Below are 121,337 nucleotides of genomic sequence, written 5' to 3' on the forward strand. Positions count from 1 at the left end.
GAGATTCTCTCTCTCTCTCTCTCTCTCTCTTTTTTTTTTTGTTGTTGAGATGGAGTCTTGTTCTGTCACCCAGGCTGGAGTACAGTGGTGTGATCTCAGCTCACTGCAGCCTCCGCCTCCTGGGTTCAAGCGATTCTCCTGCCTCAGCCTCTCGAGTATGCCACCCTGCCTGGCTAATTTTTTGTATTTTTAGTAGAGACGGGGGCGGGGGGGGGGCGGTTTCACCACGTTGGCCAGGCTGCTCTTGAACTCCTGATCTCAGGTGATCCGCCCACCTTGGCCTCCCAAAGTGCTGGGATTACAGGCGTGAGCCCGCGCACCTGGTCTAAGGAGATACTTTTATCAGCCCCATTTTATTGAGATGACTCGGGTGTTAGAGACGCTATTGTTTCCAGCTGGTAAGTGGAGGGGCAGGGATTCAAAGCTGGCTGAGTCCAGAGCCCTGAGTTTCCTATGCACACTAAGGAGTTTTAGGGGGCACAGCAGGGCATGGTGGGGACTCTGGTAAATGCTGAGTAGATCTGGTCTTCCTCAGCCCACAGCCCTCCATGGTCCTCCAGGTCCTTCTCAAAGCTCACCGCGTCCTGCGCAGTCGGCACCTTCTCACCTCTCTTCCCTCACTTCCTCCTCCTCCTCCCCCACTTACCCTCTCTGCTCCATTAGGGCCTCCTCAGTGTTCCCCCAACACGCCGGGGCTTTTCCTCCTGCCTCAGGGCCTTCACACTCAACTGTTCCCTCCTTTGCACTGGAACACTTTTCCCTCTGACATCCTTGTAACTTTCTCCCACAACTGTTGCAATACATTGTTTTTGAGATGGGAGTTTCACTCTTATTGCCCAGGCTGGAGTGCAGTGGTGTGATCTCGGCGTATTGCACAGGGCCTCCGAATACTCTCAAACGCTACCTTAACAACTGCAGCCAGGCGCGGTGGCTCAGGCCTGTAATCCCAGCACTTTGGGAGGCCGAGGTGTGTGGATCACCTGAGGTCAGGAGTTCGAGACCAGCCTGGCCAACATGGTGAAACCCCATCTTAAAAAAAAAAAAAAAAAAAGGCCGGGTGTGGTGGCTCACGCCTGTAATCCCAGCACTTTGGGATGCCGAGGCGGGTGGATCACAAGGTCAGGAGTTCGAGACCAGCCTGGCCGTCATGGTGAAACCCCATCTTAAAAAAAAAAAAAAAACTGCAGTTGCAGCAGTGAGCTGTGATAGTGCTGCAGTACTCCAGCCCGGGCAACAGAGCCAGGTTCTGTCTCAAAAAAGTAAATGAATAAATTTATTTTTTAATAAATAAATTTAAATAAATAAACTCTGTCTCTAAAAAACAATTACTGTTTGGCTGGGCGCGGTGTCTCACGCCTGGAATCCCAGCACTTTGGGAGTTCAAGACCAGCCTGCAGGGCAACGTGGTAAAACCCCATCTCTACTAAAAATACAAAGTTTAGCCAGGTGTGGTAGTGGGCGTCTGTAATCCCAGCTACCTGGGAGGCTGAGGTAGGAGAATCTTCTTTTTTTTTTTTTTTTTTAAATGGGGTTTCACCATGTTGGTCAGGCTGGTGTTGAACTTCCAACCTCAGGTGATCTGCCCACCTTGGCCTCCAAGGTGCTTGGGTTACAGGCGTGAGCCATCACGCCCAGCCAGAAGAATCTCTTGAACCAGGGAGGTGGAGGTTGCAGTGAGTCAGGTTTGTGCCGCTGCCCTCCAGCCTGGGTGACAGAGATTCTCTTTCAAACAAATAAATATTTAAATTTAAATAACTAAAAACTCGCAACAGCCAAGGATGGGTGTGATGGCTCATGTATGTAATCCCAGCACTTTAGGAGGCCAAGGCAGGCAGATCACTTGAGGTCAGGAGTTCGAAATCAGCCTGGACAACATGGTGAAACCTCATCTCTACCAAAAATACAAAAATTAGCCAGGCATGTTGGCGGGCACCTGTGATCCCAGCTACCTTGGAGGCTGAGGCAGAATCACTTGAACCAAGGAGGCAGAGTTTTCGGTGAGCTGAGATCACGCTATTGCACTCCAGCCTGGGTGACACGGGGAGACTCCCTTTCAAAAAAAAAAAAAAAAAAAAAAAAAAAAGCCACAGTCCAGGGTGGCGTTCCTAGTTGGCTTACTGCTTTATTACTACCTCGCTTATGGTTTAATCCGCGCATGTACAGTTGACCCTCGAACAACGCGGGCTTGAACTGCATCCATCCACTTATAAGTGGTCTTTAAAAAATAAAATACAGTTGGCCATCTGTATCTACAGGTTTCTTAACCGCTACCAAATGAGAAGGCGGGATGGAGAAGCTGCAAATACAGAGGGCGGACTTTTCCTATACAGTGGTTCTGCTGGGCAACGGCGGGACTGGAATACACACGGATTTTGGTATTCGCGGAGGTCTTGGAACCAATCCCCCAAATTCGGAGGTTTTTTTTTTTTTTTTTTGGTCGGTGTTTCTGACTCTCAAGTTGGCTCTTAAAGGCAAGGCTTTCTCCATTTTGTTTACCACCATACCCCCAACATGTAGGGCAGCATCCGGCATACAGGAGCTCAACTAATTATTTGTTGAACTAATGTCCTGCATAAAGACAGTGTAATTTAGGTTTGTTTGTTTTGAGACAGAGTTTTGCTTTGTTGCCCAGGCTGGAGTGAAGTGGCAGATCTCAGTTCACTGCAACCTCCGCCTCCGGGGTTCAAGCAATTCTCCTGCCTCAGCCTCCTGAGTAGCTGGGATTACAGGTGCACACCACCACGCCTGGCTACTTTTTGTATTTTTAGTAGAAGGCGGCGTTTCACCATGTTGGCCAGGCTGGTCTCCAATTCCTCACCTAAGGTGATCCGCTCGCCTCCGCCTCCCAAAGTGCTGGGATTAAAGGCGTGAGCCACCGGCGGGTGGCGCCCGGCCTAATTTACATTTTTAAAAACCCTAGCAGGGGCCGGGAAACCGTGGCTCACGCCTGTAAGCCCAACACTTTGGGAGGCACAAGTGGGACGGTCGCTTGAGCCCAGGAGTTCGATATCAGCCTGGGCAACCTGGTGAAACCTCGTCTCTACAAAAAATTTAAAAATTAGTCAGGCCTAGTGGTGTATGTCTGTAGACCCAGCCACTCGGGAGGCGGAGACAGAGGATTGCTTGAGCCCAGGACGAAGCTGCAGTGAGTCGTGATCGCACCACTACACTCCAGCCCGGGCGACAGAACGAGACCTGCTTCAAACAGAACAGACAAAAACCACTAAAATATCCTAACAAGAAACTCCGAAGAGTGCAGAAGTCCACTGCAGTCCAGTTCGCAACAGGCCAGGCTCTGGTTTATATAGGAACTGAGGCTCCACCCACGTGCAGGCACCGCCTCTGTGACGTCACGAGCGCGCAATGGCGTCATGGGAACGACAAGAGCATGCGCACTTCCTCAGCACAGCCAGACAAGACACGCGCGACCCGGAAGGCCTTCCCGCCACACTCCAGAGCGGGATTGAGGGGCGTCGATGGCGGAGGGAGCGGCGGAGGCCCCTCCAGAGAATGGCGGTGGCTGTGACTCAGGAACCGGCGCGTTGGAACGGGGAGTGGCGCCCATTAAGCCTCAGTGAGTCGCCGGGGCAGGAGGGAACCTCGTGGGTCCTTCTCGGCACCCATAGTGCGGCTTGAGCGGTGCATGCCGGGAGGTTAGGCAGCGGCTGAGGGCGAGAAGCCACCGGCTCTTCAGTCCGGGCCGTTCTTCCGCCTGCAGCGTGGTCAGCGGAGGTACCTGAGATCGTGCACGTTGGGGACTGTCACATGCGCGAAAGACACCACGTGCATGCTAGGGCAGGGAGGATTTGAGGTCGGGCCCGCGGGGCATCATGGGGATTGTAGTCCCTTCATATGGACGTACCGCGCATGTGCTGCGCTAGCGGCTTTTAGTGCTTGAAGGGACTACTGCGGGGCATGCTGGGGCTTGCGGTGTTTGAAGGGCCGAAAGGCGTGATGGGAAATGTGGTGGCTTGGACTCCACTTCAAGGCATGCTGGGACTTGTAGTTTTTCTTAGCCCAACTTGCACAGGGATGTTCTTGGCTGATAACCTGTAGTTTCGCGCAATACTTTTGGCAATGAGGACCCAGGCACAATAGTATTATTATTTTTTTTGAGACGGAGTTTCGCTCTGTTACCCACGCTGGAGTACGGTGGCACGATCTCTCGGCCGCCACCCGGGTTCAGGCAATTCTCCCGTTAGCCTTCTGAGTAACTGGGATTATAGGAGCGCGCCACCACGCCCGGCTAGTTTTCTATTTTTAGTAGAGACGGTTTTCTCCATGTTGATCAGGCTGGTCTCGAACTCCTGACTTCAGGTGATCCACCTGCCTTGGCCTCCCAAAGTGCTGGTATTACAGGCGTGAGCCACAGCGCCCAGTCAAAATAGTCCTTTTTGAGGCCCAGGCTAGGAGCTGGCTGGTTAAGTAGTGAGCTCCCCATCAGCAGAAGGGTTTAAGCACGGACAAGTGTTTGTAGTCTCCTTTCCCCAATGTTGATGTTCCAAGGGTTTTCCTTTCACTTTCTGTCGGCAGATACCTCACCACCAAGGAGCAGTTTCACGAATTCCTGGAAACTAACGGCCAGAAGCCTTGCCTGGAAACTGAGGTAGGAGACCCTGGTGGCAATGACCTGGCTGAGCCTGAGGCTAAGCGTATCCGACTGGAGGATGGACAGTTGGCAGAAGGGCAGACGGAGGACGGGCAGACGGAGGACGGGCAGACGGAGGAGACAGCAGAGCCCCGGGAGCAGCAGCAGACTCAGAAGAGGGCCCGGGGCCAGAACAAGGGCCGGACCCATGTGAAACCCACCCACTACGACAAGAACAGGTTGTGCCCCTCCCTGATCCAGGTGAGTGCAGCCATGGAAGCATTGCTGCCAAGGCAGGCAGGAGCAGGGGTATTTTCTGGCATTGGGTAATTGAAAGCTCCTGGGCCTTCAGCAGTGAGCCATCAGCTTGTTCTGGTGCCATTCCGTCTTCCTCCTTGTGGGGATATATTGTAGGGCTTGTCACTGCTTCACTGTGTAGCAGGAAATTAGAGATTTGGAGAGACCACTGGGGTTGCAGGAGGAGTTTATTTAACGTGATTACAGGCTTAGCAGGTTTGCTTTTTTTTTTTTTTTTTTTTTTTTTTTTTGGTGTGACGGAGTCTGACTCTGTTTCCAGGCTGGAGTGCTGTGGCGTCATCTTTGCTCACTGCAACCTCTGACTCTCTGGTTGAAGCAATTCTCCTGCCTCAGCCTCTCGAGGAGCTGGGATCACAGGCATGTGCCACCACGCCCAGCTAATTTTTGCATTTTTAGTAGAGATGGGGTTTTACCATGTTTGCCGGGAGGGTCTCCATCTCTTGACCTTGTGATCTGCCCGCCTCAGCCTCCCAAACTGCTGGGACTGTAGGCCTGAGCCACCGAACCCGGCCCAGAATTGCTTTTTAATTTTGAGCAGAAGACAGAGCAAATGAGTGCCTTTTATGCACCTGGGTGGTACAGGGTGACACAGCAGAGAGCAAGTTTACAGAAGCCAGGACAAACAGTAATTAACTCGTGACGTATTTTGTGATGTCCTTTCCATTTGAAAAGTAACATTTTGAGAAACACATTTTGCAGTTTTGAGTTTATTTGCTTTGTGACCTTGCAGCTGGTTAGCAAGAAAACCAGGAATTTTCAGATGCCTGGGAACTTTGCTAAGAATGTGGGGAGAACAGATAAGGTTTAATGGTTTGCAGGAAGGCAGTGACTTTGCCTTAAACAGAGCTGGGAACACATGGTATTAAACAGCACACAACAGGGCAACATTTACTTTATTTATTTTTTTATTTTTTTATTTTTTTTTTGAGACGGAGTTTCGCTCTTGTTACCCAGGCTGGAGTGCAATGGCGCAATCTCGGCTCACCGCAACCTCCGCCTCCTGGGTTCAGGCAATTCTCCTGCCTCAGCCTCCTGAGCAGCTGGGATTACAGGCACGTGCCACCATGCCAGGCTAATTTTTTGTATTTTTAGTAGAGACGGGGTTTCACCATGTTGACCAGGATGGTCTCGATCTCTTGACCTTGTGATCCGCCCGCCTCGGCCTCCCAAAGTGCTGGGATTACAGGCTTGAGCCACCGCGCCCGGCCCAACATTTACTTTATTACATGACAGCTACAAATTGTAAGGTTTTGTTTTACCATAACTGGTATTATTCAAAACAAAACATTTTTTTTTTAGACCGAGTCTTGCTCTGTCTCCAGGCTAGAGTGCAGTGGCGTGATCTCGGCTCACCACAACCCCCGCCTCCCGGGTTCAAGCCATTCTCCTGCCTTAGCCTCCCAAGTTGCTGGGATTACAGGCGCCCGCCACCGCGCCCGCCTAATTTTTGTATTTTGAGTAGAAACGGGGTTTCACCATCTTGGCCGGGCTGGTCTTGAACTCCTGACCTTGTGATCCACCCACCTCAGCCTCTCAAAGTGCTGGGATTACAGGCGTGAGCCACCGCGCCTGGCCAGTATTATTTTTCCTCTTCAGTTGTACAGATGGAGACGCAGCAGCATGGTGATGTGTCTGACTTGCTCAGGGACACAGAGCCAGGAGGGGTGATCTAGCTTGAGCCCCAGCTGCTGAGCCGCCCCGGGGTCCTCCCTGTCCTCCCTCACTCCCTCCCCGTGTCCCCGCAGGAGTCAGCCGCTAAGTGTTTCTTCGGGGATCGCTGCCGCTTCCTGCATGACGTGGGATGCTACCTGGAGACCAAGCCGGCCGACCTGGGCCCCCGCTGTGTGCTCTTCGAGACCTTCGGCCGCTGCCCCTACGGCGTGACCTGCCGCTTCGCTGGGGCCCATCTGGGGCCCGAGGGCCAGAACCTGGTGCGGGAGGAGTTGGCAGCTCGCTGTGCCCAGCCCGCGCCCGTCCGCAATGGCCTGGACAAGGACCTACAGCAGCGGCTGCGGAAGCGCCAGGTCCGCTTCGAGCGAGCTGAGCAGGCTCTGCGCCAGTTAAGCCAGGGCCGGCCCCCTGGCCCCGCACCTGCTGCCACTGTCCCCGAGGGCGCAGCAGCCGAGGGTGCTCCAAGCCAGGACGACTGTGGCGCCCAGCAGGCCCCCGCAGGGCCAGGCGCTGGCTCCCCTCCCAGCGGCCCCGTGCGGACCTGCGGGCCCCTGACGGACGAGGACATGGTCAGGCTGCGGCCCTGTGAGAAGAAGCGGGTACGTGTTGAGGACAGTGCCAGTAGCAGAGCTGTCCATCTGGTGTGCATCTATTAGGCACCAGCTGTGTGCATGTTTCTGTTTGAGATGCCTGGGAGTCAGAGGCTGTGCCCTGAAGGAGCTCCTGGCTGAGATGCCATCTGTGCTGTCTTGGGCCCAGCCCTCAGGAGGTCCCGCTCCGGTGGGGACAGAAAGAGCTGGACAGGGCTGAGCATAGTGGCTCATGCCTGGAATCCCAGCACTTAAGGAGGCCAAAGCAGGCAGATCACTTGAGGTCAGGAGTTCAAGACCAGCCTGGCCATCATGGTGAAACCCCATCTCTACTAAAAATACAAACATTAGCCAGGTGTGGTGGCGGGCACCTGTAATCCCAGCTACTCAGGAGGCTGAGGCAGGAGAACTGCTTGAACCCAGGAGGCTGAGGTTGCAGTGAGCTGAGATTGTGCCTTTTTACTCCAGCCTGGGCAACAGAGCGAGACTCCGTCTCAAAAAAAAAAAAAATGCCAGACTCACTCTCAGTCCTAGGGGGTCAGGGTTGGGCAGGGTGGGCAGTATGGAAGGCTTCCTGGAAGAAGGGGCATTGGGGCTGGGTTTGGATGGTTGAGTAGAAGCTCTCCAGTGGAGGAGACAAGAAGAAAAAGAATATTCCTTATGAAGGGACTGATTGGCACACGCAGAGGCCCAGAAAGGGAGCCAGGCCATTTGGGGCAGGGCGGAGTGCATCCTAGACTGGGGGGGAGGGGCGGCTCCAGGGCCTCTGCAGCCGGGATGGAGGGCCAGGCTTCACTGGGGTGTATGTTTTTCCCTCCAGCTGGACATCCGTGGCAAACTGTACCTGGCCCCCCTCACCACGGTAGGAGTTGGCTCTGACTGCTGGGGTGGCGGGGTGGCAGGGTGGCAGGGTGGTCCCTCCAGCAGGGCCCAGTGTCTGTCCCCACCTGCTGGATTCTGGGGCTGCAGCACATCGCATATCCAGGGGCCCTGCCCGCCACATGGTCACTGTGTGTGTGTGTGTGTGTGTGTGTGTATGCCAGCATGCGTGAGCATGTCTGTCCTGCCATCCTGAATGTGTGTGTGTGATGTGTGTATGCGTGCATGCCAGAGCACGTGTCCTGCCACCTGCTGTATGTGTGTGCGTGCCTGAGCATATCTGTCCCGCCCTGAATGTGTGTGCATGTGCATGCGTGACTGTGTATCTGTCCTGCCACCCTGAATGTGTGTGTGTCTGTGTGTGTGTGTGTGTGTGTGTTTGTGTGCGCATGCGCCAGCGTGTGTCTGTCCTGCCACCCGCAGTGTGGGAACCTGCCCTTCCGGCGGATCTGCAAACGCTTCGGGGCGGACGTGACATGCGGAGAGATGGCCGTCTGCACCAACCTGCTACAGGGCCAGATGTCCGAGTGGGCCCTGCTCAAACGCCACCAGTGCGAGGACGTCTTTGGTGTCCAGGTCAGTGCCCACCCCGGGGGAGGGAGAGCGGAGGGACCCTCAGCTGCCATGTCAGGGCCCAGTTCCAGGCACGTCCTGGTTGCCTCCCCGACCCCCTGGCCACAGCTGTGGGATGGGGGTGACGGCCGTGGCCAGGGACAGGTGCCTCACAGACAGACCTGGGCTCCTTGCCGGGAGGCCCTGAGGGAGGAGGCCGCTGGCTCAGTGCTTCCCAGTAAGCAGGGAATGGCCAAGTGGGGACAGTTTGGACTGTCCTCACCCCCACCCCCCTGCCCCTTCTGCTGTTGGCCACCTGCAGCTAGAGGGCGCCTTCCCTGACACCATGACCAAGTGTGCCGAGCTGCTGAACCGCACCGTGGAGGTGGACTTCGTGGACATCAACGTCGGCTGCCCCATCGATCTCGTGTACAAGAAGGTAGCAGACCTGGACGTGTGCCTCGGTTTCCCCATCTGGGCAGGAAGGCACTGAGCCTACCGGCCATGTCGTGGGTGGCGGGTCAGGGGTTTGGGCTCGGGTGTGGCCTGCGGGTTGGCGTCTCCTGGCAGGGGCCTCAGGGCAGCGGGGGTGAGGGGTCTCGGCCTACGTGCGGCCCTCCCTCCACCGCGTGTCTCCTCCAGGGTGGGGGCTGTGCCCTCATGAATCGCGTGGCCAAGTTCCAGCAGATTGTCCGTGGCATGAACCAGGTACAGCCAGCCACGTCCCTGCGTCAGCCCCTAAAAAACTGTCCTGCTTTTCACCTCCCCCCACCATTTCCCAGCACCTCCCAGCACGTCCCACCATCTCCCACCACCTCCCACCACCTCCCAGCACCTCCCACCACCTCCCAGCACCTCCCAGCACCTCCCACCACCTCCCAGCACCTCCCAGCACCTCCCACCATCTCCCACCACCTCCCACCATCTCTCACCACCTCCCACCGTCTCCCAGCACCTCCCAGCACCTCCCACCATCTCCCAGCACCTCCCACCACCTCCTAGCACCTCCCACCGTCTCCCACCACCTCCCAGCACCTCCCACCACCTCCCAGCCCCTCCCAGCACCTCCCACCACCTCCCAGCACCTCCCACCGTCTCCCAGGACCTCCCACTGTCTCCCACCACCCTGTAGGTGCTGGACGTGCCACTGACTGTGAAGATCCGCACAGGCGTCCAGGAGCGCGTGAACCTGGCGCACCGCCTGCTGCCCGAGCTTCGGGACTGGGGCGTGGCACTTGTCACGGTGGGTCTCGGGACACCCCGGGCATCAGGGCCTTGGGGGTCGCCCTTTGTCCCTTCCTAACGGCTCCTTTCGTCCCGTCCCTCCCTCTTCACCTCCACACCTCCCTCCGTCTCTGCCTCTGTCTCTCTCTCTGTCCCTCTCAGCCTGGCTCTCTCGGTCTCTCTCTCTCTGCGTCTCACTCTCTGCCTCCTACCCCGCGCGGCGGCTTCTCCTCCAGCTCCACGGCCGCTCTCGGGAGCAGCGCTACACCAAGCTGGCTGACTGGGAGTACATTGAGCAGTGCGTGAAGGCCGCCAGCCCCATGCCCCTGTTCGGTGGGTACTCCGGCCTCCCTGTCCCTACCACCCCAGGCCACTCACACCTCTGGGCCTCTCACCTTCCCGCCTGGGACCCCCTCCTACCACCCTGAAGGGGGCCCCGGGTCAGCCAAAACTCCCAAAGGGCTGGTGAGCAGAACCCTGCGGTCCCGCCTGCCCGTGGCTCCCTGAGACTCCAGCTTCCATCTCCTCAGGAAACGGGGACATCTTGTCATTTGAGGACGCCAACCACGCCATGCAGACTGGTGTCGCCGGGGTCATGATTGCCCGGTAAGTGCCCGGGGGGGTTACCGAGATCCAGCTCCAGCTTCATGCACAGCAGCGGCACCCCAAACCCAACACGCCGTTGCCCACCCCTGCTCTGTGGCGGGATGGTCCCGAGGTGGGACGGGGAAAGCGACATCAGGAGTTGCAGCTGCTTTGGGGCAGAGGGGACCGGAAATTGCTGCTGCTGTGGGATCTGATTATTGTGGATTGAAAGTCCTGGGCTTTGGCTGGGTTTGATGGCTCACGTCTGTAATCCCAGCACATTAGGAGGCTGAGCCAGGTGGATTACCCGAGGTCAGGAGTTCAAGACCAGCCTGGTCAACATGGTGAAACCCTGTCTCTATTAAAAATACAAAAATTAGCCAGGGGTAGTGGCACAAGCCTGTAATCCCAACTGCTTGGGAGGCTGAAGCAGGATAATCGCTCAAACCCAGGAGGCGGAGTTTGCAGTGAGCCAGGATCGCGCCACTGCACTCCAGCCTGGGCTACAAGAGCAGGATTCCATCTCAGAAACAAAAACTAGGAAAAAAGTCCTGGGCTTTGAAGGTTGCGTACGCACAGCTGGGAGGCATATTCGGCTTGCAGGTTTCGAGGTCTGGGCTCCAGCTCAGTCCAGGCCTTGGAAACAAGAGGCCACACGATCCCAGGCAGGCTGGTGGCTGCGACCACTGACCGTCACCCGCCCCGCAGGGGCGCCCTCCTCAAGCCGTGGCTGTTCACGGAGATCAAGGAGCAGCGGCACTGGGACATCTCGTCGTCCGAGCGCCTGGACATCCTGCGGGACTTCACCAACTACGGCCTGGAGCACTGGGGCTCGGACACGCAGGGCGTGGAGAAGACCCGGCGCTTCCTGCTCCAGTGGCTCTCCTTCCTGTGCCGGTGGGCACCGGGGCTGGCCGGGGTGGTCGGTGCGTGGGCCGTGGCCGGGTAGGGCCAGCCGGGCTGACTGGAGCCTGCTGCCCGCCCACCCACCCGCAGGTACGTGCCTGTGGGGCTGCTGGAGCGGCTCCCGCAGAGGATCAATGAGCGGCCGCCCTACTACCTGGGCCGAGACTACCTGGAGACGCTGATGGCCAGCCAGAAGGCAGATGACTGGATCCGTATCAGGTGCCCGGGGGCTGGAGTCGGGGCGCCCTGGGTCATGAGGGGTACTGCGCAGGCTCGGGGCCTGACCCTGCTTTTCTCCCGCCCTCCCACAGCGAGATGCTCCTTGGGCCGGTGCCCCCCAACTTCACCTTCTTGCCGAAGCACAAGGCCAATGCCTACAAGTAGCCTCGGGGGCTTCCCCAGGGGTACCCTGGTGGGAGAAGAGGACAATAAATTTTATTCTTTTAAAATCAAGGCCTTTCTGTGACCCTGAAGCTGCCCCTCCCCAGCCCCCACCTTCCCCAAACCTTTTGGCCACCTCCGTGCCCGGAGCTCGGGGATGCCCCCAGAGAGGCCTTAAACCCCAAGAAGGTAGCAGGAGCAAAACCTGGGGGGCCTCAGCCTGCGTGGGTGTGGATCAGGGCAGCCTGCCTGGAGGAGGCAGCCTCGAAGCTGTTAGAGGGGTGTTGCTGGAAGAGGCAGAAGGCCTGGCCCAGGGTCCTCCCACCCCTGGTGATGACCGTGTCTGCCACCGTCTGCCCCTGCCCACCCCCGACACCCAGAACCCCAACCAGTGAGCAGGCTGCAGGCTGGAACCCGCTGCCCTGAGTAACCAGGCAAACAGAACCCTGCTGGGTTCTCAGCCTGTGCTCTGGTTGGGCCACCTGTGCTCCCACTGCTGCCCTCCTGGCCTGCCTGGACCGGGCCCCCCGCCGCTCCATGCAGCACCCCAAATCCTTCTATGCTTCTGCAGTTCCCCAGGAAGGCTTCAGCCCCCACAGTCTGGAGGGGGCCGAGGTGCTGGGCAGCCAGTCCGCTCCCACCTTCACCGAGCCGCCTCCCGCCATGGGTATGACGGGGTTGGCGTGGACCTGCTGGGGAAGGGCTTGGGGGCCCACGTGCCTCAGGGCTCCACCCACCCGGCCACCTTTGTCCACAGCCTCGTTGAACCTCTATCATCCCCCAAACCCAGAGAAAGAGGTGTTTCCGGCCCCTCCAGCAGGTACCAGCCTCCCCTGCACCCTTGACGAGGCTGGGCGTGGGTTTGGGTGTTGGGGGCCCAAAGGCATGGCCTCTGCTCCCCATGCTTCACACAGGTCCCCCAGTGAGCCCCAAAGACAAACTGTGTCCCCATCACCCAGCCAGGGCCCTAAAGTGGTATCTGTCTGCCATCCCCCAAAGGGGCTCCCCAATGGCACGGTTCCCGTGGCATCCCCCAGACAGGCCCCCAGGCGGCAGCTGCTCTCAGGACACCCGCCCGCCACCCACAGGTTTCCAGATGGCCCCATGCGGGTGCTTTTTCGACCCTCGCATCTATCGGATCGAGTGGACCACCCCCGACCTGGGCCAGTCGGCCCTGTACAAGCTGGCGGCGAGTGGCGGGGGGCCAGCGGGGGGCCCTTCCACCCCAGGCAGATACCTCCTGGAGCCGCAGCCCTACCTCAAGGCTCCGGGGCGGCCCCCGTACCCCCACTACCAGCCGGTGCCCGGGGGGCCCCAGTCCCTCCTGCCCTACTTCCCGCCTGAGGGCTCTGGGCCAGAGGCTCTGGGCTTTGCGGGGGACTCGGGGTCCCCCGCCTTCATGGAGCTGCCCCTGCTGCCACCCGAGGAAGGCCTGGCCCCGCCGCCAGCCCCACCCCCCAAGGAGAACAAGCTGCCCCCTGCACTCATCCCGCGGCCTGCAGAGTCCACGCTGCCCCTGGACACCTACAGCCGCCTCCAGGGCCACCCTGGCCACTTCCCTGGGCCCGAGCCCCTGGCCTTCCCCACCAAGGAGCCGCAGGGCAGCGGGGCCGGGCCTGGGGTGCGGCTGTACCCACCTGGCTCCAGTGAGCCCCAAGTGGCCAAGGCCAAGGAGGGGGCCCTGCTGGGGGCGGGCGAGGCCAAGGCGCTCCCAGACACGGTTCTGCTGGAGGACGCCATGAAGCTCTTCGACTGCCTGCCGGGCGCCACCGAGCTCAAGAGGACCCCGCGCCAGGTCCCCAGGCCGGCCCTGCCTGACGGCAGTGGCAGCAACTCAGCCGACGACATCCACTCGCTGTGCCTGCCTGAGGAGCTTCTGTCCTTCGACTACAGCGTGCCTGAGATCCTGGACACCGTGTCCAGCGTCGACCTCTTCAACTTCAAGGCGCTGGACGAGGAGCAGCCGCCCCGCCCGGGGCCCCCTGTCGCCGATGCCGCAGCCCCCATTCTGCCCGGCAAGAAAAAGGCCTCAACAGCCAAGAAGGGAAAACCGGGAGGGAAGGCCAGCCAGCCCGCAGGCCCAGCCGGCGCCACTCCCCCCGGGCCCAGGCAGGACCTGGGAGCCACCCCCCATTAAAGCCCATTTCACCTTTCAGCTCCGTGTCCAGGCGGCGGCCTTGGGGATGCGGAGGGGCCCTTGGGGGTTGGAGGTGCACGCCTGGCCCCTCACCCCATCATCCCGAGGACCGGCGAGGCTGCACCCCGGGCCTCACGGTGAGGCCTCCAGGGCCTAGCAGGGGAGCCCTGGAATCACAGGACACCCTAAACCCCTTGTGTCCCAGCCCTGGAAGAGCAGACTCTGCTGGCAGAGGCAGGGGCCTCCTGAGCTGCCCCCAGATTCACATGTTCTAAGGATTTTCACACCCTTGTTTGGTGGGGAAAAGCAGGCTGCCCAGAGAGGGGCAGGAAATTCCTTGGAGACGCAGCTGTCAAGGGAGCGCTTGAGAAGCAGCCTCCAGATCCCCACCCAGGCGCCTCCTGTCCCCAAGAAGCCACAGCCACTGCAGGGAGGGCGGGAAGGGCCAGGCTCTTGTTCAGACAGGTGGGTGCAGGGGGCTTCCCCGGCTTCACCGGATGGTCTGAGGGTGGGAGCAGATGCTCGTGTGTGAAGGAGCGGGGCGCATGCAGCACCTGGGGAACCCGGAAACCTCCACGCAAGATGGTGACATGAGACAGCACCCAGAACCCAGGAGAGGGTCAGGGGCCCTACTGGGCCAGTCACACTGCAGGGTCCAGGGTGGCAGGGACAGCCCAGCCACTGGTGCCATAATGAGACAGGCCCAGCCTTGGAAGAGGACCCCTGGGTGCTGGTTCCCTTCGTTACTCACCCATATCAGGGTCTCGAGGGCCCTCCTGGGGGCCACCTGTACCCTCCTCCCCTGAATTGCTCATGGTGGCCCTGGAGATGCCGACTCCATTCCCCTAGAGACACGTAAGGAAACAGGAGGACCAGAGCCATCCAGCGCCTCCTGGAGTGAGGATACCCCTCTGGGCTGGGACCCTTCCGCCTGCGCCTTCCCCAGGCCAAGGGCTGGATCTCCTGGGTCTCTGGAGTCTGGGTTTCAAGGTCCCTGTGGGGGAGCCCCTGGGGGGGCTCACCTAGAGTCCAGGAGGCTGGTGGGTGTTTGGAGGCAGAGCGGAGACCATAGTCCCCCTCTGCTGGGCACTGTGCCTTCTGCATTCTGGAGCTCCTCTCCTGGAAACCGTTATTCAAAACTCAGGAGGCTGTGGGAGTGGGCAAAGGCCTGTAATCCCAGCACTTTGGGAGGCCGAGGCGAGCAGATCATGTTAGGTCAGGAGTTCGAGACCAGCTAGGCCAAAACAGTGAAACACTGTCTCTACTAAAAATACCGAAATTACCCGGGTGTGGTGGCGGGCACCTATAGTCCTAGATACTCAGAAGGTTGAGGCACGAGAATTGCTTGAGCTGGGGAGGTGTAGGTTGCAGTGAGCCAAGATCACGCCACTGCACTACAGCCTGAGTGACAGGACGAGACTCTGTCTCTTTTTTTTAAATTTTTTTTTTTAAGATGGGGTTTCACCATGTTGGTCAGGCTGGTCTTGAATTCTTGACCTCAGGTGATCCACCCCTCAGCCTCCCAAAGTGCTGGGATGACAGGCCACATTACCAGGCTCAGGTCCGCTTTTCTCAGCCGCCTTCCAACTCCTTCTCCCCACAGCCTCATTAAAGGTATCTCTGAAACTAACACCAGGTGTCTCAGTGACGGGGAGGCCTGGCTGGTGAGGAGGTAGGGCAAGGGCCTGGGATCCCTTTGCTTGAAGCTTAATGTGGAGCGAGGGTCACAAAGTGGATGTCTGCCAAGACCCAAGCAGCAACTTTCTTTTTGTTCTGAGGCAGTGTCTTGCTCCGTCACCCAGGCTGGAGTACAGTGGCATGATTATGGCTTACTGCAGCCTCCATCTCCCGGGCTCAAGCGATCCTCCCACCTCAGCCTCCCAAGTAGCTGGGACTACAGGTATACTCCACCACATTCAGCTAATGTTTAAAAAAAAAAAAAATTGGGGTCTTGCCATGTTGCCCAGGCTGATCTTGAACTCCTGGCCTCAAGCAATTCCCCTGCCCCAGCCTCTTGTAGCTGTGTAGGGTGATTTAAAATGACCACGGACCATACACACACACACACACACACACACACACACACACACTTCAAACAAAGAGTAATCAGAAGTTGTGAGACTGACTAAATTTTCATTTAAAATGAGTTGGCTGACCCTGGTGCAGTGGCTCCCTGGGAATCCCAGCACTTTGGGAGGCTGAGGCAGGAGGATTACTTGAGCCCAGGAGTTTGAGATCAGTCTGGGCAATATGTCAAAACCCCATCTCTACCAAAAAAAAAAAAAAAAAGTACCCAGGCATGGTGATGTGAACTTGTAGTCCCAGCTACTCGGGAGGCTGAGGTGGGAGGATCACTTGAGCCCAGGAGGCAGAGGTTGCAGTGAACCAAGATCACACACTTGCACTCCAGCCTGGACAATGGAGCAAGAGTCTATCTAAAAAAAAGGGGGTGGGGTTGGCGGGCATGGTTTGCTCACGCCTGTAATCCCAGCACTTTGGGAGGCCAAGGCGAGTGAGTCTCTTGAGGTCAGGAGTTCAAGATCAGCCTGGCCAACATGGTGAAAACCGGTCTCTACCAAAAATGCAAAAATTAGCTGGGTGTGGTGGCAGGCACCTGTGGTCCCAGCTACTCAGGAGGCTGAGGCGGGAGAGTTGCTTGAACCTAGAAGGTAGAGGTTGCAGAAAGCCAAGATGGTGTCATTGCACTTCAGCATGGGTGATAGACAGAAACTGTCTCAAAAAAAAAAAAGAAAGAAAAAAAGACGGCTAACCCTGGTACAGTGGCCCATCCGTAATCCTAGCACTTTGAGAGGCCAAGGCAGGAGGATCGCTTGAGTCCAGGAGTTCGAGACCAGCTTGGGTAACAAAGTGAGACCCTATCTCTACAAAAACTAAAAGTAAAGTTAGCCAGATGTGGTGGTGGTTCCTGTAATCCCAGCTACTCAGGAGGCTGAGGAGGGAAGATTGCTTAAGCCTGGGAGTTGGAGGCTACAGTGAGCTGTGATCGTACCACCACACTCCCAGCCTGGGCAACACAGCGAGACTCCTGACACCAAAAAAACAAAAACAAACAAACAAAAAAAAAATGGTGAGCACATACTGCTTCCTGCTTGGTTACACTAAACTTTATTTAAAGACGAGGGGTGGAGACGCTGTGGACCGGCCTCAGTGGTCAGCCCTGCCTCCCTGAGGAGTGGGGTGGTGTCCGGGGGGCTCTGTGCCCACCGTGGATGTGGATGAGGCATGGAACTGAAAGCAGCCGCAGGCTGTCCTGCATCTCCCGCACAGCTGGACCACAAACCTCCTGATCCTGTGGCCTCGTCCTGTGCGCAGCAGCTTGGGGGTCTTGTAGGCCACCCACACGGACCCCAGCATGCTGGAGATGAACAGCAGGATGATGAGCCCGGCAAACCCCAGCGGTATCGGGAACGCCCCGTACACGTAGATGCTGAAGAGGGTCTCCAGTTTACAGTAGCTGCGGGGGCAGGAGGGGAGAGGCAGTTGGGTGACTTCACCTTCGCCCTGGCAAAGGTGTTCAGACCCACAGGAGGGAGAACCCAGCCTGCAGCTGTGACCGGGTAAACCCACTTCTGTGGGGAACACTCCCGTGTGAGACCCCTAAAAGGCGTGAGTCTCACTATACGGTGAGTTTGATCCCAAACACAGTTTCCTACTGGAGGCAGTCGAGCTATCCGGAATATAGGAAGAAAGATGAATGATCAGTTTCTAATATCAACCACAATATCATTTGGGCCTAAAACTATGCATTGCTGCTAGACCGAGTGACCCCCCTACCAGCAACCAGTTCCTGCTTTTTAACCTTTTTTATGACTCTTCTTTTTTTTTTTTTTTTTTTTTTTTTTTTTTTTTTTTTTTTGAGATGGAGTTTCGCTCTTGTTACCCAGGCTGGAGTGCAATGGCGCGATCTCGGCTCACCGCAACCTCCGCCTCCCGGGTTCAAGCAATTCTCCTGCCTCAGCCTCCTGAGTAGCTGGGACTACAGGCACGTGCCACCATGCCCAGCTAATTTTTTGTATCTTTAGCAGAGACGGGGTTTCACCATGTTGACCAGGATGGTCTCGATCTCTTGACCTTGTGATCCACCCGCCTCAGCCTCCCAAAGTGCTGGGATTACAGGCTTGAGCCACCGCGCCCGGCGACTCTTCTTTTAAGAATAAGTTTTAACCTTTTCTTTACTTACCTGACTGCCTAATGGTTTAACTGTCGATATTTGCAAAGCAAATGCCACCATAAGGGATGGCTTTGATTCCTGACTCAGAGATTCCTGAATGGGAAATTGAGTTAAGTTGAGTTAGGAGTAGACAAAGGAGAATCCGGTTAAAAGATATTCTGATGAGCAAAACCAGAAAACCTTTTCACATCTCAGTTCTAAAACAAGATCAAACCGGAGATACCTGCAGCCAGGAGGAATAATGTCTGGATGCAAACAAGCTTTGTGATTACAGGAAATTCTATTACTTTTTACAACCACTGATTGTGTATCTGACTTTTCAATTGTATAGGCCATGTAAGGTATACATCTGCATTTCCTCTTGCAACCATTGTGTATCTGATTTCTCTATTGTATAGGCCATGTGAGGCATACATTTACATTCCTCTTGCTATGACGTAAACCAGAGCCAAGAAAGTGTATTTATTCCTGGCATTTGAAAAATAAAATTTGCTGTTTAGGCACAGCCTATCAGCCCTCCAGACGCCTCGCTTTCTCTCTCTCTGTCTTTATTATTTTCTCAGGCGCACTCCCTCTTCCAGGTATTGGGACCCTCTTGCAGGTCGAGAGACCCCCGGGCAGACGTGCCTACCCGTCTGGACGGTCCACGACACACTTCTGTTTCCACCCACTTTTTTTTTTTTTTTTTTTTTTTGAGTCAGAGTCTTGGTCTTGGCTCACTGTGCCCTCTGCCTCCCGAGTTCAAGCAGTCCTGCCTCAGTCTCCCGAGGAGCGGGGATCACAGGCATGAGCCACCAGGCTTGGCTAATTTTTGTATTTTTAGTAGAGACAGGGCTTCACCATGTTGGCCAGGCTGGTCTTGAACTCCTGACCTCAAGTGATCCACCTGCCTCCACCTCCCGAAATGCTGGGATTATAGTCGTGAACAATGGCGCCTGGTCCACTTTGACTTTTACGGTTTTTTTTTTTGTTTTTTTTTTTTGTTGTTTTTTAGATGGTGGAATCTGGCGCTCATCTACATTGGAGCATAGTGGTGCAATCTCAACCCATTGCAACCTCCATCTCCCAGGTTCAAGCGATTCTCTTGCCTCAGCCTCCCGAGTAGCTGGGATTACAGGTGCTCACCATCACATCCGGCTAACTTTTAGTAGAGACAGTTTCTCCATGTTGGCCAGGCTGGTTTCAAACTCCTGGCCTCAAATGATCCGCCTGTCCCAGCCTCCCAACGTGCTGGGATTACAGGCATGAGCCACCGCACCCAGCTGACTGTTACGGGTTCTGAGCTGCCATCCTCTGTGCCCTTTGGCAGCTGTCACCAGGATCCCCGTTCTCCCCCAACGCCCACACTCTGGCTAGAGAGGGCAGAAGGAGCAAAATAACTGAGTGGTCTGTCAACAGCGGGGAAGTGGCGGAGGACAGTGGAGGCTGCGTCAGGGCAGGAGAAGGCTCAGGGGTGTCACAGAACCCACGGCGGTGGGGGGACAGTGCAGGTCTCGTGGTACAGGGAGCAGGTGTGGCAAGGGAGAGTCCCACACCTGTCTCCTCTCTCCTATGGATGTCCCTGCCCTACCCAGGGCCTTCCATCTGCAGCCACTCAGAGCTGATCCTCCTAGTCTGAGGCCTGTAGGGAAGGCAGGACTCCACCAGTTTTTTCAGGGGCTGGACTTTCACCCTCTGGAGAGAGCAGGCGATGGCTGACAATGACTTCCAGCGGCGGTAAGGACATGGGGAAGATGCCCCCCTGGTGCCCACCTCCCAAAGGGACTTGTGGATCCGCATGGCATGGTTTAGACCTGGCTTTATAATTCACTCAGCGCCTGTCAGTGCTAAATATTTAACAACTGGTTCTAAGAGGGGCAAGGCCCCCTGGGTAGTGTCTGCTAATTCTTGTGGCGTAGATATTTCCACCGTGGCTGATTTCAAGCCACTGACAGGAAATTGACTGGTGTAAGATTCCTGGTTTTTGTGTTTTTTTTTTAAGATGGAGCCTCGCTCTGCCGCCCAGGCTGGAGTGTAGTGGGGCAATCTCAGCTCACTGCAACCTCAGCCTCCCGGGTTCAAGCAACTCTCCTGCTTTGGCTTCCCTAGTAGCTGGGATTACAGGCACCTGCCACCATGTCCAGCTAATTTTTGTATTTTTAGTAGAGATGGAGTTTCACCATGTTGGAAGGGCTGGAGATTCCTGAATATTTCAGAGTCTACTACTGCAAGCCAGTCTGAGCCAGCTCTGGCCGTCTGCCACACACCCCAGACATGGGGAGCAAGAGAGGGTGACAGGGGTGCAGCCTCAGGTCACTGCTGTTCCCCCAGCACCCAGTGCGGGACTCTGAAATGAGTATTTGTGGCTGGGTGTGGTGGCTCACACCTGTAATTTCAGCACTTTGGAAGGCCAAGACCAGTGGGTCACCTGAGGTCAGGAGTTCGAGACCAGCCTGGCCAACATGGTGAAACCCCGTCTCTACTAAAAATACAAAAATTAGCCAGGCGTGGTGGCACATGCCTGTAATCCCAGTTACTCGGGAGGCGGAGGCAGGAGAATCACCTGAACCCGGGAGGCGGAGGTTGCGGTGAGTGGAGATGGCGCCACTGCACTCCAGCCTGGGCGACAGGAGCAAATCTCCACCTAAAAAAAAAAAAAAGAAAAGAAAAGGATTATTTGTTTCACATGGGAAGAAATGTCACCCGGAACTTAAAACATCACTTGTCCTGGGGATGGCCTGGGCTGCTGGGGGTATTCCGGTTTAGTGGGTGACCTGCCCCCAGGGGCACCAGGTGTCCCCTGTCGTTGGGGAGATGGGCCCCTCACCTGTAGTACGGGTCCACAATAGAAATGTAGAAGATATAGATGCCGTTGTTGTGGCTGAAAATTATCTGGTTTGGTGTCCGGCCACCCAAGATCTGATACTGGACATCTGGCCATCTCAAAGTAGCATTCCCGTTGGAGTCGTGGCAGCTCACATAGTTCTGTGGGAGACAGAGGCGTGCCCCCTGGTCCTGGGGGCTGGAAGGGAGCCCTGAGCCTCCCTCCTGCGTGCAGAGACCCTGTGCCCACCCCAGTCCTCATGAGAAATGCATGTTAGGAGTCTGGGGCCAAGTGCTGTTGGTGTGGGCAGGTTCATGCTCCCTGCAGAGGAGGCTGTGGACGGAGGCTGCCTAGCCTCCATCTCCCCTGCCTCCTTCCCGGCCTTCCCGGGCTGTGGAGGCTGGAGGCTTATTAACTCAGTCTGGGTGAGAGGCGGGCGCTGCCAATGAGTTTTGCTTTCTTTTTCCAGATAATGTCTCGCTCTGTCCCTCAGGCTGGATGCAGTGGCGTGATCTCAGCTCACTGCAACCTCTACCTCCCACGTTCAAGCAATTCTCCTGCCTCAGCCTTCCAAGTGGCAGGGATTACAGGCACCCGCCCTGCAAATTTTTGTATTTTTTGTATTCAAGACCAGGGGCCAGGCTGGCCTTGATCTTCTGACCTCAAGTGATCCACCTGCCTCAGCCTCCCAAAGTGCTGGGATTACAGGGGTGAGCCACTGTGCTCGGCCAGAAAACCTTCATGTTCTACCCACTCAACCACAGCTGATGGGAAAAAAAGAATAGTGATGGGTCTCTCTCTTAAATGCAGTCATGCAGTTTGCAGTAAAACAGCCCATATGAAGAATGCATTTAGAAATACCAGCAGGGGCCGGGTGCGGTGGCTCACGCCTGTAATCCCAGCACTTTGGGAGGCCGAGGCGGGTGGATCACGAGGTCAAGAGATCGAGACCATCCTGGTCAACATGGTGAAACCCCATCTCTACTAAAAATACAAAACATTAGCAGGGCATGGTGGCGCGTGCCTGTGATCCCAGCTACGCAGGAGGCTGAGGCAGGAGAATTGCCTGAACCCAGGAGGCGGAGGTTGCGGTGAGCCGAGATCGCGCCATTGCACTCCAGCCTGGGTAACAAGAGCGAAACTCCGTCTCAAAAAAAAAAAAAAAAAAAAAGAAATACCAGCAGAGCCAAAAAATAAGTCAACAACAATCACATATATGTGTCTTTCTCTATCTTACTTTTTATTTTTGCAACAAGGACTAACTCTGTCAGTTAGGCCGGAGTGCAGTGGCTCTGTCACAGGTCACTGCAGCCTCTAACTCCCAGGCTCAGGTGATCCACCTCAGTCTCCTGAGGAGCTGGGACTACAGCTGTGTGCCACCACCCCCAGTTAATTGTTTAATTTTTCTTTTTCTTTCTTTTTTTTTTTTGAGACGGAGTCTCGGTCGCCCAGGCTGGAGTACAATGGCACAGTCTCGGCTCACTGCAACCTCCACCTCCTGAGTTCAAGCGATTTTCCTGCTTCAGCCTCCAGGGTAGCTGGAATTACAGGCACCCACCACCATACCCAGCTGATTTTTGTATTTTTAGTAGAGACGGGGTTTCAGCATGTTTGTCAGGCTGGTCTTGAACTCCTAACCTTGTGATCTGCCCACCCCAGCCTCCCAAAGTGCTGGGATTAGAGGCATAAGCCACTGCGCCTGGTCTAATTTTTTTGTTTTTGTTTTTTTGAAATGAGTTCTCCCTACGTTGCCCAGGCTTGCCTCAAACTCCTAGCCTCAAACACTCCTCCCTCCTCAGTCTCCCAAAGTGCTAGGATTACAGGCATGAGCCACCACGCCCAGACAACTTTCTCTTTTAAAAGATAGTCAAAGAGGTGATGGTTGGATAAGGCGGTCAGTGCACCAGCTGTCACAGGGTTGCAGTCTTTAAAACGGTTAATTGGGCTGGGTACGATGAGGAGAGCTTCAGGCTGAACACAGTGGCTCACACCTGTGATCCCAGCACTTTGGGAGGGGAGGCAGGCAGATCACTTGAGGTCAGGAGTTCAAGACCAGCCTGGCCAACATGGTGAAACCCCGTCTCTACTAAAAATACAAAAATTAGCTGGGCGTGGTGGCGCACAAGAGAATGGCTTGAACCTGGGAGGGGGAGGTTGCAGTGAGCAGAGATTGCACCAAGCCTGGGTGACAGAGTGAGACTCCATCTCAAAAAAAAAAATAAATAAATAAACAATAAGGCTGGGCACGGTGGCTCATGCCTGTAACCCCATCTCATTGGAAGGCCGAGGTGGGGGTTACCTGAGGTCAGGAATTCAAGACTAGCCTGGCCAACATGGTGAGACCCCGTCTCACCACAAAAAAAAAAAAAAAAAAAAAAAAAAAAAAAAAAAAAAATTAGCTGGCGTGGTGGCAGGTGCCTGTAGACCCCAGCTATTCAGGAGGCTGAGGCAGGAGAATCACTTGAACCCGGGCAGTGGAGGTTGCAGTGAGCAGAGGTCCCACCACTGTACTCCAGCCTGGGCGACAGAGCAAGACTGTGTCTGAAAAAAAAAAAAAAAAAGAAATACACACTGAGGTGGGGTGTGGTCACTCATACCTATTATCTAGCACTTTGGGGAGCCGAGGTGGGAGGATCGCTTAAGCCCAGGAGTTCAAAACCAGCTTTTGCAACATAGGGAAACCCTGTCAAAAAAAAAAAAAAAAAGATACAAAAATTAGCAGGGCATGGTGGCACACACCTGTAGTCCCAGGTAATTGGGAACCTGAGGTGGGGGGATCACTTGAGCCTTGAGGCTGCAGTGAGCTGAGATTGTGCCACTGCACTCTAGCCTGGGGGACAGAGCAAGACTCTGTCTAAAAAAAATAAAAACTGATGCACGCTGAGCAGGACAGCCTGGGAAACCCATCCACGCCTCAGCAGCAACCACTGGGATGGACCCAGACTTCTGTCGTCATCAGCCAAGCCCCTGAACACCTTGGTGCCTGCATTTCTCTCTGCGGCCCAGGCTGGAGTGTGGTGTTGAGATCTCAGCTCACTGCAACCTCCTCCTCCTGGGCTCAAGCAATTCTCCTGCCTCAGCCTCCCGAATAGCTGGGATTACAGTCGCTCACCACCATGCCAGGGTGAGAGATGGGGTTTCACCAAGTTGCCCAGGCTGATCTTGAACTCCTGAACTCAGGTGATCCACCCGCCTAGGCCTCCCAAAATGCTGGGGTGGCAGGTGTGAGCCGCCATGCCCGGCCCAGTCTTTCAGTCCATACTCAGTTCCATGGCCTCACCGTGTCCTCACGTGCGCGCCCACCCCCTGGTGGCATGCTGATTCTTCGGAAACGATCCTAGGGTCCTATTACCTCTCTGTTCCAGAGAAAGGGCGCCCCGAATTCCTTTATCATGGTGGTCCAGTTCTGTGGCTGGGAGGTGCACAGCGCCGACTGGGCCGTCAGGGAGTATCTGTAGGAGAACTGCCCATTCACCTCCAGCAACACATACTCGGCTTTGACAATCTCCTGGAAAGTGTCTTTTCGCCACCTACGACACACATACAGGGCAGAGCTGCGTGGGGAGCGGGGGCAACCCAGGAAGACCCAGGCCACAACCACCTGGATGGCTGCAAAACCACTCGTGGGGTGGGGAGGGGGCAGAGGGCAAACCAGAGAACCCCTGTCCCTTCCAGGTGAGGCTGCGGTGTGCAGGGCGGCTGGGAGACAGAGCTGAGTGGACAGGGAGATGAGCAGCAGCCAGCATTGAGCATGGATAACAGGGAGGAAACGAAAGTCCACTCAGGGCCTAGCGCGCTGGCGCATGCCTGTCATCCCAGCACTTTGGGAGGCTGAGGTGGGTGGATCCCCTGAGCTCAGGAGTTCAAGACCAGCCTGGACAGCAGAGTGAGATCCTGTCTCACAAAAAAAAAAAAGGTGTCCTGGGAAGAAGGCTAGGGCGGGAGCACGGTGGGAAAAAGTGACCACCATCATTTTGAGGGATCCAGGGGAACCTGGAGGGCCAGGAAGCATGAGGTCCTGCCACCGTCCCCACCCGGCATTAGCCCCCTGGGGTCTTACAGCTCCACCACGGGCTTCCATGGGGTGTCGTAGTAGACGAGGAGAGGACAGCCCAGTTGCTTGTAGGAGTAAGGCACGCGCAGGTCCTGGGAGGACGGCTGCCCCTGGAAGCTGGGGTCGTAGAATTCCCTTCAAGACACGAGGAAGCAGAGATGGGCAGTCTGTGAGTTCCTGCCCAGACCACCAACCCTTCACAGCCTGTTTCTTTTTTGCAAATGGGAATCATCCATGAGAGGTGGAGGTGGCAACTGAGGTGGGCCCAGATGATGCTGGAACCTCCCGTTTTGGTTAATTTTTTGGCTGGAGTGCAGTAATGCGATCACGACTCACTGAAGCCTGCACCTCCTGGGCCCAAGCAATCCTCCCACCTCAGCCTCCTGAGTAGCTGGGATTACAGGCACACGCCACCACACATGGTTCGTTTCTTAATTTTTTGTAGAGATATGGTCTCGCTGTGTTGCCCAGGCTGGTTCCAAACTCCTGGCCTCAAGTGCTTTTTTCACCTCAGCCTCCCAAAGTGCCAGGATTACGGGTGTAGGCAACCAAGCCCAGCCACATTTCTGCTCTGTAAATTAGATCAGTACAAAAGTAATCACGGTTTTTGCCATTTCTTTCTTTTTTTTTCTCTTGAGACGGAGTTTCACTCTTGTTGCCCAGGCTAGAGTGCAGTGGCACGATCTCGGCTCATTGCATCCTCTGCCTCCCAAGTTCAAGCAATTCTCCTGCCTCAGCCTCCCAAGTAGCTGGGATGACAGGCACCCGCCACCAAACCCGGCTTTTTTTGTGTGTTTTTAGTAGAGACAGGTTTCATCGTGTCGGCCAGGCTGGTCTTGAACTCCTGACCTCAGGTGATCCGCCAGCCTAGGCCTCCTAAAGTGCAGGGATTACAGGGGTGAGCCACTGCACCCATTACAATGGCAAAAACCATGATTACTCTTGCAGCAATTAATAAATCACCCAGTTTAAGGCATTTAATGAAAGCAGCTGGTATAGACTCAGATGACCTTCCCCTGTGTCCTCTGCAGGTTCCAGACTCACCGCCCCTTAGCTAGCCTGGAAACACCAGTTTAGGTCTCAGCTCTGAACCAGTAACTCAATCTTGACTTGCATTTGAGGGGTCAGGTCTTACAAAACACACAGAAGCGGGCACTTGCATGGCCAGGAGCTCCCCCATGCTGGGTGCAGTGAGACGCCTTACTATGGTTTGGATATTTGAGATGCAGTTTCTCTCTGGCCGCCCAAGCTGGAGTATAGTGGCGTGATCTCAGCTCACTGCAACTTCTGCCTCCTGGGTTCAAGCAATTCTCCTGACTCAGCCTCCTGAGTAGCTGGGATTACAGGCATGTGCCACCATGCCCGGCTAATTTTTTTGTATTTTTAGTAGAGGCAGGGTTTCTCCATGTTGGTCAGGCTGGTCTTGAACTCCTGACCTCAGGTGATCCACCCGCCTTGGCCTCCCAAAGGTGGGATTACAGGCATGAACCACTGCGCCCAGCTGGTTTGGATATTTGTTCCTTCCAAAGCTCCTGCTGAAAGTGGATTCCCAGTGTTGGAGGGGGGCCTAGTCGGAAGTGTTTAGGCCACAAGATCCAATCATCTATGAATGGCTTAGAGCCATCTTTGTGGTACTGAGTGGGTTTTCAGCCTCAGCTTCCATGAGAACTGGTTGTTTAAGAGCCTGGCACCTCCTCCCTATTCATCTCCACCTTTTTTTTTTTTTTTTTGTCTCTAGGTTGCCCAGGCTGGTCTCCAACTCCTGGCCTCAAGCAGTCCTCCTGCCTCAGCCTCCCATAATGTTGGGATTACAGATGTGAGCCACCACACCCGGCCTCTTCCCCACCCACCTCTCTTTTCTTCTTTTGTTTGAAACCGAGTCTCACTCTGTCACCCAGGCTGGAGTGCAGTGGCTCGATCTCCGCTCACTGCAATCCCCGCCTCCCAGTTTCAAGCGAGTCTCCTGCCTCAGCCTCCCGAGTAGCTGGGATTACAGGTGCCGACAACCATGCCGGCTAATTTTTGTATGTTTAGTAGAGACAGGGTTTCGCCATGTCGGCCAAGCTGGTCTTGAACTCCTGAGTTCAAGGGATCTGCCCGCCTAGGCCTCCCAAAGTGCTGGGATTAGAGGTGTGAGCCACTGCACCCGGCCGTGTCTCTTTTCTTTATAAATCACCTCGCCTCGGGTAGTCCCTTAAAGCAGCACAAATTGACTGAGGCCCAGATTCTCCTACCTGCGTGGGGACACGTGCCCACTGAGTGGGACAACATGTGGGACCAGCCAGCTGAGGTAAGAGGACTGCTGGAGCCCAGGAGGTTGAGGCTGCAGTCAGCTACGATGACACCATTGCACGCCAGCCTGGGCCGCGGGCCAGACCCCATCTCTTAAAAAAGAAAAGAAAAAGTCTGGACGCGGTGGCTCAGGCCTGTAGTCCCAGCACTTTGGGAAGCCAAGGTGGGCAGATTACCTGAGGTCAGGAGTTCAGGACCAGCCTGACCAACATGGAGAAACCACGTCTCTACTCAAAAAAAAAAAAAAAAAAAAAAACAAAACCCAAAATACAAAATTACCAGGCACGGTGGCACATGCCTGTAATCCCAGCTACTTGGGAGGCCGAGGCAAGAGAATTGCTAGAACCCAAGAGGCAGAGGTTGTGGTGAGCCGAGACTGCATCATTGCACTCCAGCCTGGGCAACAAGAGCAAAACGCCGTCTCAATCAACGAATCAATACTAATTTGCTCTTGGCTTTTGCAGGCCCACTGTCACCTTGGGTGTCAGGGGTTGTCGGGGCACGCTGCCTTACTTCTCGATGATGAAGCTGTAATTGTCTTGCAGGGCCGAAGCGTCCAGGATGCCCTTGGAACAGGCGGAAATTTTGCTGCAAGCGAAAAAGGACACTGAGCAATTTCCCGACCTCACAAGGAAGCAAACCACTAAGTATTGGACAGAAAGGGAGGGACCGGGCATGGCGGCTCAGGCCTGTAACCCCAGCACTTCGGGAGGCTGAGGCAGGTGGATCACCTGAGCTCAGGAGTTCGAGACCAACCTGGCCAACATGGGGAAACCCTGTCTCTACTAAAAATACAAAACGTAGCCGGGCGTGACATCTTCGCCTCTAATCCCAGCTACTTGGGAGGCTGAGGCAGGTGAAGTGCTTGAACCTGCAGTGGTTGCAGGGAGCCGAGATCGTGCTATTGCACTCCAGCCTGGGTGACAAAGCGAGACTCTATTTCAAAAACAAACAAATAAAAATAAAATAAGAGCCGGGCGCGGTGGCTAACGCCTGTAATCCCAGCACTTTGGGAGGCTGAGGCAGGTGGATGACAAGGTCAAGAGATTGAGACCATCCTGGTCAACATGGTGAAACCCCGTCTCTATTAAAAATACAAAAAATTAGCTGGGCATGGCGGCGCGTGCCTGTAATCCCAGCTACTCAGGTGGCTGAGGCAGGAGAATTGCCTGAACCCAGGAGGCGGAGGTTGCGGTGAGCCGAGATTGAGCCATTGCACTCCAGCCTGGGTAACAAGAGCGAAACTCCGTCTCAAAAAAAATAAAATAAAATAAATGGAAAAGTGAGGGCACACCTATGTGTCCAGTGCACGAGCAGCTGTCAAATGAGCAGACATGGAAAAATCCCGGGAAACGCCAGCTCTGGCAGGGGCGTGACAGGAAATGGCCCTGTACTTTGCCATTAGGGGTGTCACTTGTCTAGCTTGTTAAAAATGGTATTTAGGCTTGGTGTGGTGGCTCACACCTAATCCCAGCACTTTGGGAGGCTGAGGCCAGCAGATCGCTTGAGGTCAGGAGTTGGAGATCATCCTGACCAACATGGTGAAACCCCATCTCTACTAAAAATATCAAAACTAGCTGGGTGTGGTGGCGCACGCCTCTAATCCCAGCGACTCAGGAGGTTGAGGCAGGAGAATCACTTGAACCCAGGAGGCGGAGTTTGCAGTGAGCCGAGATCACGCCATGGTACCCCCAGCCTGAGCAAGATTCTGTCTCGAAAAAATAAAAAATGTGGATATCACCAAGAGGTGAAGGAGGAGAGACCAACATGCTGGAAACAAACTTAACCTATTAGTGGGAATCGTTTAACTTTTAATTGTGGCAACAATATATATAAAACAGAATACTCTAAAGTCATCTACCTCAGCAATTGTTACCATGTGGCTAATGGTGCCTATCAGCTCCCCTCTCCCCACTCCCCTCCAACATCAACACACTTTCTTTTTTTTCCTTTTCTTTTTTTTCTTTTTTTTCCGAGACAACAGTTGCGCTATGTCACACAGGCTAGAGTGCAGTAGCTCAATTTCAGCTCACTGCAGCCTCCACCTCCTGGGTTGAAGTGATCCTCCTGTCTCAGCCTTCCAAGTAGCTGAGATTGCAGGTGCCCGCCACCATGCCTGATTACTTTTTCTTTTTCAGTAGAGATGGGGTTTTGCCATGTTGGCCAGGCTGGTCTTGAACCCCTGTCCTGGAGTGATCTGCCCGCCTCAGCCTCCTAAAGTGCTGGGATCACAGGCGTGAGCTACTGTATGTGGCCTCAACACACTTACTTCTGGATGACGATCTTTTTATCCAGGTCACAGCCGATTGAAATCAGTGTTGACTGCAGAGGAGAGAGACACAGATTCAGATTCAAGTCAGTGAGGGACACCCAGACACAGTGAACTCCATACAGAAACACGCTCCCATGGAAAGCGCTTGGAAACCGTGTGGCCGACATCCTGGCTGGGTGCCCCTGAGGCCTGGGATGTGCTGTAACCGCAGCTGGCCCCTGGAAGTTCAGCTCTAAAAGCCTGGGGCATGGCTAAACTCCACGTGTTGCCTGACGAGCTTTTAGTGGCTTCATGGAGACCAGAACTAATTTTTTTTAATTAATTAATTTTTTTTTTGAGACGGAGTCTTGCTCTGTCACCCAGGCTGGAGTGCAATGGCACAATCTCTGCTCACTGCAACCTCCGCCCCGTGGGTTCAAGTGATTCTCCTGCCTCGACCTCCCTAGGAGCTGGGATTACAGTGCGTGACACCATGCCAAGCTAGTTTTTTTTTTTTTTTTTTTTTTTTTAGACGGAGTTTCGCTCTTGTTACCCAGGCTGGAGTGCAATGGCGCGATCTCGGCTCACCACAACCTCCGCCTCCCGGGTTCAGGCAATTCTCCTGCCTCAGCCTCCTGAGTAGCTGGGATTACAGGCACGCGCCACCATGCCCAACTAATTTTTTGTATTTTTAGTAGAGACGGGGTTTCACCGTGTCGACCAGGATGGTCTCGATCTGTTGACCTCGTGATCCACCCGCCTCGGCCTCCCAAAGTGCTGTGATTACAGGCTTGAGCCACCGCGCCCGGCCCCCAAGCTAGTTTTTGTATTTTTAGTAGAGACAGGGTTTCACCATGTTAGCCAGGCTGGTCTTGAAGTCCTGACCTCAGGTGATCCGCCTGTCTTGGCCTCCCATAGCGATGGGGTAACAGACATGAGCCACCACGCCTGGGCAGGTCTGTGGTTTTTAGACATTCACAGAGTAATGTGACCATCACCTCTGTCTAATTCCAGAACATTTTATTTCACTTTTTTTTTTTAATCCCCCAACCACCTCCCCCCCCAATTTTTTTGAGACATAGGCTCCCTCTGTCGCCCAGACTGGAGTTCGGTGGCATGATCTCGGCTCACTGCAACCTCCACCTCCCAAGTTCAAGCGATTCTCCTGCCTCAGTCTCCGAAGTAGCTGGGACTACAGGTGTGCACCACCACACCCAGCTATTTAATAAATTGTTTTTCTCTAGTAGAGATGGGGTTTCACCAAGTGGTCCAGGTTGGTCTCAAACTCCTGACCTCAGGCGTGAGCCACCGTGTCTGGCCAGTCTCTGCTGTTTGGGCATTGTGAAATATGCTGCTGTGAACATTCGTGGCCAAGCTCAACGGTGGACCATGTGTGGTCTTCCATTCTCTTGGAGCATCTAGAAGTACATTACCTGAGTTGCCCTGACACAGTTCTGGGGATACCCAACAAGAAACAAGCACATGCTTTCAGGATGGTGAGTATGAGGAGGCAGCCCTGGGGTATGATGATGGAGGAGGGGACAGTGACCCCAGCAATGGGGACAGGATCACCTCCATCTCCAGATCCTGAACAAGGGCTCGGACAGCCCCTAGGGCCAGCTTCTATAAGTCCTAACACAACACCAAATATGATTTGGGACCTACCAGGGGCTTGACATCGACACATGAAATTTCCTTGTTTGCTATGTCCACAGTTAAAGTAGATATGGTAGCTCTCTTTAAGCTGCAAGGCAATGGAACCTGTGTTATTAGAGAATGGCACCCCTGTAAACAGGCTGCATTTCATTCATCCTTCCATCTATCCATTCATCCATCCATCCATCCATCCATCCAACCATCCATCCATCCATCTCATCCATCTTTCGATCCATTCATTCCACCCACTCATCCATCTATCCACCCATCCATCTCCCTATCTGGATGGGTAGATCCATCTATCCACCCATCCATACTCATCCATCTACCGATTTATCCATCCATCCATTCACTCATCCATCTATCCATTTATCCATCATCCATCCATCCATCACCCACCCACCCATCCATCCTTCCCCCATCCATCTATCCACTCATCTGTCTACCCATTTATCCATCTGACATGGTTTGGTTCTGTGTCCCCACCCAAATCTCATGTCAAATTGTAATCCTCACGTGTTGGAGGAGGGACATGGTGGAAAGTGACTGGATTATGGGAGCAGTTTCCCCTGTGCTGTTCTTGTGATAGTGAGCGAATTCTCACAATAGCTGACAATTTAAAAGTGTGTGGGGCCAGCCTTGGTGACTCATGCCTGTAATCTCAGCACTTTGGGAGGTCGAGGTTGGTGGATCACCTGAGGTCAGGAGTTTGAGACCAGTCTGGCCAACATGATGAAACCCCGTCTCTACTAATAATACAAAAATTCGCCAGACATGGTGGCACATGCCTGTAATCTTAGCTACTTGGGAGGCTGAGGCATAAGAACTGACTGAAATTGGGAAGCAGAGGTTGCAGTGGGTGGAGATCACACCACTGCACTCTAGACTGGGTGACAAACTGGAACGGTGTCTCAAAAAAAAAGACGTATGGCAGGCCAGGCGTGGCGGCTCATGCCTGTAATCCAAGCACTTTGGAGGCTAAGGAGGGTGGATCACCTGAGGTCGGGAGTTCAAGACCAGCCTGACCAACATGGTGAAACCCCGTCTTAAAAAAAAAAAAAAAAATGTATGGCAATTTCTTTATCTGCCTGTCTCCTGCTGCCCTGAGAAGACATGCTTTTTTCCCCTTCACTTTCTGCCATAATTGTATGTTTCATAAGACCCCCAAGTCATGCTTCCTGTTAAGCCTGAGGAACTGTGAGTCAAAAACCCTCTTTTCTTTATAAATTATCCAATCTCATGTAGTTCTATATAGTAGTGTGAAAACAGACTATGACATCGTCCATCCATCCATCCATCCATCCATCCCTGAATACTGGCTGGGTGAGGTGGCTCACGCCTGTAATCGTAGCACTTTGAGATGCTGAGTTGGGCAGATCACTTGAGGTCAGGAGTTCAAGACCAGCGAGGCTAACATGGTGAAACCCTGTCTCTACTAAAAATACAAAAATTAGCTGGGCGTGGTATCATGTGCCTGGAATCCCAGCTCCACGGGAGGCTGAGGCAGGAGAATCGCTTGAACCCACGGGGCAGAGGTTGCAGTGAGCCGAGATCGTGCCATTGTACTCCAGCCTGGGCATCAGAGCAAGACCCTGTTAAAAAAATCCAAATACTAACTGAGAGCCTGTGGTCACAAATGGGGCTTTAACTTCCATCGAGTTTTCACTGCTTCTTGAGTCAGTTTTGTGAGGGGTTTTGTTTTGTTTTGTTTTGAGACAAAGTTTCACTCTTGTCACTCAGGCTGGAGGGCAATGGCATGATCGCGGCTCACTGCAACCTCAGCCTCCAGGCTCAAGCAATTCTCCTGCCTCAGCCTCTCGAGTAGTTGGGATTACAGGTGCCTGGCACCATGCCCAGCTAACTCTTTTGTATTTTTAGTAGAGAGGGGTTTCACCATCTTGGCCAGGCTGGTCTTGAACTCCTGACGTCAGGTGATCCACCCGCCTTGACGTCCCAGAGTGCTGGGATGACAGGTGTGAGCCACGGCGCCTGGCCTCCCTTCCTTCTTAAGGCGGAGTCATATTCTGCTGTGCGGATGGATCACACTGTGTTTCTCTTTTCATCTGCAGATGGACCCGTCGGTTGACTTTGCCTTTTGGCTGTTGTGAATGGCGCTGCTGTGAGCACAGGTGTGCAAATGCCTCCCTGAGTTCCTGCTTTCTATTCCTTTGGGATGGATGGCAGTGGGTTTGTTAGAGCAGATGGTAATGCTGTGTTGAAGTGTTTTGAGGGACCATTTGTAAAGCGTTGTTGTTGTTGTTGTTGTTGTTGTTATTGTTGTTGAGATGGAGTCTCACTGTGTCGCCCAGGCTGGAGTGCAGTGGCACAATCTGGGCTCAGTGCAACGTCCGCCTCCCAGGTTCAAGCCATTCTCATGCTTTGGCCTCCTGGGTAGCTGGGATTACAGGCACCTGCCACCACATCCAAGTCATTTTTGTATTTTTAGTAGAGATGGGGTTTCACCATGTTGGCCAGGCTGGTCTCAAACTCCTGGCCTCAGGTGATCCACCCACCTCGGCCTCCCAGAGTGCTGGGATTACAGGCATGAGCCACCTCACCTGGCTCTTATAAAATGTTTGAATCGTCTTGTTTCACTGTTCTGGAGCTGGGGGTCTGATCTCAGCCCTGCTTCTCTTTCCCTCCTGCTAAGGGAACCCCCGTACGCAGCCCGGTCCCTGCCTCTGTCCAGGAGACAGCATACCTGGAGGTGAAGCTGAGGTTGGTCCTGCCCCAGTGCTGCTGTTGTTTTAGGTGAATATCCTGTGGGGTCAAGAGAGAAAATCCCCAGTGCATCCGTGGAACACCATGGGCATCCCTCAACTCAGAACGGTGGGAGAGATGGAGTGTCAGAGGGGACATGGGGAGATGAACCTGGAAGCCACTTAGCCTGCTCTGTTCCTTCATTTTTTTAGATGGAGTCTTGCTCTGTCGCCCAGCTAGAGTGCAATGGCATGATCCTGGCTGACTACAACCTCCATTTCCCAGGTTCAAGCGATTCTCCTGCCTCATCCTCCTGATTAGCTGGGACTACAGGTAAGTGCTGTCATGCTCAGCTATTTCTGTATGTTTAAGTAGAGATTGGGTTTCACCGTGTTGCCTAGGCTGGTCTCCAACTCCTGACCTCAGCCGATCCGCCCACCTCAGCCTCCCAAAGTGCTGGGATTATAGGCATGAATCACCACAACCAGCCCAGCCCTGCTCCGTTCTAATCCCACCATCTGTGAAAGGCTTCTGGAAGCTCACAGAAACAACGGCCCCAGTATGACGGCTCCCATTCCCTTGCTCCCTGAGTTCTGGGGACCCACAGTGAGAAGTGACTGTTTTCCTCACTCACCTAGATGTGATGCCATAAGCCTAGTCAAAGGAGGTTGCTGTTACCGACTTGCACCTGGTCAGGCCCCTGACCTATGGAAACTGCCCCCACTGAATCCTTGTGCCTCAGTTTACTCAGCTAACTCAGATCTCCAGCCCTGCCCTGGGCTTGGTTAGGCTCCTCCCTGTCATGCCATCCAGGAATCTCCCATGTGACACTTACTGATTGATTGATTGAAATGGGTTCTCACTCTGTCGCCCAGGCTGGAGTGCAGTGGCATGATCTCAGGTCACTGCAACCTCTGCCTCCCGGGTACAAGCGATCCTCCTGCCTCAGCCTCCTGAGTAGCTGGGATTACAGGTGTGCACCACCACGCCTGACTAATTTTTGTATTTTTAGTAGAGACGGGGTTTCTCTATGTTGGTCAGACAGGTCACAAACTCTTCACCTCATGATCTGCCCACCCCGGCCTCCCAAAGTTCTGGGATTACAGGTGTGAGCCACTGTACTCGACCCGTGTGACACTTAAATGAGGTTAAGTGCATGGGTGACGTCTGCCTGACCATATTCCCACCACGGGACAGGGCTAGGGTCTGTGTCCCCTGGAAATTCCTCAGCTCTTTATGCTGGTAAGGGAAGGAGGAAGAGGGGGCCCTCAAGGGACACTTGGCCAGGTTTGGTGGGGACATAGCTCACCAGATTGTATTTGGTGTTCCCGTCTAACGTGTGACCGCTCTCATAGAAGTTAGCCTGGAACCCCAGGGAGTAGGGGTTGCTCACCATCACCTAGGGGTATGAAGAAGAGAAGCTGAGGCTGTACAGAGCCAGCAGGCAGACAGGGCGACAACCCCCCAGAGTGATGCCAGCACACCTTCAGATGAAAAACCAGAGCGGGTTGTGGTGGCTCATGCCTGTAATTCCAGCAATATGGGAGGCCAAGGCAGGTGGATCATTTGAGGTCAGGAGATCGAGACCAGCTTGGCAAACATGGTGAAACCCTGTCTCTACTAAAAATACAAAAATTAGCCAGGTATGGTGGAGGAACCTGTAATCCCACCTGCTTGGGAGGCTAAAGCAGGAGAATTGTGTGAACTCAGGAGGCAGAGGTTGCAGTGAAGAGGTTGCAGGGAGCTGAGACTGCAACACTGCATTCTAGTCTAGGTGATAGAACAAGATTCCCTTTCAAAACAAAAACAAAAGACTAGCCGGGCGTGGTGACTCACACCTGTAATCCCAGCACTTTGGGAGGCCGAGGCGGGCAGATCACCTGAAGTTGGGAGTTCAAGACCAGTCTGACCAACATGGAGAAACCCCATCTGTACTAAAAATACAAAATTAGCCAGGTGTGGTGGTGCATGCCTGAAATCCCAGCTACTCAGAGGCTGATAGGGGCAAAATGCTTGAACATGGGAGGTGCAGGTTGCAGTGAGCCAAGATCGCCCCATTGTACTCCAGCGTGAGGAACAAGAGCAAAACTCTGTCTCAAAAAAAAAAAAAAAAAAGTAAAAATTTAAAAAACAAACTTGCTCTGCAAATGTGGCTGCAGGTGCAATCCCTGATGTGTCCCCCCGCCGTGCTCTGCCCCAGAATCACCCACAGCCCCCAGCTGTGGCCTCAAAGCCCTGCAGTGCAGAGAGCATGGATCTGCAGAGCTGTGAGCCTGGGTCTGTCCTGCAGCAGGAGACACAGACGAGGGAGCCCTGGGTTTGAGCCAGAGGCAGCCTGGGGTGTCCCCCTGCAGGCCCTGGTCCCCTTGTATTTTGTGACATTCCCCCATATCCTCACAAAAGCCATCCCCATTTTCAGCATAATTACAGATACTCCTTGACTCATGACGGGCTCGTATTCCCATAAATCTATCATAAATGGGAAATATCAGCCAAGTACAGTGGCTTATGTCTATAATCCCAGCAGTTTGGGAGGCCAAGGTGGGAAGATTGCTTGAACCCAGGGGTTCAAGACTAGTCTGGGCAACACAGAGAGATCCTGTCTCTACAGAGAAAAAAATAAAGTTGAAATATACTAAGTTGAAAATGCATTTATTTATTTATTATTATTATTATTTTTGAGATGGAGCCTCACTCTGTCGCCCAGGCTGGAGTGCAGTGGTGCAATCTCGGCTTGCTGCAACCTCTACCTATCAGGTTCCAGTGATTCTCCTGCCTCATCCTCCTGAGTAGCTGGGATTACAGGCACGTGTGATCACACTGCCTAATTTTTGTATTTGTAGTAGACATGAGGTCTCACCATGTTGGCCAGGCTGGTCGTGAACTCCTGACCTCAGGTGGTCTGCCTGTCTCAGCCTCCTGAAGTGCTAGGATTACAGGCATGAGCCATCAAATCTGGCCTATTTATTTATTTTTATTGTTATTTTTGGAGGCGGAGTCTCGCTCTGTTGCCCAGGCTGCAGTACAGTGGTCCCATCTCAGCTCACTGCAATCTCTGCCTCCCAGGTTCAAGCGATTCTCCTGCCTCAACCTCCCGAGTAGCTGGAACCACAAGCACCCTACCACACCTAGCTAATTTTTGCTTTTTTAGTAGAGGCAGGGTTTCACCATGTTGCCTAGGCTGGTCTTGAGCTCCGGAGCTTAGGTATTCTGTCCACCTCAGCCTCCCAAAGTGCAGGGATTACACGTGTGAGCCACCACACCCGGCCCACAAATGCATGTGATACACCTACTACCAAGCATTGGAGGTTAGCCCAGCCGACTTTAGATCGAGAACAAACCGAGCAATACGGAAAGGAGAGCAAAACCCACTCACCCTTCCCCGACTTGGATCATGACTTCAACATTTCAGGGGTCCAGCCTTCCTGAATGTTTGTAGAAATAGATAATATATCTGGATAAACGTATCCATCTTTAAGTACACAATTCAATGGCATTTGGTAGATTCACATATTGTGCAACCATCGCCACCACCGATTTTTAAACTTTCTCCTCACCCCAAACAGAAACTCTGTCCTCATGAAGCAATAGTTTACCTACTCTTAAATTTTTATGTATGTATTTATTTATTTATTTTGAGACGGAGTCTTGCTCTGTTGCCCAGGCTAGGGTACAGTGGTGCGATCTCGGCTCACCACAACCTCCGCCTCCCAGGTTCTAAGCAATTCTCCTGCCTCAGCCTTCCGAGCTGGAATTACAGGCATGTGCCACTACACCCAGCTAATTTTTGTATTTTTAGTAGAGATGGGGTTTCACCGTGTAGGTGTGGCTGGTCTCGAACTCCTGACTTTGTGGTCCACCCACCTCAGCCTCCCAAAGTGCTGGGATTGCAGATGTAACCCACCACACCTGGCCTAAATTTTTTATTTTTTATGAGATAAGGTCCTGCTCACTATGTTGCCCAGGCTGGTCTCGAACTCCTGGGTTCAAGTGATCCTCCCATCTCAGCCTCCTGAAGTGCTGGAATTAAGGGCATGGGCCACTGCACCTGGCCCTCATGCCGTTTATTGAATATTATACTAACAGTGAAAAACAGAAAGATTATATTGGCACTGGAAGCACGGTTTCTATTGAATGATCGTTTTTGTGCCATTGCAAAGTCAAAAAATTGCGGAACCATCTGCACTTGCAACTAATGCTAGGCTTAGACACTTGGATTTTAGATCCAGAAACAAGCTCTTCCTGCTGGGTGGGGGAAGGCCGCAGGGGTCAGGGCTCTTACCTGCTAGCAAGAGAAGCCAGCTCAGACTGAGTTAAGAAAATGAGGCCGGGCACTGTGGCTTATACCTGTAATCCCAGCACTTTGGGAGACTGAGGTGGGCGGATCACCTGAAGTCCGGAGTTCAAGACCAGCCTGAACAACATGGTGAAACCCCGTCTTAATAAAAATACAAAAATTAGCCAGGCATGGTGGCATGCATCTGTAATCCTAGCTACTTGGGAGGCTGAGGCAGGAAAATCGCTTGAACCCAGGAGGCAAAGGTTGCAATGTGCTGAGATCGTGGCACTGTACACCAGCCTGGGTGACAGAGACTCTCTCTCAAAAAAAAAAAAAAAAAAAAAAAAAAAAAAAAAAAGAAAAGATAAGAAAGAGAATTTATGGGCAGCTCAGAAGGATGGAGGAGGCACAGAGGCAGCATGAGAGATGACAGGTGGCCGGCTGGACAGCCACAGCCTCATCACGCCCAAACATGCAGAGGCCCACCTGGGGCAAGACACAGAAATGGCCAGGCGTGGTGACTCACGTCTGTAATCCCAGTGCCTTACGAGGCTGAGGTGAGCGGATCATTTGAGACTAGGAGTTCAAGATCAACCTGGCCAATACGGCGAAACCCCATTTGCAGTAAAAATATAAAATTAGACCTGGTGTGGTGGCTCATGCTTGTAATCCCAGTACTTTGGGAGGCCGAGTTGGGTGGATCACGAGATCTGGAGTTCGAGACCAGCCTTTCCACTACGGTGAAACCCTGTTTCTACTAAAAAATACAAAAATCAGCTGGGCATGGTGGTACATGCCTGTAGTCCCAGCTACTCAGGCGGCTGAGGCAGGAGAATCACTTGAACCTAGGAGGTGAAGGTTGCAGTGAGCCAAGATCACGCCACTGCACTCCAGCCCGGTGACAGAGTGAGACTCTGTCTCAAAAAAAAAAAAAAAAAAAAAAAAAAAAAAAATATATATATATATATATATATATACACACACACACAAGATTATCGAAGTGTGGTTTCAGGTGCCTGTAATCCCAGCTACTTGGGAGGCTGAGGCAGAACTGCTTGAAGCTGGGAGGCAGAGGTTGCCGTGAGCTAAGTTCACACCTCTGGACTCCAGCCCGCTCTGTCTCAAAAAAAAAAAAAAAAAAAAAAACACATAGAGACAATTTCTATGCAGAATCGTGGTGAGTGAGCATCTCTCCTTGAGGGGGATGCCAGGGGATTTCCAAAATCTGGGCGTGGGCACCGGGCATGTGGCTGAGAATCCTAGGCAGCAAAAACATCCAGATGTACTTACCAGAGGAATCAGGGATGTGCCTGGCTGGGGTATCAACAAAGCCGTCAGTTTGAGGTGGCTGTTCATATCGATGTTATACATCCTGTGTACAAATTCTCCCATCAGAAACTCTATCTAGTTAGAAAAGCAAAGAAGAAAGAAAATCATGCTCCTGTTCCCAAAAGGAAAGGGCAAGGAGGTGGGAAGGTGGAAGGGAAGCTCTGGGTGCCGCAGCCTGAATCTCCACGTGTGCCGCTGTCTTCCCACTAGACTCTGTACTTGCTGAAGGGGCTGGAGATGGCATAATGCCAGCCCCTCCCTTCTCTCCAGAAGTATCCCCCAACCCTGACATTCACAGTAATTGCTTCTTTCTGTTCCTTTCTTTCTTTTTTTTTTTTTTTTTTTTGAGACACGGTTTTGCTTGGTCGCCCAGGCTGGAGTGCAGTGGATGTGATCACAGCTCACTGCAGCCTTGACCTCTTGGGCTCGAACGATCATCTCTCCTCAGCCTCTCGAGTAGCCGGGACTACAGACGTGCACCACTATTGCTGGCTAATTAAAAAAAATTTTTCTTTTTCTTTTCTTTTTTTTTTTTTTTGTAGAGACAAAGTCTTACTATGTTGCCAGGCTGGTCCCAAACTCCTAGGCACAAGTGATCCTCCTGTCTCAGCCTGCCAACGTGCTTGGTGTTACAGGTGTGAGCCACTGCGCCTGGCGTTTTTCTATTTATTTGGAGTAGAGCTGCCCTAGTATATATGTCAAGACCATAATTATTCCCCAGCACTGTTATGTCTTTTAAGCCACTTTCAATCTCCAGGTTTGTTGGCTGGGTTGAGCTCTCACACCTGTAATCCTGACGTGAGAAGATCACTTAAGTTCAGAGGTTTGAGACCAACCTGGACAGCACAGGGAGACTCCTGTCTCTACAAAAGCTAATTTTATATATATATATATATATATATATATATATATTTTTTTTTTTTTCTTTTTCTTTTTTAAAGACGAGGTTTCACCACGTTAGTCAGGCTGATCTTGAACTCCTGACCTCAGGTGATCCACCCGCCTTGGCCTCCAAAGTGCTTGGTTTACAGGCGTGAGCCACCACACCCAGCCAAAAACTAATTTTTTGTTGTTGTTTTTTTATTCTACCCAGGTTGGAGTGCAGTGGCATGATCTCAGCTCTACTACAAACTTCGCCTCCCAGGTTCAAGCCATTCTTCTGCCTCAGCCTCCCGAGTAGCTGGCACATGTGACCACGCTCAGCTAATTTTTGTATTTTTTTTTTTTTTTTTGAGACGGAGTTTCGCTCTTGTTACCCAGGCTGGAGTGCAATGGCGCGATCTCGGCTCACCGCAACCTCCGCCTCCTGGGCTCAGGCAATTCTCCTGCCTCAGCCTCCTAAGTAGCTGGGATTACAGGCACACGCCACCATGCCCAGCTAATTTTTTGCACCTTTAGTAGAGACGGGGTTTCACCATGTTGACCAGGATGGTCTCGATCTCTCGACCTCGTGATCCACCCGCCTCGGCCTCCCAAAGTGCTGGGATTACAGGCTTGAGCCACCGCGCCCGGTCCTAATTTTTGTATTTTTAGTAGAGACAGGGTTTCACCATGTTGGCCAGCCTGGTCTCGAACTCCCGACCTCAGGTGATACACCCACATCAGTCTCCCAAAGTGCTGGGATTGGGATCACAGCTATGAACCACCGTGCCTGGCCAAAAACTAAAATTTATAAAAGACACAATCGGGCCGGGCGCGGTGGCTCAAGCCTGTAATCCCAGCACTTTGGGAGGCCGAGGCGGGTGGATCACGAGGTCGAGAGATCGAGACCATCCTGGTCAACATGGTGAAACCCCGTCTCTACTAAAAATACAAAAAATTAGCTGGGCATGGTGGCGCGTGCCTATAATCCCAGCTACTCAGGAGGCTGAGGCAGGAGAATTGCCTGAACCCAGGAGGCGGAGGTTGCGGTGAGCCGAGATCGCGCCATTGCACTCCAGCCTGGGTAACAAGAGCGAAACTCCGTCTCAAAAAAAAAAAAAAAAAAAAAAAAAAAAAAAAAGACACAATCTATAAGTTTCTCCTCTATCCCTTCTCCTTTCTTTTGTATTATTATTATTATTATTATTATTATTATTATTACTATTTTGAAATGGAGTCTCACTCTTGTTGCCCAGGCTGGAGTGCAGTGGCATGATCTGGGCTCACGGCAACTTCCGCCTCCCAGGTTCAAGTGATTCTCCTGCCTCAGCCTCCTGAGTAGCTGGGATTACAGGTGCGTGCCACCACACCTGACTAATTTTTGCATTTTTGGTAGAGATGGGGTTTCTCCATGTTGGTCAGGCTGGTCTCAAACTCCTGACCTCGTGATCCACCTGTCTTGGCCTCCCAATGTGCCGGGATTACAGGTGTGAGCCACCACGCCCGGCCCTTTTTTTTCTTTTTTGAGGAAGTCTTGCCCTGTCACCCAGACTGGAGTGCAGTGGCATGCTCTCGGCTCATTGCAACCTCCGCCTCCCAGGTTAATGCGATTGTCCCACCTCAGCACTCTGAATAGGTGGAATTATAGGCACCCGCCACCACACCTGGCTGATTTTCATATTTTTAGTAGAGATGGGCTTTCACCATGTTGGCCAGGCTGGTCTGGAACTCCTGACCTCAAGTGATCTGCCTGCCTCAGCCTCTCAAAGTGCTAGGATTACAGGCGTGAGCCATCACAGTGTGCCTGGCCAATACCCAGCACTTTAAAAAAAATTTTGTTTAGGAGATGAAGTCTCACACTGTTGCCCACGCGGGAATACAATAGTGCAATCTCAGCTCACTGCAACCTCTGCTTCCCAGGTTCAAGCGATTCTCCTGCCTCAGCCTCCCGAGTAGCTGGGATTACAGGCACTGCCACCACGCGCGGCTAATTTTTGTAATTTTTTTTAGTAGAGACGGAGTTTCGCCAACTTGGCCAGGCTGATCTTGAACCCCTGACCTCAGGTGATCTGCCCACCTCGGCCTCCCAAAATGCTGGGATTGCAGGTATGAACCACCATACCCGGCTGCCCAGCATTTAAAAAACAAAAATTTTATGTTAGAAATGGTCTGTGTTGCCAGGCTGGTCTTGAACTCCTGGCCTCAAGCAACCCTCCACCTCAGCCTCCTGAGCAACTGGGGCTACAAGCATGTACCACCATGCCCAGCTTGAATTTGTCTTTTTAAAAAAGAGTGCATTGAATATTGATGTAAACAGTTAGGATCACATACATTGCACTTCCCAATGTGGAATTCAGGATCCATGAGAAGTGCCTGGATATTCACAAGGCACTTCTGGAAATCAAAAGCTGGAAAAGCTGCGTCCCGCAGCGGGGTCAGTATTTCCACCATCCCTGGGCTCCTGAACATGAGGGCCGCCTCCTCCGACCAGATGGGTTGGTCTGCAAACTAAGAAGAAAGTGATTCCTGAGATCTAGTCATTCTAATTGTTTTTTTTTTTTTTTTTGAGATATAAATTTTATTTCATGAAGCAGATTTAAAGAAGGTAGAGGGAAGAAAGAAAATAAAGAGAGAACGAGAAAGGGCCAGATGCGGTGGCTCACACCTGTAATCTCAATTCCTTGGGAGGCCGAGGTGGGTGGATCATGAGGTCAGGAGTTTAAGACCAGCCCGGCCAACACGAAGAAACCCCGTTTCTACTGAAAATACAAAAATTAGCCAGATATGCTGGTGGACACCTGTAATCCCAGCTACTCTGTAGTCTAAGGCAGGATAATCACTTGAACCTGGGAGGCAGAAGTTGCAGTGAGCCAAGACCGAGACACACTGCACTCCAGCCTGGGTGACAGAGGGAGACTCCATCTCAAAAAAAAAAAAAAAAAGAGAGAGAGAAAGGAAGGAAGAAAGAAAAGGAAGGAGAGAGGGCTGGGGGAGGGATTTGGAAACACAGTCATATGAAACTTGTGATCTAACTGCTCTTCAGCATCATTCATCCTTTAGTAATTACTATCTTTTTCTTTTGTTGGGATGGAGTCTCACTCTGTCGCCCAGGCTGGAGTGCAGCGGCACGTCTCGGCTCACTGCAACCCCTACTTCTCAGGGTTAAGCCATTCTCCTGTCTCACAAGTAGCTGGGATTACAGGCACATACCACCATGCCCAGGTAATCGGCATATTTTTAGTAGAGACAGGGTCTCACTATGTTGCCCACGCTGGTCATGACTCCTGGAACCAAAGTGCTGGAATTGTAAGAAGGAGCCACTGTTCCTGGCCAAAATAATTATTTTATTTTAAATTTTTTGTTAGTTTATTATTTTAAAACACAGAGTTTCATACTTGTGATCTAACTAGTCTTCAGCTTTATTCATCCTTTGGTAATTATTATTTTTTTCTTTTTTTTGAGATGAAGTCTCACTCACCAGGCTGGAGTACAGTGGTGCAATCATAGCTCACTGATACTTCAACCTCCTGGGCTCAAGTGATCCTCCTGCCTCAGCCTCCCAAGTAGGCGGGGACTACAGGTATGCACCACCACACCCAGCTAATTTTTTTTTTTCTTTTAGACAGAATCTTGCTCTGACACCCAAGCTGGAGTGCAGTGGCACGATCTTGGCTCACTGCAACCTTCCCCTCCCGGGTTCCAGTGATTCTCCTGCCTCAGCCTCCCAAGTAGCTGGAATTACAGGTGCCTACCACCACGCCCAGCTAATTTTTGTATTTTTAGTAGAGACGGGGTTTCACCATGTTGGCCAGGCTGGTCTCAAACTCCTGACCTCAGGTGATCTGCCCGCCTTGGCCTCCCAAAGTGCTGGGATTATAGGTGTGAGCCACTGTGCCTGGCCAAAATTTTAATTTTTTTTAAAATAGAGATGTGGTTTCCCTATGTCACCCAGTGTGGTCTTGAACTCCTGGCCTCAAATAATCCTCCTGCCTTGGCCTCCCAGAGCTCTGGGATCACAGGCGGGAGCCACTGCACATAGCCTAATTCTTTTTTTTTTTTTGAGACGGAGTCTTGCTCTGTAAGCCAGGCTGGAGTGCAGTGGTGCTATCTTGGCTCACTGCAACCTCCCTCTCTCGAGTTCAAGTGATTCTCTTGCCTCAGCCTCCCGAGTAGCTGGAATTACAGGTGCCCACCACCAGGCCCAGCTAATTTTTGTATTTTTAGTAGAGACAGGGTTTCACCATGTTGGCCAGGCTGGTCTTGAACTCCCGACCTCGTGATCTGCCCGCCTCAGCCTCCCAAAGTGCTGGGATTAGAGGATTGAGCCACCACCACGGGTGCCTAATTCTTATTCACAGATCATGGGTGGGAGCTATGGAACTTCTCCCCAGAATAGATGCTGGCCCCATCAGAACGTCAGGGTTAAGTCCTAAGAGATGGTTCCTCTGTTTGTGCTCCACACCCAAATAATCCATCTTAATCCACTGTCAGGCAACTTCCAGGAATTCTAGTGGCTGCAGTCTAGCTGTGAAAACACTGAAGTGGAAGTCAGTAGACCCCAGGGACTCTTTTGGCTCAGCCACTAACAACTTGATGTGGCCTTGGGAAAAAAAGGAAGCTGGAGAGATGATGCCTGTAATCCCAGCACTTTGGGAGGTCGAAGTGGGAGGACTGCTTGAGCCCAGGAGTTCAAGAGCAGCCTGGGCAACACAGCAAGACCCTGTCTCTACAAAAAAATTCAAAAAAATTATCCAAGCATAGTGATGTCCCCCTATAGTCCCAGCTACTTGGGAGGCTGAAGTGGGAGGATCATCTGAGACCCGAAGGTCAAGACTGCAGTGAGCCAAAATCACGCCACTGCACTCAAGCCTGGGGTTCAAAGTGAGACACTGTCTCAAAAAAGAAAAAAAGAAAAGCTGGAGCTTTTGTTTTCTCATTTGTAAATGGTGGATGATATTATCTCCTTCACGGAGTTACTGTGAGAATGGAAATACAATTAATTTTTTTCATCTTCTCTTGGAAATACAATTAGATAGACATAGTGGCCAGACGCAGTGGCTCACACCTGTAATCCCAACACTTTGGGAGGCTGAAGTGGGTGGATCACTTGAGGTCAGGAGTTCAAGAACAGTCTGGCCAACATGGTGAAACCCATTAGCCTAGCATGGTAGCACGCACTTATAATCTCAGCTACTCAGGAAGCTGAGGCAGGAGAATCACTTGAACCCAGGAGGTGGAGGTTGCAGGGAGCCTAGATCATCCCACGGCACTCCAGCGAGACTCCAGCTCACACACACACACACACAAAAGCCAGATGTGGTGGCTCACGCCTGTAATCCCAGCACTTTGGGAGGCTGAGGTGGGTGGATCACCTGAGGTCAGGAGTTCAAGACAAGCCTAGCCAATAGGGAGAAACCCCATCTCTACTAAAAATACAAAATTAGCCAAGTGTGGCGGCACATGCCTGTAACCCCAGCTACTCGGCAGGTCCTGAGGCAGGAGAATCGCTTGAACCTGGGAGGCGGAGGTTGCAGTGAGTCGCACCATTGCATTCCAGCCTGGGCAACAAGAATGGAGCTCTGCCTCAATAATATAATAATAATAATAATAATTAGGCATTGTGCACAAGATAATATCAGATGATACTTGCACCACGACTTAGTACCACTCTGAGCCCGGACAGATGACGTAGATCTCTCCACCTTGGTTTTTCCGCCTGTCAAATGGGAACCACATGAAGATCTACTCCTAAGATGACACTCAAGGCTAAATAATGTAACCCATGAAGGTGCCTGGACCAGCACCTCCTGCATTTGAAATACTCTTCCCTTTTAGCTGTTGTTACTGTTACTATTTTACTAACTGGTGGGATTTCTAGCCTGCAAAAAAAAAAAAAAAAAAAAAGGATCAGAAGTTTGTGAACAAGACAATTATTCTTTTTTTTTAATTTCTTTTTCTTTTCTTTTTTTAGTGTAGCGCTGAAGGTAGAGAGTCATTCCTTATCAACTTCTTTTTTTTTTTTGGAGACGGAGTTTCGCTCTTGTTGCCCAGGCTGGAGTGTAATGGCACGATCTCGGCTCACTGCAACCTCCGCCTCCTGGGTTCAGGCAATTCTCCTGCCTCAGCCTCCTGAGTAGCTGGGATTACAGGCACGCGCCACCATGCCCAGCTAATTTTTTGTATATTTAGTAGAGACGGGGTTTCACCATGTTGACCAGGATGGTCTCGATCTCTTGACCTCGTGATCCACCCGCCTCAGCCTCCCAAAGTGCTGGGATTACAGGCTTGAGCCACCGCGCCCGGCCCTCCTTATCAACTTCTAACCCCACTTTTTCTTTTCTTTTTTTTCTTTTTGAGACAGTCTCACTCTGCCTCCCTGCTCAAGTGATTCTCCTGCTTAGTCTCCCAATTAACTGGGATTACAGGTGCCCACCACTACGCCGGGCTAATTTTTGTGTTTTTAACAGAGGCGGGGTTTCACCATGTTGTCCAGGCTTGTCTGGAACGCCTGACCTCAGGTGATCCACCCACCTCGGCCTCCCAAGGCATGAGCCACTGTCCCCAGCCCATAACCCCAGTTCCTTTTCACCTACTTTGATTACGGAACTTGGCACGACATCCAGATTCCCATAATACAAATTGTCCTCCCGAGTTATAACTGCCAGTTCGTTTTCATCTAAGAAAAACAGAACAAGACAAGACAGAAATTGAAATGCTGGTCATTTCCGTGCACAAAAAGTAAGCATGGCCAGGTGCGGTGGCTCATGCTTGTAATTCCAGCACTTTGAGAGGCTGAGGCGGGCAGATCACTTGAAGCCAGGAGTTCGAGACCAGTCTGGCCAACATGGTGAATCCCCCTCTGTACTAAAAATACAAAAATGAGTCGGGTGGGGTGGCGCAACCCTGTAGTTCCAGCCACTCAGAAGGCTGAGGCAGGAGAATCTCTTAACCTGGGAGGCAGAGGTTGCAGTGAGGAGAGGTCATGCCATTGCACTCCAACCTGGGCAATAAGATTGGAAATCCAACTAAAAAAAAAAATTTTGACTGCTATTTTCTGGTTATAATCATAAAGTTCATGTAGAAAAGCCAAGCAATATGAAAAAATATAAAGTTTTTAAAAATTACTCCAAATTATATCAGCAAACCTTTCTTCTTTTTTTCTTTTGAGACAGACAAGGTCTTGCTCTGTTGCCCAGGCTGGTGTGCAGTGGCACAATCACAGATGATGGTAGCCTCGACCTCCCAGACTCACCCTATGCTCCTGCCTCCCGAGGAGCTGGGACTATAGGTGCACACCCCTGCACCCAGCTAATTTTTTTAAATGGTTTTTGTAGAGGCGAGGTCCAACTATGTTGCCCAGGCTGGTCTCGAACTCCTGGCCTCAAGTGATCCTCCCACCTCAGCCTCCTCAGTAGCTGGGAGTACAGGTGTGTTCCACCGTGCCCAGCTACTTTTTTGTATTTTTTGTAGAGATGGGATCTCACTATGATCCCCAGGCTGGTCTTGAACTTCTGTGCTCAAGCAATCCTCCTGCCTCAGCCTCCCAAAGTGCTGGGATTACAGGCGTGAGCCACTGTGCCTGGCCAAAATTTTTTTTAAGGGGAAATTTACACACAGAGACAGACGTGCATAGAAGGACGCTGCTCATCTATGTCAAGGGATGCCTGAGCCAGGAGAGAGGCTGGGGACAGATTCTTCCCCGGAGCCTCCAGAGGGAGCCCAGACTGAAGATACCAGACTTTACTCTTCCGGCCTCCCAACTGTGTGACATGCATGCATTCATTCATTCATTGTCTCACTCTGTCACCCAGGCTGCAGTGCAGTGGCGTCATTGCAGCCTCATCTTCCCTGGCTCAAGCAGTCCTCCCACCTCAGCCTTCAGAGTAGCTTGGGACATAGGCACATGCAAGCATGCCTGGCTAATGTTTTTTTTTTTTTTTTTTTTTTTTTTTTTCTGAGATGGAGTCTTGCTCTGTCCCCCAGTCTGGAGTATAGTGGCCCGATCTCAGATCACTGCAATCTCTACCTTCTGGGTTCAAGAAATTCTCCTGCCTCAGCCTCCTGAGTAGCTAGATTACAAACACCCGCCACCATGCCTGGTTAATTTTTGTATTTTTAGCAGAGACGGGGTTTCACCATGTTGGCCAGACTGGTCTCGAACTCCTGACCTCAGGAGATCCACCCGCCTCTGCCTCCCAAAGTGCTGGGATTACAGGTGTGAGCCACTGTGCCCAGTCAATTTCATGTTTCGGCTGGGCTGGGTCTGGCAGTTGTACAGTTAATAATCCAGGTCTAAATATTTCTAGGCTACCGGTGGGTCGGGCACGCACTGACAGCAATGTTGTGGATGGTGACATTGGCTTCGAACATGGAAGAAAACAAGATCTGGTCTCCTTGTTTCACCCGGACAGTGTCGACGAGCTGACCTAGGAGATAACAGGACAGGTACATGAGACCCTGTGTACATCCTGGGAAAGGGGATGCCAATTTCTGGGACCCCAGACCCCCTGCCACCACCCAGCCCACCTGGCTAGTGGCTCTTTCGTGTTCTTTACAGCTTTTGAGAGGTTCGCTATTCAAAGGAGAATGAATCAATGCAGCCCTGGTGCACAGTTTTGTTAAATATGAGAAGGAATATGCTTTGGTTTTAGAAAACCCATGGCAGGGCATGGTGGCTTGCACCTGTAATCCCAGTACTTTTAGCAGGTTGAGGCGGGAGGATCACTGGAGGTTGGGAGTTCGGGGCCGTCCTGGCCAACAGAGTGAAACCCCGTCTCTACTAAAAATACAAAAATTAGCCAGGTATGGTGGCACACGCCTGTAGTCCCAGCTACTGGAGAGGCTGAGGCCGGAGAATCGCTTGTACCCAGGAGGCAGAGGTTGCAGTGAGCCGAGACAATGCCATTGCACTCCAACCTGGGTGACAGAGTGAGACTCCGTCTAAAAAATAAAAATAAAAACGTAAGAAAACCCGACCCTTCTGCCAGGTGTGGGGGTGCATGCCTGTAATCCCAGTACTTTGGGAGGCTGAGATGGGCAGATTACTTGAGGTCAGGAGTTCGAGATCAGCCTGGCCAATGAGGTGAAACCTTGTCTCTACTAAAAATACAAAAATGAACTGGGCGTGGTTGCATGTGACTGTAATCCCAGCTATTTGGGAGACGGAGGCAGGAGAATCGCTTGAACCCAGAAGGCAGAGCTTGCAGTGAGCCTAGATCGCGCCACTGCACTCCAGCCTGGGGGACAGAGCCAGACTCTATCTCAAAAAAAGAAAAGAAAAGAGAAATTAACCCCCACTAGTCTATAAGCAGGCTCAGAGGGATGGCCGTGGAGTTTTTTGTCAACCAGGGGATTGAACACAATGAATTGTCTTCTAATACAGGTGACCACAATAAGGAATAAAACAGGTCTGGTTTGGCTGCTCGCATCTGTAACCCCAGCACTTTGGGAGGCTGAGGCTGGAGGATCACTTGAGCCCAGCTGTTAGAGACCAGCCCGGGCAACAGGGTGAAAGCCCATCTCTACAAAAAATAAGTTAGTCATGCATGGTGGTGCACCTGTGGTCCCAGCTACTGGGAGACTGAAGCAGGAGGACTGCTTGAGCCCGAGAGGTGGAGGCTGCAGTGAGTCACAATTGCACCACTGCGCTCCAGCGTGGATGACAGAGTGAGACTCTGTCTTCAAAACAAACAAACAAACAAAGCCCTATTGTGAGGATAAAACAGGCTGAGTTCTCCACTGACCTTATGTGCAAGAAAAAAAGAAAAAAGAAAAAACAAAACAAAAAGCAGGCTGAGTACAGTGGCTCACAGCTGTAATATCCAGACTTTGGGAGGCTAAGGCAGGAGGACTGCTTGAAGCCAGGAGTTTGAGACCAGCGTGGGCAACATAGGGGGACCCAGTCCCTACAAATAAACACAAAAAAATTAGCCAGGCATGGTGGCACATGCTTGTGGTGGCACATGCTACCCTGGAGGCTGAGGTGGGAGGATCGTTTTGAGCCCAGGGAAGGTGGAGGCTGCAGTGAGCTATGATAGCACCACTGCACTCTAGCCTGGGTGCAGTAGCACAGTCAGGACTCAGCGCAGCCTGCACCTCCACAGAGTAACACCCTGTCTCAAAAAAAATTTAAAAAGTCTGGTGGCTGGGCGCGGTGGCTTAAGCCTGTAATTCCAGCACTTTGGGAGGCCGAAGTGGGTGCATCACGAGGTCAGGAGATCAACACCATCCTCGCCAACATGGTGAAACTCTTGACTCTACTAAAAAAAAAAACAAAAAAATTAGCTGGGCGTGGTGGTGCATGCCTGTAGTCCCAGCTACTTGGGAGCTGAGGCAGGAGAATCACTTGAACCCAGGAGGCAGAGATTGAGGTGAGCCGAGATCATGCCACTGCACTACAGCCTGGGTGACAGTATGAGGATCTGTCTCAAAAAAAAAAAAAAAAGAGAAAAAGAAAAAAAAAAATGCTGAGTGAGGTGGCTCACGCTTGTAATCCCAGCACTTTGGGAGGTAAAGACAGGTGGATTACAAGGTCAGAAGTTCAAGACCAGCCTGGCCAATATGGTGAAACCCTGTCTGTACTAAAAATACAAAAATTAGTTGGGCGTGTTGATGCATTCCTGTAGTCCCAGCTACTCAGGAGGCTGAGGCAGGAGAATCGCTTGAACCAGGCAAGGGGAGGTTGCAGTGAGCCGAGATTGCACTGTTGCACTCTAGCATGGGTGGCAGGGCGAGACTCTGTCTCAAAAAAAAAAAAAAAAAAATGTAGATTTACTGTACATGAACTAAAGTATCCCAGGAATGTAACCATTCGCCTTCCCCACATTAATGAAATGTAAATACGATGCCTCCTGAAACTCTGGAAAAGCAGCCTCAGAGGTGTCTGACTAGCGATTTTCCTGGACGCGCCCTAAAGCTGGCAGAATAAATCTCGACGGAGACTCTTGTCACTGTCACTAATTTGTCATCACTGTATACCTGGCCCTAAGTATTTCGCAAGCCAGGAAGCTAGGGAGGACGCAGAGAGATCCACTGAATGACTATGGGCTTGTGGTCCACTCTGAACATAGAAGAGAAAAACTAACGGAATGGTCGAAGGGTTGCTCCTTCCCCTCCCCTTATCAAGGCTGTACCCGTCCCCTCTGGAGGAGGCCACCGGGTGGCAGCCCCACCCTGGGCCTCTGGAGTCACCTGCATTATAGGAAAACAACAGGCTGTGCTCGAACCACAGAAGCAGGATGCCTCTCTGGCCAGGGACGATGAGGATGTCGAGAGTCCCGTTATAGTCAAATGACAGCCCTAAACTCCGGTTGAGGGGGTGGTCTGAGTACTTGAACATGCCCTGGGGAGAAAAGACAGCATTCAGCCTCTCCCCAGACCTTACTGTGGAGTCCTAATGAGGGCAGAGGAGTCCAGCCAGCAGGAGCAGGGGAAAGCAAAGAAAGCAGAGAAGCCACAAGTCTGCCTTTCTTTTTTATTTTATTTTATTTTATTTATTTGTTGAGACAAAGTCTCACCCTGTCACCCAGGCTGGAGTGCAGTGGCGTGATCTCAGCTCACTGCAACTTCTGCCTCCCCGCTTCAGGTGATTCTCCTGCCCCAGCCTCCTGAGCAGGTGGGAGAATAGGCACCCACCATCGTGCCTGGCTAATTTTTGTATTTGTAGTAGAGACGGGATTTTCACCATGTTGGCCAGGATGGTCTCCATCTCCTGACCTCATGATCCACCCGCCTGGGACTCCCGAAGTGCTGGGATTATAGGCATGAGCCACTGCGCTCAGCCTCTTATTTTTATTAAATACAACTTTACTGTTTTGCTAGGGTTACATTTCAGTTTAATCATTGAAAATTTAGCTCTGAATGGAGAATTACTCTAAGTGTCAAATGTACAGTGCATTTTGAAGACTTATTTTGTTTATTTTTGAGATGGAGTTGGGGTCTCATGCAAAGGCCAGACTGTAGTGGTGCAATCTCGACTCACTGCACCCTCCACCTTCCAGGCTCAAGCAATTCTCCTGCCTCAGCCTCCCAAGTAGCTGGGATTATAGGCACCTGCCACCACGCCTGGCTAATTTTTTTGTGTTTTTAGTAAAGATGGGATTTCACTATGTTGGCCAGGCTGGTTTCAAACTCCTGACCTCAAATGATCTGCCCACCTCAGACTTCCAAAGTGCTAGGATTACAGGTGTGAGCCATTGTGCCTGGCCACGTTTTGAAGATGTAGTTGTAGTACAGAAAAATGTGAACTATCTTATCCGTGAGTTGTTTATATTGATTACATACTGAAATGGGACTATTGGGCCAGACACAGTGGCTCATGTCTGTAATCCCAGCACTGTGGGAAGCCAAGATGGGGGGATTACTTGAGGTCAGGAGTTCAAGACCAGCGTGGTCAACATGGCAAAACCCTATCACTACTAAAAATACAAAAATGACCTGGGCTTGGTGGTGGGCACCTGCAATCCCAGCTATTCAGGAGGCTGAAACATGAGAGTCATTTGAGCTTGGAAAACAGAGGTTACATTGAGCCCTGATTACACCATTGCACTCCAGCCTGGGTGACACAGTGAGAATCTGTCTCACAAAAATAAGAAAGGAAATGATACTATGTCTATTGAGGCCCAGCACCATGGCTCACATCTGTAATCCCAGGACTTTGGGAGGCCAAGGTGGGTGGATGACTTGAGCTCAGGAGTTTGAGACCAGCCTGGCCAACGGGTGAAACCCCGTTTTTACAGAAATATAAAAAACAATTAGCCGGCCGGCACAGTGGCTCAAGCCTGTAATCCCAGCACTCTGGGAGGCTGAGGCAGGTGGATCACGAGGTCAGGAGATCAAGACCATCCTGGTCAACATGGTGAAACACCGTCTCTACTAAAAATACAAAAAATTAGCTGGGCATGGTGGCACATGCCTGTAATCCCAGCTACTCAGGGGGCTGAGGCAGGAGAACTGCTTGAACCCAGGAGGCGGAGGTTTCAGTGAGCCGAGATCACGCCATTGCACTCCAGCCTGGGTAACAAGAGCGAAACTCCATCTCAAAAAAACAAAAAACTATTAGCCAAGCATAGTGTTGTGCACCTGTAATCCCAGCTACTCAGGAGGCCAAGGCAGGAGAATCACTTGAACCCAGGCAGCAGAGATTGCAATGAGCCGAGATTGTGCCGCTGCACTCCAGCCTGGGTGACAGAGAGAGACTCCATCTAAAAAAAAAATAATAATTAAAATAATAACTTTTAATTAAAAAATACATTATTAATATGGTTTGGCTCTGTGTCCCCAGCCAAATCTCATCTTGAATTGTAATCTCCATGTGTTGGAGGAGGGGCCTGGTGGGAGGTGATTGAATTACGGAGGCGGGCTTCCCCCTTGCTGTTCTCATGACAGTAAGTGAGTCGTTAGGAGATCTGATGCTTTAAAAGTGGCACTTTCGGCAAGGCATGGTAGCTCACACTTGTAATCCCAGCACTTTGGGAGCCCAAGGCAGGCAGATTACAAGATCAGGAGCTCAAGACCATCCTGGCCAACACGGTAAAACCCCATCTCTACTAAAAATACAAAAATTAACGAGGTGTTGTGGTAAGCATCTGTAATCCCAGCTACTCGGGAGGCTGAGGCACGAAAATCACTTCAGGGAGGCGGAAGTTGCAGTGAGCCGAGATCGTGACCCTGCACTCCAGCCTGGGTGACAGAATGAGACTCTGTCTCAAAAAATAAATAAATAAAATTTTTTTTGAGACAGAGTCTCACTCTTGTCACCCAGGCTGGAGTGCAGGGTCACGATCTCGGCTCACTACAACCTTCGCCTCCCGTGATTCTCCTGCCTCAGCCTCCCGAGTAGCTGGGATTACAGGTGCGCACCACCACACCTGGCTAATTTTTGTATTTTTAGTAGAGACAGGGTTTCACCATGTTAGTCAGGCTGCTCTCAAACTCCTGACCTTGTGATCCGCCTGCCTCAGCCCACTCAAAGTGCTAGGATTCCAGGTGTGAGCCACCGCGCCCATCCATAAATAAATTTTTAAAAATGTGTGAGTTGTAACAAAACCTGGGCTTGGGCAAAGGTCATCTGAGTAGTTCTTCCCTGTGTTAAGTTACTTACCTTCCCTTGATCAACTACAAGCATCCCAACCTGTGACAAAGAAAAAAACTGGAGGATTCCACCTAAAGACCCGGTGATTTCTGCCTATGAAACAAACAGAAAATACTTCATATAAATAATCTTAATATGCATGTGTTTGTCAATTTCAGTTTGGGCCAGGCTCAGTGGCTCATGCCTGTAATTCCAGCACTTTGGGAGGTCGAGGCCAGCAGATCACCAGGTCAGGAGTTCGAGACCAGCCTTTCCAATATGGTGAAACTCTGTTTCTTTTTTTTTTTTTTTTTTTTTTTGAGGCGGAGTTTCGCTCTTGTTACCCAGGCTGGAGTGCAATGGCGCGATCTCGGCTCACCGCAACCTCTGCCTCCTGGGTTCAGGCAATTCTCCTGCCTCAGCCTCCTGAGTAGCTGGGATTACAGGCACGTGCCACCATGTCCAGCTAATTTTTTGTATTTTTAGTAGAGACGGGGTTTCACCATGTTGACCAGGATGGTCTCGATCTCTCGACCTCGTGATCCACCCGCCTCGGCCTCCCAAAGTGCTGGGATTACAGGCTTGAGCCACCGCGCCCGGCTTGAAACTCTGTTTCTACTAAAAAATATAAAAATTAGCTGGGCATGGTGGCATGCGCCTGCAGTCCCAGCTACTTGGGAGGCTGAGGCAGGAGGATCACTTGAACCTGGAAGGCGGTGGTTGCAGTGAGCCGAGATAGCACCACTGCACTCCAGCATGAGTGACAGAGTGAGACTCTATTTAAAAAAAAAAAAAAAAAAATTTGGCTAGATGCGGTGGCTCACGCCTGTAATCCCAACACTTTGGGGGGTGGAGGCAGGTGGATCACGAGGTCAGGAGTTCAAGACCAGCCTGGCCAAGATGGTGAAACCCATCTCTACTAAAAATACAAAAATTAGCCGGCTGTGGTAGTAGGCACCTGTAATCCCAGCTACTCCGGAGGCTGAGGCAGGAAAATTGCTTCAACCTGGGAGGCAGATGTTGCAGTGAGCCGAGATCGTGCCACTGCACTCCAACCTGGGTGATAGAATGAGACTCTCTCTCAAAATAATAATAATAATTTAAGTTCAGATTAATAAGTTATAATGAAAGAAAAGTATGTATGTATGTATGTATGTATGTATTTATTTATTTTGAGACAGAGTCTTGCTCTTTGCCCAGACTGGAGTGCAGTGGCACGATCTCGGCTTACTGTACCCTCTGCCTCCCAGGTTCAAGCAATTCTCCTGCCTCAGCCCCCTAAGTAGCTGGGACTACACGTGCCTGCCACCAGGACTGGCCAAATTTTGCATTTTTAGTAGAGACGGGGTTTCACCATATTCCCCAGGCTGGTCTCGAACTCCTGACCTTGTGATCCACCCACCTCAGCCTCCCAAAGTGCTGGGATTACAGGCGTGAGTCACTATGACCTATCAGAAAGTCTTTTTTTAGAAAAACAAAGCGAAAAAAAAAAAACGCACAAAAAAAACAAATAATGCCCTCTGTGGAAAACGGCATGCCATCGGGCTCGGGGGCTCACGCCTGTAATGCCAGCATTTTGGGAAGCCAAGGTGAGCGGATCACCTGAGGTCAGGAGTTCGAGACCAGCCTGGTCAACACGGTGAAATCCCGTCTCTACTAAAAATACAAAATTAGCTGGGCGTAGTGGTGTGCACCTGTAATCCCAGCTACTCAGGAGGCTGAGGCAGGAGAATCACTTGAACTGAGGATGCAGAGGTTGCAGTGAGCCACGATCGTGCCACTGCCGTCCAGCCTTAGCGACAAAGTATGACCTTGTCTCAAGAAAAAAAAAAAAAAGGGAAAAGAAAAGAAACATGGCACTCGGGGCAAAAACTTGAATGAAGACAGTTTTGGTCTAAGTATCTGGAGGAAATTGATATGACCCAGACTGCTAAAAGGCTGCCTGAGTCTTCCATTCCTGCCTGGAACTCCTCATTCCTGATTGTTGGCTGGACAGCAAAGTGTCTAGCAGCTGATTTGTAACACGAGTCAAGAACCCCACCTAGGGATAGTGAGATAGATTGCCAGAGCAGCCCGACTGGCTACCTCCAACAACTTGCAGAGAGATTTATTTATTTATTTATTTTGAGATGGAGTTTCACTCTGTTGCTCAGGCTGGAGTGCAGTGGCACGATCTTGGCTTACTGCAAACTCTGCCTCCTGGGTTCATGCATTCTTCCCTGCCTCAACCTTCCAAGTAGCTGGGACTACAGGCACCCACCACCATGCCTGGCTAATTTTTGTATTTTTTCTTTTCTTTCCTTTTTTTTTTTTGAGACGGAGTTTCGCTCTTGCTACCCAGGTTGGAGTGCAATGGTGCGATCTCGGCTCACCGCAACCTCCGCCTCCTGGGTTCAGGCAATTCTCCTGCCTCAGCCTCCTGAGTAGCTGGGATTACAGGCACGCGCCACCATGCCCAGCTAATTTTTTGTATTTTTAGTAGAGACGGGGATTCACCATGTTGACCAGGATGGTCTCGATATCTTGACCTCGTGATCCACCTGCCTCGGCCTCCCAAAGTGCTGGGATTACAGGCTTGAGCCACTGCGCCCAGCCAATTTTTGTATTTTTAGTAGAGACAAGTTTTCACCATGTTGGCCAGGATGGTCTCGAACTCCTGACCTCGGGTGATCTGCCCGCCTCGGCCTCCCAAAGTGCTGGGATTACAGGCATGAGCCACCGTGCCAGGCTGGTACATATATTTTTATTTTCACATTCTTACCAAATTTAACATACCTGTCTGTCATAGTGATACTTCGAAAAAATGAATCCCCCATTATTCGAATAATATATATAGGTCTGAGATATCTGATCTCCTCGAAAATATGCAAAAACCAAATTACCGTGTTCCTATTTAAAAAAAAAAAAAAGAATGAATGAATGAAAGGAAGATGCCAACAAATATACTCTTGAACATTATTCAAGAAATGAAAACATATCCATATATAAACCTGGATGTCTGGATGTGACAGTTCATTTGGGGCTGTTTCTGACAGCCAAAAAGTGGATATATGCCAGACATGGTGACTCATGCCTGTAATCCTAGCACTTTGGGAGGACAAGGCAGGTGGATCACTTGAGGCCAGGAGTTGAAGACCAGCCTGGCCAACATGATGAAGCACCGTTTCTCCTATAAAATACCAAAATTAGGCCGGGCATGGTGGCTCACGCCTATAATTCCAGCACTTTGGGAGGTCGAGGTGAACGGATCACTTGAGGCCAGGAGTTCAAGACCAGCCTGGCTAACATGGTGAAACCTCATCTCTACTAAAAATTAGCCAGATGTGGTGGTATGCACCTGTAGTCCCAGCTACTCAGGAGGCTGATCCGGGAGAATCACTGAAAGCTGGGAGGTAGAAGTTTCACCACTGCACAACATGCCTGACCCTGCTTATTTATTTATTTATTTATTCATTCATTCATTCTTGAGATTGAGTCTCGCTCTTGTTGCCCAGGCTGGAGTGCAATGGCCCAATCTTGACTCACTACAACCTCCGCCTCCCAGGTTCAAGGGATTCTCTTGCCTCAGCTCCCCGAGTAGCTGGGATTACAGGCATGTGCCACCACACCCAGCTAATTTTGTATTTTTAGTAGAGACGGGGTTTCTCCATGTTGGTAAGGCTGGTCTCAAACTCCTGACCTCAAGTGATCTGCCTGCCTCGGCCTCCCAAAGTGCTGCCATTACAGGCATGAGCCGCTGCGCCCAGCCCATGTTTTTTTTTTTTTTTTTTTCTCTTGTTTAAGACAAAGTCTTGTTCTGTTCCCCAGGCTGGAGTGCAGTGTTGCAATTATAACTCGCCACAGTCTCGAACTCCTGGGCTCAAGGTATCCTCCCACCTCAGTCTACCAGTAGCTGGGGTTACAGGCACCCACCACTAGGCCTAATTTTGTTTTGTTTTGTTTTTGTTTTTGTTTTTTTTGAAACTGAGTCTCCCTCTGTTACCCAGGCTGGAGTGCAGTGGCGCAATCTTGGCTCACTTCAACCTCAAACGATTCTCCTGCCTCAGCCTCCCAAGCAGCCAGGATTACAGGTGCGTGCCACCACGCCTGGCTAGTTTTTGTATTTTTGGTAGAGGCAGGGGTTTCATCATGTTGGCCAGGCTGGTCTCGAACTCCTGACCTTGTGATCCACCCACCTCGGCCTCCCAAAGTGCTGGGATTACAAGTGTGAGCCACCACGTCTGACCTGTTTTTGTTTTTTAAGACAGAGTTTCACTGTGTGCCCAGGCTGGAGTGCAGTGGCTTGATCTGAGCTCACTGCAGCCGCTGTTTCCCAGGTTCAAGTGATTCTCCTGCCTCAGCCTCCCGAGTAGCTGGGATTACAGGCATGCACCACCACGCACGGCTAATTTTATATTTTTAGTAGAGACAGGGTTTCCCTATAATGGCCCTAAATGATAGTCATAAACTGTTTATGTTATTAGTAAGGCTTCCAGGCAACAGTAGACTATTAGTAATTAAGTTTGATTTTTGGTTTGTTTTAGTTTTGAGACAAGTTGTGGCTCTATTGTTCAGGCCAAGTGCAGTGGTGTGATCTCAGCTCACTACAACCTGTGCCTCCTGGGCTCAAGCCATCCTTAGCTTCCCAAGTAGCTGGGACTACAGGTGTATACCATCATGCCTAGCTATTTTTTCTTTTCTCTTTTTCTTTTTTTTAAACATTTTTATTATTATTATTTTTTAAAGATGGGGTTTCACCATGATGGCCGGGCTGATCTTGAACTCCTGACCTCAGGTGATCCACCCACCTCGGCCTCCTCAAGTGCTAGGATTATAGGCGTGAGCCACTGCGCCCAACCTCTCTTTTTCTTTCTTTTTTTTTGAGATGGAGTCTTACTCTGTCTCCCAGGCTGGACTGCCCTGGCAAAATCTTGGCTCACTGCAACCTCTGCCTCCCAGTTCAAGCAATTCTCCTGCCTCAGCCTCTTGAGTCGCTAGGATTACAGGTGCTTGCCATCATGCCCAGCTAATTTTTGTATTTTTAGTAGAGACGGGGTTTCTCCATGTGGGTCAGGTTGGTCTTGAACACCTGATCTCATGATCTGCCCGCCTCGGACTACCAAAGTGCTGGGATTACAGGCGTGCACCACTGCACCTGGCCTTTTTTGTATTTTGAATAGACACACGGTCTCACCATGTTACCCAGGGTAGCCTTGAATTTGTGAGCTCAAGTCATCCACCCACCTTAGCCTCCCAATGTGCTGGGATTACAGGTGTGAGCCACCATACCCGGCCAGTAATTAAGTTCTGGGGAAGTCGAAAGTTACCTGTGAATTTTCTTTTTTCTTTTTTTTTTTTTTGAGACGGAGTTTTGCTCTTGTTGCCCAGGCTGGAGTGCAATGGCGCGATCTCGGCTCACCGCAACCTCCGCCTCCCGGGTTCAGGCAATTCTCCTGTCTCAGCCTCCTGAGTAGCTGGGATTACAGGCATGCGCCACCATGCCCAGCTAATTTTTTGTATTTTTAGTAGAGACGGGGTTTCACCATGTTGACCAGGATGGTCTCGATCTCTTGACCTTGTGATCCACCCGCCTTGGCCTCCCAAAGTGCTGAGATTACAGGCTTGAGCCACCGCGCCCAGCCGACCTGTGAATTTTCAATTGTGTTGGGGGGAAGGTGGTACCTCTAATCTCTACCTTGTTCAAAGATCAAATATAAATGGATGTATTTATAGTATGTCAGCTGGTGGATCTGAAAACAGCCCCAAAGCCTTTTCCATCTCCCATATGTGCTCTCAGTCCACGGGAAATAACAGTGACCAAGTTCTTCACATTCTCTGTCTCAAGGCTTATATTGTCCTTTCTTTCTTTTTTTTTTTTTTTTTTTTTTTTTTTGTGATAGGGTTTTGGTCTTGTTGCCCAGGCTGGAGTGCAATGGCATGATCTCAGCTCACTGCAGCCTCTGCCTCCCGAGTTCAAGAGCTTCTCCTGCCTTGGCCTCCTGAGTAGCTGGGATTACAGGTGCCTGCCCACCATGCCTAGCTCATTTTTTATATCCTTAGTAGAGATGGGGTTTCACAAAAGAAAAAAAAAGAGAGAGAGATGGGGTTTCACTGTGTTGGCCAGGATGGTCTCAAACTCCTGACCTCAGGTGATCTGCCAGCCTTGGCCTCCCAAAGTGCTGGAATTAGAGGCATGAGCCACCGCACCCATCCTCAACTAATTTTTTTTTTTTTTTTTTTTTTTTTCAGACGGAGTTTTGCCCTTGTTACCCAGGCTGGAGTGCAATGGCGCGATCTCGGCTCACCGCAACCTCCGCCTCCTGGGCTCAGGCAATTCTCCTGCCTCAGCCTCCTGAGTAGCTGGGATTACAGGCACGTGCCACCATGACCAGCTAATTTTTTGCACTTTTAGTAGAGACGGGGTTTCACCATGTTGATCAGGATGGTCTCGATCTCTCAACCTCGTGATCCACCCGCCTCGGCCTCCCAAAGTGCTGGGATTACAAGCTTGAGCCACCGCGCCCAGCGTCTATTTTTTGTATTTTTAATAGAGAGAGCGTTTTGCCATGTTGGCCAAGCAGGTCCCGAACTCCTGGCCTCTAGTGGTCCAACCACCTTGGCCTCCCAAAGTGCTGGGATTACAGGCATGAGCCACCGTGCCCAGCCTCTTTTTTTTTCTCTTTGTTTTCTTTTTTAACAGTCCCACTTGTTGCCCAGGTTAGAGTGCAGTGGCATAATCATGGTTCACCGCAATCTCAGTCTCCTAGACTCAAGCAATCCTCCTGCCGTAGCTGCGACTACAGGCACATGTCGCCATGCCAGGCTGGTTATTTTATTTTTTGTAGAGATGGGATTTCACTATGTTGCCCAGGCTGGTCTCAAACTCCTGGGCTTCAGCAGTCCTCTTGCCTCAGCCTCCCAAAGTGCTGGGATTACAGGTGTTAGCCACCGCACCCAGCCTTTATTTCTACTCATAATTGTTTGTCTTCAGAGAAGAGTAAAAGAAATGAACAATTGGCCGGGCACAGTGGCTCACGCCTGTAATCCCAGCACTTTGGGAGGCCAAGGCGGGCAGATCACAAAGTCAGGAGATCGAGACCATCCTGGCCAACAAGTTGAAACCCTGTCTCTACTAAAAATATGAAAATTAGCTGGGCATGGTCGAGTGCGCCTGTAGTCCCAGCTACTCGGGAGACTGAGGCAGGAGAACTGCTTGAACCTGAGAGGTGGAGGTTGCATGAGTCAAGATTGTGCCACTGCACTCTAGCCCAAGTGACAGAGACTCTGTTTAAAAACAAACAAACAAACAGACAAACAAACAAACAAAAAAACAATTAACCAGTTATACTCACTATACAAAACAGAGTTTCAGTATAACAGCAGTTATCACCGGAAACATGTGTAACAGGGTGTTTTATACCTGAAAGGAAAATATTATTCTGAAATGTTTATGAATTCCCTGAAGTTTAGAGAAAAGTTTAATTTTTGTTTTTTCTTTTTGAGACAGAGTCTCCCTCTGTCATCCAGGCTGGAGTGCAGTGGTGCAATCTTGGCTCACTGCAACCTAGGGTCAAATGAGTCTCCTTCCTCAGCCTCCCAAGTAGCTGGGATTACAGGCACACATCATCACACACAGCTAAGTTTTGTATTTTTAGTAGAGACGGGTTTCATCATGTTGGCCAGGCTGGTCTTGAACTCCTGACCGCAGATGATCCACCTGCCTCAGCCTCCCAAAGTGCTGGGATTACAGGCGTGAGCCACCACACCTGTCCAGTGTCTCTTGTTTGTTTCTTTGTGATTTTTTTTGTTTTTTGTTTTTTGAGATAGAATTTTGCTCTTGTTGCCCAGGCTGGCATGCAATGACACGATCTCTGCTCACAGCAGCCTCCTCCTCCTCCTGGGTTCAAGCAATTGTCCCGCCTCAGCCTCCTGAGTAGCTGGGACTACAGGTGTGCACCACCACACCTGGCTAATTTTGTGTTTTGAGTAGAGATGGGTTTTTTTCATGTTAGCCAGGCCGGTCTCGAACTCCTGACCTCAGGTGATCCTCCTGCCTCGGCCTCCCAAAGTGCTGGGATGACAGGTGTGAACGACCGCATCCCATCTCTTCTTTGTTTCAGTCAGTCCAAGCAGCTTTTGTGGCTTGTGACTACAGTCCCCACTGGGAACACTAGGTTCCCTGTCTATGGGATGGGGCTCAGGCCAGTCTTTATTTTGACTGGAAAGGACAAAGTAATGTCCCAGGGCTGACATCCAACGTTAATACCCTCATGTCGACTACACTCGAACAAAATTAAAAAATACAAAAGGTACATACCGAAAGTCACATTCCAGGAGTTATTTTCATAATCATAAATATAGACTTTTTGAGCCACTACTAACAGCAATTGTGAAGCAGTGAAATGTGCTGATGTCACTTCTGGTACTCTGACCTGAAAGTTATTATGTGGATGATATCAGTGAGAGGATCTTTTCTTTTCTTTTTTTTTTTTTTTTTTTTTTTTTGTGAGACGGAGTTTCGCTCTTGTTACCCAGGCTGGAGAGCAATGGCGCGATCTCGGCTCACCGCATCCTCCGCCTCCTGGGTTCAGGCAATTCTCCTGCCTCAGCCTCCTGAGTAGCTGGGATTACAGGCACACGCCACCATGCCCAGCTAATTTTTTTTTTTGTATTTTTTAGTAGAGACGGGGTTTCACCATGTTGACCAGGATGGTCTCGATCTCTTGACCTCGTGATCCACCCGCCTCAGCCTCCCAAAGTGCTAGGATTACAGGCTTGAGCCACCACGCCCGGCTGAGGATCTTTTCAAACACTGATTCAGAAAGCCATGCTTCTAGACATGCACTGAAAGAAAAATGTATGGCTGGGCACAGAGGCTCACACTTGTAATCACAGCAATTTGGGAAGCTAAGGTGGGGGATCACCTGAGGTCAGGAGTTCAAGACCAACCTGGCCAATGTGGTGAAACCCCATCTCTACTAAAAATTCAAAAATCAGCTGAGTGTGGTGGCAGGTACCTGTAGTCTCAGCTACTCAAAAGGCTGAGGCAGGAGAATCACTTGAACCTAGGAGGCGGAGGTTGCAGTGAGCTGAGATCACACCACTGATCTCCAGCTTGGGTGGCAGAGCAAGACTCTGTCTCAAAAACAAACAAACAAAAAACCCATCTCTGAGGCCAGGCATCATGGCTCATGCCTGTAATTCTAGCTCTCTGGGAGGCAGAGGCAGATGGATCACCTGAGGTCAGGAGTTCAAGACTAGCCTGGCCAACATAGTGAAACCCCATCTCTCCTAAAACATATAAAAATTAGCCAGGCGTGGTGGCTAATTTTTGGGATAATCCCAGCTACTTAGGAGGCTGAGCGGGAGAATGGCTTGAACCCAGGAGACCGAGGTTGCAATGAGCTGAGATCGAGCCACTGCACTCCAGGTTGGGTGACAGAGCAAGACCCCATCTCAAAAAACAAACAAAACAAAACAAAATCTTCTCAGAGGACAAAGCCTAAAGTCTAAATAATGAATGGCTAGCATTAACTGATAAGTGTTGCTTTTAGGAGAAATATTGGTATGTTGATAAATGACAAAACTTTATTTTTATTTATTTATTTTGAGGTAGAGTCTTGCTCTGTCGCCCAAGCTGGAGTTCAGTGGCACAATCACAGTTCACTGTGACCTCTGGCTCCCAGTTCAAGCAGTCCTTCCTCCTCAGCCTCCTGGGTTGCTGGAACAACAGGCATGCACCACTGCACCACCACACCACCACACCTGGCTAACTTTTTAAAATTTCTTGTAGAGCTGGAGTTTCACCATGTTGCCCAGGCTGATCTTGAGCTCCTGGGCCCAGGCATTCTGCCCACCTCAGCCTCTCAAAGTGCTGGGATTATAGGAGTGAACCACCATGTCCAACCCAAAACTTTATTTAGTATAGGTGGCGATGGTATAGTTTCTCAAATATTCACTAAGGGTGTGGTTTTCCTGCTTTGGTTTATGACAATCTGGGGGGAGTCTTTTTTTTTTTTTTTAACAGAAACAGGGGTCTCCCTATGTTGCCCAGGCTGGTCTTGAACTCCTGGACTCAAATGATCCTCCTGTCTCGGCCAATCTGTGTGTGAGGATTACAGATGTGAGCCACAGTACCTGACCGAGGGAGGTCTTGAAATTACTGCATGTAAAGTAAGATACCATCCCACCTATCTATCTATAATATAACCAGTGTAAGGAAGAACACCTACATCCACTCTTTTTTCTTTTTCAGGAATAAAAAGTCTATTTTGGTAGTAGGAGCAGAATAAAGCCAGCCCTTCTTTAGGCTTAGAAATTACCCTTAATATCTTTAAAAGGTACATTGTAAAATAAACCTCTAAACTAACAAAAACAGACGAATCTGATATTTCTGTATTTCCCCCCAAATATTACTGATACTAGCATCCTTCAGATCATTCAGTAAAATAATTACCTGCATCGATGTAGGAATGGCAAACGGAAGGAGACTAGTCTCAAAGTTATCTGTTGTGAAAAAAACTTGTTTTCTGAAACAAACAATAAATGAGTTAAATTAGGATAATGTCACACAAGGAAAGAAAAAAGACTACAGAGGTACTCTATGTTTCCATTCAAACAAAATTTTTATTGTAACCAGGAGTCATTTAGATAAACTTTACTTATTTTGCATAAATAAACCTCTATAGTCCAGGTATTTGACCTCTAGAAATAAGTTTAAATGTGTGAACACATCAAATATAAAACTACATAAAATGTACATTGATTGACAGGATGTACTTCAGTATCATAATTTATATGGCTCTAATTCCACTACAGTAAATAGTTTAAGATCAGGAATGCGTATGTAAGAAAGAATTTGTTCTTTCATATAAGAAACTTTTATGTAGGAAAAGCCATCCATGAACATGGTATATCATTTTATCATCAGGTCTCCTTGACTCCCAAGACATTTTATGGTTTTCATTTCATATGGTATTCAACAGATAAGAACTACTGAGTTAATTCCTATTCCTTTTAATTTTTATTGCCATCATGAATATTTTTCATAGTAGCCTTTAAAAAAAAAAAGAGAGAGAGAGAGAAAGATGGGTGGTCAGGCATGGTGGCTCACCCCTGTAATCCTAGCACTTTGGATGGCTGAGGTGGGTGGATCACCTGAGGTCAGGAGTTTGAGACCATTTTGGCCAGCATGGTAAAACCCTGTCTCACTAAAAATACAGAAATTAAAAATTAGCCAGGCATGGTGGCGCACACCTGTAATCCCAGTTACTTGGGAGGCTGAGGCAGGAGAATTGCTTGAACCCAGGAGACAACTGAGGTTTCAGTGAGCTGAGATTGTACCACTGCACTCCAGCCTGGGTGACAGAGCAAGACTCTGTCTAAGAAAAAAAAAAAAAAAAAAAAAGATGCCTTTTGCTATGTTACCCAGGGTGGTTTGAACACCTAGGTTCAAGGGATCCTCCTGCCTCAACCTCCCAGCCATAATTACCTTTTTTTTTTTTTTTTGAGACGGAGTTTCGCTCTTGTTACCCAGGCTGGAGTGCAATGGCGTGATCTCGGCTCACCGCAACCTCCGCCTCCCGGGTTCAGGCAATTCTCCTGCCTCAGACTCCCGAGTAGCTGGGATTACAGGCACTTGCCACCATGCCCAGCTAATTTTTTTGTATTTTTAGTAGAGACGGGGTTTCACCATGTTGACCAGGATGGTCTCGATCTCTTGACCTCGTGATCCACCCGCCTCGGCCTCCCAAAGTGCTGGGATTACAGGCGTGAGCCACCATGCCCGGCCCATAATTACCTTTTATAATTGGTCTTGGCTGATTTATAAAAGAGCTGCTGATGTGTCTGTGTTTTTTCTGCAGGGAGAGTCTCTGTCATCCAGACTGGGGTACAATAGCGTGTTTATGGCTTACTGCACCCTCAAGACTCTTGTACTCAGGTAAACCTCATATCACAGCCTCCCAAGTAGCTGTGCACATCACCACTCCTAGCTAATTTTCTGTATTTTTTTTGTAGAGACTGGGATCTTGCTATATTCCCAGGCTGGTCTTGAACTCCTAGCTTCCAGTGATCCTCCTGCCTTGGCCTCCGAAAATGCAGGCATGAGTCACTGCACCTGGCCTCCGGTCCCCTTTTGGATGCTGCCAGAATCATGCAGCGCCCCCATCCTCCACTACCCTCAAGGTGAGGGCAAACATCTTGGCATGGTGTATGTACCTGATTTTCTAACCTGCTACCCTTACAAACTCGAGTGAATATTGGCCATGGTGTTTTCATTCTTTGGAGTGCTCTGCTCTAAGTCCATACACATTCAGTTGCTCCCACCATCCCAGTGAACTCCTGTTCATCCATCAAAAGCCAGTTTTGGCATCAACGCCCCAGTGGAAACCTCCTAGGCATTTTCTCCTGAGGCACCCAACAGCGCTTATACCAAGCATCTTTTATTTTTTTCCCTTTGTCTTTTTTCTAGTCCCCAGCAACTGAAGTATTTCTACATACCAAGCATCATTAATGGGTGGTAGCATACTACTGCGGTTGCTTTAGTTGCTGGCTGATCTCTTCAGCTCCCTTCCTCTAATTCTAGCCCCTGACTGTGGACTCCTACAGACCAGCAACTAGCAACACAGGGCAGAGCCATCTTTAATGTTTGTTGAATGAATGAATGAGGGCAAACCTAAAGATTACATTTACCAGTATTTTTAGTAGAGAAGGGGTTTCAGCACATTGGCCAGGTTGGTCTCGAACTCCTGACCATGTGATCCACCCACCTCGACCTCCCAAAGTGCTGGGATTACAGGCGTGAGCCACCGTGCCTGGCCCCATAAGATGTAATTTGAAAGGAAGATAACAGTACACAATGTGGCTGCTTACCCTAGATATAGCGCTATATTTTTCTTGCAAGGATGTGTAATCAAGCGTGGTGTTGTAGACGAAAAAGACAGGTGGTCCTAGAGAGACAATCACAAAATCTTAATATCAATTACCACAAACAGCTGATAGAAATACTTTTCAACAGGGACCATTATCAACATAAAGGGTGAAATCTGAATTAGGTAGGCGGATTGTATCGATGTCACTTTCCTGTTTTGATATTGTACTATGGTCAGATGTGACTGCTGGGGGAAGCTGGCGGAGGGTTTGGGACCTCCAAAAAAAAAAAAAAAAATCTATTTAAGGGAAGAGTAAAGAGAACACTTGGTATAAACTCAGACCATCTTAGTTGTCTTCCCACCTCTACCTCTTGGCTTTGTTAAGATTTTTTTTTTTAGATGGAGTTTCACTCTTTTTTTTTTTTTTTTTTTTTTTTCAACAGAGTTTCGCTCTTGTTACCCAGGCTGGAGTGCAATGGCGCGACCTCGGCTCACCGCAACCTCCGCCTGCTGGGTTCAAGCAATTCTCCTGCCTCAGCCTCCTGAGTAGCTGGGATTACAGGCACGCGCCACCACGCCCAGCTACTTTTTTGTATTTTTAGTAGAGACGGGGTTTCACCATGTTGACCAGGATGGTCTCGATCTCTCGACCTCGTGATCCACCCGCCTCGGCCTCCCAAAGTGCTGGGATGACAGGCTTGAGCCACCGTGCCCGGCCCGATGGAGTTTCACTCTTGTTGCCCAGGCTGGAGTGCAATGGTGTGATTTCGGCTCACCTCAACATCCACCTCCTGGGTTCAAGCGATTCTCCTGCCTCAGGCCCCCGAGTAGCTGGAATTACAGGCGCCCACCATCACACCCGGCTAATTTTGTATTTTTAGTGGAGACAGGCTTTCACCATGTTGGTCAGGCTGGTCTCGAACTCCCGATCTCAGGTGATCTGCCCACCTCAGCTTCCCCAAGTGCTGGGATTACAGGCATGAGCCACCACTCCCGGCCTGTTCAGATTGCTTGATCTCTCTAAACTTGTTTCTCAGTGAAATGGGAAGCATTAATCCCTACCTCAAAGGGCAGTGAGTTCTAAGGACTGGAAAAAGTAATGATCATTAAGTGCATAACAAGACCAGCACCCAAGAAATAGGAGGAAATGTTACTTCTGATCCTGTAATTAAAGTGAAGGATGAATTTAAGTGTGGAGCCACATACCCCTTCGACATCCTGCATGACATTTAATAATATTTTTCCTGTCCTCACTCTGCGAGCACTAGAAATGACAAGAAAGACCATCTGTCAGTTTTTATTCAATATTCAGCATGACGACTCCTACTCAGCCACCTCAGGGTTAACCCTAAGTATTCGGGGTTTTTTTGTTTTGCTTGGTTTTTGAGACAGAATCTTACTCTGTTGCCCAGGCTGGAGTACAGTGGTATAATCTCGGCTCACTGTAACCTCCGCCTCCCGGGTTCAGGCAGTTCTCCTGCTCAGCCTCCCAAGTAGCTGGGATTACAGGTGTGTGCCACCACACCCGGCTAATTTTTGTGTTTTTAGTAGAGACAGGGTTTATCCATGTTGGCCAGGCTGGTCTCAAAATCCTGACCTCGTGATCCACCTGCCTCAGCCTCCCAAAGCACTGGGATTACAGGCATGAGCCACCATGCCAGGCCAAGTAGCTGTTCTTGATGTTTTTAGGGTTATAGGAGGCCCTAGAAAATTGGATGAGGCCAGTGCGGTAGCTTTACTCCCAGAACTTTGGAGACTGAAGCAAGTGGATCACTTGAGGTCAGGAGTTCAAAACCAGCCTGAACAATTTGGTGAAACCCCATCTCTCCTAAAAATATGAAAATTAGGGCCGGGTGCAGTGGCTCACACCTGTAATCCCAGCACTTTGGGAGGTCAAGGTGGTGGATCACCTGAGGTCAGGAGTTCAAGATCAGCCTGGCCAACATGGTGAAATCCTGTCTCCACTAAAAATACAAAAAAAAAAAAAAGTTGTGCGTGGTGGCAGGCGCCTGTTGTGGCAGCTACTCAGGAGGCTGAGGCACTAGAAATGCTTGAACCAGGGAGGCAGAGGTTGTAGTGAGCCAAGAACACGTCACTGCTCTCCAGCCTGGGCAACAGGGCAAGACTCGTCTCAAAAAATAAAAAAGACATTTGGATGAAACTCCTCTCCCAGAAGCAGACATATGTACACATAAAATGTAGAAACAATTCCTGAGAATTTTTTTTTTCTTTTGAAAGAGAGAGTCTTGCTCTGTTGCGCCAGGCTGGAGTGCAGTGGCGCGATCTCGGCTCACTGCAACTTCCGACTCCCAGGTTCAAGCAATTCTCCTGCCTCAGCCTCCCAAGCAGTTGCGACTACAGGGATGTGCCACCACAGCCAGCTAATTTTTTTTTTTTTTTTTTTTTTTTTTTGTAGTTTTCGTAGAGACGAGGTTTTATCGTGTTAGCCAGGATGGTCTTAATCTCCTGACCTTGTGATCCCTTTGACTTGGCCTCTGAACATCCTGGAGGCGTGAGCCACTGCCCCAGCCAATTCCTGAGAATTTCTAAAGGCTCATTCACAGACCCCAGTTGAGGAAGATTATGAATTCCTGCAACAAGGTATTTGAGGGTCCTGAAGGGAGTGTGTGGTGCCTGGAAGGATGGTATAGTTTACAGCAGAGGTGTTCAATTTTGAATATGCATCTGAATCACCGGGGTTGTGAGATGGGGGGCAGTCTTGATTAACCATTGTTTGATGGGTCCAACCGCCAAGTCCCTGACTCAGTCGGTCCAGAAACTGGTTGCATTTCTAACCAATTATAATAAATTCCCAGGTGATCTTGATGCTGCTGGTCCAGGGAGCACTCTGAGAACCCATGTGGGGAAATGAATTGGATATAACCCATCTTTTCAGACCTTGAGACAAATCCTATTAGTAAATTTTAGTGGAAAATCTTCCTCCCCACTTACTAGCTACATGTTGTTAGGCAAGTGTTTTTTTCCTAAGGATGCTTTCCTGCCTACAAAACAAGGGTGTGGGCTGGCACGGTGGCTCACGCCTCTAATCCCAGCACTTTGGGAGACTGAGGCAGGTGAATCACGAGGTCAGCAGTTCTAGACCAGCCTGGCCCAACATCGTGAAACCCCGTCTCTACTAAAACTACAAAAAATTAGCTCGGTGTGGTGGCCCATGCCTGGCATCCCAGCTACTTAGGAGGCTGAGGCAGGAGAATTGCTTGAACCCGGAGATGGATGCTGCAGTGAGCTAGGATTGTGCCACTGCACTCCAGCCCAGGAGACTCTGTCTCAAAAAAAATAAATAAATAAAAATAAAAAGTTAAATAAGGGTATGGCTGGACATGAGTGGCTCACACCTGTAAATTCTAGCACTTTGGGAGGCTGAGGCAGGAGGATCACTGGAGCCTCAGAGTCCAAAACCAGCCTGGGCAACAGAGTGAGACTCCATCTTTATTATTTTTTTGAGACAGTCTCCCTCTGTCACCTAGGCTGGAGTGCAGTGGCATGATTTCAGCTCACTGCAACCTCCACCAGGTGGGTTCAAGCGATTTTTCTGCCTCAGCCTCTTAAGTAGTTGGGATTACAGGCACCTGCCACCAACACCGGCTAATTTTTGTGTTTTTAGTAGACAAGGTTGACAGGGTTTCATCACATGGGCCAGGCTGGTCTGAAACTCCTGACCTGAAGTGATTATCCCGCCTCAGCCTCCCAAATTGTTGGGATTACAGGCGTGAGCCACTGCACCCAGCCAGTGAGACCCTGTCTCTACAAAAAATAATAATAAATAAAATAAAGTTAAGGAATCATTACTCTAGGAATCTTGCTGTAAACATCAAATAAGGCCATACACCCCAAGACTACAGCTCAGAGGTCCCTACTGAATGTGACAGTTTTTTTCCAAGTGGGGGTTCCCCAGAGGCAAGAATGGCGTTTCAGCAACAGCCCCCCATGGCAGGTTGCAGTATCCCTAACCTAACATTTACCAAAATTTAAAAATGTGCTGGGTAAGGCCAGGTGTAGTGGCTCAAGCCTGCAATCCCAGCACTTTTGGAGGCTGAGGTGGGCGGATCAAGAGGTGAGGTGTTCGAGACCAGCCTGGCCAACATAGTGAAACTATATCTCTACTAAAAGTACAGAAATTAGCCGGGTGTGGTGGCGGGTGCCTGCGATCCAAGCTACTCAGGAGGCGCCACTGCCCTCCAGCCTGTGCCACAGAGCAAAAACTCCGTCTCCAAAAAAAGAAAAAAAAAAAAAAAAAGAGGGTTTAGTGTCGGGCTGGGAGGATGGGATGGAGTGGGGAGGCGCCGAGTCCGATTCCTAAAAAGAGCGAACGGGTAGCAGGCCTGGCTCCAAGATGAACCAGCACCCTCCCGACCCCCGGCAGCAACCCAGCCCCAGGGGGGCAGCCCCACCGGCAGAGCGGCTGAGCTGTGACCAGCGGGCAGAGCCACAGGGTCACAGCCGCCACCAGCATCCACATCAGCATCGAGCCAGGGCCTCTGCCGCCACTACTGTCCCTCAACCGCCACAGGGAGTCGCTGCAGAATCCGAAAACGCGCAAGCTGGAGACTGCGCATGCGTACCAATGAGCCCCTGCGTGCGCTTGCGCGCACTGCAACCCTCACGCTCTGCCTGAACCCTGAGCATGCGCAGGCGAATCCCGGGAAGTCCGAATCCGCACACCCCAGCGCGCGCTCAGAGCCTGGGCATGCGCACACGGCCACCCGTGGCCACTCTAGTCTGAGCAAGTCTGAGCAAGCATGCCGTCTCCAGGGAATGCCAAATCCTTAAACCACTAGAAGCCCCAGAGCCTGAGCATGGGCATGTCGTCCGCGCATGTAAGCGTGTCTACTGGCTGTTCACGAGTTCCTAAACGCTGCGTTTGCAGCATTACCAATTTTCTGTATGGGTGCTGGCGCGTGCCCACAACCTTCCACGTGACCGTAACGGCCCTTGAGCGCCTAAGGTGGGAAACCGGAAAAGGCAGAGGAAATGCTGACAGTCCAACGCCGCTTCCTTCGTCGGCGTAGGCCCCGCCCTCTGAAGTGGCTATTTCGGGCCACGCCCCCATCGAGTGCCGAGGCACGCGCCGGGCGTCACGTGCGTTACATGGTGAGCGGAAATGACGTGAGTTGTGGGCGCCGCCAGTATGGCCGGGTTATGGCGGCGGGCACAGGCTACGTGCGATTGTGGGGCGCTGCGCGGTGCTGGGCGCTGCGGCGGCCGATGCTGGCCGCCGCCGGGGGGCGGGTCCCCACGGCAGCTGGAGCGTGGTTGCTCCGAGGCCGGCGGGCTTGCGACGCGTCTCCCCCTTGGACCCTGTGGGGCCGAGGCCCGGCAATTGGGGGCCAGTGGCGGGGACTTTGGGAAGCGAACAGCCGCGGCGGAGGCGCTTTCTCGGGGGAAGACGACGCCTCCGAGGGCGGCGCGGAGGAAGGAGCCGGGGGCACGGGGGGCAGCGCGGGCGGCGGGGAAGGCCCGGTCATTACGGCGCTCACGCCCATGACGATTCCGGATGTGTTCCCGCACCTGCCGCTCATCGCCATCACCCGCAACCCGGTGTTCCCGCGCTTTATCAAGATTATTGAGGTAATGGGAGTCCCCGCCGCGGTCTCAGGTTTCACACCTCTGCAAGCAGCGGGCTGAAGGGTGGGATCACTTTAGCGCCCTCGTGTTTCGCAGCTTTTTCAGACGTGAGTTTTTCAGAGGCTGCAGTTAGAATCCTGGTCTGCTCACCACTAGCTTGGGGACCTTGAGCTAAAGTCCTCTTCCTTTCGGATCTCTCAGGATCCGTTAGATGGGAGGAGTTGAACCCAGTGAGCCTAGGATTGTCCACTTAGAGTCCCGGTCATAGAAATCCGGGATCCGGAAGGGCCAGAGTAGTGTTACAGCGCCATTAGTCTTCTGCTTACTTGGCACACAAGTTTTGTAACGCTTTCTCTCCCTAGGCGCTGTGCTGTCGGGTTACGAGCCCCAGTGGGATCAGAATTCATTCTTAAATATTTCTTGACTGCTTATTTGCCAGAGACTGTTCTAGGTGCTGGGGATATGGTAGTGAACAAGGCAGACAAAAATTTCTGCCTTTGAAGCTGGGCGTGGTGGCGCGCGCTGTAGTCCTGGCTACTCCGGCGGCCAAGGCGGGAGGATTGCTTGAACCCTGGAGTCTAGCTGGTTAACATGGCGAGACCCTGTCTCTTAAAAAGTAATCTGCCTTGTAGCTTACATTCTGGCAGGATGAGATAGGCGATAAAGATGATTAGCAACTATGTTGCATTAGAAGGCAGTAATTATTGCGGGAAATAATAGAGCATGGATGGAACTGGAGGCTTAGGACGGTGGGAAGAGGACGTTATTCGTTCAGAGTGTTCTTGACCTTCTGCCACGTGACACGTGCTCAGAATACCGTAATGAACAAGTCATACAGTCCCCGGCCTAAGAAACTTATCTTTCCGTGGTAGAAATTACATCGTTTCAGAGTAAGAGCCTTGTGGGTGGGGAGGGAGCAGGATGATGTAATAGAAAGCAATCAGTGTAAGGAACTTGAGCTTTTAGAGTAGGGAGGCCCCAAATACCTTCTCCCCCAGTTCCCCTTCCCTCAAAAAAAGAAAAAAAAAACCTGATGTGGAAACTGGGATCTATGGGAAGGTTATCTGTTAACTATCAGAGCAAGGTCATACAGTGAGTCACCCTCTGCTAAACAAATCTCAAGGATCTGTTGGGGAAGGGAAAAGCCATTTCAGAGGGACAGCAGCCAGAGGGACGGAGGGAGCTCTCCCACACTGCTAGTTTGTGTGTCTGAGAGACCCCTCCAAGGCCTTTCCTGTTTTTTTTGTTTGTTTGTTTGTTGTTTGTTTGTTTGATACAGAGTTGCGCTCTCACTAGGCTGGAGAGCAGCACCGCCGTCTCAGCTCCCTGCAACCTCCACCTCCCGGTTCAAGTGATTCTCCTGTCTCAGCCCCCCAAATAGCTGGTATTACAGGCACCTGCCACCATGCCTGGCTAATTTTTCTATTTTTTAGAAGAGACAGGGTTTCATCATGTTGCCCAGGCTGGTCCCGAACTCCTGACCACATGTAGTCAACCCGCCTCAGCCTCCCAAAGTGCTGAATTTGCAGGTAATGAGCCATCTTGCCTGGCCCCAAGGACTTTCCTTCTTGTTAAGTAGTGGTTACTGATGCAGGCCCCCGAGCAAGATTCTGTGGGGTCCTGTCCGGCTCTGTAACCTTTAGCAAGTTACTCCTTTGGCTCCCATCTTCTCATTGGTGACATGGATGTATTAGCGTCTTATTAGTTGTTGTGGGAGTTAAACGAGGCCACGTGGGCTGACCCCTGTGTCTCACAGGTGTAAATCCCAGCACTTTGGGAAGCTGAGGTGGGAGGATAATTTGAGAACAGCCTGGTTCACATAGAGCCTGTTTCTACCAAAAAATAAAAAATAAAAAGTCTGGGCACAGTCGAGTGAACCTGTCATCCCAGCTCCTCGGAAGGCTGAGGCAGGAGTATTACTTGAAACTGGGAGATGAAGGCTGCAGTGAGCCACGGTGTCGCCACTGCACTCCAGCCTAGGCAACAAAGTGAGGCCCTGCCTCAGTAATAACGTGGTGCTGTTTCCTGTCGGTGCACTTCTGACATTTCAGGACCCTGTCCCGGACGCCTTTTTCCCATCCTTGACTTCACCTGTAGCAGTTATCTTTACCCTCCCAGGTTTCTGGGCCCAGGATGGTGTCATCGGGTCTAGTCCCCTCAGCTCTGCAAAGCGACAGATGTCTCTCGCTCCCGGCACCTGAGCAGAGATGATTCTTCTGAGAGTTCAGTCTGCCCACGTGGAGCTAGCCCAGAGCATTAAATGAGTAGCTGCGGATCAATGTGATCCTCCTGCCTCAGCTTCCCAGTGTGCTGGGATTACAGGTGTGAGCCACCATGCCCAGCCAGCATTGAGCTTTTTAAAATTCTTTGTGTCATCCTGGTGCCTACAAAAGTTTGAGGGCCATTACCTTTGTATGGGGGTGTATATGTATTTACTTTATTATATGATAAAGATGGAAAATTTCAAAAAGAAAATGGAGATGGGGTCTTGCCATGTTACCCAGGCTGGTCTCAGACTCCTGAGCTCAAGCGATCCTCCTGCCTCAGCCTCCCAAAGTGCTAGGATTGCAACTGTGAGCCACCACACTTGGCAGGCCATTACCTTTAATCAGGGTCTGTCCTGTGAATTAACAATGGCTTGAAAGAAATAAGGTGAGCGCCTTGCTCCTTCAAATGCTTTTAGAAGACATCATTAGCCCTGAGCCTGCCATTGTGTTGCCATCAAGATTGTGCTGTGAGATCCTGGGGGTCTTGATCATAAATGAACAGCACGTGGTGTGATGAGGAATTTTCAGTGAAACTTGGAGGGCCCGGGAGCGGTGGTTGACACCTGTAATCCCAGCACTTAGGGAGGCCAAGGTGGGCAGATCACCTGAGGTCAGGAGTTCAAGACCACCAGCCTGGCGGCCAACACGGTGAAACTCTGTCTCTACTGATAATACAAAAGTTAGCAGGTGTGGTGGCATGTGCTTGTAATCCCAGCTACTCATGAGGCTGAGGCAGGAGAATCTCTTGAACCGGGAAGGTGGAGGTTGCAGTTAGCTGAGATTGTAGCACTGCACTCCAACCTGGGTGGCAGAGTGAAACTGTTTCTAAAAAAAAAAGTTGGGGCCAGGTGTGGTGGCTCACGCCTGTAATCCCAGCACTTCAGGAGGCCGAGGCAGGTGGATCACGAGGTCAAGAGATCCAGACCATCCTGACCAACAATTTTAGTAGAGACATGGTGAAACTCTGTCTCTACTAAAAATACAAAAAATTAGCCGGACCTGGTGGGACATGTCTGTAATCCCAGCTACTTGGGAGGCTGAGACAGGAGAATTGCTTGAACCCAGAAGGCGGAGGTTGTGAGCTGAAAATCCGCCATTGCACTCCAGCCTGGGTAACGAGCGAAACTCAGTCTTAAAAAAAAAAAAAAGTTGGAGGAAGTTATCAATCTCTGGGATGGGCCACATTTGAATTATTTATGTTTATTCTGATACTAATAAAGGAGAATGGTTTTGATTTTCAAACCAAGCCACTTTGTCATGGAAATCCCTTTTGAGGCTGGATATTAAATCAGTTTCTTGGTTCTGGCCATTCATCTACTTTGAATTTACTTTGGGAAGAAATGAAGCTAGTCGGTTCCACCTCACTGTTTGGCACCACAGCCCCGGACCCGGCCCTGTTTGTTTGTTTGTTTGTTTAGGGGTTCCCAGCCTGTGTTGATTAGTATCCTGGATCTGCTTAGCACGTCCCCAGAGAATAATGTAAACAACATAAGAGCTGCTGTCCAAAAATGTCAGCTAGAAAAGCTACCCTGGACCGGGCATGGTGGCTCACGCCTATAATCCCAGCACTTCGGGAGGCTGAGGTGGGAGAATCACCTGAGGTCACGAGTTCAAGATCAATCTGGCCAACATGGTGAAACTCCATCTCTACTAAAAATACAAAAATTAGCTAGGTGTGGTGGTGCATGCCTGTAATCCCAGCTGTTTGGGAGGCTGAGGCAGGAGAATTCCTTGAACCCAGTGGGGGTGGAGGTTGCAGTGACCTGAGCTCACGCCACTGCACTCTGTCCTGAGCAATAGAATGAGACTCTATCTCAAAACAAACAAACAAACAAAAACACCCTACCCTACGTTTCACTTTGAGGTCATTGTCATGCCAGGTTAAAAATAAGAAGTTGGTTGAGCTGCTAAGAAGGAAAGTTCGTCTCGCCCAGCCTTATGTCGGCGTCTTTCTGAAGAGAGATGACAAGTAAGTGTGTGATTTTTCCTTCCTTCCCTTGTTGACGTTGCCCTAGAGTCCAGCTCCCAGGTCCTGCCCTGAACTTTGTACCTTTGACCCTTGACCCAAAGGGAACTAGAGAAGACCTCCAGAGTAAAGGCCAGGAGCCAGGCAGGCTACCTCCTCAGCCTGGGTGGAGCACTCGGCTTTAGCGCTAAACTTCCCGTATTGTTCAGACTGGGAAATTAACTTCAGGAATCTTAGCAATGAAATGCACCGTGAGGCTGCCCGAAAGCTCAGCTAGCCAGTCGGACATTGTGGCTCCATACAGAAATGAGTTCTGTGGGCCGGTGCGGTGGCTCACGCCTGTAATCCAAGCACTTTGGGAGGCCGAGGCGGGTGGGTCAGCTGAGGTCAGGAGTTTGAGACCAGCCTGGCCAACATGGTGAAACCCCATCTCTACTGAAAATACAAAAAAAAAAAAACAAAACAACCAGCCAGGTGTGGTGGCAGGCGCCTGTGATCCCAGGTACTCAGGAGGCTGAGGCAGGAGAATCGCTTGAACCTGGGAGTTGGAGGGTGCACTGAGCCAAGATCCCACCATTGCACTCCAGCCTGGGCAACAAGAGTGAAACTCTGTCTCAAAGAAGTGAGTTCCCTGCATGCATTCCAAGCGGGCTCTGTGATGGGACATAGAAGGGAATCAGAGTCCCGTCCAGACCCGTCCTCATGGCTGACATAGCAAGGAGCCACCCACCCAGTGCCGTGACCACTGGGTGCAGCCCTGACTGGGCAGAAGCTCCTCTAGGCTCTGGCACTCCTGCAGGAGCCCAGGAGGCTGCTTGTGGGTTTCAGTAGCACTTGGTAGGGGCGTTTATTTTCCCTCAGCCAGGGACGTACTGCTGAGCCTGCGGGCTCGTGTCCCAGCGTCCCTCTGTGCTTCTCTCCCACAGCAACGAGTCGGACGTGGTGGAGAACCTGGATGAAATCTATCACACGGGGACGTTTGCGCAGATCCACGAAATGCAGGACCTTGGAGACAAGCTGCGCATGATCGTCATGGGACATAGAAGGTGGGCGGCCGGCGGGCGCTGCGGGAGGCCAGAGCGGGGGGCAGGAGTGAGGCGTGTCACCTCGGGACCCCTCCTGTCTTAGAAAGGGGTGCGCTGCAGGGCCGGGCGTGGTGGGTCATGGCTGGAATCCCGGCACTTTGTGATGTCAAGACAATTGATTTCTTGAGCCCAGGAGTTCGAGTCCAGCCTGGGAAACATAGTGAGATCCCATATCTCCAAAAAAAAAAAAAAAAAAAAAAATTCGCTGGATGTGGTGGCTCATGCCTGTGGCTCCAGCTACCCAGGAGGCTGAGGTGGGAGGATCACTTGAGTCCAGGAGTTTGAGACCAGCCTGGGCAACACAGCAAGACCCTGTTTCTACCAAAAAAAAATAAAATAAAATAAGAAATTAGGCGTGATGGCATGTGCCTGTAGTCCCAGCGACTTGGGAGGCTGGGGCAGGAGGATTGCTTGAGCCCAGGAGGTCGAGGCTGTAGTGAGCTACGATCATGCCACTGCACTGTAGCCTGGGCAACAGAGCCAGATCCTAAGTTCAGGTGGTGCCAGGTGCTCTGGGGAGAGAGGCAGACAGCATGAGAGGTGGAGGTGGGTGGGCATCTCCGTGAAGTGCTCGGCAACAGTCTTTGCAATGGTGTCCTTCAAATGGAGACCTGAACGACAGGAAGAGCCACGGTGAGGTGGGTGCAGAGCAGGGCAGGCAGAGTCTCAGAGCCCAGCCTGTGCTTGGCCAGGCTGCCACCGTTTGGGACAGGAGGCCCTGGGGCTTGTCACTGCCGCATGTTCACAATACTTAGGATGGGGACAGAGAGGCATTGGTGTGGGACGAAGCGGATGCCTGTATCTGGCTGGAGCCTAAGAGGCGGAGAGGACGCTGTTTGGGAGACCCTGAGAAAGTGGCTCAGTCTGCAGCCCAGGGACCCTGTGGCCACCCTGTGGCTCCGGGGGCCTGAGCTCAGCGGGACCCTTGGACCACCTGTGCCGCCAGGGAGGCCTCGGCCGTGGTCAGGGCAGCTGCCAGCCTCAGCGGCTTCACGCCAGCCTTGCTCCCGCGTCAGGGTTCATATCAGCAGACAGCTGGAGGTGGAGCCCGAGGAGCCCGAGGCAGAGAACAAGCACAAGCCTCGCAGGAAGTCGAAGCGGGACAGGAAGGAGGCGGAGGACGAGCTGGGCACCAGGCACCCGGCCGAGCTGGCGATGGAGCCCGCCACCGAGCTCCCAGGCGAGGTGCTCATGGTGGAGGTGGAGAACGTCGTCCACGAGGACTTCCAGGTCACAGAGGAGGTGAAAGTGAGTCCAGGCGTCACGTGGGGCGGCTCCCTTGAGCTGTTACCGAGGTCTCTCCGGGAAGAGTCATCTTCCACCTGCAGCCCCTCAGGGTCTGGCCTGTCTGGAACTCAGTTCTAATGGAACAGAGAGGGAGCTTTTCCTCCCAGAGGTGTTTGGAAGACACTGGGATGGGAGAGGCACAGGAAATTCACTGGGGCCGGTAGCTGTTCAGGAAGGAGGCAGGGTTGGAACCCAGCCCCAGCCCCAGCCCGTGTCGCCTGTGCTGAAGCCTCCAGCAGTTACCAGAACACCTTCCAGCCCTGGCTTTGTTCCACGAGGCCCGGGAGGTCGGGGAGGGGAAGTTGGGACCTGTAGCTGCGGGACAAGAAACAGCCTTTTGGCCACCCTGATCCCCAGCCTAGGCCATCCAGCCTGCCTGGTGGCACAAGGAGTCAGCTTCTGAGATGGGCAGGCTCCTGGCGGTGCCACCTGCCCTCCCGCCGTAGGGGTGACCAGCACAGCCAGCCAAACCCTGAAGCATGTCAGTTCCTCACCTGTGTGCCTGGCCTCGTCGGCCTCCTCCCCAGGCCGCTGCAGAGCCTGGGGAGAAAGTGCTGTGAGCAACTGGTGATGTCTGCCATGGGCGCTGGGAGGGGTGAACGGTCCTGTCCGCAGGCCCGTGTGGCTTCTTGAGGTCAGCACTGTTAGCTTGCCCCACTTGCCCCTGTGAAATTTTTTTTTTTAAGACAGAGTCTGGCCCTGTCACCCAGGATGGAGTGCAGTGACGCGATCTCACCTCATGGCAACCTCCATCTCCCAGGTTCCAGTGATTCTCGTGCCTCAGCCTCCCAGGTTCCAGTGATTCTCGTGCCTCAGCCTCCCAGGTAGCTGGGATTACAGGCACATACCACCGTGCTCAGCTAATTTTTGTGTTTTTAGTAGAGATGAGATTTCATCATGTTGGCCAGGCTAGTCTCAAACGCCTAACTTCAGGTGATCTGCCCACCTCAGCCTCCCGAAATGCTGAGATTACAGATGTGAGCCACTGCGCCTGGCCACCTGCCAGTATTGAGCACATACAGCCACTGTGACCAAGGAACAGATGGAGCATTTCTCTGGCTGGGCGCAGTGGCTTATGCCTGTCATCCCAGCACTTTTGGAGGCCTGGAAAGGAGGATCATTTGAGCCCAGGAGTTCAAGACCAGTCAGGGCAATATTGAAACTCCTGTGTCTACAAAAAAAATAAAATCAGCTGAGCGTGTTGGCACACACCTGTGGTCCAGCCTGTGTGAGGATCGCTTGCCCTCAGGAGGTTGAGGCTGCAGTGGGCTATGATCGAATCACTGCACTCCAGCCTGGGCAACAGAGTGAAACTGACTGCCTAAAAATGAATTAAAAAATTCAGCCAGCCATCGTGGCTACACTGTCCCAGGCAGCACAGCCCTCGAGTTCCCTGTGAGAGTCAGCGGGGGAAGGCTGTGACTTAACTTACACAGGCAATTGGAATTAGCAAGACCCCTGAGGGGCAGCAAGCTTGTTCTCAAAGCAAGTGCCTGGGACCTCCAGTAGGCCTGTTCTGGTGCCTTCTACCAGGGTCAGCTCAGACAGTTCAGGGTCAAAACCAGAGACTAGAGACCAGATGATGACATTTTATTTTTTTTGGAGACAGAGTTTTGCCCTGTCACTCAGGCTGGGGCTCAGTGACATGATCTCGGCTCACTGCAACCTCTGCCTCTCGGGTTCAAGCCATTCTCCTGCCTCAGCCTCCTCTGCAGCTGGGATTCCAGGCACCCACCACCGTGCCCAGCTAATTTTTTTCTGTATTTTTAGCAGAGACGGGGTTTCACCATGTTGGCCAGGCTGGTCTCAACCTCCTGACCTCAAGTGATCCTCCCACCTTGGCCTCCTAAAGTGCTGGTGTTACAGGTGTGAGCCACCTCGCCCAGCTGAGACCACATGATTAAAACCTGGTTATAGGCAGGCGTTGTTCATGCCTGTGGTCCCAGCTGCTCCAGAAAATAGCGGGGGAAGATCGCTTGAGCCCAAGAACTCAAGGCTGCATTAAGTCACGAGCGCACCACTCCTTTCCAGCCTGGGCGACAGAGCAGGACTCTATCTTAAAAAATAGCAAAGGGCCGGGCACGGTGGCTCACGCCTGTAATCCTAGCACTTTGGGAGGCCGAGGTGGGTGGATCACGAGGTCGAGAGATCGAGACCATCCTGGTCAACATGGTGAAACCCCGTCTCTACTAAAAATTAGCTGGGCATGGTGGCGCGTGCCTGTAATCCCAGCTACTCAGGAGGCTGAGGCAGGAGAATTGCCTGAGCCCAGGAGGCGGAGGTTGCGGTGAGCCGAGGTCGCGCCATTGCACTCCAGCCTGGGTAACAAGAGCGAAACTCCGTCTCAAAAAAAAAAAAAAAAAAAAAAAAAAATAGCAAAGGAAAGAAACCAGTGTGTTTTCTTCCTCCAAGACAGCTTGTCCTAAGGACAAGGCTCTGAGGGGTAAGAAGACAGGGTTTGGTTTTAGTTTTGACTCTCTTGGTCCTGTGTCCCTGGGACTGGTGAGTCTGGGCTGCACTCCTCGGTGTCCGAGGCCATCTGTGACCGGGCCAGGTGGGTGGGGAGTTGCTGGAGCAGCAGGCGGGTAGGACTCCCAGGACCTCGCCTCCACCCAGCCCACCTCCTGCTAGGACGCTGTTGGGCCCCAGTGACCCCGCCCCCCTACCCGGCAGGCCCTGACTGCAGAGATCGTGAAGACCATCCGGGACATCATCGCCTTGAACCCTCTCTACAGGTGGGTCCCCTGCAGGCGGCTGGCCAGGCGGGGCATCTCTGCGGCTCTTTCTGCAGCTGGGGGGCAGGGGGCTTCCTCAGCGTCCTCCTGGAAGGAAAGCTTGCATGGGGCAGGGATTCATGGCCTAAGGAGCGGCGGCGATGGAGGAGCCTGTTTCCCCTGGGGCGAGGGGCAGGTGGGAGGCCTGGGGACGACTCAGCAGACCAGGTTCCTCATCCCCTTCTGCTGAGGCCAGAAGCTGTGGCTGGCATCGGCTGGGGGAGGGGGAGGGGGAGCAGACTGCTGAGGTGAGGTCACTGCATGGCTCCCGTGGGTATGCCACGTGCGTTTCCAGCCTGGGATGGGTGGACCCTGAACTCTGGGGACCAAGCAGCAGACCTAGCTCCCAGCAAGCACCCCTAGGCCCTGCCCGCAGCTGTGGGGAACAAGGACCGTGAGGACCGGGTCCTGGTCGGGGGTAGCAGTGCAGCAGAGTGTGAGGCCCTGGCCACTGAGGCAGCTCCCTCTGTCCCCCAGGGAGTCGGTGCTGCAGATGATGCAGGCCGGCCAGCGGGTGGTTGACAACCCCATCTACCTGAGTGACATGGGTGCTGCGCTTACTGGGGCTGAGTCCCACGAGCTGCAGGACGTCCTGGAGGAGACCAACGTGAGCGCCCCCCACCTCCGCTGTGCCCTGGCTGGGCCCAGCGGCTCCACCCCTCGGCTGTGCCCCATCCGCACCTGGCTGTCCCCACCTCCACTGTGCCCTGCCCATGCCGGGTGGCCCCCACTCCTCCTCAGCTCCCCCATGCCTGGCTGCCCTCACCCCTCCACTGTGCACCATTCACCCCCGCGGCGTGTCCCTGGCTGTTTCTGAGATGGTTTCCGGTCACCGGCATGCCTTGGTCCACATCCGTCAGGCTATTGCCTTTCGGCAGCTTCAGAGCCTTCGGTCGCTAGTCACCGCCGCACGTTCGGTGGGATCCTCTGGGCCGAGTACTCGGGGGGGTCACCAGTCTTTTGCTGTGGTGAGCAGCACTCCTGAGAGCGCCCCCTCGCATGGTGCCCGTAGGGTGCATTTCCAGCGTGGGATCCGCCAGCAGCACCTCAGGGCGCACCTTCTACCCACCCGGCCCTGGGCGCACAGGCACCGCGTCTGCTCATCCTTTCGGTCCTCCCTGTTTCGGCAGATTCCCAAGCGGCTGTACAAAGCCCTGTCCCTGCTGAAGAAGGAATTTGAACTGAGCAAGCTGCAGCAGCGCCTGGGGCGGGAGGTGAGCCCCGGGCTGGGACACAGCCACTCTTAGGGGCCTTCCCAGGCCACATGGCATCAGGCAGGCTCTGGAGCGCGTGGAGGGACAGGTGGCATCAGCCAGGGCCAGCAGAGAAGGCCTGTCTGGGTTCTGAGGGCTTCGTGCCATCAGCCACTCTGTCATTCTGAGCCGTGAAACTCCGCGTTGAACAGAGGAGCTTAAAGCTGGTCCCAGTGTGATGAGCCCAGTGTGGGGCAGTGTCAGGACCACCCTCCGTCGAGGGAGGAATTCCTCTGCCTTGGTGATCTGGGGGACAGTGTTGGAAATCGGGAACCAGCCTGGGAAAAGTGAAGATGCTGCTTGTTGAGACCCAGCCATTGAGGCTCCTGATTTCAGCAGACCAGTCTGCATGATGGTCAGTCACTTCACGGTCGTGGCATTTCTTGGAATTTTTGACTTTGAGACAGGGTCTCCATCTGCCACCCAGGCTGGAGTGCGGTGGCACCATCTCAGCTCACTACAGCCTCTGTCTCTGGGGCACAGGGGATCCTCCCACCCCAACCTCCCAAGTAGCTGGAATTATAGGCGAGTGAGCACCACACCCAGCTGATTTTTGTGCTTTTAGTAGAGACAGTTTCACCATGCTGGCCAAGCTGGTCTGGAACTCCTGGGCTCAAGTGATCCACCTGACTCGGCCTCCGAAAGTGCTGGGATTATGGGCGTGAGCCATCATGCCCAGCCCCATCTCTACAAAAAGTTTTAAAATTAGAGCCAGGTGTGGTGGCCGGTGCCTGTGGTCCCAGTTACTCGGGAGGTTGACGCTGTGATGGCAGCTTGGCACTCCAGCTTGGGCAACAGAGGAAATCCTATCTCAAAAAAAAAAAACCAAAGGCTTTGTGCCCTGGGTTTCATTTCTTTTCTCTGAGTCCTTGGGGAGCAGAGGGTCCCCACTCATCCGGGGATGCACGCCCTCACCTTCCCATGCCAGGCCTGACAGCGGCGCCTCGGCCCACAGGTGGAGGAGAAGATCAAGCAGACCCACCGGAAGTACCTGCTGCAGGAGCAGCTGAAGATCATCAAGAAGGAGCTGGGCCTGGAGAAGGACGACAAGGACGCCATCGAGGAGAAGTTCCGGGAACGGCTGAAGGAGCTTGTGGTCCCCAAGCACGTGATGGACGTGGTGGACGAGGAGCTCAGCAAGCTGGGCCTGCTGGACAACCACTCCTCGGAATTCAAGTGAGTGCCAGGCCCGGGCGGCCCCGCCCTGAGGTCGACCCCGCCTCAGCCCCCGTCTTGAGCAGGCCAGGGGACCCGGTGGGAGAGCCCTGTGGCACCTTCTGTATGGCAGGTGCTTGGTGGTGGGCCAGGAGGTGCCTGAGGAGTGTCAATCCTGTCCCTGGGCAGGACACGTCATTGCCACCTCCATTTTACAAGGAAATCCAGGCTCAGGGCTATCGAGTTGGTGTCCGGGGCCTCCGAGCTGCTAGGTGGTGCCAGGGATTTGAACCCAGGGACTCCTGGCTCTAAGCTAGTCCTACCTTTTTTTTTTCTTTTTTCTTTTTTTTTTTTTTTTTTTGAGACAGAGTCTTGCTCATTTGTCCCGGCTGGAGTGCAGTGGCGCAATCTTGGCTCACTGCAACCACCTCCCAGGTTCAAGCAATTCTGCCTCAGCCTCTTGAGTAGCTGGGATTACAGGCACCCACCACCTCCCAGGTTCAAGCAGTTGTCCTGCCTCAGCCGCTTGAGTAGCTGGGATTACGGGCACCCACCACCACTCCTGGCTAACTTTTTGTATTTTTAGTAGAGACAGAGTTTCACCATGTTGGCCAGGCTGGTCTCAAAGTCCTGACCTCAAGTGATGTGCCCGCATTGGCCTCCCAATGTTTTGGGATTACAGGCGTGAGCCGCTGCACCGAGCCTGAGCCAGGGCTTCTCAGCAGGACCAGGAGTCCCCATGGCTGTCTTTCCAAGGCTACCTCTTGCTTCCGCTCCCCTTTGAGAGTCAGCCAGGAAGTGACCATGCCTTCCCGGGATGCTGGCCTTCCCAGGGGCCGCTGTCTCAGGCATGCTGTGAGTCATGGTCATGGTGGCCGCTCAGGTTCCAGGGGCTCGGGTACCTCTGAGGTCATTTCAGCTGTACCCTCGTCCAGCCAGGCCAGAACCCCCCAGCCACTTCCGACGACAGCTTCAGCCCAGGACCAGGTGCCACACCAGGGCAGCCTCTAGGCAGGAGACATCCCCAGGGCAGGCTAGGCAGGCTAGGACAGTGCTTACAGGGAAGGCATGATTTTTCCTCCTGGCTGCTGGGCCAGGACCCCAAGTTGGCTTCAAATGTCAGGGGGTTGCTGGAGTCTCTTTCCCAACAGCCCTTCAAGGTGCTGGTTGTTGTGGCTCCTCTCCCAGCACACCCCGACTTCTGTGTGCAGCCTGTGAGCTCCCGCTGCTGCTCCGACAGGGCCATAGCTTAGGCAGGCGTCCCCAAACTGCGGCCCCCTGAGGCCATTTATCCCGCCCCCCCCCCACCGCACTTCAGGAAGGGGCACCTCTTTCATTGGTGGTCAGTGAGAGGAGCACAGTATGTGGCGGCCCTCCTACGGTCTGAGGGACAGTGAACTGGCCCCCTGTGTAAAAAGTTTGGGGACACCTGGTTTAGCGGCTTACACAGGGTGGAGCCCTGAGATCCGGCTGTGGGCCGGTGCGTCCCTTGGCTTGAGACCCCTTCCTCCTCCACAGCCACAGCACAGTCTCTTCCAGTCTGTCTCTGACCTCCCGCCGCCTCTCATGAGGACCCTGGCCCCCCGGGTCACCCAGGATACTCTCCCGTCTCGGGGACTTTGAATGAGTCCCATCTGCTGTGTGAGGGGCCTGTGCTGCCGCCGCATGTGGAGGAGGATATCAGTGTTTTGGGGTCCTTGTGTCTCCCAATGAGCAACTCGGTCCCCCTCAGGCCTGGTGGAAATACCTGCTCAGGCCAGGCCTTGTCCTGCAGAAGCAAATAGCTCCCTCCCCCAGGAACTCAGCGAGTCTGTAAGGTGGGTTCTGTCCTTGGGTCCTGGGGAGCCACAGCGGACAGGCCCGTAGTGTCTGCATCTTACCAAGATGCCTGCAGCAGGCCACCAGCTGCCTCCCCGATCCAGAACATTCTCTGCAAAGTGTTGCACCTACCTACATCGCTTCCACAGGGACTCTGTGTGCCCCTAAAGTCACCTCCAGCATCCGCGTGGCCCAGCTGGCCTGTCCTGGTGTGTCTCGTATGCCAGCCTGGTGGCGGTACGCCCTGGCAGTGCCTGCTCATGGGCGCACCTGGCCGTCCTCCTCCTCCTCCCCAGCCCCGCCCTGTGCCCCTGCAGCCCTCGCTGACTTGTTCCCGGCCCACGGTGGCTGCTCGGCTCCCAGCTCAGGGGCCAGTATGGAGTTGCCCTTCCCTCTGGCAGCCTCACTCTCCCGACAGGGGACCTGGCTTCTGTTTCCCCACCAGCCCTGGGTCAGGCCTCGTGCCCTCTGTGGTCCTGCTCACCCAGCCCCAGGCAGAAGCCAGTGCTGTCTCGGCTCTCCTGACCGGGTGCCTGGACAGGGCAATTTGTACATTGCTTTATAGAGATGGGGGTCTCGCTGAGTTGCCCAGGCTGGTCTTGAACGTGGGCTCAAGCGATCCTCCTGCCTGGGCCTCACAAAGAGCTGCGATTACAGGCGAGAGCCATCGCGCTCGGCCCCACGTGGTTTGAAGCCCCAGCCAGGCACAGCAGAGGCAGGGCGGCTCCTGAGCGCCGCTAAGCATCTCTCGTCTGTCCTGTGGCAGCGTCACCCGGAACTACTTAGACTGGCTCACGTCCATCCCTTGGGGCAAGTACAGCGACGAGAACCTGGACCTGGCCCGGGCCCAGGCAGTGCTGGAGGAAGACCACTACGGCATGGAGGACGTCAAGAAGCGCGTCCTGGTGAGGCCCGCTCGGGCCTGCTGTGGGCGGGGCTCCGCGCGCTGTGGGTTGAGATTTCAAAGGAGCCTCCTGGGGAACTGGTAGGCCTGGGGGTGCTGGTGGGGGCCTGCCGGGGATAAGGATGGTGTGGGGGGAACCGGGCAGGGACGGAGCATCGTGCCCCGCTACTGGGGGCTGGAGGATTTCCCAGGCCGGCTCAACTCATGCCTGATTGGCTGGGAGTGGCGGGGCTGCCTGTGCTCCCAGCTACTCAGGAGGCTGAGGGGGGAGGATCACTTGAGCCCAGGAAGTTGAGGCTGCAGTGAGCTGTGATCATGGCACTGGACATCAGCCTGGGTGACAGAGACCCCATCTCTACAAAAAAATTTAAAAATTAGCCGGGTGTGGTGGTACATGTGCATAATCCCAGCTCCTTGGGAGGCTTAGGTGGGAGGATTATTTGAGCCTGGGAGGTTGAGGCTGCAGTGAGCTATGATGATGCCACTACACTCCAGCCTGGGCAACAGAGCAAGACCCTGTCTGAAAATTATTTTAAACTAATTGTTAAAATGTCACTCCTGAGACCGTAGAAAGCAGCAGGTGGGAGTCAGCAACTGATGACAGAATTGCAAGGCATGGGGCAGAGGGGAGGGGGTGCCCTGCCTCTCAGGGTTGGAGTGGAGAGTGGGGAGCACTTGTGGTTTCAGGGTCCTGGGGAAGGGAACCCATTAGGAGCTGAGGAGCCGAACAGGCCTGGCCCTGCTGGGCGGCCACACTCTCCTGGCACCTAGGTGTCCTGTTGGAGCCGTTGTCACAGGCTGCCCCTCCCCGCAGCCAATGGCAGCTCTGATTCACTCAGCCTCCTGGACAGTCCTGGTCCCTTCTCAGCCCTCAGATGTCTGAAAGGCAGCATGCACGTGGCGAGAGTCATGCCCGGGCCCCGGTCCGTCCAGCCCACGTGCCCACCGAGCCCGCCTCTGTCCACAGGAGTTCATCGCCGTCAGCCAGCTCCGAGGCTCCACCCAGGGCAAGATCCTCTGCTTCTACGGGCCCCCTGGCGTCGGCAAGACCAGCATTGCCCGCTCCATCGCCCGCGCCCTGAACCGAGAGTACTTCCGCTTCAGTGTTGGGGGCATGACGGATGTGGCTGAGATCAAGGGGCACAGGTAGGCCCGGCCCTGACGGCCGTCCTCGCGCGCTCGCCACTGCTGTGCTGCCGGGCTCCATTGTCTCCGGGGCACCCATTAGCGTCTGTTAGAGCAGTCTGGGTTGCGGGCAAGCAGTTCCACTCACACCGCAGTAACTGAAAAGTCCAGGCATGCAGCGGACTTCAGGCCTGGCTGATTTCAGGCGCTCAAACGGCGCTGGTGGAATCTGCACCCGGGCCAGCGCTCAGCAGACGATCCCGGTACCTCTAGCTCAGTCCCTACAATGCCCCAGCCAGAGCTGCAGGCCCGTTTGCCATGCAGGTACTGGTCTGTGTGGGCTGCGGCAGCTGATGCCCTGGGATTGGCGGTGGCGTCGGCCCCACTTGAAGCCTGTGGGCATTTGGGAGAGAGTCTCCAGTGAGGACCAGGCTGTGCACCCAGAGAAACCTTGTCGCCTCTGTGGACTCACTCCTCCCGGCTGGCCTTGGGCCCAGAGCAGTGGCCACGGCCCTCTCTGTCCGGCGCCTTCCCACCTGGCCCTTCGGGTGGGCAGCCAGGCGCGGCTTTTCTAGGGCTTCCCTCCTCGCCTGCCTCTGTAGACAGAACTGTGGCCCCAGTGAGAGCCGAGTGTGAGGCGTCTGCTGAGTCTGCCACCTGTTCCCATCTTGCAAGGCGTTCAGTTGAGTCTGTGTTTAAAGTGAACATTTTTGGCTTCCTTAGAAACATCCCCAACTCCGGCCCCAGGCCTTCCTGGGTCTGCCCGCCCTCTGTGAGGTTGCACACTCTGTCCAGTCCCCAGGGGCGGCCACTGTCACCAGCTGGGAGTTGGGAGGAGCTGGAGCCAGTGCAGGGTTGGAGGTCCCAGATTGCCCAGGAGGAGTGGGGGCCTGGAGGATGAAGGGGTGGGGTCTGAGCAGGAAGGAGCAGCTGGGTGAAAGTGGAGGGATGCGGAGGGCACCCAGTCCTTTCTAGGCATGGGTTTGAGGTGGTCCTGAGGCCTCCTGGGCCTTGGTTCAGGAGGGATGGCCAGAGGTGCCGGCAGGGGCCACCGATTGCAAGGGGAGAGACCTGGCCGGGTTCTGAACCAGCCTCAGCCCCCTCCAGCTTTGGGAGAGAGTCACCAGGGATCGGGGCTGCTGGGAGGGCAGGCTAGGGCAGGCGTCAGTGCTGACGTCTCTGGGTTCCTGACCAAGGACAAGGACAGTAGACTGCAGGGAAATGGATCACTGTTGACGGCAGCAAAACCCTTCTCTGCCCACAGCTCTCCAGGGCGCTCACACGGCAGCCCACAGGCCGTGCACGACCTGTCCCACCTCCTCCTCCCCCTCCTTCTATCCCTTCTCCTCTCCCTTCCACCCCCAGCCTTACTGCCTCCTCACTGTTCCGCAGCCCATCAAGCGTGGTCCTGCCTTGGGGCCTTTGCACAGGCTGTGTCCTGGGCCTGGAACACGCCCCCAGAACTCCACGTGGCTCCCTCCTCACTTGCTTTGCTTTCCGCCACTCCTTGCCCTCTGCACACTTAAAGTGGCACACACATGCCAGTGGCGTCTGAGCCCCTCCATCCCTGCCTCCCTGTGTCTTCATCCTGCACACAGAGCCTTCCTCACCGGCCCCTGCCTGCCGGGCCTCCTGTTCAGGGGCAGAGAATGGAGCTTGCAAGAAGCCATCTGAGCCAGTGCTGGCCGTGGCCCGGGCGCGCCTGCCATTCCTTAGTGGGTGGGGGGGCCTTCTGCCCGTGCCTGGCTGGCCCCAGTCCCCCGCCTTTCTGTGGGTGGGAGGCCTCAGGCTGGCCTTTACTATGGGTAGGAGGTGCCAGTTGAGGGATGGCACTGAGAGCTGGCTGTGAATTGGTGCCCCCAGAATAGTTCTCCTGCACACAAGTCTGGTGAGTGACCAGTGTGCCCGCGGGTGCCACACACCTGGTGGCTGCATGCCCAGCACCCCTGTGGCCACATCTTGTGGCTGTCCAGGTGGCCTCACCCCACGGCCCTGAAGGGTGCATGGTGTTGTCATGGCCGAGTGGGGCTACTGGGTGACTCTGACCCTGCTGTGCTCCCACAGGCGGACCTACGTGGGCGCTATGCCCGGGAAGATCATCCAGTGTCTGAAGAAGACCAAGACGGAGAACCCCCTGGTCCTCATCGATGAGGTGTGTGTGGAGGGGATGCCCTGCCTCTCTCCCTGGGCTGTGCCTGGTGCCCTTTGCCTTCCTAACCCAGAGCCCCTAGCGGCCCTGACCAGGCAATGCTGGGTACAGGATAAAGCCCGGAGCCCTCCGGGTCCCAAGATCCCCAAGTCACCTCAGGGGCGGTCACCGTGATGCTGGCCCTGATGGCACGGATGGGTACCTCCCACCCACAGCCATACCCAGCAAGCTGCCCGTCCAAGGCCCAGGGCGTGGGTGCTGTTCTGACTCCGGGTATCCCCAGCCCTGACCCTGGGGTCTCCCCACTGGGCGGGCTGGTGAGGGGCATGCTGTGGCCAGCACCACCTGTCATCTGCCGCCCCAGGTGGACAAGATTGGCCGGGGCTACCAGGGGGACCCTTCGTCAGCGCTGCTGGAGCTGCTGGACCCAGAGCAGAACGCCAACTTCCTGGACCACTACCTGGACGTGCCTGTGGACTTGTCTAAGGTGGGGCCTGGCCTGGGGCCTGGGCTGGGGGGAGGGTGACAGGCCAGTCCCTTAGGACCTTGCTGCCGCCCCCAGGTGCTGTTCATCTGCACAGCCAACGTCACGGACACCATCCCTGAGCCACTGCGGGACCGCATGGAGATGATCAACGTGTCCGGCTACGTGGCCCAGGAGAAGCTGGCCATCGCAGAGGTAGGCCAGCCCCTCCCCACTGCTGTCCCCATCCCTGGAGCATGGGCTGACCCCACAGCCTGGGCCTCTAGGAGCTCCCGTGCCTGGTAGGGACCGGTGGGACTGCGGCCAAGAGGAGCAGACAGGCCGAGGCGGACACCTGGGAACAGCTGCAGGGCTGGCGCAGGCTTTAGAGCCCGGGACCGTCCCACACAGCCGTCAGCTGTCAGCGCATACACACTTGGTCTTCCAGGGCAGGGCCCCTACCTGCACTTCTTAGAAGCCAAGTCTGTGTCCAGTCTAGGGAGGACCCTGCCCCACCCCAGGCCCAGACTGTAGGGAAGGTTTCTGGCAGCCTGGCAGCAGTGTGAGCTGAGGTTCCCACGCAGAATGAGACTTAGAGGAGGAGGGGTTTCACTGAGGAGCCTGCGAGGTCCATTCCTGGGGGGTGGAGGGCTCCTGTATTTGATGTGTTTTCTTTCTGGGAAGGGTAGAGGGCCTTTCCCCGGGAGCCCTTTGACAACCTGTGCTGGGCACTGGTCCCGGCCCTCAGGGCCTTCCCAGCTTCCTGTGTCCCCTGAGGCTTACGTGCCCACTGCTGGGCCTAGATCCCAGCCTGACTTCCCAAGGGGCAGGCCTGTAGTTCGTGGGGACAGGAGGGGAGGGGCATGCATGGGGACCCCTCAGAGCACCAGGAGTGCCCCCCAGCATCAGGGGCAGGTGTAGAGTGGTATGCATGGGCCTATCTTGTCTCTCAGATGCTCTCCCCCTGCTGCCAGAGCTCAGAACTGTGGCAAGAATTATGGGGGTCTGCAGGTGACCTTGGAGCCCGCCCCCACCCCAGTCCTCCTCCTCCTGTGGAGGGCGGCAGCCACCTAACCAGTCAGCTACTGTACAGGCCCTGGGTCTGTGTTTGGGGCCAGCCCAGGGGCAACCAGGAGGCCTTCCTGGCGGAAATGGCATCTAAGATGCCTTTGGGGAATAGGACGTGGATCCAAGCAGAGGACACAGCACAAAGGCCCAGCACCTCTGGACATGCTGGGTGGCAGGGCCGGGTATCCCAGGTCCTGGTTTCACCATCGGGGACCTGTGCCAGGCCAGGGTCTGGGGCCCATGCAACAGGCATTGGCTCCTGTCCAGGGTCCCCAGGTTCTAGACTGGGCTGGTGGGCCAGGTCCCTCCAGATCCAACCGTGACAGCCAGCTCCCCCTGCAGCGTTACCTGGTACCCCAGGCCCGCGCCCTATGTGGCCTGGACGAGAGCAAGGCCAAGCTGTCGTCGGACGTGCTGACGCTGCTCATCAAGCAGTACTGCCGCGAGAGCGGCGTCCGCAACCTGCAGAAGCAGGTGGAGAAGGTGAGTGGCCACCCCGCCTCCTGGCACCTTTCCGCCCAGCGCACGTTCCCAAGCCCATTGTGCCGCCTTGCCCACACAGGTGTTGCGGAAGTCGGCCTACAAGATCGTCAGCGGCGAGGCCGAGTCCGTGGAGGTGACGCCCGAGAACCTGCAGGACTTTGTGGGGAAGCCCGTGTTCACCGTGGAACGCATGTACGACGTGACGCCGCCCGGAGTGGTCATGGGGCTGGCCTGGACAGCCATGGGTGAGTGTGGTGGCGGGAGGAGACCCCAAGTCGGTCCCATTTCTACCAGAGAACAAACGGGTCCCACCTCGTGCAGGGGTGCAGTTGGAGGGCTTCTGGCGGGGGGGCGGTGTGGGGAGCCCAGAGGACTCTCGGGCTGACAGAGCGGAAGGCTGTGAGCACAAGGGCGGCACACCATGGGCCTTAGGGATTTGGGGGGACACCTGGATAGGCTCACAGGTGGGGACAACGGGTCTCTCAGCATGAGCTCATCCAGATATGGGCCCCTGGGGCTACCACGCAGAAAGTTGGTGAGAGGGCAGGGGGGCGGTGCGGGAGCGGCTGGAGAGGGGCTTGTGTGTCTGAGCAGGGCAGCTGGGGTCCTTGTGGCCCTGGGCATGTTCTCTGGCTGGCAGCTGCTGGGGGCTGCGCTGTGGGGCAGACTGAGCCAGGAACCTGCCACACAGCAAACATGGAGGCCTTCGTTGGCTCATGATGGGCCACAGCCCCTGCCCAGAGGTGCCAAGATGCTGAGCTGGGGGTGGAGTGGGCCCGGGCCCTGAGGCCTCCCGTGTTCACAGCTCTGCCCCCGGTCCAGGAGGCTCCACGTTGTTTGTGGAGACATCCCTGAGGCGGCCACGGGACAAGGATGGCAAGGGTGAAAAGGATGGCAGCCTGGAGGTGACAGGCCAGCTCGGGGAGGTGATGAAGGAGAGCGCCCGCATCGCCTACACCTTCGCCAGGGCCTTCCTCATGCAGCACGCCCCTGACAACGAGTACCTGGTGACCTCACACATCCACCTGCATGTGCCTGAGGTGACTGCGGCGCCCGCCCCCACCCAGGCTCTGGGCAGCTGGCCACCTGCTCACCAACTTCCCCCCCACATCCCCCCGCAGGGTGCCACCCCCAAGGACGGCCCAAGCGCAGGCTGCACCATCGTCACGGCCCTGCTGTCCCTGGCCATGGGCAGGCCTGTCCGGCAGAACCTGGCCATGACGGGCGAGGTCTCCCTCACAGGCAAGGTCCTGCCTGTCGGCGGCATCAAGGAGAAGACCATCGCGGTAAGCACACGGGCTGGGCTGCGCAGTCGGGGAAGCCCTGGGCTCTGCACCCAGGCCCATGTGGCCTACAGCTGACTGCTCTAGCTGTCTCCTCCACATCCTCTTGTGGAGAACATTCTAGAGCCCACTGGCTTCCCCAGTAGCGTTTGGAGTGGGGAGCAGGGCTCCTGCTTCCTGTGCTGCAGGCTGCGCTGAGGGACAGACTGGACACAGGCCCAAGGTTTGGGCTGCTCTTCACTCCCAGCCCTGGGTGTCCTCAGACCAACCTGCCGTGTGGCTAGGAAGCCTGCTCGGGTCCTTCTGATGGGATTCTGCCAGGCGGGTAGGCATGGTCAAGTGGCTATGACCACCTGGACACCAGCCACACACTCCCTAGGTCATAAAAGTGGTGGGGGCTAACTGGGAGGCTCACTGCCCCTGCCCCAGCGTGTGTGGACAGTGGGAAGTGCTGGCATGAGGCCATGGACTCTGCCTGCCCCCGGAGGTGAAACTGCTCCCCCTGCATGGCCAGACTTCCTGGGTCACGGGCTGGGGACGACCGCAGGCTTCTGGAGCCGAGGCCAGTGGTTTTGCCTTGAGCCTGTTTCCCCGGGAAATAAGGATCCCGAGATGGTGGTTTTCAGGAGCCACTGCTTCAAGCTGGCATCAGTGTCCCCGGTCCCCATGCAGCCCTTCCCTTCCTGGAGGACGCACACCGGCGGCCCTCCTCTAGGCCCAGGCAGGGCTGATCCTGACTCTGCCCCCAGGCCAAGCGCGCAGGGGTGACGTGCATTGTCCTGCCAGCTGAGAACAAGAAGGACTTCTACGACCTGGCAGGCTTCATCACCGAGGGCCTGGAGGTGCACTTTGTGGAGCACTACCACCAGATCTTCGACATCGCCTTCCCGGAGGAGCAGGCAGAGGCGGTGGCCGTGGAGCGGTGACGGTCACAGCAGGACCGCAGGCAGCAGATGTCAGGCCCTTACCTGGGCCCGAACTGAGCCCTTCCGGGAGTGCAGCAGGGCCTGGCAGAGGAGCCACCGAGCAAGTAGCTCGGCCCCGCGGCCCAGATCCCAAGGACCCCCCAGTCACTTTAATCAGTGTGGCATAGGAACTATTTAATCATTAAAGTAATTTCCAGTATGGGGCCTCCTTGCCTGCTGCCCCAGGAAGGGTGGGCCAGGGCTTGGGCACCAAACAGATGCTTAAAGGACCTCCCCTACCCCAGGACAGCAACAGAGCCAGGGCTTGGGCGCAGCTGTTTATTTCAGGAGACAGCAGGGGACGGGCTTAGTCTTTCTTGGCAGCAGCTTTCCGCATGGCAGCCAGGACGTTGCTCAGCTCCTCCCGCTTCCTCTTGGCCCGGATGTGTGTCCCCACCTGCCAGGGATAGGGGGTCACTCAGCCCACCTGCAACTCCCACATCGCCCCTCCACCAGAGTGCCCACCTACCCTTTTCTTGATGAACTTGAGGGCCCGTTTGTCCTTGGAGACCTTCAGCAACTCCATGGCACGCCGCTCGTATGGGGCAAAGCCACACACCTCCCGGATCATGTCCCGCACAAACTTGGTGTGTTTGGTCAGACGCTGGCAGGGGGTGGCAAGAGCCGGCCGTTAGGGTGGGGGACCCCCTGCATTCTAGGTAAGCAGCTTAATCCCTTATGCTGTCACTATTTCCCTGGCCACTCTCCCCGGTGTGGTGGCCCGTCGCCTAGGCTGGTGTGCAGTGCTGCAATCATAGCTTATTGCACCCTTGACTTCCAGGGCTCAGGTGATCATCCTGCCTCAGCCTCCTTAGCTGGGACCACAGGTGCCACCATGCCTGACTAATTTTTTAATTAAAATACTTGTTTGGCTGGGTGCGATGGCTCACACCTGTAGTCCCAGCACTTTGCGAGGCCAAGGCGGGCAGATTACCTGAGGTTTGGAGTTCGAGACCAGCTTGACCAATATGGGGAAACCATTTTTTTTTTTGAGACGGAGTTTCGCTCTTGTTACCCAGGCTGGAGTGCAATGGCGCGATCTCGGCTCACCGCAACCTCCGCCTCCTGGGTTCAGGCAATTCTCCTGCCCCAGCCTCCTGAGTAGCTGGGATTACAGGCACGTGTCACCATGCCCAGCTAATGTTTCGTATTTTTAGTAGAGACGGGGTTTCGCCATGTTGACCAGGATGGTCTCGATCTCTCGACCTCGTGATCCACCCGCCTCGGCCGCCTAAAGTGCTGGGATTACAGGCTTGAGCCACCGTGCCCGGCCGGTGAAAACCTGTCTCTTAAAATAAAATAAATAAAATAATAAAATAAAATAAAATCTTGTTTGTGGTTCAGTGCAGTGCCTGACACCTGTAATCCCAGCACTGTGGGAAGCCGAGGTGGGTGGATGACTTGAGGTCAGGAGTTCAAGACCAGTCTGGCTAACATGGTGAAACCCCATCTCTACTAAAAACACAAAAATAAGCCGAGTGGTGGAGCACGCCTGTAGTCCGAACTACGCGGGAGGCTGAGGCAGAAGAATCGCTTGAATCCAGGAGGTGAGGCTGCAGCAAGCCGAGACTGCACCACTGTACTCCAGCATGGGCACCAGAGCTCCAGCTCAAAAAAGGGGGCCGGGCGCGGTGGCTCACGCCTATAATCCCAGCACTTTAGGAGGCCAAGGCAGGTAGATCTCGAGGTCAAGAAATCGACACTGCCGGGCGCGGTGGCTCACGCCTGTAATCCCAGCACTTTGGGGGGCCGAGGCGCGTGGATCACGAGGTCAAGAGATCGAGACCATCCTGGTCAACACGGTGAAACCCCGTCTCTACTAAAAATACAAAAAATTAGCTGGGCATGGTGGCACACGCCTGTAATCCCAGCTACTCAGGAGGCTGAGGCAGGAGAATTGCCTGAACCCAGGAGGCGGAGGTTGCCGTGAGCCGAGATCGCGCCATTGCACTCCAGCCTGGGTAACAAGAGCGAAAACTCCGTCTCAAAACAAAACAAAACAAAATTGTTCGTGGCCAGGTGCAGTGGCTCAGGCCTGTTATCTAAGCACTTTGGGGAGGCCGAGGCGGGGATTCACTAAGGCCAGGAGTTTGAGGCCAGCCCGGCCAACATGGTGAAACCTCGTATCTACTAAAAATAAAAAAGCCAGGCGTGGTTACACGCACCTGTAATCCCAGCTACTGGGGAGGCTGAGGCACAAGAATCGCTGGAACCCCGGAGGCGGAGGTTGCAGTGAGCTGAGCTCTCTGGGTAGCTGTGAGAACCGAAATATTAACCCTTGGGGCTTTTCTTGTTTTGAGACGGAGTCTCACTCTGTCATACAGGCTGGAGTGCAGTGGCGTGGGTCTCGGCTCACTGCAACCTCCGCCTCGCGCGCGCGTTACCATGCCCGGGTAATTTTTTTATTTTTATAGAAACGGGGTTTACACCATGTTGGTCAGACTTGTCTCAAACTCCCCAGCTCGTGATCCGCCTGCCCCGGCCTCCCAAAGTGCTGGGATTACAGGCGTGGGCCACGGCGCGCAGAGCAGCTCCCATCCTCCCCACGTCGCAATCTCTGCACCACCTGCAGGACGCACCTGGAGTCGGGGCTGCCCGCTTAATAAAGGAGCCGAATTCACGGACGCACCTGAAATCCCCCAACCTCACACACTGCAGCCTCGGGCCAGCTCGACAAGGCAACTCCTACTCAAGCGTCAGAACCTCAAATCCACTGTCCCGGACCGCCCTCAAATTGCTCCCGGTTCCCTGGCGTGGATTGCACGGGCAGGGAAACCCCAGAACCCCCTCTCCCCCACACCGTCCCTTCCATTCAAGCCCCGCTTAGTTCCGCGCGCCAACCCGCGTTCCTTCACGCCGATAGCCTTTGCCCAAGCCGTGCCCTCTGCCTCGAAGAAGCCCCCGATGACCTCCACGGGGCCCCCTCACTTACCCCGCGGCGGCGGCTGTGCCTGGGCTTGCTCACGTTCTTGGTTACCTTGTGGCCCTTGTTGAGGCCCACGGCCATAGGATACCGAAGAGCCATGGCTGCTGACAGCGGTGGGGAGAAGGGGCGGAGGTTGAGTCCCGATTCGGTTCCCGAGGTCCAGAACCCAGCGCCCCGTTCCCTTCAGCCTCGCTTGCCACAACCAACCATCCTCCAACCCGCAGAGAACCCGGGAGTACGGATGGCGGCGGATCCCCGGCGTACGGGATCCCACTCACCTGCTCCTCTACAATGGCGACTGTGGCGGAAGGGCTGGCGCCGCGCTGAACTCTGGGATATCTACTAGGCTCAGGATGCGCGGGCCAGAGAGGCAAGAACCGCGCGCACTCCCCCTGGTGGCTGGAGGCGTCCCTGCGGTCTCGCTCAGCATGTGCGACGAGGCTCTCTGAGCATGCGCACTTACTCCTTCGAGCCTGCGAGCTGGTGGGAACCAGAGGGCGTGGCTATGGCTGCCCTCCTCCCTCTGCCTGTGACAGGAGTTCGAATCCCAACTCCGCCGATTGCTGACCGACCCTGCGTCAACTTCAGCTCCCAGACTTTCTTCATTTGTAGAACGAAAAGAATACTACCAAACTGTTTGAACTGTTAAAATGGCCATTAAAGAGAGTACTGGTTTCATTATCAACTGGTCAGTCTCTGGATTAGGTATGAATACAGCAAGGCATAATAGTGCCCCTTGGGGACATCTGATGTAATTTCACAAGATGCAGGGACTGGACGCTAATTAACTGAATCAGATGGTGGAAAACACACAAGTTTCCAATTCTTCTTCTTCTTCTTTTTTTTTTTTTTTTTTTTTTTGAGACGGAGTTTCGCTCTTGTTACCCAGGCTAGAGTGCAATGGCGCGATCTCGGCTCACCGCAACCTCCGCCTCCTGGGTTCAGGCAATTCTCCTGCCTCAGCCTCCTGAGTAGCTGGGATTACAGGCACGCGCCACCATGCCCAGCTAATTTTTTTTTGTATTTTTAGTAGAGACGGGGTTTCACTATGTTGACCAGATGGTCTCGATCTCTCGACCTCGTGATCCACCCGCCTCGGCCTCCCAAAGTGCTGGGATTACAGGCTTGAGCCACCCGCCTGGCCTAGTTTTTTGTATTTTTAGTAGAGACGGGGTTTCACCATGTTGACCAGGATGGTCTCGATCTCTCGACCTCGTGATCCACCCTCCTCGGCCTCCCAAAGTGCTGGGATTACAGGCTGGAGCCACCGTGCCCGGCCCAATTTTTCTTCTTTAATGCTGCTAATATACAAGAGCGAGTCTCAATTTAGGGCTGCTCTAATTGGGGTTAGCACTTTCATGTTTTCCTCCTGCCTCAGCCTCCTTAGCTGGGACCACAGGTGCATGCCACCATGACTGGCTAATTTTTTAAATTAAAATATTTGTTTGTGGCCGGATGCAGTGGCTGACACCTGTAATCCCAGCACTTTGGGAAGCCGAGGCGGGGGGATCACCTAAGGCCAGAGTTCCAGACCACTCTGGCCAACATGGTGAAACCCTATCTCTACTAAAATACAAAAAGCCAGACGTGATGGCCCGCACTTGTAATCCCAGCTACTTGAGAGGCTGACGCACAAGAATTGCTTGACCCCAGAGGCAGAGGTTGCAGTGAGCCCAGAGCACACTACTGCACTCCAGCCTGGACCGAGACTCTGTCTAAAAAATTTCAAAATACGTAAAGACAGGGTTTCACCGGGGCCGGGCGTGGTGGCTCATGCCTGTAATCCCAGCACTTTGGGAGGCCGAGGCGGGTGGATCACGAGGTCAAGAGATCGAGACCATCCTGGTCAACATGGTGAAACCCCGTCTCTACTAAAAATACAAAACATTAGCTGGGCATGGTGGCACGTGCCTTTAATCCCAGCTACTCAGGAGGCTGAGCAGGAGAATTGCCTGAACCCAGGAGGTGGAGGTTGCGGTAAACCGAAATCGCGCCATTGCACTCCAGCCTGGGTAGCAAGAGCGAAACTCCATCTCAAAAAAAAAAAAAAAAAAAAAAAAAAAAAAAAAAAAAAAAAGCCGGGCTTAGTGGTTCAAGCCTGTAATCCCAGCACTTTGGGAGGCTGAGGCGGGTGGATCACGAGGTCAAGAGATCGAGACCATCCTGGTTAACATGGTGAAACCCCGTCTCTACTAAAAATACAAAAAGTTAGCTGGGTATGGTGGCGCGTGCCTGTAATCCCAGCTACTCAGGAGGCTGAGGCAGGAGAATTGCTTGAATCCAGGAGGCGGAGGTTACGGTGAGCCGAGATCGTGCCATTGCACTGCAGCCTGGGTAACAAGAGCGAAACTCCGTCTCAAAAACAAAAACAAAAACAAACAAACAAAAAAGACAGGGTTTCACCATGTTTGCCAGGATGGTCTCAAATTCATGACCTCAAGTGATCCGCTCGCCTTGGCCTCCCAAAGTGCTAGCACTATAAACGTTAGCCACCACGCCTGGCCTCTCAGCCTCTATTTCTCCACCTGTGAAATGGGATCGAGAGTCCAAACCCCTGGTACACACACAGCTCCCGCTGCCCGCCGGCTGCCAGCAAACTGAAATTACCAAGGAATCTGAACAACAGATATGCAAGGGAAGAAGCGTTTTTATTCTCAAACGGGACACTGGGTCCAGCCCAAAACACACTCTTTCCCTCCTCCTCCCTCTTATACCCTGCTACCAGGTACACGGACAGTGCAGACATCCCTGCAGGTGTGAAGAGTCCCAGAGCCCCCAGCTTGGGGAAGCCGGCAGGTGTCGGGAGGGGATCCTCCCAGATGGAATGAATGAGTGCAAAGAATAAATCGGGGACGAAGAGGCGCAGGCAGGAAATGGAGTGGGGTCCACGGCTGGCTCAAGGCTGGTGTGACCTCTCTGAGCCTCAGTTTCTTCATCTGCAAAATGGAAGCAGTCATGTCATCAATCATGTCCAAACTGGTGAGGCGTCCTAAGTCCGGGACAAGGCGCCTAACACGGGGCGCCTGCGCCTCCGAAGCTGTGATTGGTTCCAGGCGCCCGTCGTTTTTCCGGGTTTTGCTTTTCTGTCTTGATGACTTTATCTTGGGCTGTGGCCACCCTCTCAGGGGTGTCTCTTGTGAGCGTCCTGGCTCCAGGGACAGTTGGAGGTAGGAGCGGTCCCGTCCGGGACGTGGAGGGGTACCCCTTGGTGCTCAGGCTGCAGCTGCGGCCGTGACGTTGAGCTCCTGGCGGATGAACCAGGCCCGCGGGCGCGGCAGCCAGCGCCGCAGCAAGCACAGCAGGTGGAAACGCCACGGGTAGAAGACGCCGGCCGCGCGCGTGGCGCCGCCGCGGATCACGGCCAGGGCCGCCTTGGGCCCGGGGGCCGCCTTGACCCTCGTGACTCCCCTGGGGACGGGAGGGCGCGGTGGGGGCTGCAGCTGGGGCCGGGCAGCCGCCCATGGCCCCCAGCCCAGCCCCCGGCTCGCCCGGGCCTCACCTGACTGCCTCGGCGGCGGAGGCGCGATCTCGGAGGCCCAGGACGCACATGGTGATGGCCACGTTCACGTCCTGCACGTCCAGCTCCCGCCGCAGGGAGCCGAAGAAGCCGTCCAGCGCGAACTTGGCCGCCGAGTACGGGGTGGAGAACGACGCGGGCACGCGGCCTGAGGACGCGGACGGCGGCGGCTGAGCGGCAACCCCTCCTCCGGAAAACCTGCTCAGGCCCTCCAGGCTCACCCGCATCGAGCTCCCCACTCCCTGTCCCGCAGAGCCGGGGCCGAGCGCACGCACCGAGCAGCGAAGACACCACCACCAGGGAGCCCTCGCTGTCCGTCAGGCTGGGCAACGCCCGGGACGTCAGTTGCACGTAGCTCAGAAAGTTGACCTGCAGGCGGCACTCGCGAGTCACCGACGCAGGCGGAGCCCCGGGGCAGGGCGGGGCCAGAGGCCGGGACTGGGTCCTAGGATCCGGCCAGAAACCCGGAGGGCGGGGCCAAGGGTGGGCGGGGCTACTGAGTGGGGCGTGGTCAAGGCTGGGCGGGCCTAGAAACTCGAAGGGCGGAGTCAAAGCCTGGGCGGGGTCCAAGGACCCGGTTAGAAACCGGGAGGGCATGGTCCGAGGATGGGGTCAATGCCAGGACGGACCTAGAATCCTGGAGGGCAGGGCGGGGCCTTGGGCTCGGAGGGTCGTGGCCACGGCGGGAAGGGCTGAGGGCCGGCCCGGGAGGAGGCCCAGCCCGGGTCGTGAAGGGAGCAGAGCTTGAAGAGAGGGGGCTGGAGCACCGGTCCCTGAGATCGAGGGCCGGGCCCGGGCCACGGAGGGGCAGAGCACCTGCATGAGCCAACGCGTTGCCTGGGCACTGCGGGCCCGCGTGCCGGCCGGGGCGCCGCCGATGTGGTTCAGCACGAGATAATCCAGCCCGCCTGGCCCAGAAACGCGGGTCAGCCCCAGAGGCCCCTCCCCCGAGGCACAACCAAACCCCGCCCCCGATATTAGCTCCGCCCAGAGCGCTGACCCAGTGAGCTCCGCCCCAGGGAACGCCCCCTACGATCAAAGACACCCAGCCCTGGGCCTTATTCTCTGAATCTAGCTAAGTTTCGTCCCCATTCAAGGAGGCTCCGTTTGGAGCTCTTCCCTGACGATGCAATGAGGCTCCACCCCCCCGCCACCACCACGTCCCCAGTCCCGGGATACGTCTCCACCCTGAGACACCTGTTACTGTAGCCACACCCACACCCCAATTCTGGTCCTGTCCCTAAGGCCCAGGCCACGGTCCCGGACTGCGAACTCCAGGCCTAGCCCCTCACCCAGCTTGTCCAGCGCAAACTGTACCACGCTCTCGGGCGCCTCAGGGGAGGCCATGTCCGCTGCGATGTAGAAGATCTTGGGGGCGCCCAGCTTCCGGCAGTTCCCTACCACCTGGGGAGGGTCAGAGCTGCCCGTGGGCCTCTCCTCTGCAGCTGCCCCCCCACCTGTCGGCCATAGGGAGGCCACCGCCTGAAAACCCCTCCCCTGCTCTGTGCCTCGAGCCCCATTCAACATCTTTCCCAAAGATTTACTACTGCGGGAGGTGGGGAGGCTCAAAGTGGAGGCCCGCGGGCCAGAATGTTGGCCGATCAATCAATCACCAAAATCGAAAACAGGACATTTCACGTACAATTTGCAGATTTCTAGCTTCTCTTAAAAATTTGAAAGGTTTGTGTCCAAGAGCCATACCCTGCCCTGAAGTAGCAATGGGCTGTTGGTTGCCAAGAAGTGCCCATCCTCCCTTACGAGTTTGAGAATCCCAGCTCTCTATACAGGCTTGGACACGCAATACTCCCATTCGCTGAGGAATGCACCAAGCTTTCGAGTCAACCGTCTCACTGCATTGGTGCAGCATCCTAACCCATGAAAAGGTGGGAGTTTGTTAGTGTGTTTAAAACAGAATGTCACTTTGTTACCCAGGCTGGAGTGCAGTGGCACAACTCGGCTCACTGCTACCTCTGCCTCCTGGGTTCAAGTGATTCTCCTGCCTCAGCCTCCCAAGTAGCTGGGGTTACAGGTGTGTGCCACCATGCCCAGCTTTTTTTTTTTTTTTTTTTTTTTTGAGATGGAGTTTCGCCCTTGTTACCCAGGCTGGAGTGCAATGGCGTGATCTCGGCTCACCGCAACCTCCGCCTCCTGGGCTCAGGCAATTCTCCTGCCTCAGCCTCCTGCGTAGCTGGGATTACAGGCACGTGCCACCATGCCCAGCTAATTTTTTGCACTTTTAGTAGAGACGGGGTTTCACCATGTTGACCAGGATGGTCTCAATCTCTCGACCTTGTGATCCACCCGCCTCGGCCTCCCAAAGTGCTGGGACTATAGGCATCAGCCACCATCCCCGGCCAGAGGGTGGTTTCATTGTCCCCGTTTTGAAAATGAGGAAACCGAGAGGGTCAGAGAGGCTAGGCGACTTGCCCAGGATCACACAGAAAGCTGGGGTGACTGCAGGGATTCAAACCCAGGCTCTCTTCCCTGTCCCCACATGCATCCCCAGCATTTGTCTAGACATGGGTTGGCTCACCTTCTGCAGGAAGGCCTCAGTGTGGGCAGTCAGCACCAGGTGCGAGCCCAGGCGTGCGTAGTGATAGGCCAGCTCCTCGCCGACTCCAGCGTTGGCCCCTGTCAGCAGCACTCGGGCTCCCTGGAGGCTGGCTGGCCAGAGTCCGGGTGGTCACTCTGGGCGAAGGACAGGACAGCCAGCCCGGTTTCTCCCTCCATAAACCCCAGAGACTCACCTGGGTCAAAGTTGTCGTCCCAATAATAGGCAAAGAACAGGGCCCCCAGCCCTGTGAGGAGAAGCACCTTCATGGTCCTCCGTGGGCCTGCAGAGGGACAGGGGACAGAGGTGGCCTGCAGGAGCCAGGCCCTCAGCCACCGCCATGTGATGGGCGTTTGGTGATGCCACCACCTTGGATCCATCCCCTCCTCTCCATTTCCACAGCCACCACCCGTCCAGGCCACCACGCTGGCTCCATGGACTGTCGCACCTGCACCCCTGCCCTCCTGCCTTCTCAGCCTTTTTCGCCATGCCTTGCCTCCCCTGGACCGCAATCCTTCCTGTTCCAGTTAGAATAAAAACCAGACTCCTAGCCGGGCGCGGTGGCTCAAGCCTGTAATCCCAGCACTTTGGGAGGCCGACGCAGGTGGATCACGAGGTCATTAGATCGAGACCGTCCTGGTCAACATGGTGAAACCCCGTCTCTACTAAAAACACAAAAACTTAGCTGGGCATGGTGGCGCGTGCCTGTAATCCCAGCTACTCAGGAGGCTGAGGCAGGAGAATTGCCTGAACCCAGGAGGCGGAGGTTGCGGTGAGCCAAGATCGCGCCATTGCACTCCAGCCTGGGTAACAAGAGCGAAACTCTGTCTCAAAAAGAAAAAACAAAAAAAAACCAGACTCTTGGCTGGGCGTGGTGGCTCATGCCTGCAATCCTAACATTTGGGAGGCCGAGGTAGGCAGGTCATGAAGTCAAGAGATCAAGACCATCCTGGCCAATGGGGTGAAACCCTGTCTCTACAAAAAATTAGCTGGGCGTGGTGGTACATGCCTGTAATCCCAGCTACTGGGGAGGCTGAGACAGGAGAATCACTTGAACCCAGGAGGCAGAGGTTGCAGTGAGCTAAGATTGCGTCACTGCACTCCAGCCCCTGGTGACAGAGAAAGACTGTCTCAGAAAAAACAAACAAACAAACACACACACACAAAACACACGCACACAAAAAACAGACTCCTTGGTGGCCACAAACATTCTGCATAGACCTGTCCTCCACGCTCACTCTGCTCCAATAAAACAGTCTGTTCCTCTAAACCAGCCAGTCACCATCCTGCCTCAGGGCCTTCGCATGGGCTGTTCCTACTGCCTAGAATGCTGTTCCCAGATATAACCCAATGGTTTGCTCTCTCACTTCTTTCAAGTCTCAGTGCAAAAGTGACCTCCTTCATCTGGGTGAGATGCTTCACACGTGGAATCCCAGCACTTTGGGAGGCTGAGGCAGGCGGATCACTTGAGATCAGAAGTTCGAGACCAGCCTGGTCAACATGGTGAAACCCCATTTCTACAAAAAATACAAAAATTAGCTGGTCATGGTAGCAGGTGCCTGTAACCGCAGCTACTCAGGGGTTGTGGAACAAGAATCACGTGACCTCAGGAGGCGGAGGTTGCAGTGAGCCGAGATTGCACCACTACACTCCAGCCTGGGCAACAAAGCACGACTCCATTTCAAAAAAAAAAAAAAAAAAAAAAAATAGGCCGGGTGTGGGTGGCTCATGCCTGTAATCCCAGCACTTTGGGAGGCCAAGGCGGGTGCATCACATGATCAGGAGTTCAAGACCAGCCTGGCCAAGATAGTGAAACCCCACTTCTACTAAAAAAAAAAAAATTAGCTGGGTGTGATGACAGACGTCTGTAATTCCAGCTATTCAGGAGGCTGAGGCAGGAGGATCGCCTGAACCCCAGAGGTGGAGGTTGCAATCAGCCGAGATCACGCCACTGCACTCCAGCCTGGACAACAGAGCGAGACATCTCAAAAACAAAACAAAACAAAACAAAAAACAGAGATCAAGACCATTCTAGCCAACATGGTGAAATCCCATCTCTTCTAAAAATACAAAAAATAGCCAGGCGTGGTGGTGTGTGCCTGTGGTCCCAGCGACTTGGGAGGTTGAGGCAGAAGAATTGCTTAAACCAGGGAGCTGGTGGAAGAATTGCTTAAACCAGCTTGCAGTGAGCTGAGATTTCGCCACTGTGCTCCAGCCTTGAGACAGAGGAAGATTCCGTCTTTTTTTTTTTTTTTTTTTTTCTTTTGGTAAGACTCGGTCTCGGTGGCACATAACTGTAATCCCCCCAGATACTTGAGAGGCTGATGCAGGAAAATGGCTTGAACCCAGGAGGTGGAGGTTGCAGTGAGCTGAGATCATGCCACTGCACCCACTGCACTCCAGCCTGGGCAACAAGAGCCAACTCTGTATCAAAAAAAAAAGGCCGAGCGTGGTGGCTCACGCCTGTAATCCAAGCACTTTGGAGGCCAAGGCAGGTGGATCACTATGGTTGGGAGTTCAAGACCAGCCTGACCAACATGGTGAAACCCTGTCTTAAAAAAAAAAAAAAAAGCCGGGCGCGGTGGCTCAAGCCTGTAATCCCAGCACTTTGGGAGGCTGAGGCGGGTGGATCACGAGGTCAAGAGATCGAGACCATTCTGGTCAACATGGTGAAACCCCGTCTCTACTAAAGATACAAAAAAAATAGCTGGACATGGTGGCACGTGCCTGTAATCCCAGCTACTCAGGAGGCTGAGGCAGGAGAATTGCCTGAACCCAGGAGGCGGAGGTTGCGGTGAGCCGAGATCGCGCCATTGCACTCCAGCCTGGGTAACGAGTGAAACTCCGTCTCAAAAAAAAAAAAAAAAAAAAATGGCTGGGTGTGGTGGCTCAGGCCTCTAATCTCAGCACTTTGGGAGGCCAAGGCGGGTGGATCACCTGAGGTCAGGAGTTTGAGACACCTCGACCAAAACGTTGAAACCCCGTCTCTACTTAAAATATAAAAACTTAGCCGGGCATGGTGGCAGTCACCTGTAATCCCAGCTACTCAGGAGGTTGAGGCAGGAGAATCTCTTGAACCCGGGAGGAATATGTTACAGTGAGCCAAGGTCATGCCATTGCACTCCAGCCTGGGCAACAAGAGCAAAACTTCGTCTCAAAAAAAGAAAAAATAAGTGACCTCCTCCAAGAGAGGGCCTCATTTTCTTTTTTTTTTTTTTTTTTTTTTTTTTTTTTTTGAGACGGAGTTTCGCCCTTGTTACCCAGGCTGGAGTGCAATGGCGCGATCTCGGCTCACCGCAACCTCCGCCTCCTGGGTTCAGGCAATTCTCCTGTCTCAGCCTCCGGAGTAGCTGGGATTACAGGCACGCGCCACCACGCCCAGCTAATTTTTTGCACCATTAGTAGAGATGGGGTTTCACCATGTTGACCAGGATGGTCTCGATCTCTTGACCTCGTGATCCACCCGCCTCGGCCTCCCAAAGTGCTGGGATTACAGGCTTGAGCCACCGCGCCCGGCCTCTTTTTTTTTTTTTTTTGAGACAGGCTCTCTCATTGAAGAATCCGTAAATCTTCCATCTCCAGGTCCAGCCCTAGGTTCTCTGCCTCTGTTGTCCTCTGGGCACCTCCACTTGACCACCTCCAGGCCCCTTAGAGCCAGCAGGATCCAATCCAGGCTCAGCATGTAGCCCCATACCTGCTTCTCTTCCCAGCTCACCATGACGGAAAGGGCCCAGTGTCCCCTGTCCCTGAATGGGAGATGCAGGCATTGTCCTCACGCCCTTCCATCCTTTCACCCCATGACCTCATGCTTTCAGATCTTATCAGTTCTCCCTCTGCAATCTCTCCCCAACTGTCCCTTCCTCTCTCTCTGCAGGGCTCCCACATTGTCACCTCACCTCCCTCCTAGACCCTCCCCCAGCCTGACCATCCCCATCTTCTTTCCCCTGGCCTCCCTTCCACTTCCCATGTGGTCTCCCCTACCTCCACACTGGCTTCCCCATCCCCACACTCATTCTCTCCCTGCCTCTCCTGTCCGTGTAGCCAAAGGCACCTGTATCAAAAGCGACATAGCCACAGTCTTCCTGCTCCAAACCCTCTCAGGGGTCTCCACTGCAACTGATGGAAGCCAGGCTCCTCACTGCAGCCCACAAGGCCCTGCAGGTATAGCCCCTGACTACCTGTCTATCCTCTCTCCATCTATGAGTCGTTCACTTCTCAAAGGAATGAACCCCTAGCTTCCCCAGACACACAGTCATGCCCACAGCAAGAAACGAGCTTCCACCTTTGCCCCTTCCAGAGACAGTCCATGAAGTCCCTCTGCTCATCCCTCTTTCCACCCCCAGCTCCACACTGACTGCAGCAGCCCGGCAGGGGGAAGTGAGGCCGGATGGACAGACGGATGGACGGATGAGTGGATAGACAGATAGAAGGAGCCATGGTGCATGGGTGGATGGATGCGTGGATGGATAAATGGATGAGGGGATGGATGTATAATGAATTTGGGAAACGGATGAATGGATGGATGGGGGGATGGAAGGATGGGTGGATGGATGGGGGAGCAGATGGATGGATTGATGGGCGGATGGACAGACAGTTGCATGAACGGATGCTTGGATGGATGGGGAGACAGATGATGAATGGAAGTGTGGATAGATAGATGGAAGGATGGGTGGGTGGATGGTCAGATGGATAGATGGCTGGATGGGGGGAGCAGATGGATGAATGGACGGGGGAGCAGATGGATGAACGGATGCGCGGATGGATGGGGAGACCGATGAACAGAAGTGTGGATGGCTAGATAGATGAGTGGGTGGATGGCCAGATGGATAGATGGATGGGTGAGGGGACAGACTGATGGATGGAAGGATGGACGTATGGACGGATGGATGGGCAGATGAACGGTTGAAGCAGCCTAGCCGAGATGCAGGAGGAATCGGGGCGGCAGGGGCGGGGAGGGACAAATCCCTGCAGAACCCACCGGCCTCTTCTAGACCTCGGCGGGCCTTAGCTTCCCTTCTGAACAAAGGGGGCGTGTGACGTGCTGCGTAGCCCTAAACTGTGTACTTACCCACTCAGGCCTCAGTTTCCCCCACTGTCCAGCGGGGTTGGGGTCCCGGCTTGGGAGCCACGCGAACGTCCCACGACGCTCTCTTCCCGGCCGCCTCCTGCCGGGTCCCCGACCGCGCCCCCTCCCGCAGGGCCCGGGTCACCTGACTCCAAGCCCACCTCCTCGCGGGGAGGGGCCGGGCCGCGGGGACCCAGCGCCGGAGCGTCGCCGGGCAACAGTCCCCGCCTGGTCTCCACCTCCCAGTCGCGGCCCCGCCCCCTGGGCGGAATCCCCGCCCCCGGATCCATCACGTGACGGGACGGCCGGTTTCGAACAATTCCGCCCTCGCGTTGCCGTGACAACCACCTTCTATGGGCAGTCTTTCTAGGTCCTGGTCCTTAGTCCCCCGCGCGGGCGCGGGCGGATCTCTCGGGCTCCGACTTCTTCTCGGGTCACCTTCAGGCTTCAGTCCAAGCACCCGACGCCTCGTTCCCCTCACGTTGGTAGGGCTGGGTTAGGCCGGGCCGGACTACATTTTCCAGGAGGCTCCGCGGCCGGACGCAAACAGCGCGGTGCTGACTACATTTCCCAGGCAGCCTTGCAGCGGCCCGGGTCCTTAGGCGTCCATTTCCCAGAGGCCCTTCGCGGCGAGACCGTAGCCCTTCTCTGGAGTCTCAGCGTCCTAAGAGACTACCACTCCCAGGGGACTCTGCGTCGCACAAGAAAGACTACGCCTCCCAGAGGTCTCTGCGGCGTCGCGACCGGAAGCGGCGGACGAGTCGAGTGTCCTTGCGCGTGAAGTCGAGCGACTATGGTGGCCCGGGTGTGGTCGCTGATGAGGTGCGTAGGGCCGCCGGATGGGACCCGAGTCCCCGAAAAAGTCCCTTTTTGTGGGCACCCCTGTCTCCAGTCTGCTTGCGATCTGCTCTTCGCTTCCTGTAGAGTTACCTCCCTTTCCTCCCCAGCCTATGGGCCAGATAGGGAAACTGAGGCTCCAGCGGGGTGGGGCTTCCCGAGGTCGCCAATCCCTTCCCTCTTGCCTCCCAGCGAGCCCTTCCCGTTCCACTCACGGTGTCTGCCTGCGCCTCCGAGCCTCAGTTGTCTTCTCTGTGAAGTGGCAGTGCCCGGCGAATCCTGCCGCTGGCGTGGATGGGAGGTGAATGCGGGCTTGGACAGCAGGCAGGAGGCGTCCAGGGACACTTGGTTTCTCCAGGGCTGGAAGGCTCTGGAAAGTCAAGGATCTTTTTCACTGCCCCTGCTCACTGTGGGACCCACTCTCCCGCTCTGGGTTTCAGTTTCCCGATCAAAGTGGCGTCCAGCCGCCCTGCCTGGCACACTGTGAATCGAGTGCTGTGTATGATAGGGGTCTGGGTCGACGGTGCTACACTAGAGTGTCACCCTGTGGACGGTGAGCCGCCGGGAGGATGACTTTCCCCTTGGGCCTAGGCTCCTAAGGGTGGCGGTCAGTGTCCCCTAAGCTTCTGCTCCTCACGTCCCTACCCGCAGGTTCCTCATCAAGGGAAGTGTGGCTGGGGGCGCCGTCTACCTGGTGTATGACCAGGAGCTGCTGGGGTCCAGCGACAAGAGCCAGGCAGCCCTAAAGAAGGCTGGGGAGGTGGTCCCCCCAGCCATGTACCAGTTCAGCCAGTACGTGTGTCAGCAGACAGGCCTGCAGATACCCCAGGTACTCCGGGCTGGAAGCGAGGCCAGGGCTTGGCGAGCGGCAGGCTCTGGGGGTGTCTCCAGCCTGCATGACGTCCTCTGTGTTCGTGCTGCCTGACTCTCAGGCCTGTTCTCCTCCCTCTGTCTCTGGGGCAGGGCTGCTGGGTCTTTTCACTAGTTCTTTCTGCCCATCTCTCTTCCCAGCTCCCAGCTCCTCCAAAGATTCACTTTCCCATCCGTGACTCCTGGAACGCAGGTAGGCACCTGGTTTCTTTGCTTGTGGGGGTTGCTGCAGACACCCCAGTCTAGCCCCTCTCCCCATGTCCTGGCCACTTTTTCTATCCATCCCACTGCCTGCCCCACACGTATCTCTTAGGGATCTAAAAGGGAAAGGAGGCTAGGCCTGGTGGCTTATGCCTGTAATCCCAGCATTTTGGGAGCCTGAGGTAGGCAGATCATCTGAAGTCAGGAGTGTCAGGAGTTTGAGACCAGCCTGGGCAACACGGTGAAACTCTGTCTCTACTAAAAATACAAAAATTAGCTGGGCGTGGTGGTGGCTGACTGTAGTCCCAGCTACTCTGGAGGCTGAGGCAGGAGAATCTCTTGAGCCCCAGAGGTGGAGCTTGCAGTGAGCCAAGATTGCGCCACTGCACTCCAGACTGGGCAACAGAGCAAGAGTCTGTCTCAAGTAAATGAATAAAAGGGAAAGGAGTGGAGATTCTAGGGAAGGGGACGAGGGTGGAGCCTTTGAGGACTGGACTGTGCACTGCATGTTAGAATGGGAGGTGGGAGGCCTGGGCCACATCTGAACTTGTACTATGAGCTTGGACAAGGCAAGGTGCTGCCCCTCTGCTGCCTCAGTTTCTGCTGGAAGTTGTTCTTCTAAAAAAGACTTGCTTGCTAGGTGTGGTGGCTCATACCTACAGCACTTTTGGAGTCTGAGGCGGAAGGGCTGCTTGAAGCCAGGACTTTGAGAACCACCTGGGCAACATTATAACTTATCTCTTCAAAAATAAAATCTGCTAGGCCGGGCACGGTGGCTCAAGCCTGTAATCCCAGCACTTTGGGAGGCCGAGGCAGGTGGATCACGAGGTCAAGAGATCGAGACCATCCTGGTCAACATGGTGAAACCCCATCTCTACTAAAAATACAAAAAATTAGCTGGGCATGGTGGTGCGTGCCTGTAATCCCAGCTACTCAGGAGGCTGAGGCAGGATAATCGCCTGAACCCAGGAGGCGGAGGCTGCGGTGAGCCGAGATCGTGCCATTGCACTCCAGCCTGGGTAACGAGCAAAAAAACTCCGTCTCAAAAAAAAAAAAAATAAAATCTGCTTTTTTTTTTTCTTTTTTGAGATGAAGTTTTGCTCTTGTCACCCAGGCTGGAGTGCAATGATGTGATCTCGGTTCACTGCAACCTCTGCCTCCCGGGTTCAAGCGATTCTCCTGCCTCAGCCTCCCAAGTAGCTGGGATTACAGGCATGTGCCACCACGCCTGGCTAATACTGTATTTTTAGTAGAGATGGGGTTTCTCCATGTTGGTCAGGCTGGTTTCGAACTCCTAACCCAGGCCATTCACCCGCCTTGGCTTCCCGAAGTGCTGGGATTATAGGCATGAGCCACCGCGCCTGGCAAAAATCTTTTTTTTTGTTGTTTTTTTTAGATGGGCTTTCACCATGTTCGTAAGGCTGGTCTTGAACTCCCGACCTCAGGTGATCCGCCCGCATTGGCCCCCAAAGTGCTTGGATTACAGGTGTGAGCTACTATGCCCGGCCCAAAAATCTTTTTTAATTAGCCAGGCATGGTGGCATGTGCCTGCAGTACCAGCTACTTGGGAGGCTTACGCAGGTGGATTGCTTGAGCCCTGGAGTTTGAGGCTTCAGTGAGCTACGATCACACCACCATACTGCAGCCTGGGCGACAGAGACCCTGTCTCTTAAAAAAAAAACAAAATACCCTAGAGTTTAGCGTTTCCCCGGGGTTGGAGGCTGGGTGAGGCTGGGAGGGGAGTGTCATCAGTGGCCGTCCCTTCCCCACAGGCATCATCACGGTGATGTCAGCTCTGTCGGTGGCCCCCTCTAAGGCCTGCGAGTACTCCAAGGAGGGCTGGGAGTACGTGAAGGCGCGCGCCAAATAGCAAGACAGCGGGCCGCCCGCCCCGGCCAGAATGGACAGGGCTGCCACCAACCTGGAGACTCCAGCCTGGGACCCCACTCTGAGGGCAGCTCCCGGCCTTGCCGGCCCAATAAAGGACTTTGGAATTGTTTCCTGACCCATGTGCTGGCCCCGCGGGGGCACAGGGTCGGCCTGCCGGTCGGTGCCCAGAGCACCGAGGCCTGGGCTTCTGGCTCCTGATGGCTCGTCAGGGCTTGACCTTGACCACAGGCCATGGCTCACCCCTTTGATGTCTGCTCTGGCATCAGAGGTCAGAGCAGGTGCTCCTGGTGCTCCAGGGGCCATGCTCTGGGGCCAGGAAATTGCTCTGGCCAAGTCTGGGTTGTGGCAGGGGTCTTGGTTTTGGCAGGCCGAGCCCAGGGTGGGACAGTGTAAAAGCCAGAGTGGACAGAAGTGGGGTCTGCTTCCCTGGGGACACAGGTAAGGAGCCCCTGGGACCAATGGTGCCCGCCCTCCACAGCTCTCTTGCCCAGCCTCCACCATGATTCCACCCTCGCCCTGACAACCCTGGCAGGGGATTCCTGGCCATCAAAGCAAATGCAGGTGTTTGTTGTGCCATTCAGAGGGCCTCCTGCATGTGCTCTCCCCGCTGGGACACCTTCCCTGACACCCCTTCCGCATGCTGGCCGAGCTACCTGGCAGCCTGCACGGGTCTCCCGCATCAGGCATGAGCCCTGGGAGGGCGGGCCTGTCGAGGGGCCCCTGAGAGGCTCCCAACACCCAGCCACAGAGGGCGATCCACACGCTTGGTGATGGAAAGAGGCCTGTGCCCAGAGCAGGGAGCCAGCAGGTGACACTCACCAAGTTGGCACAGGGGCCCCATTCCCACAAGTTCTGGGGCTGATGTTGCTTGGTGTAGGGCCCGAGCTCAGGAGGTGACAGCTGGTCCGAGAAGGAGCAGAGACTAGAGGCCGGGGCATTTCCACTGCTGTCCCACTCAGAGAGGAGAAGCACTGGCCTGAGCAGAACATGGGAGGAGTGTGGCTGGGATCCGCGGCCTCGTCTGGTGGAAGGGGAGCCCACAGGGCCTGCGCCACCCCATTCCCCCCAGGAGCATGGTCCCGGCAGGTCTCGCACATCTGCTGTGCCCCTGCCCTTACTGGGCCTTAGCAGTGGGGCAGGACTAGGGTGAGGGTGGGATGGGCAGGGCAGGGGACCATCCCTGACTCTCTGAGCTGCAGGAAGAAGCTGGTGCTTGCTGTCCCGGCCAGGAGCACCCATACACTGCCACCCTGACCCCATACACCAAGCCCTTCCCGAAGCCCCAGGAAGGAGCAGGCTTTGGGCCCGTTTTACAGATGAAGAAGCTTGCAAAAACAGACAGCTAGCTGTCTGCCCAGCCTGTCTGGAGCCAGGCTGTTACCACAAACCCTCGCTGGGGATACAGAATTTCCAATCACCTGGCATGCAGGCACCCAGCCCAGCCTTAGAGGACAGGAGGGGTCTGCACTGAGCGCTGTGATGCCATGGCTGGGCTGGGGGCGCCCGGCCGCTCCAGGAGTCCTCTGCAGCCTCAGCCACCCGTCGCCATCACTGTTAGAGGGGAAGGACTGGAAAGGCCAGTGAGCAGCCACCCTCTGGGCCACTTCATCTCCATCCAGGCGGCCAGGTTCTGCAGCTCCATGAATGTGGCTTAGTTCTTCCCCAGGTCATGGGCTTCATCCCATGAATCTCTCCTGGCCCATCTACTGGCACCTGTGTGTGAGAACGTGCCTGGGGTCAGGGGACTTTGGGGCCGTGGAAATGGTGCCCCAGAAAGCAGAAGTGAGTGGAGCAAGTCTAGGGTGACTTTGGGAAGACGGGAAGGGGCTGGGGAGATACCTGACCACACCCACAGCCAAGACCACAGAGTGAGGCAAGGCCGGCATGTGGCACAGTGCCACTTCACAGCTGGAGTCACTTGACAGCTGGAAGTAGGACAGGCTAGGAACAGAGTCCAGGAAAAGCTAGTCTGTCCCTATGTAGGCGAGGCAGAGCTAGAAGAGAGAGCAGGGAGAGTCCATAGGCAGAGGCCAGGTGAGACTGGGATGTGGGGGACACCAAGTGGCTGGCTGTCATCAGTGGCTGCCCTTCCTTTCGGCTGTCACTACAGGTGCCAATGGTGCTGCTCCAGCCTTGAGCACACCTTGCCTGGCCCTGGCCTGGAGTGCTAACTGGGCGTCCCAAGGGGTGGTGGGTACAACAGAAATGGAGGGGATTAGCTGGGGGCAGTGTCATGTGCCTGTAGCCCTGGCTGAGGCAGGAGGATCACTTCAGCCTGGGACATTGAAACTGCGAGTGAGCCGTGACCACCACTGCCCTCCAGCCCTGGGTGACAGAGCGAGACCGTCTCTTAAATAAATACATAAATAAAGGCTTGGCAGGGTGGCTCACACCTGTCATCCCAGCACTTTGGGAGGCCCAGGTGGGTGGATCACGAGGTCAGGAGTTTGAGACCAGCCTGGCCAATATGGCGAAACCTCATCTCCACAAAAATACAAAAATTTGCTGGGCATGGGTGCCTGTAGTCCCAGCTACTTGGGAGGCTGAGGCAGAAGAATCACTGGCACCCAGCAAGTGGAGGTTGCAGTGGGCTGAGATCGCGCCACTGTCCTCCAGCCTGGGCGACAGAGCGACAGCGGCAGCCCGGGTTCTTCCTGTGTGGGCTGAGGGCTGAGCAGCCAGTTTTAATTAAATCTGAAAGGATAAGGTGACACCCGAAGTAGCTGACAGCCACACGCCTTCCCATCTCACGTGGCCCTGGAAGTGAGTTTGCTGTCCGTAGTGATGTAGGATTTTTCTTCTCAGTCACTTTGCCAGCCAGGGACCTCCAGCTGGTGATACCTATGACACAGAGTCTGGCCCTCGCTCAGCCATGCTGGCCTGTGTTACAGCTTGTACCTGCGTTCCGTGGTTCCCCAGCTATTGTACTATGCTCAAGATGGACGAATGAGGATACCCTGGACATTGAAGGGTGAGAGGGGAGGAGAATTGTATGGAGCGACAGAACTGCGTTCAGCGGAGAGGGGATGTGGGGCGTGGCGCTCTTCTCCTGTAGGAGTCCAGGACTTTTTCTTTTTTAAACAATAATCTGTGAAAGTTTTACCACCTAAGAATTTTCACTCCAAGAAAAATACATAGCAACACTAACTTGCAGGACGCTGAGTTAACAGATACCTTTCTCTTAGGGCAACTTACTAGCTTCAGTAATGTTTCTGGATGAAGCATCAAGTTACTTTGCACGTTTGTAACATTTTTTAAAGACTGGTCCAGCAGTGTTTTCTCTAATTTTAATTCTTGCTCTTCATTTAAAGTATTGGCAGTAGCATTATTATATGGATTGTCTAGAATGTCTTTTAATCCGTCTGACTTTTTTTTTTTTGAGAAGGAATTTTGCCTTGTTGCCCAGGCTGGAGTGCAGTGGTGCCATCTCAGCTCACCACAACCACTGCCACCTGGGTTCAAGCAATTCTCCTGCCAAAGCCTCCCAAGTAGCTGGGATTACAGGCACCCACCACCACACCTGGCTTTTTTGTAGAGATGGGGTTTCACCATGTTGGCCCGTCTGGTCTGAACCTCCCAACCTCAGGTGATCTGCCCGCCTCAGCCTCCCAAAGTGCTGGGATGGCAGGTGTGAGCCACCACGCCCGGCCTTGACACCGCCTTTTGATCCTCATCAGTATTAACCTCTTCATCTGTTGTGTCCTGGGTGTATTCATTAACCTGTCATTTCCTAGGGACTCAGCAGCTCTGCCTGCCTTCTTTCCAAGGCCAGATGCTTATTTCTGACAATTCTTTGTTGTTGCTCTTCTGTGAGGCTTTTATGTGACTCAGAAGCAAACATCTCACTTTCAGATGAGTTTGTTAGAAAGGGATCGAGTTCAGCAGCAGTTACTTCCTGGTCATTGTTTTCCACAACGTCATCATCATTGCTAACATCTTTTTTTTTTTTTTTTTGAGACGGAGTCTTGCTCTGTCACCCAGGCTGGAGTACAGCAGCTTGATCTCGGCTCACTGCAACCTCTGCCTCTCAGATTCAAGCAATTCTCACTCGTGCACACCACCACGCCCGGCTCATTTTTAAATATTTTTTAGTAGAGATGAGGTTTCACCATGTTAGTCAGGCTGGTCTTGAACTCCTGACCTCATGATCCATCCACCTCAGTCCCCCAGTGCTGGCATGAGAGGCATGAGCCACCGCACCCAGCTGCTAACATAATCTTCCTATAAAATAGGAAGATCAAGTTGAATTCGTTTTAAACAGGTCTCATGACCTTTTCCTTTGAATTCTGCCTTATCAAATACATGCCTTAAGGCTGGAAGTCCCCTCTCTGAAATTCATCTCTGAGCATCCAGCTTGGGTGTATTTCTTTTAACTGTTCTCCGTGGACAGAAACAGGTGCTCCACGGCCGGGCACGGTGGCTCAAGCCTGTAATCCCAGCACTTTGGGAGGCCGAGGCGGGTGGATCACGAGGTCAAGAGATCGAGACCATCCTGGTCAACATGGTGAAACCCCGTCTCTACTAAAAATAGTAAAAATTAGCTGGGCATGGTGGCGCGTGCCTGTAATCCCAGCTACTCAGGAGGCTGAGGCAGGAGAATTGCCTGAACCCAGGAGGCGGAGGTTGCAGTGAGCCGAGATCGCGCCATTGCACTCCAGCCTGGGCAACAAGAGCGAAACTCCGTCTCAAAAAACAAACAAACAAACAAACAAAAAAAAAAACAGGTGCTCCACTTCCTGACTGTTCCTCAGGCTCAGCCCCTTCACCATCTTGTCTCTCTGGAGAGGCTGGAGGTGGGAAAGGAGGAAAAGTTTCATCTTGTACATGCTCATGATCTGGTAAGTCCATGCGCCATTCTCCTGTGGTTCTAGATCTTTTCCTCTGGCTTCCCTCCCCTTCTGTCTGTCCAGTGCTTTTTATGGGCTCAGAATAGGGGAGGGGCAGGCCATAGGTAGTATTGGAAAGGGGAGCATTTGATTGGAATTGAAAGGCATTATTCAGAAATAATCAGGAAAAGGCAGGCAAACAGGAACAGTTCTCACTCTTGGCCGGGAGAATGTGCGGTGGCTTACACCTGTAATCCCAGCACTTTGGGAGGCCGAGGCAGGTGGATCACCTGAGGTCAGGAGATAAGACCATTCCGGTCAACATGGTAAAACCGCCTCTCTACTAAATATACAAAAATTAGCTGGGCGTGGTGGCACGTGCCTGTAATCCCAGCTACTGGGGAGGCTGAGGCAGTAGAATCGCTTGAACCAGTGAGTCAGAGTTGCATTGAGCAAAGATCATGCCACTGCACTCCAGCCTGGTGACAGAGCAAGACTCCATTTAAAAAAAAAAAAAAAAAAAAAAAAAAGATGAGTAGTAATCATGGATGAATGGATGAGTACAGTCAATGGCTTGATGGATTAATGAGGGGACAGGATGAGTGGTTAGATGGGTAGATGCATACATGAGTGGGTGGGTGGATGTGTAGATGGATAGGTGGATGGATAGGTGGGTGAATGGATGAATAGACAGGTAGATGAATGATGGTGTAGATGGATGAGTGGATGGATGGTTATGGATGGGTGGGTGGATGGATGGATGATTGGGTGGCTGGATGGATAGGTAGGTAGATGGATGAATGGGTTAGATGGAGGATGGATGGGTGGGTGGATGGGTAGGCAGGTGGGTGGATGGGTGCATGGACAGGTAGGTAGATGGATGAATGGGATTAGATGGAGGCTGGATGGGTGGGTGGGTAGGCGGGTGGGTGGATGCATGGGTGGGTGGGTAGGCAGGTGGGTGGGTGGATGTACAAGGACTCATTAGTCTACTCCACTTACCCTCAAAGCACTGGTCCATCTTGGTTCAGAGTCTTGCCAATGAAGACCTGCTCTTGGCATTGTTGGACTGGCTGCCAGTAGAGGCATGGCCAACTGTGCAGAGGTTTCCCTGGCCGAGGTGCAGCCAAAGTGGACACTCGTGCCTCGCTGTGCTGAAACGAAGAGCAGGGTCTGTCCCTCTGGGACCTGGGCTTCAACTGCTTCCTGGAGATGTGTGTAAGGATGGGGACCATGATTTGGAGGGAAAAGGCTCCTCTTACTCTGTAGAAGAACCTCAAGAGACTATCAAGTAGCCCACGACTGGAGACTTTTCACTCCGAGTGTTAAAAACACATGGTGCTATCCCTTGTGGCTGTTCCCCTCTTCCCCCAAAGCCTTCTGGCAGCTTCTCCCACCAGCTTGCTCCTGCTGGCCTTGGGGCCTTCACAGTGTGTTCCCCCAGGCAGGAAACACCACCATTCCTTCTGTGGCCACGGCAACCTGTACCATCAATCTGCACTTTTTTTTTTTGGGATGGAGTTTCACTCCTTTCCTCCAGGCTAGAGGGCAATGCTACGACCTCAGCTCACTGTAACCTCCACCTCCTGGGTTCAGGCGATTCTCCTGCCTCAACCTCAGCTGGGATTACAGGTGTGTACCACAACACCTAGCTAATTTTTAAATAATTTTTTAGTAGAAACAGGGTTTCACCATGTTGGCCAGGCTGGTCTCAAACTCCTGACCTTGTAATCTGCCTGCCTTGTTCTGGGATTACAGGCCTGCGCCACAGTGCCCGGCCTAAGCCACACCTCATAAGCTCACCATGTGCATGTGTGCCCACCTTGAGGGCAGGCACCAACTGGATCTGTTGTATGAACACATCTGGTCAGTGCCAGGGACCCTACTTGAGAAGGGGCTCTGGAAATGGGAGTTGAATGAATGAGTAGTTCAAAGCTTGGATCTTTTCCACTGCCAGCTGGTGGTCCTCACTTAAGTCCGTTCTCCCTGGTAGGCCTGTTTTCCTGTCTGCAAAATGGGGTTGTTCAACCTCCCAGGGTTACATTGAGGATGGTGGGGAAGAGCTGGTACAGCTAGCTCAGTGCCTGGCTGACAGCAGAGCCGAATCCCTGTCCTTCCCTGTGTAGCAAGCAGGACAGCAAACGGTGTTGCCTGGGCATTAGAAGCAGGACACCATGGACCGGGTGTGGCAGCTCACGCCTGTAATCCCAGCACTATGGGAGGCCTAGGCAGGTGGATCACCTGAGGTCAGGAGTTCAAGACCAGCCTGGTCAACATGGTGAAACCCTGTCTCTACTAAATATACAAAAATTAGCCAAGCATGGTGGCACATGCCTGTAGTCCCAACTACTCAGGAGACTGAGGCAGGAGAATTGCTTGAACTCAGGAAGAAGAGGTTGCAGTGAGCTGAGATTGTGCCATTGTGCTCCAGCCTGGGCAAGAGTGAAACTTTGTCTCAAAAAAGAAAAAAAACAACAACCAACGAGTAGACCACCACATACAAATGTCTCAAGACTGTGGCCAGGGAGCAGCACTTTGAGGCATCGCTCCTGCCTAGGAGACTGGACTCTGTGTTGTCCCGTTCCTGTGATCCCAGCACTTTGGGAGGCCAAGGCAGGTGGACTGCTTAAGCCCAGGAACTCAAGACCAGCCTGGGCAACATGACAAAACCCCATCTCTGCAAAAGATACAAAAATCAGCTAAGTGTGGTGTCACCCACCTGTAGTCCCAGCTACTGGGCAGGCTGAGGCGGAAGGATCACTTGAACCCGGGAGATGGAGACTGAGGTGAGCTGATTGCACCACCGCACACCAACCTGGGCGACGGAATGAGACTGTCTAACAAACACACAGCTTGTAGCAATGTGCCACAGCAGCCCTAGGGAACTCGCACAACTGCCATAGATTCTGACTTTGTAGGTTTCTGTAGGTGATACAGTAGGGGTTTACAATCACTGCTATGGGCATTTGGTTTTTACAGCTACAGCGTCCAATCTGTGCCCTCAGTTTTTTTTATTCTGTTAAATGGGGCTGATAATGATACCTGGGAGGAACGTATGAGGCCACGTAAAGCAAATTTGAGTCTGGTGCCCAGCGTGGTGGCTCACGCCTGTAATCCCAGCACTTTGGGAGGCTGAGGCGGGCGGATCACCTGAGGTCAGGAGTTCAAGACCAGCCTGGCCAACATGGTGAAACCCCGTCTCTACTAGAAATACAGAATTAGCTGGGTGTGGCGGCATGTGCCTGTAATCCCAGCTACTCCGGAGGCTGAAGTTGCAGTGAGCTGAGATCATGCCACTGCACTCCAGCCTGGGCAACAGAGCAAGATTCATTTGAAAAAAATTAAAAAAAAGAAAGTACAGAGAATGTAAATTGCCTGCATGTTCAAAAAAAAAAAAAAAAAGGTATGAAGGGAAGGCTGAGAACACAGCTCCTGGGGGTTACCACTGGGTTCCTTCCTGGATGTCACATCCCTCCTGCACCAAAGCATTCCGTCTTCGCCAGGGACGGGTTCCAAGAGAGGCCAGCATAGGAGTTAGTTCTGGCTAAGGAGACCTCAGCAAGTTTGCCGAGAGGCCTGAGTGCAGTCCCCGTCCCTGGCCCTCCTTCTCCTGCTGGGCAGGCCCTGCTCCACTGTGGGTGGATAGGATTTTGAGGCCTTTCAGCCATCCATCATCCATGACAGCCCCAAATCTTCAGAGAAATGGAGCCTAAAGTGGGCTACGGTGAGCCTCGGGAACCGCCTATCTATGGACTTCCTGTTAAAGCAGGCGAGAGCCCCCATCTACCACCTAAGCCACCACTGCATTGGTGGGGTTACTTGTCCTTTGTAGTGTCACTAGGGCTCTGCTGTC

General features: G+C 53.5%; 7 protein-coding genes across 13 annotated transcripts; 4 read left to right on the top strand and 3 right to left on the bottom strand.

Annotated features, from left to right (window-relative positions):
- Nucleotides 1–3,384: 3,384 nt before the first annotated feature.
- On the top strand, nucleotides 3,385–11,709 carry DUS3L (dihydrouridine synthase 3 like). The gene is made up of 13 exons (XM_003938839.4): nucleotides 3,385–3,574; nucleotides 4,534–4,849; nucleotides 6,652–7,176; nucleotides 7,988–8,029; nucleotides 8,470–8,622; nucleotides 8,921–9,037; nucleotides 9,241–9,306; nucleotides 9,731–9,841; nucleotides 10,059–10,155; nucleotides 10,353–10,428; nucleotides 11,116–11,304; nucleotides 11,404–11,532; nucleotides 11,625–11,709. The coding sequence occupies exons 1-13, from the start codon at nucleotides 3,477–3,479 to the stop codon at nucleotides 11,695–11,697; spliced, it is 1,992 nt and encodes a 663-aa protein (XP_003938888.3). The 5' UTR covers nucleotides 3,385–3,476; the 3' UTR covers nucleotides 11,698–11,709.
- A 518-nt stretch (nucleotides 11,710–12,227) lies between these two features.
- Nucleotides 12,228–13,849, top strand: PRR22 (proline rich 22). Its single transcript, XM_003938838.3, has 3 exons — nucleotides 12,228–12,361; nucleotides 12,452–12,514; nucleotides 12,783–13,849. Exons 1-3 carry the CDS (start codon nucleotides 12,232–12,234, stop codon nucleotides 13,829–13,831), a joined length of 1,242 nt encoding a protein of 413 aa, XP_003938887.3. The 5' UTR covers nucleotides 12,228–12,231; the 3' UTR covers nucleotides 13,832–13,849.
- A 3,147-nt stretch (nucleotides 13,850–16,996) lies between these two features.
- CATSPERD (cation channel sperm associated auxiliary subunit delta) lies at nucleotides 16,997–71,747 on the bottom strand. The gene is made up of 22 exons (XM_074385740.1): nucleotides 71,583–71,747; nucleotides 68,377–68,434; nucleotides 67,172–67,248; nucleotides 64,755–64,827; nucleotides 62,616–62,730; nucleotides 61,651–61,718; nucleotides 57,095–57,208; nucleotides 54,350–54,433; nucleotides 51,439–51,589; nucleotides 48,579–48,674; nucleotides 46,842–46,924; nucleotides 42,580–42,756; nucleotides 39,349–39,462; nucleotides 35,089–35,178; nucleotides 33,781–33,839; nucleotides 31,089–31,167; nucleotides 29,442–29,494; nucleotides 27,686–27,760; nucleotides 24,887–25,015; nucleotides 24,179–24,356; nucleotides 20,830–20,987; nucleotides 16,997–17,306 (listed from the first exon to the last, which is right to left on the bottom strand). Exons 1-22 carry the CDS (start codon nucleotides 71,654–71,656, stop codon nucleotides 16,997–16,999), a joined length of 2,415 nt encoding a protein of 804 aa, XP_074241841.1. The 5' UTR covers nucleotides 71,657–71,747.
- A 558-nt stretch (nucleotides 71,748–72,305) lies between these two features.
- On the top strand, nucleotides 72,306–94,961 carry LONP1 (lon peptidase 1, mitochondrial). The gene is made up of 18 exons (XM_003938829.4): nucleotides 72,306–72,759; nucleotides 76,904–76,992; nucleotides 77,916–78,035; nucleotides 79,091–79,322; nucleotides 82,035–82,096; nucleotides 82,613–82,742; nucleotides 83,266–83,349; nucleotides 84,344–84,564; nucleotides 87,128–87,266; nucleotides 88,233–88,411; nucleotides 90,455–90,542; nucleotides 90,904–91,026; nucleotides 91,102–91,218; nucleotides 92,413–92,553; nucleotides 92,633–92,798; nucleotides 93,376–93,593; nucleotides 93,675–93,839; nucleotides 94,586–94,961. Exons 1-18 carry the CDS (start codon nucleotides 72,331–72,333, stop codon nucleotides 94,760–94,762), a joined length of 2,880 nt encoding a protein of 959 aa, XP_003938878.2. The 5' UTR covers nucleotides 72,306–72,330; the 3' UTR covers nucleotides 94,763–94,961.
- RPL36 (ribosomal protein L36) lies at nucleotides 94,922–98,105 on the bottom strand. 2 transcript variants are annotated; one of them, XM_010349510.3, is made up of 4 exons: nucleotides 98,006–98,105; nucleotides 97,734–97,828; nucleotides 95,271–95,405; nucleotides 94,922–95,198 (listed from the first exon to the last, which is right to left on the bottom strand). In XM_010349510.3, exons 2-4 carry the CDS (start codon nucleotides 97,824–97,826, stop codon nucleotides 95,109–95,111), a joined length of 318 nt encoding a protein of 105 aa, XP_010347812.1. In that variant the 5' UTR covers nucleotides 97,827–97,828; nucleotides 98,006–98,105; the 3' UTR covers nucleotides 94,922–95,108. The 2 variants fall into 2 exon arrangements, with proteins under 2 accessions (XP_010347812.1, XP_010347813.1); XM_010349511.3 differs by having other exon boundaries at nucleotides 97,734–97,831; nucleotides 98,006–98,079.
- A 2,251-nt stretch (nucleotides 98,106–100,356) lies between these two features.
- HSD11B1L (hydroxysteroid 11-beta dehydrogenase 1 like) lies at nucleotides 100,357–109,482 on the bottom strand. 6 transcript variants are annotated; one of them, XM_074384750.1, is made up of 9 exons: nucleotides 108,864–109,482; nucleotides 105,163–105,312; nucleotides 103,992–104,078; nucleotides 103,778–103,908; nucleotides 102,537–102,648; nucleotides 102,061–102,152; nucleotides 101,520–101,613; nucleotides 101,227–101,392; nucleotides 100,357–101,135 (listed from the first exon to the last, which is right to left on the bottom strand). In XM_074384750.1, the coding sequence occupies exons 2-9, from the start codon at nucleotides 105,308–105,310 to the stop codon at nucleotides 100,940–100,942; spliced, it is 1,026 nt and encodes a 341-aa protein (XP_074240851.1). In that variant the 5' UTR covers nucleotides 105,311–105,312; nucleotides 108,864–109,482; the 3' UTR covers nucleotides 100,357–100,939. The 6 variants fall into 6 exon arrangements, with proteins under 6 accessions (XP_074240851.1, XP_039321988.1, XP_039321986.2 ...); XM_074384751.1 differs by having other exon boundaries at nucleotides 100,575–100,663; XM_039466054.2 differs by lacking the exon at nucleotides 105,163–105,312.
- Nucleotides 109,483–109,595: 113 nt separating this feature from the next.
- Nucleotides 109,596–112,766, top strand: MICOS13 (mitochondrial contact site and cristae organizing system subunit 13). The gene is made up of 4 exons (XM_003938835.4): nucleotides 109,596–109,682; nucleotides 110,349–110,526; nucleotides 110,709–110,760; nucleotides 112,541–112,766. The coding sequence occupies exons 1-4, from the start codon at nucleotides 109,654–109,656 to the stop codon at nucleotides 112,636–112,638; spliced, it is 357 nt and encodes a 118-aa protein (XP_003938884.1). The 5' UTR covers nucleotides 109,596–109,653; the 3' UTR covers nucleotides 112,639–112,766.
- Nucleotides 112,767–121,337: the final 8,571 nt, after the last annotated feature.

Source organism: Saimiri boliviensis, chromosome 14, assembly GCF_048565385.1.
Source record: "Saimiri boliviensis isolate mSaiBol1 chromosome 14, mSaiBol1.pri, whole genome shotgun sequence".
In the NCBI taxonomy this organism is placed as follows: domain Eukaryota; kingdom Metazoa; phylum Chordata; class Mammalia; order Primates; family Cebidae; genus Saimiri; species Saimiri boliviensis.

Bases quoted from the DNA above. Each gene is read 5' to 3' on its own strand.
- HSD11B1L (XM_074384748.1), bottom strand. From the start codon at position 105,310: ATGGGGTTTCACCATGTTGACCAGGCTGGTCTCGAACTTCTGATCTCA. The intron at 104,079-105,162 runs GTGAGAGAGCAA...GTCCCTCTGCAG, and splicing joins TGCACTGAGACTTGAAAGAA to GCCCACGGAGGACCATGAAG. The intron at 101,614-102,060 runs GTGCTCTGCCCC...TGCCGCCTGCAG, and splicing joins CAACGCGTTGGCTCATGCAG to GTCAACTTTCTGAGCTACGT.
- PRR22 (XM_003938838.3), top strand. From the start codon at position 12,232: ATGCAGCACCCCAAATCCTTCTATGCTTCTGCAGTTCCCCAGGAAGGC. The intron at 12,362-12,451 runs GTATGACGGGGT...CTTTGTCCACAG, and splicing joins CGAGCCGCCTCCCGCCATGG to CCTCGTTGAACCTCTATCAT. The intron at 12,515-12,782 runs GTACCAGCCTCC...CGCCACCCACAG, and splicing joins GTTTCCGGCCCCTCCAGCAG to GTTTCCAGATGGCCCCATGC.
- MICOS13 (XM_003938835.4), top strand. From the start codon at position 109,654: ATGGTGGCCCGGGTGTGGTCGCTGATGAG. The intron at 109,683-110,348 runs GTGCGTAGGGCC...CCCTACCCGCAG, and splicing joins CGGGTGTGGTCGCTGATGAG to GTTCCTCATCAAGGGAAGTG. The intron at 110,761-112,540 runs GTAGGCACCTGG...CCTTCCCCACAG, and splicing joins CCGTGACTCCTGGAACGCAG to GCATCATCACGGTGATGTCA.
- DUS3L (XM_003938839.4), top strand. From the start codon at position 3,477: ATGGCGGAGGGAGCGGCGGAGGCCCCTCCAGAGAATGGCGGTGGCTGT. The intron at 9,307-9,730 runs GTACAGCCAGCC...ACCACCCTGTAG, and splicing joins TTGTCCGTGGCATGAACCAG to GTGCTGGACGTGCCACTGAC. The intron at 10,429-11,115 runs GTAAGTGCCCGG...CCCGCCCCGCAG, and splicing joins GCCGGGGTCATGATTGCCCG to GGGCGCCCTCCTCAAGCCGT.
- CATSPERD (XM_074385740.1), bottom strand. From the start codon at position 71,656: ATGCTGATGTGGATGCTGGTGGCGGCTGTGACCCTGTGGCTCTGCCCG. The intron at 61,719-62,615 runs GTATGTACCTTT...TTTTCCTTTCAG, and splicing joins CTCCTGGAATGTGACTTTCG to GTATAAAACACCCTGTTACA. The intron at 42,757-46,841 runs GTAGGTGAAAAG...CTTTCTTCTTAG, and splicing joins TGCCAAGTTCCGTAATCAAA to TTTGCAGACCAACCCATCTG.
- RPL36 (XM_010349510.3), bottom strand. From the start codon at position 97,826: ATGGCTCTTCGGTATCCTATGGCCGTGGGCCTCAACAAGGGCCACAAG. The intron at 95,406-97,733 runs GTAAGTGAGGGG...ACCCCCTGCCAG, and splicing joins GGCACAGCCGCCGCCGCGGG to CGTCTGACCAAACACACCAA. The intron at 95,199-95,270 runs GTAGGTGGGCAC...TATCCCTGGCAG, and splicing joins TCAAGTTCATCAAGAAAAGG to GTGGGGACACACATCCGGGC.
- LONP1 (XM_003938829.4), top strand. From the start codon at position 72,331: ATGGCGGCGGGCACAGGCTACGTGCGATTGTGGGGCGCTGCGCGGTGC. The intron at 91,219-92,412 runs GTAGGCCAGCCC...CTCCCCCTGCAG, and splicing joins AGAAGCTGGCCATCGCAGAG to CGTTACCTGGTACCCCAGGC. The intron at 93,594-93,674 runs GTGACTGCGGCG...ATCCCCCCGCAG, and splicing joins TCCACCTGCATGTGCCTGAG to GGTGCCACCCCCAAGGACGG.